Source organism: Sorex fumeus, unplaced genomic scaffold (assembly GCF_029834395.1).
Source record: "Sorex fumeus unplaced genomic scaffold, SorFum_2.1 ptg000002l, whole genome shotgun sequence".
In the NCBI taxonomy this organism is placed as follows: Eukaryota; Metazoa; Chordata; class Mammalia; order Eulipotyphla; family Soricidae; genus Sorex; species Sorex fumeus.
This window is the reverse complement of record NW_026606059.1, coordinates 59748561-59892739: the sequence shown is the minus strand read 5'-3', so window position 1 is coordinate 59892739 and position 144179 is coordinate 59748561.

Sequence of the window (144179 nt, the reverse complement as noted above, 5' to 3'; positions counted from 1 at the left end):
GGAGACTAATACCCAAGGATAGTAGGGATAAGGGCCAGGGGGATTCCTCCATGGTTTGCAAGCTAGCCTCACATGCAGTGGGAAAAGGCAGCTGAGATAGAGAAGGGGCCACCAAGCAAAGGATGCTTGGAGGTCTCACTCAGGATGGGAGGTGTGTGCTGAAAGTAGACCATAGACCGAACATGATGTCCACTCACTGCCTGTATTGCAAACCATAAAAAAATCCAAAACTAGAGAGAGAGAGAGAGAGAGAGAGAGAGAGAGAGAGAGAGAGAGAGAGAGAGAGAGAGAGAGAGAGAGAGAGTAAAAGGGAATGTGCTTGCCACAAAAGCAGGGCGGGGGTGGGTGGGATGGGCGTGGTGGGAGGGATACTGGGAACATTGGTGGTGGAGAATAGGCACTGGTGGAGGGATGGGTACGCTACCATTGTGTGTATGACTAAACGTAATCACAAAAGTAAGCATGTAAGTGTGTAATTCTATCTCATGTTGTTTTATTGAAAAATTAAAAAAATACAAACAAGTAAAAAGATTTAAAACAAAAAATAAAACAATGAAAAAAAAAGATCATTATATTGTCAAGTGTGGTTCGTTTGAAATCCTTCTCCTTAGCTTGTAGAGAAAGCCAAATGTGTCCTTTCCTAATATCTTCGTGAGCATATGCCCATGATGAAAGTTGAAAGTTTCTTTGTTTGTTGAAGTATCTCTTTGTATAAAGATGCCCAACCTAATGACCTCATTTTTAACTTGATCATCTCTCTCTTATTTTTAAAATCAAAACCTTTCATTTGGAAGTTTTAAGGAAGGAGAAGGGAGAGACAGAGAGAGAAAGAGGGAGAGAGAGAGAAAGAGAAAGAGGGACAGAGAGGAGAGAGAGAGGCAGCACTTGCTCCGCTTAATCATCTCTTAAGTACAATCACATTCTCAGGTTGTGAGAATTAGGTCTTCAATAGATGAATTTTAGGGAATACAATTAATCTCAGAATATTCTTATAGTTTCCCCTTGAATATGGCATAGGTCATGTCTGCTCAAATGTCATTGGCCAGAGCAAATCATATGATTATTAATGGTGGTAAATTTCTCTGATAATTGCTGTAGTTTCTGTAATCACCTGAGACTATTAAGGATGGAGTCTTTAGAGTTGTTGTGAAGAGTCTCTAACTCCATGTTTGCACATATATTTTCTATATACCACCTAACTTAACATTACAAGAAAATATAGTAATAATTACAAATTAATTTAAACATAAAGAAAATTATGAAGCTATTAAAATCTCTCTAGTGCCAGCTAGTCAGAAATAAAATTAAATTATAGCTGTTCTAGATTCTTCACCCAGTATCTTGACTTGTTACTATATTTGCTTTTTCATGTACCTATTTATGTTTATTTTTTTCTTTTTTGGTCCATACTGTTTTCCAAAAGGGTTGAACCAGTCGGCATTCCCACCAGTAATGAAGGAGGGTCCCTTTCTCGCCACATCCGTGCCAACACCAGTTGCTTTTGTTCTTTTGGATGTGGGTCAGTCTCTGTGGTGCGAGATGGTATCTCATTGTTGTTTTGATCTGCATCTCCCTGATGATTAAAGATGTAGAGCATTTTCTCATGTGCCTTTGAGTCATTCGGATTTCTTCTTTGAGAAAATTTCTGTTCAATTTCATTGCCCCATTTTTTGATGGGGTTGGATGTTTTCTTCTTGTGGCGTTCAACCAGTACTTTGTATATCCTTGATATCAACCCCTTGTTGGATGTGTATTGGGTGAATATCCTTTCCCATTCTGTAGATTGTCTTTGTATTTTGGTCACTGTTTCTTTTGAGGTGCAGAAGCTTTTTAGTTTCACATAGTCCCATTTGTCTATTTCTGTTTTCACTTGCTTGGCCAGTGGTGTAACATCTTTGAAGACACCATTAGCTTCAATGTCATGAAGGGTTTTGCCAACTTTGTCTTCAATGTACCTTATAGATTCCGGTCTTTTGTTGAGGTCTTTAATCCATTTTGATCTTACTTTTGTACATGGTGTTAGACAGAGATCTGAGCCCATTCTTTTGCATGTAGGTGTCCAGTTTTGCCAGCACCATTTGTTAAAGAGGATTTCCTTGCTCTATTTCACATTTCTTGCTCCCTTATCAAACATTAGTTGATCATATGTTCGGGGGGAGATGTCAGTATATTCAACCCTGTTCCATTGGTCTGCAGCTCTGTCTTTGCTTCAGTGCCATGCTGTTTTAATTATAACTGCTTTATATTAGAGTTTGAAGTTAGGGAGCTTGATTCCTCCCATTTTCTTTTTCCCAAGAATTGCTTTAGTTATTCATGGGGGCTTATTATTCCATATGAATTTCAGGAGTGTTGGCTCCATTTCTTTGAAGAATGTCATGGGTATTGTAATAGGGATTACATTGAATTTGTACAATGCTTTGGGAAGTATTGCCATTTTGACAATGTTAATTCTCCCAATCCATGATCAGGGGATATCTTCCCATTTGCTCGTCTCCTCTTTCATTTCCTGAAGTAGCAATTTGTAGTGTTCTTTGTACAGGCCCTTTACTTCCTTAGTTAAGTTGATTCCTGGGTACTTGAATCATATCATCTGCGAATAATGAGAGCTTGATTTCTTCCTTTCCTACCTGGATGCTCTTAATATCTTTTTCTTGCCTAACTGCTATTGCAAGTACTTCCAGTACTATATTGAACAGCAGTAGAGAGAGTGGGCATCCTTGTCTTGTCACTGATATTAGAGGGAAGACTCTCAGTTTTTCCCCATTGAGGATGATGCTTGCTGTAGGCTTGTGGTAGATGGCTTTAACTATATTGAGGAAAGTCCCCTCTATATCCATTTTGGCGAGGGTTTTCATCATAAACGGGTGTTGGATCTTGTCAAATGCTTTCTCTGCATCTATTGACATGATCATATGTTTTTTTATCTTTTCTTTTGTTGATATGATGGATTATGTTGATTGATTTCTGAATGCTAAACCGTCCTGCATCCCCAGGATGAATCCCACTTGGTCAAGGTGTATGATCTTTGTGATGAGTTGTTGAATTCTATTTGCTAGTATTTTGTTGAGAATCTTTGCATTCGTGTTCATCAGGGATATTGGCCTCTAGTTTTTTTTTTTTCTTGTAGTGTCTTTGTTTCCTTTTGGTATTAGAGAGATATGGGCTTTATAGAAACTGGGAGAGTTTCTGTTTCTTTAATTTCCTAATAAAGCTTGAGAAAAACTGGCAATAGGTCCTCTTTAAGTGTTTGGAAAAACTCACTAGTGAATCCATCTGGACCGGTTCTTTTGTTTTTGGGAAGACTTTTGTTTACAGTTTCAATTTCCTTGATGTTAATAGGTCTATTCAGGTACTCTAGATCTTCTTGATTCAGACTTGGAAGATTATAGGAATCCAGGAATTTATCAATTTCTTCTAGGTTCTCGTTTCGTGGCATGTAGACTTTAAAAGTAGTCTCTGATGATCTTTTGAATTTCTTTTTTTTTTATTAGCGAAACACCATGAGGTACAGTTGTAGATTCACAATTTTTTGTGCTTGGGTTTCGATTATACAATGATCAGATACCCATCCCTCCACCAGTGCCCATTTTTCACCACCATGGATAATATCCCCCCACCCCCATCCTCCCATCCCCCCTGCCTCTGTGGAATTTCTTTAGAGAGCATCTTTGTACCCCTTCATAGTCAGTTTTGACCCTTATCCATTCAAGAGACAACTGTTATGGAGCGATAGTACAGTGGGTAGGGCACTTGCCTTGTGTGCTGCCAGGTCTGCTGAGCCAGCTTGGATTTCTCCGCCCCTCTCGGAGAGCCCAGCAAGCTACTGAGAATATCTCACCCTCACGACAAAGCCTGGCAAGCTACCTGTGACATATTCAATATGCCAAACACAGTAACAACAAGTCTCGAAATGGAGAAGTTACTGGGACCGCTTGAGCAAATTGATGAACAATGGGAGGACAGTGTTTGTTTGTGTTTGGTTTAACTATCTTGTTGCTGTATTAGGTTCTTATATATTATAGTGTTGTATTAACATTTTCTTTTTTCAACTCGAATTTATCCAGTTTCTTGCTAATGAACACACTGACTTTTTGTAGTTATTGGCTATATTGAATACATTTTAGGATTTTGGTAGATACGCTAAATTTCATCTATCTTTGATAAATAACTTACAAGTAGAGTGATAGCACAGTGGTAGGGTGTTCGCCCTACAAGCGGCCAACATGGCCGACCCGAGTTCAATTCCTCCGCCCCTCTCAGAGAGCCCGGCAAGCTACCGAGAGTATTCGATATGCCAAACACAGTAATAACAAAGTCTCCAATGGAGACATTACTGGGCCCGCTCGAGCAAATCGACGATCAACGGGAGGGCCTTTACCTTACCTTTAGAGTCTTACTACCCAAGGGGGAAGTATGTTTTTTAGAAACTACAGTTTTTTTTTGCTGCTACAAACAATGTTTGAGATTTCAGTTGTTCCACATGCTAATATTAGTGTTTCAGGTATTTAATATTTTTTTGTTTGTTTTAGGCCATACCGGGTTTGCTCAGGGGTTACTTCTGGCTTTGCACTCACAAATCACTCCTGTTGATTCTCAGGGGTTCATATGGGATGCTGGGTATCAAATCTGGGTTAGCTGCATGCAAGGCAAGTTATCTCTCCATTCTGCACCCCCCACCCCCACCCCACGTCTTTAATTTTGCCATCTGGTGAGTAAATGAGGTAGCTGTTATTTCTTCCATATTCTTAATGACTTTGTCCCATTATGACCAGTGAAGCTGAACGGTCTTTTGTATACTAATATCCATTCACATAGCTACTTTGTGAAGTAACTTTTTTCCATTTGCACCTCTAGCTTAGCTAGAGTAATTTAAAACTTTATTGGACATCAATTAACTGAAATTTGAATTGTTTCATACCCAGTTTCTACTTTCCATGATTTAGAAGTTACATATCTTATTTTGAAAGCTCTACATATTATAATATTGCAATATGGCTTGTATTTATATGAGTTTTCTGTCAACAAGTGTGAAGCACTATTTTAAATTTACCAAATACTAATATTTTTATTGCTATTGCATTATATAATTTTGGAGGCACACATCAAAATATGGTCAGGGATTCCTCCTGATCCTGTGCTTAGAAATCAGTCTTACCACTATTTGGGGAGCTATAAGCTGGTGCCAAGGGTTGAATCCAGGTTGGCCATATGCAGTACAAATGCCCACCCACAGTACTATTTCTCCCTCCTCAACTTGCTTCATAAATTTTATACATAAATGTATATACATTAAATCATTTAAATATGAGGATGTATCTAGGTTTGTATATTTAGTTAACATTCTGAATAAAACAAACTGGTAAGCCAGAAAAAATACCACAGACTCAGTGTCTTAAAAAACAGATATTTAGGAGGGAAAGAAGGAGAAAAAGGAGAGAAAAATTATAGGTGAATAGATATTGATTTATGATATGCATAGCTGAAACTTAGTTGTAATAATTCAATGTCCAAAAATGTTATTTAATAAAAATTAAAACCCTCAGAGATTTTTTTAAAGAGTTTTTGCAGTTAGAAGTCTAGTTAGAAGTTTTAATTGATGTCTCTCTTTCCGACTTGCTACATTCTGGCTATATCCTCATGTGATTTTCCCTTGATGTGCAGTTTGTCCTTATCTGTGCATGTGGGAGATGTGTGATGGGAGGGCACAGAAGAGTTTGCTCTTTTCTTCTCTTCTTTATTTTTTGTCTTGTGCCATACCTGGTAGTGATCAGGGCTTATTCCTAGCTCTGCACTCGGGGATCACTCCTGACAGGCTCAGGGGACCAGGTGAGACAATTGGGATTGAGCCCAGGTCTGATGCATGCAAGGCAAACACCCTACCTGTGGTACCATTCCTCTGGTCCCAGTCTTTCTTCTTTAACATCACTAATTATTAGGATCAGGAGCTCGGTTTATGACCTCATTTGACCTCATTTAACTTTGCTTCCATAGAGGTTTCCAATTCTACACTGCAGTTTGTGTGAAATATATATGAATGAGGGTGACACAAACATTCAACCCATAACACTGTTCATGCATAGCACTTTTAATTTTGTGATAGGGACATTAGAGGATGTTGTGTAAAGAAGGAAGATTCTCTAACATAATTATTGGTATTTCCACTAGATTTATTTCATTCATCAAGGAATAGCATTCCTTTTTTTAAAAATCAATATCATTTGTTTCTTCTAAAATAAAATCCATTCTTTCAAGGGTAGACTTAAAGGATAGATTTTCCTCGGATGCATTCTTTTGCTGGTTCACTTTTCACCCCAATCTTCCTACCTGGAAAGACTCTGAAAGGAGCAAAAAAATTCCTAAATTTAGTTGGTGGACCTGTTTCAGGGTGAGCAGTATCTGCAGGGAGTGTGAAATATGGCCAAATCTTATTTTTCCTAAAATACATAAATTACTAATTTGTGTTCAATAGGTTGCAGTGTAGCAACTGTGCTCCTTAATGTCCATCATATCATGTATTTCTGCAAAAACATGTATCGTCTAATGCAAGCTATTTGTGGTTTGAATAAATATTACAAAATATCTATATTCTTATTGCTTACTTTACTTATTTTTGATATACACAGAGATGCTAAGAGCAATTATTTCCCACAGTATACATTTATTTTCCCAGTAACGATGTGAGAGTTACCATCTATTGCCTTCCTCAGAATTGCATAAAGATCTTCTTTGTAAAGCTTCACCCTTTAAATTGCATCACCTTTGAAATATTTAAGAGTGAAAATCATAAATACCATAAGTAAATACATAAGTAAATGTATAATCAAAGTTATGCCACTTTTATCCAGTGTTTTTACTGATTTTTCACTTATACTAGAAGGGCTCAAGAACTTCTATATTACCACTATGTTTTCACATTAGTGAACCTTTAAATTTTTGTTAGTCTACCATGTGTCTGGCTGTTATCAAAAATTTATTATTCTTGAGGAAGAATTTCATGAGAATAAAGAAAAATTTCATTAGAATGGTTAAACATAGCCAAGTACTCTTGTCTGTGTTATTTTTGTTAAAATATATTTTAGAAATTAGCTGAGGGTTACAGGGGCACAAATAAATGAATTTATTTAAACTAATGACTAAAGAAAACTGCTTATTATAGACAATAACTGTGGGATCATTTAATTGGTTGGACAGTGAAGACTGAATTTACCCATTAGGCTTTTCAGTGGAGAGTTACCCTAAATTGAATTGGTTCTATTTTGGTGCAAAGACTTAAAGAAAAGTATATTTAAGACACAATAAAATAAAATAATTTTATTAAAAATTAGTGTTGTTAGAAGTTATTGAAAATAGAAATATTTTTATCTTCTCAAATATTTCTGTGGATATTGGTTATTCAAGGTGCTGCTATACGAAATACCAAAAGTCATTTAATAAAACCTGGCAAAACCTTTTTGGTATATTTCCCAGAAACTCAGAAACTGAGTGATTCTCACAACTGGATAACAAATCATTTCACAGGTTGGGTACTTTCCAATTCTTGGCTTTCAACAAAATTGAAGGAGGAAATAACTAAGATGTCAGTTGAGAGACCATTAAAAATAATTTTAGATGATAGATCACAGTATGAATTTGGCATATAATGTGGAAGAAATTCAAACACACGAGGGATAATTCTATAATGTCCTTGCATCCCATTTGGCTTATTGTAATAACAAATTTTCACAGGATTTACATCTATAAAAATGAAAAGTAGAAATAGACATGATACTGAATCTTATCTTACTCTTGTGATGAATAATAATCAAACATTGGTATAGGAATTAGTTATGAATAATTGCAATTAATTATAAATTAGTTATAGATATATATCTTTAAATGGTATACTTAAAAGCTATGTAGTTTTGTTATGTAAGTAATAAGCAATCCAGAGGAAGAAAGACAAACACAGTGTGTTCTCACTTATCTGTGGTATATAGAATACTGGATGAAGAAGTGTATTGTAGTAAAGGGGGATATCTACGTAACTCCTAACCCCAGTATTTAGAGAAGAGGATAGAGAAGGAAGGAAATCAAGGGTGGAAGATGAGAATGGGAAGTAATGATTGTATACGCATCAGGCTTCAATTACACTGGTAATATGAGTGGTATAACCATATATCCAATAGAGAGATTCAACAACATTGAAAACATGAAATCTAAGCTGCAACCACTGGAACTTTATAATGTGCCTTTCAAATTGACAGACAGGGGATGGGACAAGGATTTGATCTCTGGCAGGAATATGGGAACGTTGGAGAGGGAAGTTGCCTGTGGTGGTGGGACTGGTGTTGAAATATTATGTGCCTAAAACTCAACTAGCAATAATTTCATGAATCAGAGTTCTTTAATTAAATAGAAATTTATGTTGAAAGAAATATATAGTTTTAATAAATTATTCATATATATTTATATAATATAACAAATTATATATATCTTTATGAGATAAAATTCCAGAAATGAGTATCTTTTGGATAAATTTTCAAATGTTAACACATTTGTTTTTTTATTTAATAATGAGCTTATGATAGTCATGATTTTAAGAAAATTCAAATAATGTTTCTTGGTACATAGAAACTAAAATATTTTATGTAGAGTAAAATCAACTATGGTAAGGATAGCATTTTAAATATAAGATATGTAGATAAGGGTGTGGGGAGATAGCTCAAAGGAGTCGGGTACATGGTTTGTATGCATGGGGCCCCAAGTGTGATCTCTGGTATTATATGGATCCCTGAGCATCAATGCGTATAGCCCTGGTGGTCCCCAAACACTACTGAGTTTAAGTAGGACCAAATTTCCAGGTCTTCACTACCTACTATCATTGGGCAAGTATTACTATGAGCGGTCTCTGGGATCCGAAGTACTACAGGCAAGGTCTCTATAAAAAATATATGTATGTGTGTGTGTGTGTGTGTGTGTGTGTGAGTGTGTGTTTGGTTATGATGGGATATTGAGTTTGTGAGAGAGAAATTGGAAGGGAAAGTTCTTCCAGGAGTAATGGGAGAAATAAGATTCATAACTCTTATTTTTTTAATTAAATCACTGTGAGATACAGTTACAAAGCTTTTATGTTTGAGTTCCAGTCATATAATTATCAAACACCCATTCCTCCACCAGTGCACATTTTCCATCATTAATGTTCCCAGTATACGCCCCCCCCCCCCCCCCTTTCCATCCTTCTCCCTGTCTCCATGGCAGACAATTTTCCCCATACTCTCTCTCTCTGCTTTTGGGCATTATGGTTTGCAATACAGATACTGAGAGGTTATCATGTTTGGTCCTTTATCTATTTGCAACACACATCTTCCATCCTAAACAATATTTCTAACTCTTAAGAAAGTTCTTCTGCATACATTTTAAAAAGGTATAATACATCATTAAAGTATTTATATTTACTGATTATATGTATGACATTAATATATGGGCACCATGAATGTAGTTTAGTAGTAGGTTATTTTCCTTGCATGTAGGAGGTTTTGGGTTCAATCTTGAATCAACACAAGTGTCTAATGACAGATGGGTGAATAAGAAAATTGTTGCATATGTACAAAATGTAATGTTACTCAGTGTCCATAATTATAAGAAAAGATTAAATATTGTCATTTTACAGCTCTAACAGAACTAGAAGGTGTCATATCAAGTTAAATAAGTCTGCAGGAGATATAAAAATAACTTATGAAAGTACTCACACATAGCATGAAAAATATAGCAAGAGGAGGAACAGTACTCAATGAAAACAAACCATTGGACTTGATTATAGAACTGTCGCTGCCAAGTGGAGTGGGGAAAGATTCAGATTTGGGGGATATGGGTGGAAGAGACAGGCTAGGTGTGGCATAAGAACAGTGGTGCTTGTCTTTGGCTTCAGAGTCCTTAGTGATGTGGTGGTATCGTAATGTTACCATAAAGAATTACATTAATATCATTGTAACCATGCTTACTCAATAAAAACAAAATATTTATAAACTTGAAGCTAAGAACTAAAAATAAGTGTAATCGTATTACTTAAAAATATTCATGTGTATAATATACCAAACATCACAAACATATTTGAACTTTCAGTTAAAAATACTGAGACAATGACCTAAATTTTTTGTGTTTTAAGGATAGTCTAAATAAAATGTGCTTAAGACTTCCATCCTGATTCAAATAGGTTGTAGAAAGCTGAAAAATTGCTTGAAGCCAATGGCTTTAATCCAGGTTGCTGTACTTTGTATCTGTAAAGCTAATAACTCATCCAAAGAAAGATCACAGGGCAAAGGAAACTTCCGTGTTTCTCTCATCTATCTATATTTCACCAACTCAGTGTTTGCAGACAGACAGGAATGGAATTGATACATTCAGAAAACTGAAATAATACTGATAAGAGTCACACATATAAAAAACTTGCTTCTTCATTATTAGATAGGATCGTCTTAAATACAACCAATTTATCGTGATTGTGTTTTGAATTCTAGGATCAGTTTAGGGCTTACTGTAACGGTAGTTGTGATTGTGTTCCAGTAATAAAAAAAAAGTATAAGACAAAACAAACCAAACACCAACAAAACTCACCAAACAACACAACTTTTCCCCTTTTAGACTGAAACCCAGTTCGAATGAAGTATTGTCTCTGAGTTAAAAGAAATAACTTCAGTGAAGAACATTGAATTACTAAATGTGTGTGCAATACCCACATTACATTCAGAATAGAATCCACTGTGTCCTTAACGATTTTACAACCAACTTTTGTTTGTTTTTGGTAACTGAAAATGGGCTAGAAGTGAATGAAATAATCTCAAAATAATTTAAACCATATGCTTGTGCATTTACTAATCCTCATCGTTCATTTTTTCCTTTCTCCTCCTTTTCTTTCCTAAGCCAAACACAGGAGGTTGAGTTTCAACTATTTTAATTTCTCTGAACCATTTTTATTAGTAAAATCTTGTATTTAACATGAAGACATGTATTTATCATGAAAACACTGATGCTTACTCTTTTGAATTCTTCACTTACCTGGCATCTTTTGATTTGAAAATGTAATATACATGTAACTTCAGTCTGAGCTTAATGAACTATATTTATGTGGTTTGCAGCCTCTTACTGTTAAAATACTGCTTGCCACCTCATTAGAGAAGCTACTTTCAGTGACATTGCTAACAGGAATTTTCTAAATCCTTCATGATCATGTCACAATGGTGCTAGAAATACTGTTGTATGATAGATATACTTATGGCATATGTGTGTAGTCAAGAAGATGCACGTTCCAAATATGTAATACTATGGTAGAATTTTCTGAATCTAAAGCTTATATGCAAAGACACTGGATAGAGGCATGCCCAGATTTGACAACATATTAAATGTTCATGTGAGTTACTAATTATGGAGCTTTCTCTTCTCTCTTAGGCAGTGATATCACAATATTATTGTTAAATGAAGCCTATAAAATTATCAGCCAAAGATGTAGATAAATAATTATTAACCGGTAGTTAATTAATGTTTTATTTTTCTCTATGTTGTGATGCCTGATATTTGTCATCCTTTTAAAATGAGAAGTTTAGCTTTATTTCATATAATCATTTTCTTTTAATTTCATGCTCATAATTTTCAATTATCCAAAATTATAAAGAACTATTAATATTCCAGGCATCAAAAACAGATTTGTTTGACCTTAGCTGTTACTTGGTGCAACACAAGGATATTTTGTTGAAATAAAAGGCCAAGGTATGATTTCCTTTTTATTTATAGGTTTTTTTAAAATTTTGGGGGACATTTCGGGCTGTATTCAGGGCTTACTCCTAGCTTTGGCAAAGGGATCACTATAAGAAATGTTTGAAGAGGTATATTTTTAAACTTTTGGAATCAAGTATTAAAGTCAGATAGAAACAACAGTCCACGACTTCTGAAATAAGTCAAATATCTCACTATTATCTATGAAAATGATATTGTAACACTAACCCTAAAGCTCAAAGTCTTTTAGAGCTAGAGAAATGATATAGAAGCACTGTAAGCAGCTGTGTATGGATTTCTTTGAGAATACAGCATTTATCTAAATGGTTAGGGAGAAGAAAGGCGTTTTGGATTCTGTGCCAAGTCTTACCAGTCAGAAAGTTCCAGAAATCTTGGCCATAATACTCTAAAATTTAGAGATGTAAATTCAGTGAAGATTAACAATATCTTTGAACAAAGCACGAAAGGACCTGATTTAAAGTGATAGCCATTTGTTATTTATTAAAACGAGCTGGTTTGTGTTTATATCCCCTAAGGCTAAATCTCTCAACATAATACCACACAGGGTAAGTCAGAAGATATTTCAGAGGTTAGAGACTGAGAGAGAATTTCATTAACTCAGGTCTGTCATGGCAATGTCACCATAAATATGATTTCCAAATCCATTTTAATTACCTTCTGTAACTGTCTCTGTACAACTAAAATGAGTATGTATTTGGGGACTTCCAGTCACTAACATTGTGCAGTGGTAAAATAAAATATAGATTTTGTCTCTGAAAGAGGCAGCAACTATGAATTTAAAAACTAAGCAAATCAGATGTTTAGACTGATGGAGACTAACTGGACTGTAATCGAATTGAAACCCATTCATAGGAGTGATTTACTGAGAGGCTTACAGTAGCTGACCCAAGGATATTAGACCGTCATTAAGAACATGTTTTTCAAGCAAATCAAAGACTTTATTGCAAGTGTACTATATAGCTTTCTCAAATTTCAAAGGCCAATTGAAAACACGTTTACATACGAGGACAGACGCAGTCCCCATTAGAGGCAGGACTGTCTAAACTTTGTCTTTGAACGCAGGAAAATAAATGTCTCTGTGACAGACAACTGGTTCTTCCAAGCATCTGCCACATCTCTAAATTCTTAGGGCTAGTGCTCCCACTTTTAGCTCAAGATTTTCTAAGTACTTCTTACTTTTGAATCCCGTCATTCTTTGTCCTTGGTGGAGGAAAGTAGAGCAGTGAAAAGAAGAGTAAAAACAAGTACTAGTAGAGGAGATTTTGAAAAATTGTATCTATAACGAGTCATGGAGTGGAAGCTACAAACCAGTTGAGTATGCGTGAATCTATAGAGCAGATGGATTGTTTGGCATTTATAGGATGTTCAAAGACTAGACGTACCAGTATTTAAAAATTTTGAGTTTGACATACAAGAAGATTTTCAGTTTCTTCAGAAATATGTGGCAACACTGAATTTGAGCGATAGCACAGCGGGTAGGGCGTTCGCCTTACAAGCGGCCAACATAACCGACCCGAGTTCGATTCCTCCGCCCCTCTCGGAGAGCCCGGCAAGCTACCGAGAGTATTCGATATGCCAGACACAGTAACAACAAAGTCTCCAATGGAGACGTTACTGGGCCCGCTCGAGCAAATCGACGATCAACGGGAGGGCCTTTACTTTACTTTACTTTTTATACTACCATAGGCTTTTTGCTTGGCAGTGGAGTCGTCGATAGATTGCATTGTCTTTATGAACCAGGATTTGCAAAGCTCCTTATTCAGGGCAGGCTGGTGAGAGTGGGGAAGAGACAAGTAAGACAGACTAGGCGTAGTAAACTGGCGAGTGACAGATCACAATCCCTTTCAAGATCTGACTCTTGAAAGGGAAGATGCAAGAAAGAAGGGAAGGAAGAGTGCAAAAGACAAATGTGGGGTTTCATTTGTTTTTTCCAAACTCTTTCTTATGGTGCTCAGAAGCTACTCCCAGCTCTATGCTTGGAGATCATTCCTCTTGGTTCTTGAGGACCATGTGGTGCTGGACATGCAACCTCTACCACTTGAATGCAAAGCTTGCGCTCAGCCTGTTAGACTATCTTTATAAAAGATGGTTTAGGTGTTCCTGGGGGCTCTTTGGAAATCCTGAAGTTTGGGGACTATGGCATCAATAAGTGTACGCAACACGAGAAACTGAGAAATTATGACCGCTTCTGAATCCAGAGGGAGAAAAGATGAAATGCACATCTGGCAAGTCACCTAGATTGCTCTAATATCACTTCAAATTATAAACACAGTTCAATATCTAAATACAAATTTTAAGCCCAGAAAATAATCAAAATACCTAATTTCATTTAATGCTAATTTCCCTTCCCGTTTCCCAGCTGGATCCCATTTATTTCTGGCAACTTGCTTGCGGACTGAATTTGTTCATTCTCTTCTATCTTTATCCCTGTCTCCTCGGCAGAAGTAAGAATTCAGGCTCTCCGGCTTAGCAAACCCATCAGAAGCTCTATGAGGAGATCTGGAGGTGTTCTCTTGCACAGCTAGATGGTGGCCCCATACAATTCATCCAACACTCTATTTAATTGCCCTTCTCTTGCCTCTCGGATTCTCTACTCTTTTCACTTTCTTTCATATTCTTGGTTTGAGACAGATAAGATAGATGCAAGAGCCTGGGCCAAGGGTGGAGAAAAAAATATGACTTAAGTTTCCAGTTTGGTCTGGCATTTTGAAAGGCTATTTCTGCTCATCTTTGCTCAGGGAACCATATGGGATGCTGGGAATAGAACCTTGGTCGGTTGCATGCAAGGCAAATGCCTTACCCTCTGTGCTATTGCTCCAGCCTCCCCTTCTACGTTTGTCCTCACTCACTAAAGAGAATTTGGTGTAGAATTATTTTTTGAAGATTATTTTATTTTTTTACAGTCAACACATTTTTAAAGGGCTGGAGCGATAGCACAGCGGGTAGGGCGTTCGCCTTACAAGCGGCCAACACAGCCGACCGGAGTTCGATTCCTCTGCCCTCTCGGAGAGCCCGGCAAGCTACCGAGAGTATTCAATATGCCAGACACAGTAACAGTAACAGTAACATTTTTAAAATTAAGATTTCATGATTTATAACGTTGAATTTTAGACATACAATATTGCAGCGCCGATTCCACCTCCACAGTCATCCTTGCTCCACCATTGTTCCCAAATTCCTCCCTATTTACCCAACCTCTACTCCAGCCTGCCCTCTTGACAGGCACCATTTTAAGTTCGGTTGTTAAAGTTTGGGTCTCTTGATTTCAGAGTTGTTAATTCTGAGGTCTGTATATTTGGCTCTAACATTTTTTAACGTTTGTATCTGAATCCCCCTGACTTGTGTCCTGTTGCCTCTCATTCGTTTCTTTCCCCTCTTCTCTCAACTCTTTTGTTACTTCTCCTTCCTATACTCTGGGGCCAACGGGTGGCAAAATTATTTTACAGAATTGTCAACACTGATATTTGGATCATAAGTTAGTGAGAACGTTCCACAGATTCATTAAAAAAATTAATATGTAGCTAAAATTCTAAGCTATTGTAATAGGTGACTTCTCTAAATACATTCAAAATTATTCAATGCATAGGGCATTTACCAACAAAATGAAATAAACATTTTAGCAAAATAGTGAGAATTTGAGCCCAACAAACCAATTTTTTTCATCACATATGTTGTTTATATCAGTTCCTTTTCTTTACCTCACACACACAGTCATATAGCAACTCAAAACGACTATTCAGATTCAGGACAATCTTGTTTCAAGTAGCCTGGGAAATTTAATAGCAAATATTTAGAAAGAATAGTTGGAGCCTTCCCATATTCATTATTTCTTGGATCTAATTTTTTACAGGTCTTTTTATAAATGAATATTTTATGACACTTGTAATAAATAATAGTACATGAATGCATTTGTTATTTTTAATGACTATAAACAGAAAGCTTCTGTTCTAGGAAAACATGAATTTTTCTGTTTTGAAGGATTATGGACTTTTGGATTTATACCAAGAATAAAAAGCAAGTTAACACAACATTTTCATGAAATATTTTCTTCTCCTTCATTTACTTTTATTTTATTTAACTGATTAATTTTTTTTTTTTTTTGCTTTTTGGGTCACACCCGGCAATGCACAGGGGTTACTCCTGGCTCTTCACTCAAGAATTACTTCTGGCAGTGCTCAGGGGACCATATGGGATGCTGGGAATCGAACCCGGGTTGACCGCGTGTAAGGGAAATCCCCTACCCACTGTGCTATTGCTCCAGCCCCATTTACTTTTATTTTAAATTTGATTTAACTATTGTTTTTGGGGCCATAGTCAGTTGTACTCAGGACTTACCCATGGTTCTGCACCCAGGAATCACTCCTGACAGTCTTGGGGGACCACATAGGGTTCTGGGGATTAATCTGGGTTGTTCACATGCTAGACAAGTGCTCTATCAGCTATACTATTGCTCTAATCCCTTCATTTACTCTTTTAATGATGGTTCTTTATCTTCTCCTTTTATTTTCCCCTAAAACATGTAAATTTACTTGACTGTTCAGTTATATTACTCTTTGATCTGGTTAAGCTGATGAATTACAAATGATATTACAAAATTTTTATTGCTCTCCCAAAAAATATTGTGACACACCAATTCATGCCTCCCTTTGGTGTTTGTCTGAGAATTCTGTGCAACTTCTCCATTATATTAATTTTAACCCAAAAGTAAAATCTTTCACTATTAGGACTCTAAATACCTCTACAACTTATTCTTGGTGATAGACAACTTTTCTACTTAATTTAAATCAAGTGTATTTCATTAGTAAATTTGAACATTACATAAATTAAGAACTTGACTTGAAAAGAATAAAATTAAAAGTATATTATAAAGAAAAATATATATCCTAAGAAGCCCAAAGTAGGAGACATTATAAGAAGGGTTGTCAGCTAAGAGGAATATAGACCATGTTTATACAGCCAATATAGCAAAATACAGCTAAAGTAAGCAACACTTTGAGTCAAGTAAGATGATTTGTGGATCTGGTAGATTATTTATGGTATCACATCAATGTATAACTGACATATAAAGAGATTAGTCAAGAAAAATGCATTGGTAAAGTAGCCAGAAGAGTGGCTAATTGTTGATTTCTTTTGTGGTAGGCTGGGAAGAAGAAGGAACATTAATTCATTTATGACTCAATGTAACCGAACAAACTCCCGTGAATTTTTATTATGTTCTTCACCCTTTTTTCATCACTGATACTGATGTTTAACTCAAATAATTTATGACTGAACTTTTAGTTTCAAACAAATTAATTTTTTAAAAGAGGACAAAGAAGTTATGTCACTTAAAGTAAAGATAATCTGCATGGAATCAAACTCGGATACTCTTTACTTTCTCCAGACTCATGGGACTATCCTCATACAACACTCACTCCCTGAGTATCTAGAACCCATTATGTCAACTTTTTCTCCTTGTTGAAATAAATATAAGCCTGACTATATACTTACTGCATAACCCCTGTGGGATTTACATATTATAAAAGAGTTTGTTGTTTTAAGATGATGCCAATGGTTAAATCCATAACCAAATACTGATGGAACTACACTGAAGGAGGAAACCAGGCTTTTCTCTTTTCCTGTTTCCAAGCACTCATCACTTAATAATCCACAATCTAAACATATAACAAACCATAATGTTTTATTCTTTAAAGCATCACAGTAATCCAGTGTTTCTAAAAAACATTTTCTATCATCATTTTATATAGACTCTCATGCATTTTGGAAAAAATTTTTTGCTGATGTTATGACCCAGGCAGGAAAACACAAACTTTAAGGAGATTCATAAACTGTTCTGTATCATGTGTAAAGACCAATTGTATTTTATTCTTACTCTACATATTCTTGGAGTACTCCTTAGAGACATATTACTGCTGCTCTGGATTTAAAGAAAAGGTTCAATTATTTTCCTGTTTTATAAGAGTTTATGCTGTATTGAGTGCCAGGTGTTTGTACTGCAAACAAAATAATATGAGCAAATAGAAATAGAGAGTTTAAGAAGTACATAGTGTTTTGAGAGTAAGGAATTTCCCCAGAGGGACCAGAGAAGCTACCCATAAGGGAGTAGTAGAGTTTCTTATGACGTACAATAGTTTCTTTTTTATTCTCTTCTATTTTCTGTATGTGCAGATGGTGAAGGTATTGACCAGGTGTAAGATATTTCTGGTGATATGCTGAAAAAAACTAAGTGTAAGTTTCTAATGAGGATAATGTTCTGAATGATCTATGGCTAAAGTAGAGGAAGCCTGAAAAAATTTAGATGCACATGAGGTTAGAATGGTAGATTGAATAAACTGACACCATATTGGCATTGATTTTGCCCAAAGTTAGTGGGTAGTTCTTAATTAGCGATGAAGTACCTCTCATGGCAATAGCTTGAAAGTTGGATTCTATTATTGAGGAATTAAAGACAGGAGAAGCATGGAATAAGGCCTTGGAAGAATGATGAGTTTTAAATCCAAAAGGATGAATGAAAGTAAGAAAAATGTGTAGATCAATGAGGTATACATATGTTTTCTTGAAAGCAGTGTCCTCAAGAAATAGTCAAGACATTTAGACTATCTAATTTTGTCAAGTGTTCTCTATTTTCCGCCTCTGGTGTCATATGTTAGGACAAATTGGTGTCCACATATGACCCAGACTTCCCTCACAATTAAATTATATAGCAAAATATGTGTTTTCCTGTTCATATGGGCTGGAGCTATAGCACAGTGGTAGGGCGTTTGCCTTGCACGCAGCCAACATGGCCGACCAAAGTTCGATTCCTCTGCCCCTCTCGGAGAGCCCAGCGAGCTACCGAGAGTATCGAGCCCGCACGGCAGAGCCTGGCAAGCTACCCGTGATGTATTCAATATGCCAGACACAGTAACAACAAAGTCTCCAATGGAGATGTTACTGGGCCCGCTCGAGCAAATTGATGAACAACGGGAGGACACACAGGATTTCCTGTTCATATGAACTTGTATACCTACTTGAAAATGACAGTTATCTATGGCTATTTTTTAATATAATGTATTAATGACAATTTAGAAGGTACAGACACATGGATTCTGAAGCTATGAAACCATTCACTATGTGGAACCATGTGTCAGATCTTCTTGGGGTCACTGTTGCCAGTTTCTTTCTCTCAGGACAGAATGCAGGACCTTGCGCTAAATACAATTTCTGAACAACCGAATGTTTCTGTTTCGACAATACTGAGGATAATTTTCCCTGACTGAAACTTATTGCTTCATTTGAAATTCAAACTTCACCTCATTGTACCAAACTTCAAGAAAATGGAAACACATTCCCTGCTCATGGACTATGAGGCTCAACATTGCCAAAATGAAAATACTCCACAAAGCATTACACAGATTCAGTGCAGTCTCTATAAGCATACCCATGATACAGTTTTCAAAGAAATAGATCAAACACTCCTGAAATTGATATGGAAAAATAATCTCCCATGGATAACTAAAGCAATCCTTGGGAAAATTGAAGATGGGAGTTATTGCCTCCCCTAACTTCAAACTGTATTACAAAGTTGTAGTAATTAAAACTACATGGTATTGGAATAAAGACAGAGCCTCAGATTTTAACAGAATTGAATATCCTGACACAGACCCTTAAATATACGATCACCTAATCTAAAGGAACAAGAAATAAGAAATGGAACAAGGAAATCTGTTCAACAAGTAATTCTGGGAAAACTGGGCAGCTTCATGCAAGAAAGAAAGAAAGAAAGAAAGAAAGAAAGAAAGAAAGAAAGAAAGAAAGAACTCAGATCTCTTTCTAATGTTGGGCACAAAAGGCAGATCAAAATAGATTAAAGAACTCAATAACAGACCTGAATCCATAAGGTACACAGAGGAAAATGTGAACAGAACCCCCAATGACATTGAAACTAAAGACATCTTCAAAGATGAAACACTGCTGACCAAGCAAGTGGAAACAAAGATAAACAAATGGGACTACATTAAACTAAGAAGCTTCTGCACTTGCAAAGAAATAATAAATAACCAATATATAGAGACAGCCCATGGAACCAGAAAAGTTATTTACCCAATACCCATTTGATAAGGGGTGAATATCCAAGATATACAAGGCACTGCTAGAATTTTACAAAAAAAAAAAAAAATAAGAAAGCCAAACAAGCAAATAAACTATCTAATCCCATCAAGAAAGGGCAGGATAAATGAACATAAACTTGCTCAAAGAATAACTACAAATGGTCAAAAGATACATGAAAAAATTCTCTACCTCACTAATCATTACGCAGATGCAAATCAAAACAACAATGATGTCATCTAACACCACAGAAAAAATATTATTTTTAAACAACTGTATATATTTTCAGAATAGACTTTCACATGCCTTCAAAATACACGGCACATCACTACTATTCCAATATCTTTCCCTAAAGTTCTTGAAGTGAATTTAAAAAATTGTACTCAGATTTTATTCAGAATTAGTTCTTTTGAGCATTGTTCTCCAATGAATAAAACTTTTCTTCCTATTGTCTTTCTTGTTCATATTGGGAAAAGAACTGGAGAAAATACTTTCTGTGGGAGTTTCAAAAGATTCTCCACACACAGTTGCTGTGTGAGAGAACTTATGATAAATCAAGTTGAATCATGCCTTCCCCTAGCTCTATATTAAGATCTTGTTTTCTTGGATTCATTAAGGTATTGACTGCTTGTCTTTTTACAACTTCTAATATTATATTGTCATCTCCATCTTTTTTATTTCTCCTTATCTACATATGTTAAAAATCTTTTACTGGATTTTGCTGGAGCTTTGAATGTTGCTAATGAACACAAGTATAATAAGTTTTGCCTCTTAGAAGCCTGAGACATATCTTTATATTAAATGCATTCTTTTAAAATTAGAATAAATTTATTTAAAAATTGACAAAAAACATTTAAATTATGTTTTTCTTCTCTCTCTTCAGATAGCAAATTTTGAACCCAAATTACTGCCTGCTACAGAGGCACAAAGTTGCAATCATCTGTAATTCTGATTACTGAATGATCTACCAAAATGATCATTTATGGAGGCACTACAAAATGTCCTGCCCAGGTGTGTGCTGGACTTATTTAAAAGGTATTTTTATGTACTTCTAGAGGAAAGAATTGTCATCTGTCATGTATTATATGGTGCTGAAGATGTGGAAAGGTTTGATCTGTGGGAGAGTGAGTGCTGCGTCACTGGAAGTGCTGAGTAACCAACCGTCCATGAAGGAAGATCATGATTTCATATGAAGTTAGAGTCCTTGAAATCCAACATTCTCTCCAGTCTCCAAGCATGTATGAGTCTATTCATTGTGAAAATTCCTTTCAAATTTGTGTTCTTGCTCTGTTGTGTGTTGATAACCCTGTGATATGCTTGAACGAGCAAGCTCCTTGTATGCAAATTCTGTCTCCAGTCTATGTACCTTAAGAACTGCTAGCCTTAAGAACTGGCTTTTGCAAACACTTATATAGTATTCTCTTGCATGCAAATAAGCATGCCTGTAAGTGAGAGAGAAGGGGGGGAGAAGAGAGAGAGAGAGAGACAGAGACAGAGAGAGAGACAGAGAGAGAGACAGAGAGACAGAGAGAGACAGATAGAGAGAGAGAGAAGGAAAGGGAAAGAACGAGGCCAGAATCTTGAAATATACCAGAAAAATAAGATAGCAATAGTAGTGATGAACTGTAAGCTATATTGTATTCACTGAAAGGTTCATTCCAAGATCATTCTACGAATTTATGGTCATGAGACTCAACATGAGCTTTAGAAAGTCCAGTTAGAACATTTCTTCTGGGTTATTTTCCCATGTAAAATGTTTTACTCCACAATAAGGTAGAATAGTAGTCAAATAAAATTATTGTTTCCAGGGTATAGACTCTTACCTGGCTAGCTATTTTACAGGCAAGGTAAGCCAGATGAACCAGAGTTCAGAAGTAAAGAAAAGTAGTTAATATGTTCAAAAACCATAACAACACACATATACAGATATACATATACATGTATGTACAATTACATATATATATGTTATTACTGCCTTTGTGATCTAAAGAAAACTTTGTAGAGGAAAAAACTTTATTTTATTATTAATATTATTATTATTATTAGTGTTTTGGGGCCACATTGGACAGTGCTCAGGAGTTTCTCCAAGCTCTGCACTCAGAGATTACTCCTAGCAGTGCTCAGGGCTTACTCCTGGCTCTAAACTCAGGGATTACTTCTAGCAGTGTTCTTGGAACTACATGTGTTGTCCAAGATTGAACTCAGTTCAACTGTGTCCTACTGTTGTACTATCACCCTGGGCTCAGAACTAAGGAAATTTATTTCTTTTGGGGCCACACCCAGCATTGCAGGGATTATTACTGGCTCTGCACTCAGGAATTACTCTTGGCGGTGCACGGGGAACCATATGGGATGCTGGTATCGAACCTGGGTTGGCTGTGTGCAAGGCAAATGCCCTACCCACTGTGCTATCATTCCAATCCCAAATTAAGGAATTTAAAGGAGACTGGAAGCTTAGCTAAATGGGATAGAATAAATGCTTTGAATATAGGTGACATGGGTTTGATTCCTGGCATAGTTGAGTCTTCCAAGGCCATCAAGATGGACTCAGAGCATTGAGTCAGGGGTATCACCTGAGCACAGCTAAGTGTGACCTCCAAACAAATAGTCAAGCCAAATAAATACAATTTTCAAGAATATGTGAGACAGTGGCTTATTGAAGATAAGAATAAAGCTGGTAAGAATTGATTTGGGTTTCACTATGATGTGCTTTTCTTTGTAAACTGCCATTTTGCTGTTGGTAGTCAACCATTTTCCTTTTTTCAGAAAAGCTCCAATGCTTTTATAAATCATGGACTTTGGGGGAGGAATTAGAGCTGAGATTTGAAGGCCAAGAAGCTGGTGACACTATTTTAATTTTGAGATTTTGTGAGGATGAAAGGAAAATATTTTCTTGTTCTTGCTATGAAACAAATCAGTACATGCCAAAGATACAATTTAATTATCTGCTATGTTATTTATTATTTATTGATCTTTCTTAGCTAAGTTCAGGATGCTGGAGAACCATTCCCATTGACACTGTCCTGTCAATGAGGACCCAAAGTTCATTGCTTGGGGTCTAGTGTCTTTGAAATCACCACCAAAGCTGAAGACTGAATTCAGAATCTTGCATATACAAGGCATACATTTTACCCATTTGAGATATAACCCCTGCCCTTTCTGGACATTTTAAATAAATACTTTCCACATAACTCATGGTAGATAAGACATTATGTACAAACATTTTCATACAAAAAAAAACAAGATAGATTGAGATCAAAGGTGATTTTTAACTTCTAAGAATAGCTCTGCGTGATACCCAGATATGAACATTTTTGTTGTTGTTGCTATTGTTTTTTGGGGGGGGGCACAGCTGGTGATGTTTAGGGATTATCCCAGGCTCTGCACTCACAAATTACTCCTGGCAGTACTCAGGGCATCAAATGGGATGCCTGGGGTCGAACCCGGGTCAGCTATATGCCAGGCAAATTTCCTGCCCACTGTACTATTGCTTTAGCCCCACAAACATTTTTATTTAGTAATGTGTCAGAGTCCTGAGATCCTACATGTGAGATTCTGCAGAGTACATTGATCATTTATAATACCATATATTTTTGAGAATTAGAAAGTGTCTCAAGTGACCCTAATTTGACAGAATACTGAGTGATATTTATTAAGAATTGGCTCTTTAAAACTTCAGGAAATTATACGTGGTTTTCCCCTAATTTCCCTGAAGACTTGAAAAACTCATTCATATTCAAGTTAAGGCAAAATAAAACTTTGATTTGGATAAGTTAACCAAAAGAAATCCCACCATGTATTATTTTATTGTTTGTGTTTGTCCTGCTGTCTTTGTGTGAAATTTCCCATTACCAGGTGTTAATTGAGGGGGATTTTGTTGTTGTTGTTAAATTTCCCATAACCTAATGTATAATGAAATATGACTATTGCGTTTTTGTAGAATAAATGATTTGGTCCTTTTGAGCCAATATTGTTTCAACAGTATTTTTTCTTTTGTTTCCTAATTATTTTGATCATGGACATCATCAGTTCTCTCATTTTTCAAACTTGGAACTGAGTTCTTTTGTCATCTACATCTGGTTGTTTTTATAGTCTTGTAGTATTTTTCCAAAGAAGTAGAAAAAATAAACTCCCACCATACTAGTTCTCTCTTCTTCAATTTCTTTCTTTTTTTAAAAAAATATGAACTGCAGCCCAAGCCACAGTACAGCAGATAGGCCTTTTGCTTTACATGTGGCCAACCTGGGTTTGATCCCCTGTACTCCTTATGGTCCCCCGAGTCCAACAGGAGTAATCCCTGAGCACAGAGCCAGAAATAATCCCTGAAAACCACTGGGTGTTCCCCTCAGATAAAAACCAAAAATAATGATAATAAGTATCCCCTATAGTAGTCTACCACTTGAACTGTTTCCCCTACTCCAGTTCCCTTCTTTCAACTCCATTTTTCTGTTGTTGTCTGAGCCTTCATTGACTCAAGTATAAGTGTATTTGAGTATATTCAACATGTTCTTTGATCAGACTTTCTTCTCTACTCATCTCCCTCTATATCAAATTGGTGTGATTTATGTAAGAAAGTACTATAGAGAATGGTGGCCAGAAGCACCAATTTTTTTTAATTTTATTGAATCACCATGAGATATCACACCTGTGGTTTTCTTATATTCTATAGAAAAGAGATTTGGTTTGAGTGGGTCCAATTCAAATACATACTTTTCCCCTTTTTTTATAATTATATATATTTAATCACCATGAGAGCAGTTACAAAACTTTCAGGTTTAAGTCTCGGTCATACAATGAAACACCCGTTCCTTCACCAGTGCCCATTTTCCACCACCAAAAACTCCAGGATACCCCCATCCCACACCCTTCCCCTACCTGTGGGGCAGATAATTTCCACATTACTCTCTCTCTACTTTGATTACAATCAATATTTTGACACCAGACCCACCATTATTATTTGGGATTTTACCCCAACATTCAGATCTGCCAAAAAGGCAACAGTAGACAATTTGTTTCCTATTGCTGGTTATAAATAACATGATTTTGGAATTCCAAAAATTTAACAATTAAATCTGGAGGGGTTTCTGCCAAAACCTGCTGGGTTCCAAGATTTGTTCCTGGGTCTCTGGGATCATGGCCCTTAAGCAGCTTGATCAGGAGCCAGAGAGGCCGTTGGTGGGTGGCAACTCAAGGTCTTGTTGGGGCGGGGAGGAAAGGGCTGGCTCCACCCCCATCCCGTGAGGCCCTGCATGTCTCATCACTGTGGGCCCAAACCTAACTGTCCAGTGGCCTCTGGACGACGGTGGCCACCGAGCCCCTAGGGGGAACGGGCCAAGGCATGAAACCTATTTCCACCTGGGTTGGCACAGCACTGGTAACCTACTGTGGGGATCAGACATATTTCTGCCAAAAGCCACTGAGTTCTGAGATTTGTTTCTGAGTCTCTGGGATTATGGCCATTAAGCAGCTTGATTAGGAGTCAGAGAGGCCATTCATGGACAGCAGGTGACTCAGGGTCTCGTTGGGTTTGTGAGGAAAGGGCCAGCCTGACCCCATCCCATGAGGCCTGGTGTGTCTTATTGCTGTGGGCCCAAACCTGACTTTCCAATGGTCTCTGGAGAATGGCGGCCTCCAAGCCACCACGGGGGAGCAGGTGGAAGGACAGCACCCTATCCCCCCTGGGGTGGCCCAGTGACTGTAACCTACTGTGGGGTCCAGATGCATTTCTGACAAAAGCTGCTGGGTTTCGAGATTTTTCTCTGAATATCTGGGATCATGGCCATTAAGCAGCTTGATCAGGAGCCAGAGAGGCCGTTCATGGGCAGCAGGCGACTTGGGGTCTTGTTGGGATGGGGAGAAAAGGGACAGCTCCACCCCATCCCGTGAGGTCCCATGTGTCTCGTCACTGTGGGTCAAAACCTGACTGTCCAGCGGCCTCTGAATGATGGTGGTCACCGAGCCGCCAGGGGGAACAGGCCAAGGCATGAAACCTTTTCCCACCTGGAGTGGCCCAGCGCTCGTAACCTACTGTGGGGACCAGATGCATTTCTGCCAAAAGCCGCCGGGTTTTGAGATTTGTTTCTGAGTCTCTGGGATCATGGCCGTTAAGTAGGTTGATCAGGAGCCAGAGAGGGGATTCATGGGTGGCGACTTGGCATCTCATTGGGGCGGGGAAGAAAGGGTCGGCTTCATTCCCATCCCATGAGGTCCTGCGTGTCTTGTCACTGTGGGCCTAGACCTGTTCAATGGCCTCTGGAAGATGGTGACCACTGAGCTGCCAAGGGAGAGCAGGCGGAGGGACAACACCCTTTCCCCCTTGGGGTGGTCCAGCACCAGTAACCCATTGAGGGGACTGGACACATCTCTGCCAAAAGCCACTGGGTTCCAAAATTTGTCTCTGGGTATCTGGGATCATGGCCATTAAGCTGTTCGATCAGGAAACAGAGATGCCTTGCCTTCAATTATATAGCTGAGCCAGAAGGGTTTGTGAGTGTGTCTCCCACATACCTAACTTTTGGTCAAATACATTCTTTTTAAAACTAGAGTTTTCCCTGGCTAGCAGAAGACAGGACTCAGATTAGAAGGATGGAATGAATTCAATGTACAATTATTGGTAGAGGAAAGGACATTTGCGAAGGAATACAGGAAACTTCTAAAAGCTGAGAGAAGCAGTCATTTCCTGGCTAACATCCAGAAAGGAAGAAGGACCACAAAACAACATAACATGAAGCTGACTCCTAAGGATAGTAGATACACGGGACAGGAAGATTGCTCCATAGCTGGAAGCCTGCCTCTTGAGTGGAGGGGAGAAGGCAGCTGGAATAGAGAAGGGATCACTAAGAAAATGATGGCTTGAGGAACCGGTCGGGATGGAAGATGTGTGCAGAAAGTAGATAAAGGACCAAACATGATAACCTCTCAGTGTCTGTATCACAAACCATAATGCCCCAAAGTATGGGGAATATTATCTGCCAAGGAGGCAGGGGTAGGGTGGGAAAGGGAGGGTATACTGGGGACATTGGTGGTGGGGAATGTGCACTGGTGGAGGGAACAGGTGTTTGATCATTGTGTGAGTGTAACCCAAACATGAAAGCTAGTAACCCAAACATGATAGCTATAGCTATCTCACGGCTATTCAATAAAATTAAACACACACACACACACACACACATACACACACACACACACGGAATTGAATTCTGCCAATAACCAAAGCTAATTTTGAAGTAGCACAGCGGGTAGAGCATTTGCTTTGCAAATGGCCGAACCAGGTTTGATTCCTCCGTCCCTCTCAGAGAGTCCCTCAAGCTACCGAGAGTATCCCTCCCACATGGCAGAGCTTGGCAAGCTCCCTGTGGCGTATTTGATAAGCCAAAAACAGTAACAACAAGTTTCGCAATGCAGACTTTACTGGTGCCTGCTTGAGCAAATTGATGAACAATGGGAGGACAGTGCTACTTTCCCTGCTTCTATAGGTGATAAAACTGAACAACACCTTGATTTCTTACTGCTGCTTTTAAGATCCAAAATTGATAATACTATCAAATCATCCACATTTCTGATGTAAAACTGAGCTACTAAATGGAAATGGTTGTAAATGCTTAATATATGGTTATTTTTTCAATGCAGGTAACCAATGCACCTAGCACTCTCTTTCGTCCATATGCCATTAGTGCTAACTCAACTCCAAGAAAGTTGCACAGAAGTTCTCAGTTATTTAACTTTAGCCTAAATATGCTTCAAATACATCCAAATTTTCTATTTGTTTTTAGCAGGTATTTTTTTCTCTCTCTCATATTTTTTGGCCACACAAGGTGGTGCTCTGGGCTCAAGGATCACTCCTTGCAGGGCCCGAATGTATACCAGGGATAGAGCCAGGGATAGAGCCTGGGTCTGCCGTCTGCAAGATACCAGGGATAGAGCCTGAGTAGGCCGTCTGCAAGCACCTACCTGCTGTTCTGTTGGGCCGGTCTCAATCCATGTCAGTTTTGATAAGCTTGTATTTCTCTTAATCTTCATATCTTGGCAGGTCTCTTTTCATGTGGTGGGCTGCTTACACAGAGAGGAAAAGCAGTACAAGTCATCATGGGAAATCTGGCCACCTGTATACAGACATGTGTGGGGAAGCACCAGTTCGATAATAATTTCACTTCAAAGAGACATTGGCTAAGTAGATGTATTGACCTTTGGCTTTGAGCTTGGTTGATCACTAATTAAAGCTTTTCCCCCTCCAGACTCAGTGAACGTGCAAAGCGTTTTACTGCCAAACTTTCTGCAATCTTTGCTCATTAAGTCTTCACTAGCAATCTGTTGTCACCCCAAAAGTGTACTCCAGCTGCAAATGGATTGTGACATTAATAGTCAACATGCCTGGATGAAAAATGGGCCATGTCCACTCTTATTGGAAGGATTTGAGAAATTTCGCTGAAAAATCATGAATCATTTGGACCAACTTTCCTAAGTTTAAATGATTAGTTTTCTATGTTGCCAAATCTTCTGGTAATACCTTTTTACCTGCAAAATTAAGAAAATTAAAAGTGACAGACTCTTTTTAATTGAATTAATGATGAGTATATTTGCCTTTCAAAATAATGACCATCATGTTATGCAATAAAAATATCAGATACAATGGTTTGATGAGACAAAAATGATCATTTAGTTCAGTTAGTAAAACATTATGATCATAATGACTAATGTTTTCTATCATCTCAAGATTATTAATTTGGCATTTAAAAATCCCACAAATACAACCATAATGTATCTTTCTGGTATAATTTTATTTGTTTTACAACATAAATATTTTAATTAAATTAATTTATTATGTTTCCCAACTTTTCCCAATGTTTTCTCCTTATTGCATTTTTGTGTTCTCTGCCCTTATGCCTTATAATAATATATGTTTATAAATAACATATAAATCTACTTTTCTGAATGTTCTGCAACAATGTGACTTTTTGGATTCCACTACAAAACCAGTTTTTCTCCATTGAATGCATTTGTTTTCATTATATGTGTTGCAGGAAAATAGGATGTCCTTGTGTTCTCTTAGGATAGAAATCACAAAGAGGTGGCATATCACAAAAACTGAGGCCTTTATTGAAAGGTTTTAAAGCCTGGGCAAAAGGGAGACACCTCAGGGTAACACAGGACCCAAACTGACTCTCTGAGAATGGTCTTTAACTATTTCACTGAATCTCTTGCAATCATATTTCATTGTATGCAAAGCAGGGGGAAGTTTAGTTATGAATTTTCTGAGCAATGGGCAGATTGTCTTCTAAGAACCAGGGTTTTACTACATTTAATTCCTTATAAGACTCTAACCAGAGGGTGTCATATGCTACATGGAGTGAGTCAGAAAGTGAAAGATAAATACCAGATGATCTCACTCTTATGTGGAGTATAAAATTAAAAAGATTAAATCACACCCAATGCAAACAAACCCTAAGACATAATCAATGAATAGGGAAACGAAAATAGTCTGGGCCAGGGAGTTGAAAGGAGCATGAAATAATGGTGGAGATCTTGAAGTACTGGTTGGATGGACAGGCGATAAAGCAATGGAGTTAATACTATTATCGATCATGCTGCAGCACTGCACTGTAGCACTCTCCTCCAATTGTTCATGGATTAACTCGAGTGGGCACCAGTAATGTCTCCAGTGTGAGACTTGTTGTTACTGTTTTTGGCATGTTGAATATGCCTTGGGGAGCTTACTAGGCTCTACCGTGTGGTCAGGATCCTCTCGATAGCTTGCCAGGCTCTCCGAGAGGGGTGGAGGAATTGAACCACGAGCAAGGCAAATGCCCTACCCACTGCACTATTGCTCCAGCCCATCAATCATGCTATCTCAATAAAAGAAAGGACTTTATTCTGGGGTTGCAACAGTCACTAAAAAGTGTCACTGAAGTCACAGATAGTTACATTACTTATCATATTAATATATTACAATTAGGTAAAGGGAGAAAAGCAGATCGTGTGAAGGGTGAGAGAAGCCAGTGTTTGGTTGTACCTGAATGCTCTCTGGGATTCTACTGGATCAACAAGTGTGTCACAACCTGAGGTCTGCATGGAGTCAACTGCATGGAGAATTTTTTTTGGGTCACAACCTTCCAACTACTGGGTCCCAATCTTACAGAGTTTGTTTTATTATTGACAATTAAGCATAAATCTACTTCTAAACTAAGAATTGAAGCAATGAAATTAGAATAACGAAGCAAAAATGAACCTAGGGCAAAGGAAAAAACTGAAAACGGATTTCTAAAACACATCACTGAAAGCATTTATAGTTAGCCACATTCCCTCTTTTACTAGACACTGGTTAGCTAATGAGCAAATTCTTCTTTGGGCCATTTGGGCTAATTGTTAGATCTTGTCTATATTCCTAAAGCAAAACTTTCTGCAGGTGAGCCCTAAACTGAGTACTCAAAAAGTGCTCCCATTTCTGGAAAATTAAGTCCTATTTTTTGAAATATACTTTTCTCTAAGGTATAAGCACACATTACATGAGAAGACACAATGCATTCACTTCACTCATTCAGTTCTACTTGCCAGTTTATTAAGGGAATAGAAAATTAGTTTTCAAACAAACTGCTTCATATTTTCTTCTTATCTTTATTGTTTCCTTCCACTTTCTTTTACTTCAATAAATTGGTTTAGGAGAAAGCATCTTTTTTGATGAAGAGATTTCTTTTTAGAGTCACTATCAATAAGAGTGGACAGTCCAGATTTTGTGTTATCACAAGTGAAGACATATTGTGTTCACATTGGATCACAACATCAGTGAACAATGATGCAAGGGGTAATCACAGAAAGGATAGAAACAGATGAAAATGGAATTTTTAATGACAATAAAATATCAATTTGTTTCAATGAGGCAAACTGATAATATAGAAAAAAAATCCCTTTAAAGGAGGGATAGCACAGCGGGTAGGGCGTTCGCCTTACAAGCGGCCAACATGGCCGACCCGAGTTCGATTCCTCCGCCCCTCTCGGAGAGCCCGGCAAGCTACCGAGAGTATTCGATATGCCAGACACAGTAACAACAAAGTCTCCAATGGAGACGTTACTGGGCCCGCTCGAGCAAATCGACGATCAACGGGAGGGCCTTTAATAAAACAATAAACTTATTTTGACATTACTTAATAATAACTACTATATTAAGAATTTTTAACATATTGGTTTCTATCATGTTATAAAAATTTTAACTTTGTAGACAGTTTTAAATAATTTTTGTTAATATAACAAATATCCTTTTATATGCAAAGAACATCTTATTCCAGAAACATTCAACGAATATAGAAGTACATGAAAATATATAACAGTTACACAATTTATTTAATCACAATATGATTTCTGTAACTGATGTTTAATTAATATATGCTAGTAATAGTATTGATTGACTATTTTTCTGTATTTTAAGCAATGCTGTTGCACGCAGTTGGCCCAACCAAACCGGGTTCGATTCCTCTGCCCCTCTCAGAGAGCCTGGCAAGCTACTGAGAGTATCTTGCCCACACGGCAAAGCCTGGCAAGCTACCCATGACATACTTGGTGTGCCAAACACAGTAACAACAAGTCTCAAAATGAAGATGTTACTGGGTCCACTCAAGCAAATTGATATTATATATACATTTATATATATATTTAACCTGTCCTCTCATTAAGATAATTTTTAGAAATTGACTTGATGCTTTCTCTTATAGGTACATTTAAATATTGTCATATTTTTACCAAATGTCCTTGAAAAGCAATGCTGTTTTTTCTAAGTTATACAATTTATTTAATGATGACCACTGGACTAGAGCTGTTACTGACTGGATTCCACGGGATGCCAAAAGAACTCCTGGCCACCCACCTAGGAGATGGTCGAACTTCTTCATCAAGACCCTGAATGAACAGTTTGATGCTCTTCATGTTTCTGGAGCGAGCAGACGCCACTGGGCTGCACTTGTATGCGACAGGGACTAATGGAGATGTTACTGGCTCCCGCTCAAGGAAATCGACGAGCAATGGGATGACAAGTGATACAAGTGACAAGTGAATAGTTTTAAATGTTTTTTGTTTTATTTGGGGGGCACACCCAGCTATACTCAGGTATTACTCTTGGTAAGCTCAAAGGACTACATGGAATACTGGGGATTGAAATTGGTGGCAGTATACATGACAAGCATGACAAGCACCGTCCCCTTTGTATTATTGCTCAGACTCCCTAAGAACAATGTTTGAGAATAACTTCATACCATAGATGAGCTGTAAGTATACTAGCAGTGATTAAATCTTTGCCAAAATAATTCTAAAACTTCTCATTTTTTCTTGCCTCATCATTCTTATAATTAACAAAATCTTGAATATTTTTATCAACATTTATTATTTCTACATATTATTATATATTTTATAATCCATGGTTTATGTGCATATAAATTTTTGTGTGCCAAAGACCTTATTTATTCCATGACACTTCATAGTCTCCCAAGCGTACCTGGAAACTGATGCCTGAGTATCAACAAGTATGTCACCAAAATTACATGGATACTAATTCTTTTTTTTTAATTTTTCTTTTTTTATTAGTGAAACACCATGAGGTACAGTTGTAGATTTACAATTTTTTGTGCTTGGGTTTCGATTATACAATGATCAGATACCCATCCCTCCACCAGTGCCCATTTTCCACCACCATGGATAATATCCCCCCCACCCCCATCCCCACATCCCCCCCTGCCTCTGTGGCAGGGCAATCCCCTGTGTTCTCTCTCTCCTTTTGGGTGTTGTGGTCTGAAAAAGAGGCATTGAGTGGCAAACATGTTCAGACCATAGTCTACCTTCGACATGCATCTCCCCTCCTGGGAGGATCCTCCAAACACCCTTTATTTGGTGTATGGATACTAATTCTTAGGTACCTACTTATTGTTTGGGTGGATTTATGATGAAAACAAATTTGTGACATAAAGCCTGTCCTTGTTTCCTAGCCTTTGAATCAATATCTTAATTTAAATTGCACATAATTATGAGACTTTCTGTTTGTTTATATTTTGGGCCATCTCTGGTAGTGCCAGGGATCACTTGACCCTATGTAGATTAGCTGAGGATTGTTGACCATATTTGGTGTTGGGGATTGAACCAGAGTGGGCTGTGTGTCTTAATCGTGTGTTATCTCTTGGCCCTTATACAAAACTTTAAAAATAAATACATTTACAGATAATTATCACTTGTTTGCATTGATAATTGGATGAAAATAATATACTTACAAAGTATTTTCTAGATTAGAAAATTCTAATCCTGACTCCTAGAGATGGATATTCATTAAATATAATCTCACCTAATCTTTACAAAAATCCAATGAAGCATAAAACTTGATTTCCATTTAATGGAAAACAACACAAATTCAAAGAATTTATAAGACAATTCTTTTTACTTTAGACAATCAATCACAATCACAACCATCCTGTTATTCGTCGATTGTCTCGAGTAGGCCCCAGTAACGTCTCCTTCGTCCTAGACCTGAGATTTTTTAAAAAGTGCCATATTCAAGGCTCTTTCAGAGTTAGGAGAATCTTTAGACAACTAGTAAAATCAGGAGCACTGAGGCTTAAACCTTGTTGAGAAATTTTAAAATAGACATCGTGATTTCAAAGTCAGATTTGACTTTTACTAATAACGATATCCTGCCAACCTTGTGATTTGTACTTCACAATCTTTCTGGAAAGATAGTTTAGGAAGTTGATGCTGATAAAACAAACCAGATTCACAACCTCAGCAACCATAAACACTGAATGTTACAAAACCCTCAAACCGAATAAATTTGGAAAGACAATGCACTATTGTATTCTTCAAGGAGGTCTCCCTCCAAGGCCCAGATTTTGGTGCTGAGATTATGCTGACCAGCCAATAGGGTGAGCATGCTGTTAAGGTCAGCATGAGGTCAGTGTTGGCTGAAACTTTGCAGCAGTATCAGTAATGTTTCAGTTATAACAAAGCAATCCTACTCCAAATAGATTTCAGCTACTCTTCACCCTGAATTGTGGAAAGGAGGCAAACAGCTTTCTCAGACTTCGAAGAGAGTTTTCTGCAAATTCATTCCAGTTGTGGCCTGCGGGTGTTTACTGAGACTGGGAATGGATTAACACCTCTTTCCTCTACTCACTCCTGAATTGAGAGATTTCAAAAAATATTTTCCTAATTCTAGCCAACATGTCTTTTTGGAAAAGGACTGCTAAATCCTAGAAATCTGGATTGCTTGAAATATTTAGAATCTCAAGTGTGAAAAGAACGCTTGGGGTGGTCTTCTATCCATTAACTGTAACATTGGATTTAATTCTAGTGATTCATTGTTAAGTTGCTATGAAAATATCTCATTGTCTATCCATCAAAGGGGTACTATTATATAGTTCCAAGACTACCTGCTCCAAATCATATTTACAAGATTCACTGCTACATGAAAGTTAACTATTCCAATTTGTTGGTTTTGGGGGGGAGGTGAAGGAGAGAAGTTTTTTTTTTCATACAAATTAATGTTGATAACATTTTCAGTGAATTTTAGTGTCTCTAGACTTTTCTTAAGACTGGAAGTTTCATTTCTAGAAAATTTTCCACCAGTCTTCTTTTGGGAAGGTTGGGGGGATCATAATTTTTACTGCTTACATTTTGTCTTCAGAGGAAGCTCGTCTCATCCTTCAATATGCAATTTTATTACCACTCCTTCTAGTTATTTATGTTTTTATTATTTCAATTTAGGCAACATATTTACAGTACTGTTAACATTTATGTTCCTTTGTTTTGTTTTGGGGCCACCCTTAGATGTATTTAGGATTTACTCCTAGCTCTAAACTCAGGAATCATTCTTGGCAGGCAGAGGAGGATCACATAGGATGTTGGGGATTAAATCTGGGTCAGTTAGTTGCATGCGAGGCAAGCCACTTACCCACTGTACTACACTCCAGTCCCAATGTTTAGGGTTTTGATGCACCTTCACCACCACCCAAGTGCCCAAGATCCCCTACCAATGCCCTTATGTTCCTTGCAGTTTAAGATATCATTTCCTGCAATTCCTCACCTTCCATCCTGGTTTGGCAATTTTCGTTTGTAACCCAGGTCAAAAGTTTATTGTCTTTCAACACTGTCTATTCCCTGGTTTAGTCTTCATACCCTAGAGGAGTTATGTCATTCAGTATTTGTTTTTCTCCCACTGACTTATTTCACTTACTATGATCTGGGTGGAATGTTTGCCTTGCATGCGGCTCACCCGGGTTTGATTACTTTGTCCCTCTCGGAGAGGCTGGCAAGCTACCAAGAGTATCCCGCCTGTATGGCAGAGCCTGGGAAGCTACTGTGGTGTATTCAATATGCCAAAAAGAGTAACAGCAAGTCTCTCAATGGAGATGTTACTGGTGCCCGCTCGAGCAAATCAATGAACAATGGGAGGACAGTGCTACAGTGCTATGATCCTTCCATTTCTATCCAATTACAATGAACTGCATGTCTTCATAGTATTCCAATTGTTTATATAAATAAGATTGTAAAAATCCTCATGTTTCTTCTTTTTGTTTTGAGTTGATGGAAGAAGTATATGATAGTTATAAATGTCTTTATTCTGACATGTTTGAGCATGAAATCCTATTATTCTGTCCCTTCTTCCCACTCTCTCTTTCTCTCAGTCTCACTCATACTAGTATTTAAATCTATGAAAATGTTTGTGTGTACAGACATTATCCACAGTGGATTTTAATTAATATATTTAGTGCTAAATGGTTTGGAACTTGAGGACTATGCATTAGCTAAATAGAGAACAAAGGGTTAGGATAAAAGTGGTTTTAAAAATACAAGATAGCATATCTAAAGGAAAAATGGAGAGCATAGTGCAGTTGTGTGATCACAAGGAATATTTTGCAAACACTTAAAGATACATCAAAGTAAAGTATGTTTTTGTGAAGCATCTTATGACATGGATGTCATGGGTGATAGGAACAGTTCAAAGATGAACTGAAAAATTTCTATCCTCAGATGTATAGTCTTCTCCTCTTGGTTGTTAGTAGTGACTGAAACTGTGATGGGATATCACTCCTGCGATTAGGCTGTCCTATATGGCAGAAGTAAGTGCTCCATATGGAGTCTTTTATTCTTTGTGAGAGTCTTTTATTCTCTTAGAGTAAGCTGATGATGACCTTCTGCGGTAGAGAGCAAGCTACAACTGACAGCTACTAAGAAAATGAGGATCTCAAACCTATAGTCACAAGACAGTGGAGTCTGTCAGCAGCCTGACTGAACCTAAAAGAGGAACTCATGTACCAGATAAAAACAATATGGTCAATATCTTGATTTTAGGGATTGTGAGATTGCGATTACCCAGCCATACTATGCCTATACTCTACCTACAGGAACATCAAGAGAGTAAGTGCACAATACTTTTAGCTTTTGTGTTAACTTGTTATACTGCAGCAAAAATTAAAATATCTTGCTATGTTTTTGACATCGAAAAATTTTAGACTAATGTAACTAAACTTATATTTTTTAAATAATGACTTGTTAACGATTCCTAATTCAATAAGGATAAAAGCAGGTTTTACCATGTATTTACAAATTTATCTGAGAAATACAATCAGAAAAGCTCAAGTATAGTTTTGGAGGTTGAATTAGAAAAATTCTGACCTATATTGTCTCAGGTAATATGGGGGAATATGGGAATATAGATATTAATGTCACTATCTTAGTATTTTTGAAGATAATTTATTTCTCAATAATAGGAATTCAGCGTATTTGGGAAGGAAGAAAACTATCTGGAAATGTGAGAAACAAACTCACCACATGGAGATAAGTTGGGTGAGGTACTGGGAGGGAAACAGTGGACCTCCAAAATAGTGAAGTCTGAACCACATGCAAAAAAATGGGCTTAGACCTCGACCTAACACCATGCACAAAAGTCAGATCAAAATGGATTAAAGACCTCAACATCAGACCAGAATCCATTAGGTACATTGAAGAGAAGGTCTCAAACTCCTCCATGATATTGAAGCTAAAGGTATCTTCAAAGATGATATGGCACTGACCAACCAATTGGAAACAGTGATAAACAAAGAGACTATCTTAAACTAAGAAGCTTTTGCACCTCAAAAGAAACAGTGACCAAAATACAAAGACAATCTACAGAATGGGAAAGGATATTCACCCAATACCCATCTGATAAGGGGTTGATATCAAGGATACATAAGGCACTGGTTAAACTCTACAAGAAGAAAACATCCAACCCCATCAGAAAATGGAACAATGATATGAACAGAAACTTTTGAAAGGAAGAAATACAAATGACCAAAAGGCACATGAAGAAATGCTCTTCATCCCTAATCATCAGGGAGATGCAGATCAAAACAACTATGAGATATCACCTCAAACCACAGAGACTGGAACACATTTAAAATAACAAAAACAGCCAGTGTGGGCATGGATGTGGGGAGAAAGGGACCCTCCTTCACTGCTGGTGGGAATGCCGACTGGTTCAGCCCTTTTGGAAAATAGTATGAATGATTCTCAAAAAATTAGAAATTTGACCCAGCAATACCACTTCTGGGAATATATCTCTGAGAAAGAAAAAAGTATAGTTGAAATGACATCTGCACTTGTATGTACATTGCAGCACTGTTTACAATAGTCAGAATCTGGAAAAACAAAAGTGCTCGAGAACAGATGATTGGTACATCTACACAGTGGAATACTATGCAGCTGTTAGAAAAGGTGAAATCATTAAATTTGCATACAGCATGGATCAACGTGAAAGGTATCATGCTAAGTGAAATGAGTCAGAAAGAGAGGGGCAGACATAGAAAGATTGCACTCATCTGTGGAATATAAAGTAACAGAATGGGAGACTAACACCCAAGAGTAGTTGAAATAATACCAGGAGGTATTGGAAGCCAGCCACACATGCTGGAGGAAAAGGCAGCTCAAATAGAGAAGGGAATGCCAAGTAAAGGTTGTTTAGAGGATCTGCTTGGGATGGGAGATGCGTGCTGAAAGTAGACTATAGACCAAACACAATGGCCACTCAATACCTCTATTGCAAATCACAACACCCAAAAGAAGAGAGCAAAAGGGTTTGTAAGTCCACAACTGTATCTCATGGCGTTTCACTAATAAAAAATTTTAAAAATTAGTGAAGTCTGATCTAGATGTTTAGCTGTTTCCTGTTTTTGGTTATAATTTGTCTATTATTTCTAATAGCTGACATTCTGGTTTATATTTAAAACTTTAAAAAATATGTGGTCTATTTTATTTCTTTCATGCATTAACTTCATATATGTATATATACATTTATATTTATGCATACATCTCCTTTAGAGATGAGACCACCATGATGTTTTAGAAGTTTGACCTCACAAGTCAAACACATTTCCAGCTTTCCTCACATACATGAACACATATGGTTGAGTATACAAAAATCATCTTATTGAAAACAGCCCCATTTCCAACCACACTGCATTGAGTGAGCACTGATTTTTAAAAAACTGACCATTCCTTATTGTGAATGCCTCACATAAAATAAAAATTTCATAACTTCAAATAGCAGGCACCAGAATATTAAAGAACCTTGAATAAAAAGAAAATGAGTGAATCTTTCCGTCTCAGAATAGGAATTTGCTGCATTGAATTAGACATACGTTGCAATAAATTAGCATTTGATTAGAAAGATTTAAGGCTATATTGCCTTGTGGAAAAATAGCCTTAAATGTGTGGAAAGGCAATGAAGACTAAGCAGATTTGTCTGTCTGTCTGGGTCATTGATGATTGGGAGAATGTCTATCAGTGTCTGTAAACTTTCTTTGACAGAGAGAAGCTGTATTTTCAAGTCTAGTTAGCCAGAGGGCTGGAGCGATAGCATAGCAGGTAGGGCGTTTGCTTTGCATGAGGCCGACCCGGGTTAGATTCCTCTGCCCCTCTAGGAGAGACTGGCAAGCTACCAAGAGTATCTCGCTCACACGGCAAAGCCTGGCAAGCTACCCGTGACATATTCAATATGCCAAAAACAGTAACAACAAGTTTTCACAATTTGATGTGAGATGTTACTGGTACCCACTTGAGCAAATCGATGAACAATGAGAGGACAGTGCTACAGTGCAGTGCTACAGTTAGCCAGAATTGTGTGGGGGCTGTCCTCAGTCATCCCCAGTGTAGACTCCTTCACGTCAATATAAAAATTCAGCAGCTCCTGGATCAACCACAAACATAAAACAGTGGGTGAGATAAAATCTCCAAGTAGGTAAATGCAGCATATGAAGATGCGGTAATAATGCATGAAAGTTTTTGATTAGCACAAATGTTTGAAAAAGTTGGGAAGTCATTCACAGTGACTTAAGTATATCATATGTAGAACATTTGAAAATGCAGAGACCATTAGGTTGATTTTATTTAAATACAGTAATTTTAAAATGATAAATGGAAATGAATGCACTCAGTGAATAAAATCATAAAAAAAGAGATCTGCACATTTTGGAATGATTGCATTAAAGATGACCTGGCCAGAAAAATATATTTTGACAACTGTAAACTAATTGGGTTGCTTTTCTATGACACGAAAGAAAGACTTGGCCTGTGTATTCTAGTACCCTAACTAAAAGTTAACTTTTATTTTATTTTATTTTATTTTATTGATTGGGCTGGAGCGATAGTACAGTGATAGGGCGTTTGCCTTGCATGCAGGCAACATGGCCAACCTGAGTTCGATTCCTCTGCCCCTCTCGGAGAGCCCAGCAAGCTACCGAGAGTATCTCGCCCGCACGGCAGAGCCTGGCAAGCTACCCGTGACGTATTTGATATGCCAAACACAGTAACATCAAGTCTCACGATGGAGACGTTACTGGGCCCACTTGAGCAAATCGATGAACAACGGGAGGACTGTGACTGTGACTGTGACTTTATTGGTTGGGCTGGAGTGATAGCACAGTGGTAGGGCATTTGCCTTGCGCACAGCCAGTCTGGCTGAGCAGGGTTAAATTTCTCCACCCCCTCTTGGAGAACCTGACAAGCTACCGAGAGTATTCAATATGCCAAACTCAGTAACAAGAAGTCTCACAGTGGAGACGTTACTGGGCCCGCTCAAGCAAATTGATGAACAATGGGAGGACAGTGACATTTTATTGGTGAAGAAAGATAGGTCTTATTGAAATTTATTTAGGAATATGTGATCACTTGGTCACTTGATCACTTGACATCCTGTTACTCATCAATTTGCTTGAGCAGGCATCAATAACGTCTCCATTCGTCCCTGTCACGTGCTAGTGTAGCCCAATGGCATCTGCTTGCTCCAGGAACACAAAGAGCATCGAACTATTCATTCAGGGTCTTGACAAAGAAGTCTGACCATCTTGTAGCTGGGAGGCCACGTGATCTTTTGACATCCTGTGGAATCCAGTCGGTAATGGCTCTAGTTCGGTGGTCGTCTCCAAATCGCATTACTTGTCCAGCTCATCTGTAAGTACAGTAAATACAGTAAATAGGAATATGTGAGGGGAGAAAAATAGAGATGGAACACAGGTTTCTCTAGTGTGGAAATCAGCAAGCAAGGAAATTTAGAGATAAGCAAGTGATATGCATATTCAATGGAGAATACAGTCTTGAAGAGCAAGTCAAAAGTCAACTTTCAGTAAGTACCTTCTATATCCTCTATATTTCACATTCCTCATTGCAATCCTTACAACCAGCATTCATGATGGAAGTTTTCACTTTCCACATTTCAAATGGAAATCTACTGAGTTATTCTCATACATAATTAAATAATTATGAAATCAAATTTCTGGACTGTAAGTCAAGAGTGCAGTGCTGCTTCTTTGTGTGCATATTGAGAATGGGGTTGGAATCCTAATCAATGTTCAGTTACTCTCAGTTTTAATAGTGCTGGAGGTCACCTGGTGGTTCTTGAGGACATGATATGAGGGATCAAAATCAGAATGTACCACATACAAGGCATGCATTCCAGCCCTTTCAACAGTCTCCCAGGCCCCATGAATGTAATTTGTAAGCACTACTCATTAGAGTCTCCCAGAAAAGTGTGTGAGAATTTCTAAACAATGTATGACTGATGTTTTCCTTGTAATTGTAAGGGCAAAACTACTAAAGTGTCTCAGCTTTATATGTGAATCAAATCTAATGGTGTTATTGAGTTGGTGACTGATTCTGTGTCTGTAATTATAAAAATGTCATGTACTCCTAGTACATATAATTAGTACACAAAATGCAATTATATTAGTACTATTGTAAATGATTATCTTTTTTACACAGTTGTCTTAAAAAGAACAAAACAAAAACAAAACTAAAAAAATCCATCCTCCCTCCTCATTGCCACTGGTAACTGAATAAGTAGAAATATAGTTACAGAGAGAAGAAAATAAGACCACAGATTCCTTACCACATGGATTAATTTTATCCCTTTATGTTGTTGTTTTACTCTTCTACATTGTTTAATGATACAATTAAAGGACACCTATCATTGTTGTATTTCTTTAGTTATTGGATAGTTAGTAAGCAGTTAAGATTTTTCTCATCAGGACATTTGTATTGGAAAGACAATAATAATTTGATCATTCAGGGGTTTCTTGGGCCAGACAGATAGTACAAGAGATAAGGTAATTGTCTTGCATGTGACTCTACTTTGATCTTATGCATCTAATAAGGTCTTCTGAGCATCACCAAATATTCCTCTTGGAACAGAACCAGAATAGCTCCTGGGCACTGCCAGATGAGGGACACACCCCAATAAAATAAAATAACCAAGGACTTCCAAAAACTCACTGAAGTAAATCTCCATCTCTATGGCACAAAAGGTGAGTAGAGAAGCCAACTACTAGGCATCATAGAGGAAAACAATAGAGATATTTTTATTAAAATCTTATAGTTTGAGAGTCATTGGAGTAGTGTACAATAGAAATCTAACCAGAATTACACATATGAGCTCCATATTTTAAAGGACACCAAAGTCACTCCAAGCTAAGATAAATTAACTGCCATTTTCATTTAATCTTCCAAATAATTTTTATTATTTCAATCCTACCAAGTGACCATAGCAACTATCTCTGGAATTGCATAACACTAGGTGAGTTGAATTAGAGAAAACAGCTGGTGCTGTGCTATTTCCACATATCACCTCTTCTCTCAGAGAAGTAAATCTCATCAGCCGCCTGGGTCCTGTGCACATGACTGAAAACTCTGTGGCAGGGAGGAGCTTGAATTAAAAACAGAACTCACCCACATCATTTGTCATAACAGATTTGGGTTCCTTGATGGAAGAAATCTTGGAGATCTTAAGAGTAAAAACTTATGAATAAAAAGCCACAGATCAAAGGGTAGAAATACTTAGAGTCATGAAATTTCTAAGCAATCCACAAAACAGCCTTTATATCACATATGTTGTTTGATTTGAAGATACTGTTTTTTTATAAGAGGTCTAGGGGTTTAATATGATATGAATATTAGCAGCTGCATTAGTAGCATCCTACTGGAGACAACTTTCGGTGCTCTGTAAATCAACTAGTTCAAAACAACAAAATTATTTTAAAACTCTAAACTTAATATAGCTATAACATAGGTCATTAGCAAATACAATATAACCTAAAATGTTAAAAATTCCTTTTTCCACTTTATAAAATTGTGACTAAGTGAATATGGAAGAGAAAACTGCTGGAGTAAAACCTCCACTTTAGGAGGAGGAAGCTCTCAGTTTTCTCATTTACTTATAAATTGATTACTTTGTCAAGCACACATATATCAAGGAGCTATAAAAGTGGTAAATACTCCAAGTATAGTCTTATTGTGTAAATAGTGTTCAACCTCAATGAGAAATTCATAGCTAATGTAGTAAGGCAAGGACAGAAAATAAAAGGCATATATACTAAGAAGGAAGAAGTAAAGCATCTTTATTAATAAATTATGTGATTTTCTCCATAGAAAATCTTAACCAAGTAACCTGAATCTAATATGTTGTTATAGCGAATTACTTTTTTTTAATGATTTTTGGGTAATACCCAGCGATGCCTAGGAGTTACTCCTGGCTTTGCACTCAGGAATTACTCCTGGTGGTGCTTGGAGGGGCCATATGGGATGCTGGGAATCTAATCCGGGTCGGTTGTGTGCAAGACAAATGCCCTACCTGCTGTACTATTGCTCCAGTCCCAAGTTACTGTTTATAGGTTAAAATCAATGAGTTTCTTAAGGAGAGTGAGCATGAGAATTTTTTTATAAGTAGGATCTTTAGATTAGCATTTCTCCCAGCAAATAGATATAAATATAACAAATGAGTGTGAGATGTGATGAAAACTACAAAACTTTAATAAAAGAAATCAAACAAGTAGAGATATTGCATGTTCATGGAAAGAAAACCTCAGTTTTATCAAGATGTAATTTCCATATCTTGACCTATAGGTTCATTGAAATCATAACATAAATCAAGCAAGTTATGTGAATTTTGACAAACTGATACTAAAATTTATATGGTAACCCAAAAGACCGAGAAGAGATAACACATTGAAGAAGAGTGAAAATTAAATAATAGCATTATTTTTTTGTCAATACTTACTATGAAGTTATAATAATCAAGACAGCATAATTTTGGCAAAAGAATAGACGATAATAATCAACACAGCATATTTTTAGCAAAATAATTATTGGAAAATAGAATTTTATAGAGCAATGCTAGTATGTCCAGTTATTATACCTATAATAGATACTTCTGTTCAGTTTATTTTCCCTTAGAGTCTATGGTATTTTCTATTTCTACTGTTAAATAATCTGATTATGTGCCTGTCTTTCATGATAAGCTAACATAAAACCTCTTAAAGTAGGTTGAGACTAAACTCTATTTATAAATATAGACATAAATACTAGCCCAGATGGAAAGCAGACATCATTCGGTGCTTTTGTAGCTAAAAACAGCATGTACATGATAGATTGTAATGCTTTCCAAGGTTCAACATTTTTGCAGCTGCTGAACCATACAAAATCACATTTGGTATAATTCCTTATAGTTTATCTAACAATTTAGTTGTTTTCTCTCATTTTGTCCACTTAAACTTTCATTCAGTTACCAAATATCTCTCCTGAATAAATTACTTGATAATGTTTCCTCTTCATGCTCACCTGTATGTTTTGTCTAAGAAATTCCTCTGATAATTGTTCCTCGCTGTCAATTATGATTCTTGGGATTATGGCAAAAGGACAACGTACCATCCTTGAGAATCACCTTCCAGATACTTATTTCAAGAAAGTTCTTTTCTTCATTGTGTGAAATTACCCAAAGAAAAAAGTGGGAGAACTGAAACCATGAACGCATCATTATTGGGAAAAGGTAATGTGCTTTAGGGGGCCGGAGATATTGCACAGCAATTAGGGTGTTTGCCTTGCACAGGGGCGACCTGGGTATGATACCCAGCATCTTATATGGTCCCCTGAGCCATATGAGAGCAGAGCCAGAGCCAGGAGTAAACCCTGTGAAAAAAGGTAGTGTGCTTTATTTAATTCCATTTTATTTACTTAATTTGTATATTTAGGGGGTCTCATAAGCTGTGATGATGTGGGCCAGGAGCCTCTCATGGTGATCTATCAACTTCTTCGATGTGGGGGCCTAGAGATGCGGTGCTTCTTGGGCCCTGGGCTTACCCTGGCAGTACTTGGTCCTCGGAGTCCTTCAGAACTGCACCCGGAAATGCATGGGGAGCCATGTAATGCAGGGAGTGAACCAGAGTTGACTGCATGCAAATATATCCCCCATATTAAATTGCCCCAAGGTCTTATCTTGCAAAACTTTTACTTTGTCCTATTGACTAAAATATATCCCGCTACTGTGCAGGTGGTTAGAACATTAAAAAAGTTGCCTGTTGGGTCAGCTGTACTCATGGGTGAAAATTAGGCTAATAAAAATTCACTGAAAGGGTTTTGTCCTGAAGAAAGCAAGGTGCCTGCCGTGTTTTGGAGTTTGTGTTGACAGTGTAAAGTACTGGTCCATAGAAGGTTGCCTTGCTTCTGACTTTATAGTCTCCATATGGTCAGGAAAGGAGTAAATTAACCACATCTGTTGCAAATCTGTGGTTGCACGTTGGGCCATGTAGATCTCTCATGAGCTCTTAATGTCTAACTCCCCCTCATCTCCAATCCAAACACTATCTCTTGTACAGAATGTGCCAATTTTCACACCTTCTTTACTCTTCTCTAGCATTCTTCTAAATTCGGATTCTTTGGTGCATCTCTTAGTTAGTGACTGGAACTTTCTTTTCCTTAAAGAAACATGTACATAATATGAATTTATCAGCCAACAGGACAAAATGAGAATAATAGATATGTATATGACTTTATGTGGCAAGAAAATAAATCTATAAAATTTTTATTGATAAGATTGAAAATATAATAATAGCAGTGAAGTATATACTTTATTTTACAGTAAAAAGACCTGGTGAAATAAAGAGAATTATTTTTAGGAAGGGTGGTACTTTCATTATGGTTCAAAGCTATCAGGTTTCTATTCCTTTGTCCTTCTCGGAGAGCCCAGCAAGGCACTGAGAGTATCTCGCCGGCACAGAAAAGCCTGGCAAGCTACTCGTGATGTATTTAATATGCCAAAAACAGTAACAACGATTCTTACAATTTGTTCTGAGATGTTACTGATGTCTGCTGGAGCAATTCAATGAACAATGGGAGGACAGTGCTAAGGTGCTATTATAGTAGATAGCAAGTCAAATTTATTCTCTAGGCTATAGTTGCCAAATCTTGCTTCAGAGAATGGTTGCATTTCTATTAATGGCATTTCTACAAACAAAAACATATATATGTAATGAATTTAAGATGGTAGTCATCATAAGAAGATTTCTATAAAGGTTATTTCATCAGGGATTTTTTGTGTGCAAATAAAAAAGGGGGAAGAATTTTGAGGGTTGGTGAGATTGTGTTATCTGCCTCAGAAAAAAGATATTTAGATCCAGGTCCATGTATGTACTTGGAGAGTGAAGTATTGGATTATAGAAGCATATTGTTGAGGGTGCTTTGTTACTCAGTAAGAAAAAATATTTAAGCTTAATGTCTTCTCTTAATATCCAAGTATTAATAGAAAATACAAGACATTTTGTATTTTTTATAAGCTATTTGGCCAGGAACAGACAAATATGGGGGCAGTGGTGTTTATTACAAATGTTTGTGTTTTTATGGAGGGCATCAGCAGTGGTGCAAGTTTAACTTCATACTCAACTAGCTAAAGGAAACTCGACTTTTTAAGAAAAGTCAAGTTAAGCGGTGGCTTGACATTTCCTGATATGCAAAGTGATCAATGGAAAGTAAATGATCTAGCATTTGTCTCTGAAAATCAGGCTTCAGTGGTAGTGGAAAAATCTGAGCAAAAGATAATGCCTAACCGAAATACATCTGGACTGTGTATTTATCCATGGTACTATGCCACCCTGGGAGGGGAAGGGTGTCAGTCCCTTCGTCTGTCCCTCTTTGCGGCAGTAACATGGTGGCCTTCATCTTTTAGAGCCTAATAAACATCCAGGTATAAGACTGCATTGACAAGGCATGTGGGGCTTCATGGGATGGGGGTGGAATCGGCCCTGCTCCGTGCCATGACAATGATCCTTGTTGCCACCCTCAAACGCCTCCTCTGGCTTCTGACCAACCATGATGCCAGAGGCACACATACCAATCTCAGAACCCAGGGGCTTCTGGCAGTAATCCCTCTAGATTTATTACTAAAATATCAGAAATCCAAATTCACATGGCCACTATTGTGGCCACATGACATCATATGCTCTTCATAATCAGCAATAGAAAAAAAATTTTCTAATGCCTTTGTGGCAGGTCTGAATGTTGGGGAAAATTCCAAATAACAATGTTGGGTCTTTTGTCGTAATATTGAATGTGATCAATGTAGAGAGAGAGTAAAGTGGAAATCTGCCACACAGGCGTGGAGTGGGTGGGGAGTTATACTTGGGTTCTTGATGGTAGAAAATGTGCACTTGGTGAAGGGACATGTGTTTGATGATTGTATGACCGACCATGACTTGTACTGAAAGGCTTTGTGACTGTTCTCCCAGTGATTCAATAAAAAAGTCTACCCTGAGCAAAGAGTAATGCAAGACTACTTTAGTGTTTTTGAATAAAGCTGGTACTGCCACCAAGTGATCCAGAATTTCATTATGACCTTCCTATTTGAATAAGATATAGAGGGAAATGACAAATGCCATTCGTAACCTCACAATAAGTTTAGATTACCTGTAGATTTAGTCTATGATTATTTCCATAGAACCTGAGCACATAAATGGAAAAAAGATATTCTGAATAAATAATTGGGAAAATATCTGCTTTAGAACCATAATATTTGTTCTCTGGCCTTTGTATTGAGAAATGCAATAGGAAAATTATATGGTCAAATATAAAAGGTAAATATGTAAGCCTTCTTACTCATGTAAACACCCTCAAGAAATTTCCACATAGGTATGTCAAGAAAAATAGTGTGAGAAAGTCCATTCCGATTTGTACTTTGCAGATGAACTTTCTCAATGTGGTTGAGGATTTAAGACAGCTTGATTTTCCCTCAGACACTTGATTGGTCCAGTGTAGTAGAAGCATGCCATGGTTATTAAATGCAACAATTAGAAGCAACAGGTAAGTTTTATACTTTAACATGGAAGTGTCTTCAACATATAGATCTTAGTAAAATACTAGTGAGTGGAATCAATGATATAAAATAAAATGAACTGCATAGATTACATGTTTTAAAATATATCAGCATAAAGAATACAAAACTTGGATAACATTTTAAAAGGAGAGAAAATATTAAATTGCATCAAATGACTGCCTATATAGCGGATAAATTTAGAACTAGGAGGATAAAAGAAAAATACGTATGGCATTAATTAATTAAACAAATAAGAGGAATTTGCCTAAATCAAAAATAATAGAATTTAAATTGTAGAAAATATTTAATTCATTTCTTTGCACCAGAGATCCATTAAGAAAAAAGCATGCCTTAGAGAAAGTCCTTGGGACATATTACAAGATTAGACTCTCGGCAAATGGAAATGGAATTGTGGAATATGCTAATTGGCTAACTAACAGTGCATGTCTGCAGGCGAGTCTTATTTCTATGGAAAGATATTTTAGGGAACAATTGCCAGTGGTTCTTTAAGAAGAGTTTCCCACATTCCCCTTTTAGACTTTTTCTGCATGTAGTTATAGATGACCTTCCAAGATGTGGACTTGATATGATGAGAGATTGCTTGAATCTTTAAATTCTGAAGAATAGAGTACTCTTTTTGAGGTAACATACTGATCTCCCCTATGGCATTCCAAACTGTTCTTCATTATTCTACAGAGTGAGATGAGGAGACATGGGGATCAGGAGTTTGGAAATCACTTGCAGCTCCATTTCTCTTTGAACTTGCAGATATTCTCAAGTATGATCTTTCTGAGCCAAGGACTAGAGGGATGAGGAAGATGGATCCAGTGTGCATAGTACTCTTCGATACTTATTAACAGCTGTTCATCCAGCTGAAGCTGGCTGGGTGGAGAGACTAATACCTTGGGAAAGAATAGTTATAGCTCCACGAAGGCAGGGGAGGGATGTCCCCAGGATCTACTGGTGAAGTGGAATGAAGTGTGAGGATCTAACAAAAGCTGATCTGACTCCCCAAAGCTCTGTATTTATAGGAAAGTTTTCTTTAGCCAGGGCAGGGAAAACATATGGGAGATGTCTGAGCCAAATCCACTCTTTAGAAATGTTGTAGCTTCCAAAAGGACAAGCTAAAAAATAAAAATGTGAACAGGAAATAGGGAAATCCCACTTCAGTAAGGTTTTCCATTTTCTCCCTTTGGTTCAGCTGGGAAACACCAGCACCTAAATTGAAATAAGGTTGACATTTCAAACTTATTATCTGGGTCCACTCCAAGGTCAGTAATTCATTTTATATTTCATCTAAATTTTGGTTTACTTGAAACTCTACTTTTCACCCGAGTAGACAAAAGTCACTGTTATATATTTTATGCTTGAAATGGGATTAATGTCCCTCATGAAGGACATTTTCAATGGTTTTTTAATTTTGATGATTGCATTTTTCTTTAATTTTTTGAGGAGGTCCCCTATGCAGTGCTCAAGATGTCCCAGGGGTCACTCAGAGACATTCCACCAACTAGGGTAGATAGTTCAATGACAGGGTCTGAGGGTAAGGAGCTGCTTAGTTCCTGTGCGCTCAGAGACCCTCAGGGCTATACTTGCTGCTTGACAGACATACAGTGTCCCCCATGCCTGTACTATCTCCCTGAACTTGGATTAACGTATTTCAATTTAAAAATTTGGAAACTATAAAATAATTCTCTATTACAAATAGCTTAATTTCATTTTTCAGTGCCCAGAATTGAACCCAGAGCTTCACACATACCAGACAAAGCTCTGCCACTGAGCTACATTCCTCTCACTATGTTTCTGTTGGACTCTGCTCCATGTGAACAATAGGAAACTGATCATCAAAAGAAAGATGTGCTGTTAGTAATATGAGATGGACACTCAAGGTCAGTAGATACAAGGGCCCTATAGTTGGGAACCTGTCTCATAAGCTAGGGGAGAAGGCATCTGGAATAGATAAGGGATCATTAAGAGAATGATGGTTGGAGGAATCGTTTGGGATGGGAGATGTGTGCTGAAAGTTGATAAAGGACCAAATGTGATAATCTCTCAGTATATGTATTACAGTCCATAATGCTCAAAAGCAGAGAGAGAGTATAGGGAAAATTATCTGCCATGAAGGCGGGGGACGGTTGGAAAGGGAAGGATACTGGAGACATCGGTGGTGGAGATGTGCACCAGTGGAGGGTTAGTTGTTTGATCATTATATGATTGAAACTCAAACATGAAAGCTTGTAATTGTCTCTCACAGTGATTCAATAATAAATTTTTAAAAAAAATGTTGTGATGTTAGATGTAATATATAAAATACATTTTCAAGACTTATGAGTATAAAATAAGGTAAATTACCCTCTAATGTTTTGCATACTAAATTTTAAAATGATAATTATTTGCATAAATTGGATTAGAGATAAACATTAAAATAATCTTACTTTAAGAAATATGGTGAAGGCAGCCACACAGGTGGACATTGGAGAGCAGGCAGACCCTCTCCCAGGTAGACCCCCCCAATCCAGACCTTGCAAAGAGCCTCTGAAGCCTCACATTTCTTCACCACCCTGTCACTCATTCTACACATACAAATGCATCCTAATTTAGGTTCCTAATTACACAAAGGCGCACAAGTAACAACCCTAAACAGCAAAGATCATGATGGTAAAATAACGCAGAAACCCATCAGGTTTAGTGAGTGAAGAAGCTAGCCCAGAGGACTCAATGAGTGATAAGGAGTTATATAATCTCTCTGATAAGGAATTTAGTATGGAATTGTTAAGGATGCATAAGGAGTTCCACACCATGGAACACATGCCAATAAAACACAGGAAGATCTGAAAGCAGGATTGAGGAAAATGCAAACGAAAATACAAGCAGAAATGACAGACCTGAAAAACATGGTAGGTGAAATGAAAAACTCACTGTAAGGCCTTACCAGCAGAAAAACTGCTACTGAGAACAGGATTAGGGAGCTCTAAGATGAGCTACAAAGAATCTCCAGACTACTGCAGAATATGGAAAAGACCCTCAAAATAAACCAACAGATGACAAGAGAAAATCGGGAAGATACCAAGAGGAGCAACCTAAGTATCACTGGAGTACCAGAGGAGCAGGACTAAATCCCTGATAAAGAAGCAACCATCCACGCTATGGAAATTGAATTCAACATTCTGCTGACTAGAAGGAACACATGTGAATAGTCAAAGCAAACACAGGCTCAAAGTCAATGATTGGAAAGCAATTCTCCAAGCAAACAGCCCCTTAAAAAAGCTGGAGTGGCCATACTAGTATCAGACCACATAGACTTCAGACTGAGGGAGGTTATATGAGACAGTGAAGGTCATTTCTTAATAATCAAGGGATGAGTACACCAAGAAGAACTCACACTCCTAAATGTATATGCACTATTGAGGGATCAGCAAAATACTTGAAACAGCTGCTAATAGACTTGAAGAAAGACATTGACAACGACATAACAGTAGTTGAAGAGTTTAACACTGCTTAGTCACCTCTTGATAGATCAACCAGACTAAAGCTCAGCAAGGAAATACTTAGTCCCAGTGCACATGGGACATTCTCCAAGAAAGACCATATGCTGAGCCACAAAACATACGTTCATAAAATTAAAAGGGTAGAAATTGTATCAACTACCCTTTCAGACCATGATGCACTGAAAATAAAAAATAAATCCCACAAAAACGGAGAATCAAAACTTAGCACAATCCAAAATGGCCCCCTTGACCAAGCCTCTATCCTCTACTTCTACTTTCCCCTTCTACCTGTCCTGCTCTACTCCCTAGCCTCCAACCAGTCTGCCTCCAAGCTCCTGCCTTCCTGACTCCCTATTCTAGCTTCTAAGCAACCTGCTGCTCTGCCAGGACCTTGGCTCCTGGCCTTCTTAGACTTTAGAGCCCTAATAACTCATTCCCGTCCTCCCAACAGGATGCAGGTTTCCAGGCTGATAGCTTTTACTGCTCTCTGGAGAACAGAGACACTTGGGTGATCAGCTGTGTCTACACAGGCTTCCTGTGGGCTCAGGAGAAAGTTTAGACTTGGCCGTGACACAGGTCCCCATCCCCAATGCCGTGGGCCCTGTCTCTTGTCCTGGTTCCTGTTATGACCCGCACAGGCCCCAGTATCCTTGGCCAGCTTGGCCTCAGGTGTGTCTGTGGACGGCCAGCAGGGGGCGCGGGCCCGGGTCCGGGGCTTCTCTGCAGCTCTCAGATATTCCTGCACCGTGTTGTGTTCCCTGTTCTGGGGATGGGGGTGTCCCTCCTGAGTCTGCTCACCTGGATGGCTCACGAACCGCCCCCTCCCCACAGACAAGGCCTATTAGCCTTTCTGACCACCCAGAACCGTGTGGGACCGCGTTCACCCTGAGTTCTGGGGGCCCCTGCAGCACCTTGTCCCTGAGGCCCAGCACCTGGCGCAGATGTCTGCCCTATGTGGCCCTGCAGGTCTCTGAGACGCTCCCACATGCACCCCCGCCTCTGCTGTGCCCTTGGGGGGGCTTGGGGTCGGGGCTGTGATCCCACGTGTCTGGGTTGTGTACCCCCGGCATTCCCCCCAGGCCACTGCCTAGCCCGTCCCTCTCCCTGGGATCTGGGGGCCTTAGGCAGGAGACATGCTGAATACTGGGGACCTGCTGGGCGGCGACGCCTGCACCCCTAGCAGACTCTGGTCCAGACGGGGGTCCCGACCATGGGCTGGGGGCGTGGGGAGTCAGGGCATGGGCACCCTCGGGAGGCTCTTCTCAGACCTGTCAATGAGTCGTCAGCACACGCCGAGGGTCTCCAGTGCCTGCAAAGAGGTGCATCTGGCTCTGGGGATGGACGTCAGAGTGTCCCCTGCTGTGTGAGCCACTAGGGTGGGGTTTGGGGGTCCCCAGGGGGAGGCTGCGGCCACCCACACAGTGACCCGTGACTGAGAGAGACGGCCACGTCCTGTCCCTGGGGCCTCCGTCGCTTTGGCCACTGTCTGCTCTGGGAAGCTGCACACGTCGCCTGTCTTCCCGGCTGCCTCGAGCCTGGGGTCCCCTAGGGGCAGCGGGAAAGGACGCATCGGGCACCCACACGGGCCAGGCAGGGAGTGACAGCCCCTTTCCCCGAATTCTCTATCAAAGACGCAGACCTGCCGGGCTGGCAGGCGTGTCTAAGGGTCCGAGCGGGGCCACACCCGGGGCCTGGGGCTCATTTGTGAATCAGCCTGTGACATCTGGTCGGGGCTATCCTACTCTGCCCACCTTCTCCCAGGGCCAGAAGACTGCAGAGCATTTCTGGCACACCACCGTATGAAAAACAGCTGCAGTTTTCATGTGGAAAAGCTAAGTTCGGTCGCACTGGGAAGTAGTTTTGATTAACTGCAGGAGGAAACACCCAACTTAACTACTATTATTAAAAGCTGCAACAGGGAAAAGAGTGAGTCCCAAGCTGCTTACTCTAAGTATGTGCATGGGGATATGGTTATATTTTAAACTAAATTTCTAAAGCTATTACTAATTTTCAGTTATCATACTTCTTAGTTGTCCCTGAACTTTATGGTAAAGCCATACAAATCAGAGAAATGTGAACTAAGAAAATAAAAATAAATGCGTTTCAATGAACCAAGGTTTAGTTACTGTATTAAAGAATAACAAGGTATTTAAGGGAAATAGAAGTTGCTTTGAATTATTCACCAGTTGGAACAAACTTGTCTCAGAATAATGAGTTGTTATTCCAGTACACAAGACTATGAAGCTATTTGTAATTTTTTCCCAACATATTTTGGTTCTAATAATTCACATTACAGAGATTTCAAACAGTAAAATTCTGTCAGCAAAAGCAATGACTCTGTTTTGTCTTTAATGTAAAAGGAAACTGCTCCAAATAAGGTTGTTAATGCCTTCACCATCCTTGTTCTCACACTAGCCACAGGACAAAACCTGGAGTACACATGCCAAGTAAAATTGCTTCCTGAAAAATTATAAATCTCTGGCCAATGTTGACTTGGAAGAGTCCACAAATAATCTCACATCTGTCTTATATTATTTTTTCTTTTTGCCTCTAAAGTTACAAATGAAGATGTGGTGCTTCTGTGACATCTGTGTCAATAACACGAGGCCTACAAACTCAGAAACAGGTGGGTGTCTTGACTTGTTGATTAGAGACTAGGACTGAGGCTACCAACTGTTTTGTGTCCCATGACTTTTCACTCAAGAATAGTTTCAGAAAGTCAGTTCTCTATCCCAGGCCTTCCTTCAGATTGTGTCAATGACACACATGCTATAAATATTATTGTCCTTAATCATTGGGTAAAGAAGGCAAGGCCTAGAATGACCTGGTCTGTACCTTAAACAGTAAGCATCTTTCTCTAGTATAGATCTGACTCAAGGACTTGCATGTAAGTTAATAAAGTACACCTCAGAGAAACCTTACACTTTGTACCACTGTGAAATAAGGACTCAGTGCTTTCCTCTCTCTCTCCTAATCAGTCATGTGTTTTAGACTTCCCAGGAACTAGCAGACATTACTGGTTCTCGGTGTGTGCAGGTGTCTTAATAAAGGAGAACCAGTACCTTAAGGGCAATTTTCTGGATAAAGTTATAGGTTATAAGCTCAACAAAACAAATCCCAGATAAGTAAGATGGGACTAGAACTGTTAAAAGAAGATGTAGGCAGTTCAGCTACAGTCTCTATTCTGCCCTCAGATGATAGGATTGAAGAGTGGGGGTGAAGACATCCACACCATTGTGGCCAGTAGAAGCTAAAACATTGAGGAGCAGTATTCATCTTCAGTTTTCAATATGCCATACAGAGACTGGCTATACCCCGACTTTAGGTTCACCAGGAGCTTACATCAAAATGCAGTTTTCAAATTCTTGATGAATTTACTTAAACCAAATCTGGATTTTAATAAGATATCTGAGTAACTTGTATGTGTGAGGAAGTTTGAGAAACACTTGTATAAAACAAGCTCAAGTAGTGTTTTGGGTGTTTTGACAAGTTTCAGTGGGCAATTTCAGAAAATCTGTTGACCCACCATGATGAGTGAGAGATCCTGGAGCTGCTGGTTAATTTTATGTCCTAGTTACCAATGGGGGCTGGAGCAATAGCACAGCGGACAGGGCGTTTGTCTTGCATGCAGCAGACCCAGGTTCGATTCCTCTGCTCCATTTGGAGAGCCGGGTATCTCGCCCACGGGGCAAAGCCTGGCAAGCTATCTGTGATGTATTTGATATGCCAAAAACAGTTACAAAAAGATGTTACTGGTGCCCACTCAAGCAAATCGATGAACACTGGAAGGACAGTGCTACAGTGCTACAGTTACCAATGGAGTATGGTGCAAGATTATGATGTGGCTGAAGTGAGGTGTGAATTTAATCAGGATATTCTGATGAGACAGCCTCCACGGGGCAACCATAAGCGTTTCCTTCTCATATATCAGTTCCTGCTATGTGCTTCTAGCACTTGTGCCTGTTTAGAAGTATCCATTCTCACTTGCATAATTCATGTACATTTTGGAAGTTCAAGATTGATTGCTGTTTAGAGAAAAAAAAGGCTAGGAAAGCATTTAAAGCCAGAATTCATTTGCAGTATCACAAAATTTTAACACTGCAGTGTCAACAAAATTGAAACAAATAACTATTCAAAGCTTGAAATGTAATTTTAACTGTTATAAACACTTGAAAAGTTTTAAAATTGATTTCAGATATTTAATTATGTTCTTGTGTGTGTGGAGTTATTTTGTCAGTGATGGCTATCAAGATGGTTATAATTAGTCTTTGATAATGACAGAGTCATTGTACTGAGCAAGCTCTGAAATAGTATTCCACAATGCCCTCACCTCCTGGAGTCTACATCCATATCTACTCCAATTCCACGAGATATGGCTGGACCTGTGACTCACTTTCAAAGCATAGATTGCAATACACAAGACAGGATGTCAATTTTCAAAGTAGCTTGCAAAGATATTGGTTTCCATGTTGGTCCTTCTCTTGCTTGCTCTGAATAAAATCACTGCTTTACCGTGAGAAGACTTTTATAAAAGCCAACCTGGAAAAGAAAAATGGAAAATCTCTTATGGATAGCTTTGGAAGAACTGAGGCCCTCATTCCAACATCTTGGGAAGAGCTTTAGCCAACCAATAAGTACCTCTAAAAGCTCACCTGTTGAGTTCATCAGCCAGTAATTCAAATGAGAACATGGACCTGGTTGACCACGTAAGAGGAATGTCAAAGGAGACATTGAGCCACAGACCTGCAAGTGAGCTGAGTCTGAGTTTTAAATATACAGAAATGATTACGTAGCAAATGCTCAGTTTAAGTAGTAAGATTTTAGAATGATTTGTTACCCCCAAACAGAGTATTGTCACTGTCATTGTCACTGTCCTCCTGTTGTTCATCAATTTGATCAAGCGGGCCCAGTAACATTGTGAGACTTGTTGTTACTGTGTTTGGCATATGAATACGTCATGGGTAGCTTGCCAGGCTTTTCTGGGAGGGTGAGATACTCCTGGTAGCTTTCTGGGGGCTCTCTGAGAGGGGCGGAGGAATAGAAGGCAGAGGAATCGAACTCCGGTTGGCCTGGTCAGTCGCGTGCAAGGCAAATGCCCTACCCACTGTGCTATTGCAACAACCCAACAGAGTATTATAGTGATATTTATTCATTCTTTTTTCATAATATTTTATTTGAAGAGTTTCTATAATGTTAATGTTTTCCTTAATACTTTGTATGCTGCTTTTCCTATAGTAACAAAATGTTAAGAAAACAGAGTGGTATTCTTTTCTGTTAATTTTTTTCAGGGGTTGGGACCTCTGAAGAGAGGGACCTCCCAAGAAGTGCTTGTTCCAGTGGTACAATATGAAGGACCAAGATGCTATGCCACTAGGACCATACCAGCAGTGCTTCGGGGTCCCCAGAGTTGAGCCCAGTGATTGTTATTTCAAGTAACTTGAGTTTATTTTCTATGATATATAGGCAAAGCATCCTAATATGCAGATAATTTCTGATACAGTCCTGTTTTAGGATATTAATTGAAGTGCCTCACCAGCTTCTATTTTGTCTTTTTCTGCCTTGTATTAGGATACAATGACCCTTATTGCTCTCCTTCCTCGTAATTTTGCATGGCCAAATGACTTGCCTTGACCAATGAAATACAAGCAAAAGAGGTATATGTTTTAGGAGGAAGATTCCAGAAAGACTGGTGTCCCATTTTGTTCCCTGCCTCTCAGGCCGATGACTGCTGCATAGACCTGACTCCCAAATCAAAACTGATGAAGAGAAAGTTTATTAGGATCCATAATGAGAATTACAAGCATTTTTCCTTTAATTTCTAATTTTTAGTTTTTTTTTTTTAAATTTTTATAATTTATTTATTTATTGAATCACTGTGGGAAAAGTTACAAAGCTTTCAGGTTTAGGTCTCAGTCATGCAAATATCAAACACCTTTCCCTTTACCATTACTTATTTTTTACCACGAAGAACCCCAATAAAACCCCACTCCCACCCCTCCCAATGCCTGCGAGGCAGATGAATTCTAGTTGACACTCTATCTGCTTTGATTAGATTCATTGTTGCAATAAAAGATGCACCACTATTATTTAGAGTTTACCCCCTCCCCCCAAATCAGACATGCTGAGAAAGCATTGTGAAGTGATTCGCTTTCTACAGCTGTGTTCAAGAATTAAATGTTGATTTTAGATTTCCGCTATTTTGCTAATTAACCCTGGAAGTATTTCTACTGAGAATCAGATAATTAAGAGATTGGTTTCTGTGCTCTGGAGTCGTGGTCGTGCTGGAGAACCGCTCATGGGGGGCAACTGGTGGCCTCGGTAGGGCGTGAAGGATGGACTGGAACACCCCCCTTCCCATGAGGTTTTAGTCGCCCCCACACCCCCGGCTCACACCTGCTCTCCACAAGGCACCCATGTGGCCGCCATCTTCTTTCCAGAGAGGAGAGGGCGAATGGGGCAACACCCTTTCCCCTCCGGGCAGACATGATGGCCTGGATTAATGCATAGTCCGTTCACTTTTCTGCTCCAAGCTGCTGGGTTCTGCATTAAGTCCTTGTGCTTCTGGGGCTGTGGCCATGCTCCAAACTTAACTCTGATTTTCAGGGAGAAACGTTGGGTGATTTACTTCCCATTGATCACTTTGTATATACAGAGATGTCGCGTGGCCACATAAGCGGCCACGCGGTTTGGAGGAAAAGTCCTAGTTCCCGCATACTCGAGCTATGCTTGTGGAGGCTTCTGGTCACCGGGGTTCCATCTGGGGGAGGAGGGATGCGGCACCTACCCCATCTGGAACTTCCCAGTGATCTCGGCTTTTTTTGGAAGCTGGTACCTTCTCCGGGAGCTGTGGAGCCAGCCCTCCATGTGGACCTTCTCTGCGGCTGTATGCTGTAAAGATGGCCTAATTTTTAGTTTTAATCTTTCCTGCAGCAGAATTTACCTAAGTATTATCAGGGGAAGAATATCATGTCTGTTTTACTCCTTATCCAACAATTAATGCCAGCATACTGTGTGGCAAAGAGCGGATATTGGATCAATGCAGATATTTTAAAAAGAAAATAAAATATACAGACAGAGAAGATGAAAATAACTATAATCTATTTTGAGTATGTTACCTGTTCTGCTATTCTTAAACCAACTTACATAGTACTGCCAATTTCTCCAAGTGAATTCAATGACTTTCAATTCCATTGAGTCTTAGAAATTGTCCAAGTACATGAATTCATTTGTAACAGGAAAAGACCTTCATGGTAAGATAAGGTGGAGTTGTACTGGTTATACAGCAAATTCACTGGCAAAAGATATGAACTCTATTAAACTTTAAAAATAATTAAAAAATACCATTTGAGGTTTCTAAAAAGATGAAAGGAAATAAAAGGTAAGCAGACAAGAAAAGAGATTATTGACTCAAGCAAATCTATTGGAAGCAGAAATCTTGGGCCACAAAACAAATAATTAGTTTATTTAATAAAATTATTTGTAAGAAAATTTTCTTACAAAATGTTCCACTAATTGTCAAAACCCAAAATGGCTCAATATAACAGGTGCAGCAGGGGTGTATGTGGCAGGATAGGGCTCCCAGTTCCAATAAACTGGGTTTACTTTGGCTAGACAAATCTACTGTTGGGTAGATACTGTGTGTATTTTTAGTCATGTGAAATGATATCAGAATTTTTATGATTAGGCGAACTGAAAATAATAGCAATCGTATATGGAGGTAATTTTTCAGTAGACAGAAGTACTAAGTAGTCAGTCTACAGATTAAGAGCAGAAGGCAGAGCTCTTATCAGTGGGAGAGGACAGAGGCAGAGCTACTTGGCAGAGCACCCAGAAAAATGCACAGCCAGTTCTTCCAAGCTGAGCTCTGTCTGCATTGTCTTTTGTAATGGATTAGCCAGGATTCCTGACACCTCAGTGAGTATAACTCAGAGTGGAAGTGCCAGGAAATTTTAGGTTAATGAGATGATTGGGTAAGTAAATGTTTACAAAAGGAAAAGAAAAGAACAAAAGGGTAATCAGGAAATTTTGCTAGAGGAAGGAAAGGATAAACTGAGGGTTCTGGAGGAAACTATTAGAAGATGATTCTGGCAAGAATGCCTTGGGGGGGATGTTCTCAAGAGACAGTTTAAGAACGTCATTACTAGTTAAGAAAGGATATTGAATCAAGATCAGTATGAATATAAGCAAAAGGAAGGGAAATGCAGATGATTCAGGATCAAGAACCAGGATGATTAGGTCAATAGGTTAAGAAAAGCATGACTATTGACAGGTAAAGAGAACAGGATTATAGAAATTAAACAATTTTCCCATGATGATATAGCAAGTGGACTACTCTCATTCCCCCCTCTTTATTTGATGTATGTATATAATCTATTTTTCTTTCACTTGGAATCATTAGACTTGATTTTAATAATAAATAATAATTACTCCATCCAAATATCCTTCTAAATACTTTTCAAGAACTATTTTATTTCATTTTCATACAATCCCCTGAGAGATCTATGATTAAACAGTTGGTAGAGGGGAGATGCTAGATCCTTGCTTTGCGTATGAACCTGCAACATTTTATTAACTGACTCTGTGTTTGACTTTGGCTTAGACTCAAATTAGTTCTGTAATTGCAGTGAAGTTTCTGTACCTCTTGAGGTCTCAGTGTCCTCATCTATAATATGAAGGTAGTTTAAATGTGGTAGTAAATGTGGAACTGCTTTTCTATCAATGAGACATATTAACTATTAATGGGATATAGAAAAGTTGTTCCCATTGCTGTAATGACTCTGAATTAGGAAGAGGGCACTTTTTTTGCTATTGGTATTCAGGGAAAGCCACTGACTTTCAGAATCAATAAGGCTGATTTAGAATCATGAGCGATTTTCCAGTCAAGACTCTCTCCATCAGGAAGCAGGATCATCTTGATTTCTTATAGGGGGTGAGCTAATGCAGTCCTGAAATTTGGTTACACAATTCCTTAATCATGTTTCAGAGACTGCAACTTAAGTTCATATGGATGGATGCTCAGGGAGGGAAAATAAATTTTTATAAAATTTAATCATCTATATTTAATCATTAATATTTATAAAATTTTATTATAATTCATTTAAATCTCTTATTTATATATTTAAAAACTATAATTTTTTCTGGGCTGGAGCGGTAGCACAGTGGTAGGGCGTTTGCCTTGCGTGCAGCCAGCCCGGCCAAGCCTGGTTTGATTTCTCCGCCTCTCTAGGAGAGCCTGGCAAGCTATCGAGAGTATCTCACCTGCGTGCTCGCGGCAAAGCCTGGAAAGATACCCGTGACATATTCAATATGCCAAACACAGTAACAACAGGTCTCGAAATGGAGACGTTACTGGGCCCACTTGAGCAAATCGATGAACAATGGGAGGATAGTGTGTCACATGTTAATTTTTTTCTAATTGTTTTTGTTTTCCCAATGTTATGTGTAATTTGAAAATAGATGTGTATTTTTCATCTCATATCATTTTAGTTCAGATCTCATGGTGTGGCAAATTCTCAAATATTTTAAGTAAATAAATGATGGGTTTATACTTACCTGGAGCGAGAGCACAGTGGGTTTATACTTACCTGGAGCGATAGCACAGCGGGTAGGGCGTTCGCCTTACAAGCGGCCAACATGGCCGACCCGAGTTCAATTCCTCCGCCCCTCTCGGAGAGCCCGGCAAGCTACCGAGAGTATCTCACCCTCACGGCAGAGCCTGGCAAGCTACCCGTGACGTATTCGATATGCCAGACACAGTAACAACAAAGTCTCCAATGGAGACGTTACTGGGCCCGCTTGAGCAAATCGACGATCAACAGGAAGGCCTTTACCTTTACCTATACTTACCTCATGCTATGTATAAGTGCTTATCTCTGTATTAGCACATTCATTTCAAAACATTCCATTGGGAGCAGAAACTATTGCTATTTTCATGTTATAGATGGGAAGTAAAAACTCAAAGATTTTATGAGGCATTTTAAAATTGTATAGCAGGTAAGTTAGGAAATAAAACCAATGAGTTAGATTCTAGAGTTTGTGTGTGCCCTTAACAAATGGAAGACTTGCTTAGCAGGGTGATTGAAAATGAATAGTGAAGGAAATGCACGCAGAAATGTGTTTTGTATGGTGGGTATGAAAATTATAAAATAAAATTTTTTTTATTTCCAGTCAATTTGAAGATTGCCATCTAATTTTGTAATTTAGGCTTCCAATTTGTATATTCAAAAGAAAAGGCAAAGTAAAAATAAACAAGCAAAAAAACAAAGGTCAACTTTGCTTTGGATGAAGTATGAGGACCGTATTATTCAACATAGAAAGTTGTTCCTGGTAGTTCAACACTTAAAAAAAAAGTCATTATATATTGATAGAGGGTCAATTCGTGTAAAGCGTTTTGCATGTTTTGGGTCTACTGATTCAACAATGAGTAAGGCAAATGTTCTAAAGTTGAGGAATCTAAGGTTGAAAAAGGAAACAAAAAGTAATAATATTCTTCCTGTTCAAAATGTGGTCTGCGACCAGCAGCATCAATATATGTGGGGATTTGTAGAAAATGCAGTTTCCTATCTTACCATCTGCATGCACCTTTGCAAGATTCTGCACCTTTGCAAGATTCTTGGTGATTTTGTATGACAATTAAATTTGACAAACTGATTTTTAACTGATCTCGGAACAAGTATACCAACACATTTATAGATTATCATGAAAACACAGAGATAGGTATAACAGCCTGAGGTGACTTTGTCCAGTGAAGTCTTCCTAATACAGAGTGACTGAGGTTTCTGATATGGATAGTTATCAAAGGGAGACTGAGAAGGGAGAGCAGAGGTAGATAGTTAGGCAGCAGGTATATGTTGAATTCTGCGCTTTGTGATATATACTCCCTCTTCATATGTCAGTTCACATCCTGGCATACACATTCCCTCACCCTCAAACATACTGAAGCAACTTAAGGGAAATTGAAAAGAATCCCTGGAGTTCCACACTAGGGTTTTTTTTTTTTTTGTCCTGATGGAGAACCATATTGAAATTGTGTATGGGTGGAGAACAGATTTTTATTTTAGAACAATCACACTGGTTACCATGTGGTAGATGGATTGGATAGTAACAAAAGGAAAAAAAGATACTTTTTTGTGAAATTTTCACATGAGTGAAGCTGGGTGGAGTAGTTACAATAATAGATGACAGAAGTAAAATTCATAATGAGTTCACCAGATTTGGAGACTGAATTGAACCAATAGAATGCAGTGCAAGAGGGAAAAAAATGATAAATTCAGCATTTGTGTTTAAAAAGACAGTGGGAAAGTCCAAGAGGAGTGCAAACAGTTTTGACACATTTTGTAAAATAATTCCTTGAAACTTGTGGTGGTGCTTGCAATTGTGATTTTGTTGACATAAATTAAATCTGTGCCAACAGTGTTCTAAAGAGGGCTTAGCTTTATGGACAGAAAGAATTTGGCCCCATGAAAGTGACTCTGTTCTGACAGCCTTCTCTTAAATGTGTATTTTCACTTTCTCTACTTTACCACTTTATCAAAAGGTAAGTATATTAATCTCTCATATCCTAAGGATTAGTACAAATGGAGAGATAGCACAGCGGGTAGGGCGTTCGCCTTACAAGCAGCCAACATGGCCGACCCGAGTTCGATTCCTCTGCCCCTCTCGGAGAGCCCGGCAAGCTACTGAGAGTATCTCGCCAGCACAGCAGAGCCTGGCAAGCTCCCTGTGACGTATTTGATATGCCAAACACAGTAACAACAAAGTCTCCAATGGAGACGTTACTGGGCCCACTCGAGCAAATCGACAATCAATGGGAGGGCCTTTACCTTTACCTTTACTAGAAAAATGAATTTTCCCATAAAATCTTTTCTTACATTGAACTCCGATGCAAGTTTCTCAAAATAAATTAATTCTGTACTTTCCTGTTTGTTGCCTTCCATCACTTAGAGAAAAGATAATTCCTTGAAGAAATATTTTTCTTTACTTGTATTCATTTCTGAGTGCCTGTAAGATCTATACAATTGCTATAAATAAGGTAATGAATGGGTGAAAGAATGAATGAATTAGATAAATTTAAGCTAGGCATTAATATAAAACAGTTGACGGGGCACATAGAGATTTGTTTTCTGCAGAGGGTGTGGAAAACACCTGGAAAATGTCTTAAAAATAAAAATAGAAAGGCTGCTACTGTCTTCTCTGAGAAGTAAGTATCCATTAACAGAATATTTTAGTTCTTTTTTTCAGCCCTAAATAACTTGGGTCAGAGCACTACACGGCTCTTGCCTTACATTTAGCTGACCTGAGTTTGATCACCTGTACCCCACAGGGTCCTCCAAACATTGTCAGGAGTGATCCCAGAGCTCAGAACCAGGAATAAAGAACTGAGGACCATCAAGCATGGCCCCAAAGCCAACAAAAAAAATTTAAAAAAAAACCTGAAAACCATATGTGTGCACCTTGCAAATGCTTACTCTGCATTAACATCCTGCCTCAGCTCCCTTGCAGTCTCCATTGGGGTTTCCTGGAGCCTCTTTCCTTATATCTGTGAGGAATCATGTTCCCTTCAAGGCTTTTTTGTTTGGGAGAAGTCCCTGGACTGATGCCTCTGAAGTCCTTTCTCCTGGCGTAATCACAGCTGGGCATCAGATGTCAGAGCCCAGCACGGATAAACATGCGGTGTCTGTCTGTTCAGGTTAAGAAAGCCATGAGAACCCTGTTAGGCAGCCAGGATAAGGGACTGTAAACCAAGAACACATGATGAAAGCTCTGGTTGAGGGACATGCCCTAGGCTTGATCCTGAGATCATGGGAACCAGAGGCTCTGGGCTGTGAAAGCCTTTTTCTACACTGCTTTGTGTGGAGGACCAGATTGGTTTGGAATTTCTTTTTATGAACATATCCAGGAAAACCAATATGAGATTCCACCATACTTCTGACGAAGTACCTTATTATCAGTCAATTTGTGTTTACTTGATAACCCAAAGTGAAAGCATGAAAACTAAGTACATTTGATGGAGCACTGTAACACAGTCCTCCCAATTGTTCATCGATTTGCTCGAGCGGGCACTAGTAATGTCTTCAATTTGAAACTTCTTGTTACTGTTTTTGGCATATCGAATACACCACAGGAAGCTTGCCAGGCTTTGCCATGTGGGCGGGGATACTCTTGGTAGCTTGCCGCATTCTTGGAGAGGGGCGGAGGAATCGAACCCGGGTGAACTGCATGCAAAGCAAACCCCTACCCACTGTGCTATCACTCCAGTCCATCTCATATTTGATGTGATGTTTTAAAATCATAGCCAAGCAAGGGTAATGATGCTTGTGGGACATCCAGAAAATATCTGTTCATTCCAATACCTGGAAAAGGGCTCTTTAATATTTCAAATGATGGTTTCATCTTTTTCTTTTTCATGGCAAGAGTTTTGGGGCAGCTAGAAGCTCATATTTACTGTACTGGAGCCTCTTTTCCCCCTTTAGAAGTGTCAATGACTACATTTTGGCTCAGTGGAAATAGTCACAGACTTTGTTGTTTTTTCTTTGAAACTGGAGGAGCCAATGAATTTATATTTTTCTTCTCTTTCTACTTGGCCCCAATTTCATTAATTTTTGTAGTCAATTAAAAAAATAAGTACAATTACTTTATTTACAGTTGTTGCTATTAGTAGTAGTTATAATAATAACAATTCCCTTTATGATAATTATGCCATGCTGGAAAGTGCTTTAGGCCTTATATAATATAATAACTTCAATGCCATAAAAACCTATTGACCAAATAGACTATTTTGTTCAGAACTCCATTATTATAGATTAATTTGAACCATTAAAGATTTTCTATCAATATATCTAACAATAGCATGGCTCCTGGAATTCCAAAAACTGGGCTAAGATTATAATTTAAGTAGGAGTAATTTATTAAGCTCGAGTTACCTGCATTTTCTTTGAAGGGATTGTGTCAGATAGCTGTGAGCCCTGGCACAAATTTTCTTCACTCTCTTTTACTGTTGGGACAGAAATTCGAAAACTACTTTTCCCAGCTTCTCTTGCCAACTGGGACTCTAGAGACCAAAGTTTCCCACGACAAAGGGCATCAAAGGATTGTGGGACATTCATTGCTGAAACCTGAGGAGTTCATGGCAAACGTGGATAGTGGCAACTGGGAGATTCAGACAGCAAATATTTTTGTTAGGTTAATGGTGAGCATTCACAAGTGATTAGAACACCTGAGAAATGTAGACATGTTTGTCCCATTGATAGAAACTCCTGATTGGCAGTAGGAGCTGGAGCTCTGATGGTGTCATTGGGAGTGACAGCTCCCATGACCCTAGAGAGAGCAGAAGCTTCCTGTAGTCACACAACTAAACATCATTAACCATCTTTTTGTGTTTTGTAGCCTGACAATATTTTGTAAATAAATGATTGCGATGTTAAATACCTTTCTTTTTTTTTTTAAATGTAGGAATACTCTATTTATTCAGCCACTGATTAGGCTGATTGAATTTGGCATGAACACCACCTTACCTTTTTTTTTCATTTTTTTATAATTTTATTTATTGAATCACTGTGAGAGCAGTTACAAAGCTTTCGGGTTTAAGTCTTGGTCATACAACGAAACACCTGTACCTTCACCAGTACCCATTCTCCACCACCAAAAACCCCAGTATACCCCCATCCCACACCCTCCCCCTACCTGTGGGGCAGATGATTTCCACATTACTCTCTCTCTACTTTGATTACATTCAATAATTTGACACTTGACCCACCATTATTATTTGGGATTTTACTCCAACACTCGGATCTGCCAAAAAGGCAACAGTAGACAATTTGTTTTCTATTGTTGGTTACGAATAACATATGATGTTGTGCGGTTGCAGTAGTAGATTTTGAAATTCCAAAATTTTAACAATTAAATCTGGAGGGATTTCTGCCAAAACCTGCTGGGTTCCGAGATTTATTCCTGAGTCTCTGGGATCTGGACCGTTTAACAACTTGATCAGGAGCCAGAAAGGCTGTTCGTGGGCGGTGACTTGGGGTCTCGTTAGGATAAGAAGCAAACGGCTAGCTCCACCCTAATCCCATGAAGCCCCCCGTGTCTCATCACTGCAGGCCCAAACCTGACTGTCCAGTGGCCTCTGGAGAATGGTGGCTACTGGGCCGCCAGGGGAGAGCAGGCGGAGGGCACCCTTTTCCCCCTGAGGTGGCCCAGAGACAGTAACCTTCTGAGGGGTCTGGAAACATTTCTGCCAAAAGCCGCAGGTTTCGAGATTTGTTTCTGAGTCTCTGGGATCATGGCCATTAAGCAGTTTGATCAGTAGCCAGAGAGGCCGTTTGTGAGCGGTGACTCGGGGTCTCGTTGGGAGGAGGAGGAAAGGGCCAGCTTCACCCCCCTCCCATGAGGCCCCACGTGTCTCATCACTGCGGGTCCAAACCTGACTATCCAGTGACCTCTGGAGGATGGCGGCCACTAGGCCACCAGGGGGAACAGGCCGAGGCATGAAACCTATTCCCATCTGAGGTGACCTGGCGCTGGTAACCTACTGCAGGGACCGGACGCATTTCTGCCAAAAGCTGCTGGGTTTCGAGATTTGTTTCTGAGTCTCTGGGATGATGGCCATTAAGCAGCTTGATCAGGAGCCAGAGAGGCCATTTGTGGGCGGAAACTCGGGCACTTGTTGGGATGGGGAGGAAAGGGCCACTCCACCCCCATTCCGTGAGGCCTCATGTGTCTCGTCACTGCAGGCCCAAACCTGACTGTCCAGTGGACTTTGGCGGATGGAGGCCACCGAACTGCCAAGGGCCAGCAGGCAGAGGGACAGCACCCTTTCTCCCCTGGGGTGGGCTGGCAACAGTAACCTACTGTGGGGTCTGGACACATTTCTGCCAAAATCCGCGGGTTTCAAGATTTGTTTCTGAGTCTCTGGGATCATGGCCGTTAAGCAGTTCAATCAGGAACCAGAGAGGTCATGCCTCCAATTATATAGCTGAGCCAGAGGTGGTTTGTGGGTGTTTCTCCCACATACCTAACTTTTGGCCGTTTACTTTATTGGTAAACTTTGCCCCAAGTTTTTGGGGTCTGACCAAAGGCACAGCAGCAATTTTGGGGTATCTGGAAGTCTGAAGGCACCATCAAGCTTCTGATGCACTCGCCTCACAGGTAGAGATTGACCTGCTGGAGGCACCATACCCCCACGATGTTAAATACCTTTCTGCCTGCAATACCTACAGAGTTTTTTTGTTTCTGTGACTGAGCATTGACTTACACAGTTTCCAAAAGACATTAGTGGTATGAGAAGTGAAGTGCCGATAAGAGAAATTACAGCAAAAGCCATATTGAAAAGATTTTCCCACACAGCTGAGGCTCAGGAAATAGAACTGATGAACTTGGAGAACATAGAAAGGATTGATAGTTGGACTTATATAGTCCAAGTGTTACTACGTCTCTAAAATAAGCTTAGTATATATTTCTCATCTGGAAAAAATATGATATCAATCCAATATTGATCCAGAAATTGATCCTGGACCAATTGTATGGTTCATTTTTTTTATATCTCAGATATACTAAATGTAGGATCCAAGTGCTTGATTTGGGTCATTTTTGTCCAGATAAAACTCCAAATGCGATTCTCTGCATTTATGGAAATGACCACAGAAAATACCCAGGGGAGGTACCCAATAGACTGATGAGTTAAGTGTAGCGCAAAATAAAATCTAAAAGTGCAACAGTTCATTGACCCTCAGTAGCATTGTGCTTAAATACTAATGCTGTAAAGAGAAAGCATTATTTTTATTTGCTAAATATTTCTTTTTTCTTACTTATTTTTTTTTGTATGTGTGTATGTATCTGATAGTGCTATAAATCACTCCTTGAAGTGCTTGAGAAACTATATGAGGTGCTGGGGTTGTAACCAGGTCTGCCACACGCAAAACCTCTGTATCATCTTTCTGGCCCCTAAATATGTCTTTATTTTGTTTGTTTGTTTTTTTTAGCCACTGGAAAAAAATCCAGAATGTTGTGTAGATCGGTATATTTTCAAGTGTACATAAGACAGCATCTGAGCAATGATTTCACATTTATTTAATTAATGATTTCACATTATTATTTAAACAAATAATAATAACAACAATAACAACTAGTTGGTGGTAGGGACATCATGACTGCGCAAGATCTGAGTGATTAAATTTTCTTAGCTGATATATTAGAAGAGTTAATAACAACCACCCTCATGATCAGGAGGGAAAATGCCCTCATTAACATGCTCTGATCCTTGTTTATAATCAACTATACACTTTTTCTCAGAAGAAAATTTTCAGAGTAAGAAAACATACCCCCCCTCTCCTCTCCACCCCAAATCACTTTGTCTCAGGTATTGCTTTCTTCAGATGTTTGGAAATATTACCTAAAGACTAGAAACTATGTATTTCATAGCTGGGTATTATATAACACATATGGCAGCCAACAGTGCTATCAGAGCTATGCTCGTTGGATGCTAATGAGAGATTTATAATTTGGTTTCTCTTACAAATTCATCTCTCATTGCAGATAACACTCCAGCTGGAACATCACAAATGAACAGCCCAAACCTGCTTAGTGTCATTGTTTGGCCGGCCCACTAAAGGCATTTTGGAAAAATAATATTACATTAAGTGGGAGGTCCCCAAATTTCAGTCTAACAACAAAGCCCTTATTTTTCACTGTAGATGAGAGGAAGCATTTTATTATGAAAGTAGCAAAGATTTTTCAGAGTTAAACCTCTATAAACCCTAATTTCCTGTTAAGCTTATGTAAGAATAACAACCTCCTAACATTGTTTTAATAATGAAATGCCTTGTTTCTCCTAGAACTACAAGAGATTTTGTCATCCCTGTGACTTTGGATAAGTTCCTTGACCACTCTGGGTTCAGCTGTCTCATGAATAAAATGAAATCCATGCTGTGTATCCCAGAGCTTTGAGTAAGGATTCAGTGATTTAATAATGACAGGTACCTGGAAAGAGTAAGTGTTCAATTTAATGTAGTTGTTGTTATACTCGTTATTATTCAGTTTACATAAAAATTAAGATATTTTACATAAAGAGAAAAATAGGAGCTCAGAAGTATTTAAGTTAGACACAGTTTTAGTCCAGGAGGTGGTAGGTAAATAGGACAATTTAGTTCAACAGAGAAAATATCCTGTATTAATATGAGGGTCAAACATCCTTGCTAATAATCATGCACTTTTTCTCAGAAGTAAATTTTCAGAGTAGGAAAATCTAAACCCTCCAATAAATTGCTTTCGATATTGTCTCAAGTATTGCTTTCTGAAGCAATTACTGGATATAGTACCTAAAGATTAGAAACTGTTCAGTTCATAGTTGGAGAGCATATAACATTTATGGCAGCCAGTGTTGCTATCAGAGCTATGCAAGTTGGATGTCAGTGAACAGATTTATAGTTTTAGGTAGACTTACAAATCTGTCTTCCATAGCTGATAGTTCTCGAGTTGGCATATCAAAAGTGAACATTCCAAACTTACTTAGAATTATGTTGTGCCCAGATCCACCAAGACCACCCTAGTGGCATGGAGTGGCTTCCAAGGCCACACAGCTAGTAATGCCATGTGGTGGGAGAACTTGGACTGAACACATATGTGCCCTAATCCCTGTACTATCAACCCAACCCCACTTCTACTTTTTAAATGTAGTCATTTGAAAAAAATTAACTACTAATGTGGCTCATGTTATATTTCACTTGAATAATATAGACAATGGAGAAGTGCTTTTGGTAATTTTATAGCTATGCTTGCATTTGTATGATTTAAAGAGCACTTGATAAATTTATCTGATATTTACATAATTCTCACAGCAATTAGATTTGATGAGAAAGGTAGTGTTTATCATTTCTTATTTTTGAACTTGAAAGGAGACTTGAATTAAAAAAATAAGCCACATAAAGCACTGTAGTAGTGCTGTCCTGCCGTTGTTCATCGACTTGCTCGAGTGGGCACCAGTTTCCATTGTGAGACTTGTTGTTACTGTTTTTTGGTACATCAAATACACCACGAAGAGCTTACCAGGCTTTGCCATACAGGCAGAATACTCTCGGTAGCTTGCCGTGCTCTCTGAGAGTGGTGGAGGAATCAAACCTGGGTTGGCCGCGTGCAAAGCAAATGCCCTACCCTCTGCTATATCGCTCCAACCCGAACTACATAAAAAATTACTACATAAAACTGAAAGTGACAGAGCTCAGAAAAATATTATTATTATTATCATTTTTTAATTTTATTGAATCACCGTGAGATAGTTATTAGCTTTCATGTTTGGATTACAATCACACAATGATCAAACACCCATCCCTCTACCAGTGCACATTCCCCACAACCAATATCCCTGGTATACTCCCCTCTTTTCCCCCCTCCTCCTGCCTCCATGGTAGACATGATTCCCCATAATCTCTCTCTACTTTTGGGTATTATGGTTTGCAATACAGACCCTGAGAGGTTATCATGTTTGGTCCTTTATCTACTTTCTGCACATATCTCCCATCCTGACCGATTCCTCCAGTCATCTTTTTCTTAGTGATCCCTTCTCTATTCCAGATGCCTTTTCACCTTTGCTCATGAGGCAGGCTTCCAGTTATAGAGTAATCTATCTGTCCTGTATAACTACTATCCTTAGGTGTCAGCCTCATGGTTTGTTGTTTTATATTTCACAAATGAGTGCAGTCCTTCTATGTCTGTCCCTCTCCTTCTGATTCATTTCACTTAGCATGATACTCTCCATATCTATCCATTTATAAGCAAAGTTCATGACTTCATCTCTCTTGACACTGCATTGTATTCCATTGTGTAGATGTACCAACGTTTCTTTAACCAGTATCTGTTCTAGGGCACTTGAGTTGTTTCCAGATTTTGGCTATTGTGAACAGTACTGCAACGAACATATAGGTACAGATATCATTTCTACTATGCTTTTTTGCATCCTCGGGATATATCCCCAGAAAAGGTATTGCGGGGTCGTATGGAAGCTCAATTTCTAGTTTTTGAAGGACTGTCCATATTGTTTTCCAGAAAAGCTAGACTAGTGAGCATTTCCAGCAACAGTAAAAGAGTGTCCCTTTTTCCCCACATCCACGCCAGCATTGGTTGCTTTTGTTCTTTTGAATGTGTGCCAGTCTCTGTGGTGTGAGATATCTCATTGTTGTTTTGATTTGCATCTCCCTGATGACAAGTTATGTGGAGCATTTTTTCATGTGCCTTTTGGCCATTTCTATTTCATTTTTGAGGAAACTTCTATTTATTTCTTTTCCCCATTTTTTTGATCAGGTTGGAGGTTTTTTTCTTGTACAATTCTACTAGTGTCTTGTATATCTTAGATATTAATCCCTTATCAGATGGGTAATGGGTAAATATTCTTTCACATTCAGTGTGCTCTTTCTTTATATTGGTCACTGTTTCTTTTGAAGTGCAGAAGATTCTTAGTTTGATGTAGTCCCATTTGTTTATGTTTGCTTCCACTTGCATGTTCAGTGCTGTTTCATACTTAAAAGATGTTTTTAGCTTCAACGTCATGGAGAGTGAGCTCAGAAAAATTCTTAAGATACACTTTCAAACTAAGGAATTCTTCCTGCTACTCATTTTGTGTGTGGCAATGTCTCAGCTTCTAAACTAGAGTTCTCATTTTCTGCAGAGAAAATTCCAAAAACATGAACTGAGGAGAAAGAATTGTGCTCTGAGTATGTACCCTGTCTAAGAAAAGTTTTCACAAAACTCAACAGTGTGTCTCAACATTCCTCCCTACTAATTGATGATTCTCCACTTCACAAGCATTCTATTGTCATGTGGGTTTGAGAAGCACTTGGATTTCAAGTTGGTTGTCTTTGACATGACAATTGAATGCAATATCGATCTGTAGGCTATAATTTCTAAAGCTTATTTTCACAGTGATGAGATTTGTATAAAAGCAATTTAGGAAATTCTGGTCCATAGCTAAAGGAAGATTCAAGGATAGGTCTTGCTTTTTGCTCCTGCCCTTGTGCACACTAATCTCCAGTGTTGAAAGAGGTTCAGAAGGAAGAAGTAACAACTTGTTGCCTAGCTGACCTCATTGACTAGTTTTAGACTTTGTCCTGTCACTGCCCAGGACAAAAGCAGGTATTTATGAATGGACATAGAAAGTATCATGCTGAGTGACATTAGTTAGAGGGAGAGAAACAGACATATAATGATAAAAGTCATTTGCATGATATAAAAATAGTATAAGGATAATACACAAAGACAGTAGAAATGAGGGCCAGGAGGACTGGTCCATAGTAGGAAGCTTGCCACAAATGGGAGGGGGAATACTTACAAAAGAGAAGGCACATGCTGGGGAAAAAGGCAGCTCAGATAGACAAGGCAACACCAAGTTAAAGATGTTTGGAGGACTCGCTCGGGATGCAACATGTGTGCAAAAAAAAAAAGAGAGAGAGACAATGATAATTGGAAATAAACACTCTGGGCAAGAACTGAGTGCTGAAAAGAGGTACTGTGATATATATGTTTAATCTCCTGGTACAGCGGGTAGGGCGTCTGCCTTGCACGCAGCCAACATGGCCGACCCGAGTTCGATTCCTCCGCCCCTCTCGGAGAGCCCGGCAAGCTACCGAGAGTATTCGATATGCCAGACACAGTAACAACAAAGTCTCCAATGGAGATGTTACTGGGCCCGCTCGAGCAAATCGAAGATCAACGGGAGGGCCTTTACTTTACTTACTACAATCTCCTGGTGACTGGGGGAGAGGTCTTGAAGGCTTTCACCCTCGCCGCCTGAGTTGGGTGGATTCCGAAAGCTTGCCCAGCTGGGGCAGCCCAGGCCATGGGGCAGATGGAGGAGGAAATGAGGGCCAAGCTGGTTGATTGATCAATTGCTGTTTATTCCATTCTCCCCATGCACCTGTTTCAGTCTCTATGAGCCGCCCATTCTAGTCTCACACTGCTCCTCATTCCCATCCCTCCTGTTTTTCCTGCTCATCTCTCCACACTCCATCTCGCAGCCTGGGCTCTCTCTCTCCTCTCCTCCAACTCTCTCATCTCTCTCCAACTCCCTCATCTCTCTCCAACTCCCCAGCACTGGGGCCAGACACAACACCCAGTCCAGTAGCAAATTCAACATAAGAAAACCCTTCTTGGTGGCCCATCAGGCTCAAGGGCAGAAATACCACCTAGGGGTGTTCCTCTTCTCCTTATCCAATAACTCAATTAACATCTTAATATTAGTTATTTTTGTATGAACACAGTAAGAAATACATTGATGCTTGAAGGGCAGTTGTCCTGAGAACATTTTGCTACAGAGTCAGACTACAGTGCTCAGGCCAGATTAATAATTCCTAACCCTAGCAGGGTCCTAATCTTGTTATTAATTTTTGGATCATGACAGAATTTGCCCATGTCCATGCTCTTAACTTATAGTTAAGCATTATGGCACTTTGGCCAGGCCTATCTTGATGCCACGGTAGCACATAGCTCACCGCTTGCCCTGGGTCCATCCGGTCCCTTGTTGAGACCCTACTTTTGAGGATGCTAGGAAGTTAGGGCAACTGAGACTTAAGTCTCGAGAACAGATGTACAGGAGGCAAATATCATTGAGTCCATTAACCCCCAAGTTACAAAAGCATAGCATTAAATGTCTTCCTGTGTCCATACAAAAAGGACATTGCTCTGAATTAACTATACAAAGGACTTAAGGAGAAGAGAAAAACAATATTTACAAGTTAACAGAGCACAAAGAAAGAAGTTACAAATAAACACAGAGGAATGGGAGCACTGTGATGGGAGTGACCCAATAAACCTAAGCTCCCTGTGGCAAGGTGGAAAGGACAAATCAGTGTTATCCTACAATATATGATAACCCTTCAGTAATAGTATTGCAAAACACGGTGTTGAAAAGGAAAGGGATGGGGAAAGGCAGAGACAGAGAGAAACAGATACAGAGACACACACATACAGAGAGAGAGAGAGAGAGAGAGAGAGAGAGAGAGAGAGAGAAAGAGAAAGAGAAGAGAGAAAGAAAAGTGAAGTGTCTGCCATAGAGGTAGGACGGGGGTGGGGGATGGGAAGGATACTGAGGACTTTGCTGGCCAGAAATGTACACTGGTGAAGGGTTGAGTGTTGGAACTTTGTATATCTGAAATCTAATCATGAACAACTTTGTAACTGTGTATCTCATGGTGATTCAATAAAAAACATTTTAAAAATGGATGTTTAAAGGGATTTTTAAACTAAAAAATTAGGAAGGTTTGATGAATTATTTGTTTAGCATCTTAATATTTAAGTACAAAGTCAGTTGTTCTTATAAACCAGAAAACCATGTTTGAGTTCTTGAAAGTAGTTTCTGCTACTCTAGTTATTTTATAAATAAAATTTCTAGGAAAATGGAAAAATGGTACATAATAACCTAACATTAATGGAAGATTTTGACAATTTTAACAGTTAAAACCAAAATTTCCAGTATTAAGGATCTTCAATTGGAAATAAGAAATAGGAATTTTGTTTTGCAAAGCAAATTTTCATCAATTATGTGGCAAAATGCCAAAAGCATTTATTAATTTGTTTGTTCACTTCCTTCCCCCTAATTAGAACCAGACACAGAGACCAGAAGTATCAGTAGGAAGAACAAAATAAAAATCTGTTTATTCAACATCTTTTGCTGACTTTGTTTTAAATACTGAGGATGCAGCAACAAAAACTATGAAAACTGGGCCTCCAACAGAACTTTGTGTATTGTGGAATTTAAGAAATAAAATTGCTGAGTTTTCCCTAAGTAATGAATTCATTCATTGGATATTTGGGGGGAGACATCATAAGTGGTGTCCAGAATGCCTGGTGTCCCCTACCAGTGATTCTCAGCCAACTTGACCGTGATTCAATGCAAGGGCTGAAGGGCATGGTGTTGCTCAGACTCTATGGTGTCAGGAAATGCCCAGGTCACCCTGGCAGTGTTCAGGCACCCAGTGTTCATGGTCTCCCAGACACCCACAATCTGGGGATGTTAGGGAACATATGGTAGTAGATGTTAAACCAGGATGAGCCTTATGCAAGGCATGTGCCTTCCTCTCCACCCTGTATCTCTGAATAAGGAGCCAGAGAGACAACTTAGGAGGCAGACAGCAAGCCTGGCATGAATGAGAGCTAGGTCCCTACTGCTCCTGATGCCCCTCATTTCCCCGTGTATCATTGACTATTCCCCTTGTGGCCATCAAGCACTGTCTAAGGTGGTTTCTTTTTTCTTTTTTCTTTTTGGGTCACACCTGGCAATGCACAGGGGTTACTCCTGGCTCTGCAGTCAGGAGTTACTCCTGGCGGTGCTCAGAGGACCATATGGGATGCTGGGAATCGAGCCCAGTTAGGCCCTACCCACTGTGCTATCTCTCCAGCCCCAAAGGTGGCTTCTTTAAATTAGAAAAAAAAAAGAGTGCCTTTATGGTGTCAAACACTGTTCCCAATATTATGAAATGAAAAGAAAAAAAAACATGAGCTGTGGTTGAGTCAATACTATACTGCAGCATAACATACTGCAGCAAGCAGACAAGAAACCAATCAGTTACTATTGAGTGAGATCCTGAACCCCAACCTCAGAAGCATACTTTGAGACACAACTCCAATGGATATGGAAAAAGCAAAAAATACAATCAAATTGAAAAGTTTTGCCTAGCAAAGGAAAGAAAAGCAGTCTACTAAATAAAAATTTTTTAAAAAAACTGAAAATGGGGCAGGGGTGTTAGGGGTGCTACATTGATAATGCTGCAGGTAAAGGCTTATCTTGCATGCAGATGACTTACTTTCCAACCCAGGCTACCTCATACAATCCAGACCCTGCTACGAATGGTATTTGAGTGCAGAGCCAGCAGTAAGCTTTTGGTACCACTGGGTATAGCCCCTAACCTAAAAATAAATTTAAAAAAAGCTGAAAATAGAAATTCCATATTATCTAGAAATATCACTCCTCAGCATTCACCCTCCCATCTACTAAATTGAAAGAATATATTTATACCTGTGTTCATAGCAGCATTTTTCACAATAGCCCAAACATGAAATCAACCCAAAAGTCCATTGACATTGATTTGAGTAAAGAATCTATGCTATATATACTCAATTAAATACTCAGCTACTGAAAAACTTATATGAAATTGTGCCTTTTGTTACAACATGAATAAATATAATTTCAGTTGATTATACCAAGGGAAGCTAGTACATAAATAAAGGTAGTGATAGATGATTTCCCTTAAACAAACAGAATAAGCAAACTGGAAAAACACAATAAAAGTAACTTAGACTGAAAAATAATGGTTAACAAGAAGATAAGAAGAGAGAAGGACAAGGCATCATTTGGACAGAGTGACAGCACCTTAATTTTGGTGGTGAGTGTGGTGAGAACTATACACATGCAGAGGTATAGAACTGTATTCCTAGAATTGTATAGAATTATAAACTAATGGCAAATCAATAAAATTTAATTTAAATTAAAAATAAAACAGGAATTATTATTCAGCGGTGGTCCCGCTCACCCAATTGCTCTAGCCACAGCATTCATTTTCCTATGAATTGGGCATCTATTCAACAATTACCCCAGTCTAAAATATTTTAGAATACTTGACCACTCTCCCTTTCTTGTAGCCCACATGTAAACCATAAACAAATCCTATTTCCTCTGTCAAAATTAATTCTGTAATAGCCATTTATTTCTCACCTATATCCAAATTGTCAACATGGTTCAACTTACCACTATCCTTTAAATAGTTCCTAACTGTTCTATCAGCTCCTAATTTTTCTCCCCAGCATCTGCTCTCAGTAGGACACCCAGAGTGTTAATAGCATATTATTTCTCTGCTAAAAATCTTCCTTTCATCTGCCTCAAAGTATTTATAACAAATGGCTATGTCTTTTGGCTTTTTTTTTTTTGGTTTTGGGGTCACATACCCAGCTGTGTTCAAGGATTACTCCTGGCTCAGCATTTTACTCCTGCCTCAGCGCTCAGGGATTGCTCCTGGCAGTGCTCAGGGGACCATATGTATTAGGATGGGGCTGGGGGTGGGCCTAGCTAACTGGGGTGAGCCACATGCAAGGTAGCCTTACCCCTGTTTTATTTCTCCCGCCCATCAAACTGCTATGTTTTATATGGTCATCTGTTTTTGTATTGTTTGTCTTTCTCTGTTTGAAGGTAACTTTAAAAATACAATAAGTCTATTTGTAACATGCAAACCTTTAGTTGATTCCATATAGTGAAATATATAGTATGATAATAATTTTTATCCTGAAGCCACAAGGGTGTCACAGGAATATCTGATCACTTTGCAGTGGGTTTGTGGGAAGATCCAGAAGGTATTGAGAAGGAACTGAATCTTGTTTTAGATGTTATCATCTTGTTTCTATCTCTACATTTTAAAATAAATATTACTAATATTTTCCTAGTGGATAAAGATCCTTCATTGCATGTCCTATATAGTTTTTCCCTAAAGATCGCTTTCTTGGGTCAGGAAGATAGATTACATGGTAGAACATATGTCTACCATGTGGGAGACTGTGAGTTTGATCCCTCCTATTGCCAGGTGACCCTGAGCACCCCCACCCCACTATCCCCAATTCTACCTCTGCTGGATATGACCCCTGTTTTAAAATTTTTTTAAAAAGCTTGTGTTTTGATTTTTGTTCACGTATTTAATAAAAATGTATTGTCTTTTTTAAAATAAAAGTCATAAAGAACTCAGTCAGAGATGAGAAAAACATGGATGTTATTAGATGCAGTAGGGTCTGGGCCTTCTCAAATAAGAAGCTTGTCTGAGTTTTCTTTCTCCTCTCCTCATCTGCTCTCAGTTTAAGCTTTGTGTTTCTTGCAGTTACCATTTCAGAAAAGTCAATTATTCTTATGTGGATAGAGTTTGAAGTTTGAAATCTAGGAATCCTCTACGTGCCAACTTAGTGCAGTGCATTTCAGCCCAATACTATGAAGACCACAAATCTACAGGCTCTTTTCTCTGGTCTTAGGATCCGCTAATGAGAATTTTGGAACTGAAACTACTTCTCTTCACTGAACATTTATGTGATATCATGGGCAAATTGACAATGCTTGACAATACTTACACTGGCAAACAGAAACAAAAGAGGAAAGGCAGGCAATGTAAATGAGTGAAACGAGCTACCTATGATGTCCGTAAGTGCAGGGACTAATGTAAAATGGGGAGCATACAACAAGTGGTTGTGGTTCTAGGAGCTGCTGTTGCTGTATGAGGAATGTAGGAAAACTCTTTTCCTCTTTCCCTAATGTGGGAAATTTCTGGCCTTTTTTTCCTGATCTCCTGTATTCTTACCTATAGACAAGTGAAACAACAGATTTGGAGGAAGACCTGGACTTTTGAGCTCAGCCTCTTTCTAACTTTTTTCTTCTAGAATTTATTTTTCTGTAAGAAGACACACACGCTAGGCTGCTCCTCCAAGTCACAAATACTACAGAGTCAAGTTTCTATACAGAAGAACCTGCCGTTCTCAGTATTGCCTATGGCTAGGTGAATAAGCCAAACCTTTCCTCTGTTCATTGTAAAAACACTTTTGTGCTCACCTAACTTTGCAAAAAGCAAATGAGACGTTTCATCTTCCTCAAACTCTGCCCCAATCTTTTTTTCTTTTGTCTTTCATCTTTCAATACATTTAGAAACCGAGATGAGTAAAAAACCATGGATGTGATGATTAGGTCTCTTGATATTGTGAATTATAAGAAATAATCATATTTGCTCTCTCTTCCTGTTTCTGGCACAAAGCTCCTAAATACCAAGGCATTTCCTAAGTGATGAGAGTGAATTAAAGTAAAATATCTTTGATTATATTAATGAAGTGATTTTTGGAAGGCAGTAGAGAATGGGTCATGGAGGGATAGATAGGGCTGGTTGACTGGAGAACTTTCAGGCTCTTCCCTTTAACTTCCTGCTGGAAAAGGAAGGTACTGGAGAAGTCATCAAAAGACAACAATGTAATCAATTTTGCATATATAGTAAAGCCTCAGAAGGTTGAAGAACTTTCCAAGTGGTGAAAATTGAGAGATTCTGGGAGAATAGCATACCTAGAAAGTTTTATGTCTTTTTGCCTTACCCTGGCATCTACATAATTCCCATGTAGATGCTCATGAATTACATCCTTTTATAATAGGCCAGTGTTGTATAAAGTTTGGTTTTAAAAAATTGTTTTTATTTTTTGGATCACACCTAGTGGTGTACAGGAACTCTAGTCCTGGCACATTGCTTCTGATAAGTACTCAGGGAATCAGCCAGTGCTGAAAGCTGAACACGGTCTTCCTGTGTGCAAGCACACACACTAGCCCTGTGAAGTATCTTTCTGAACCTAAAGTAAAGTGCCTTCAAGTCCTATAAGATACACTATGACTTTGGTTGCTACTCAAGAAATAATCAGGCTTTCATACAATCAAGGAAGGCATTAAAAATAGGAATCATTATTTGGATCCATGATCAAAGAACAATATATATCCTACATGGGCTGGAGCAATAGCACAGTTGGTAGGGCGTTTGCCTTGGGAGTGGCCAACATGGCAAACTAGAGTTCAATTCCTCCGCCCCTCTCAGAGAACAAGCTACCGAGAGTATCTCGCCTGCACGGCAAAGCCTGGCAAGCTACCCATGACGTATTCGATATGCCAAACACAATAACAAGTGTCGCAATGGAGACGTTACTGGGCCCGCTCGAGCAAATCGATGAACAATGGGAGGACAGTGACAGTGACAGTGACCAAAGAACGAGATTTAAGTTGTTCTGTCAAATTCAGAGCATAGAGGAGTTGATAGCCTGAGGTGAGATTGGTTGTGGTAATTTTTTTAATTGTTTTCCAAGTCCATTGAGCTGGGGACCTGGGTTCTGAGATAGTAGATGATCTCTTGTTTTTTGTTTTAGTTACTAAATGGTGGAGTTAGATTGTTTAACTTTTAGTGCTATGTTTTAACATGGCAGTTTAAAGATAATAAGTAGACCCAAATCAGGCTCCATATAGTGAATTCATTAAATCTGACTGAGCAATCATGAAATATTTAGCATATTGTTACTGAGTAGAAAGTAAAAATTATAACCTAGACTGGCAATTGTCATCTTAAGTGACAGTGGCGGGTCAGACTAATGGGAATGAGTACTCAACCTATTGAATGTTGTGCTCTCTTTGGATTCATGATGTCAGAACTTAATTGAATTCTAGGATACCCAGATTCACTTAATCACTTAATCACTTAACTTCCGTTAGTCATTGATTTGCTCGAGCGGGAGCCAGTAACGTCTCCATTTGTCCCTGTTGCGTGCTAGTGTAGCCCAATGGCATCTGTTCGCTCTGGGATCATGAAGAGCCTCAAACAGATCATTCATGATCTTCACGAAGAAGTCTGACCATCTGATAGGTGGGCGGCCACGTGGTCTTTTGACATCCCATGGAATCCAGTCAGTAACAGCTCTAGTCCAGCGGTCGTCTTTAAATCTCATTACATGACCAGCCCATCTGATTTTCGACACCTTGGCAATTGAGACAGCGTCCCTGATTCTTGATCGTCGACGGATGTCGGAACTCCGGATTTTTTCTCTCATTTGAGTGAAAAGTGATATTCCAAGCATAGCTCTTTCTATTCTTCTTTGGGAGACCTGAATAGAATTCTCATCCTGTTTGCGTAGGGCCCAGGTCTCTGAGGCATATGTTAATGCAGGAAGAACAGTGGAATCAAAGAGATGTGCCCGGAGTCGGAGGTTCTTCGTCCTCTTAGCTATTTCTTCAACGTTCTTGAAGGCATTCCAAGCCGCTCTCTTCCTCCTGCGCAGCTCGGGTGCCAGGTCATTTGTCATGTTGACTTCTCGACCTAGGTACACATAGCTGTTGTATTCGGAGATGGTCGTTCCGTTGAGAGCGAATGGGGCATCAGGAACGAGGCTGTTTCTCATAAACATTGTCTTCGTAAGATTCAGCTGTAGTCCTACCTTTCCACACTCATGGTCAAAGTCAGCCAGCATTTGTGTCGCTTGGCTGATGTTTGGTGTTATTAAAACAATGTCATCAGCAAAGCGCAGGTGGTGTAATTGCCGACCATCTATCTTCACTCACATTCCTTCCCATTCTAGTTGTCGCATGATGTTCTCGAGGGTGGCACTGAAGAGTTTCGGTGAAATGGTATCACCCTGCCAAACCCCTCTCCTGACATCAACGATCACTTCTTTGTAGAATGGTGAGATCCTGCTAGTGAATCCGCAATACAGCTCATGTAGGATCTTGATGTATTGGGCTTGAATGTCCTGATTGGCTAGGGCTTCAATGACCGCTTCTGTCTCAACAGAATCAAAGGCCTTCTTTAAATCAATGAACGTTAAACAGAGCGGCATCTTGAACTCCCGAGAAACCTCAATGAGCTTGGTTATCGTGCGGCTATGGGCGATGGTGCTGAATCCTTTGTGGAACCCGGCTTGCTTGCATGGTTGTCCTTCATCTAGTGTTCTGCCAATCCTATTTAGGATGACTCGAGTGAACAACTTGTAGATGACAGACAATAGGCAGATAGGGCGATAGTTGCCAATGTCATGGATGTCTCCCTTCTTGAACAGTAGTACGGTCCTGCTGGTTTTCCATTGGGACGGAACCTTGCATTCAGACAGGTAGCGAGTGAAGAGCCGAGCCAGTGTATTGATGAGTACTGATGGCAGGTTCTTCAGGTGTTCAGGTCTGACCTTGTCTGGGCAGGGTGCTATTTGTTTCTTTACCGACGAAATGACTTGTCGGATTTCGGAAGGGAGAACGTTGGGAACGACATATCCATCCTGTGGAATTTGGTATGTTGGCAAGTAGACATGGCTATCGAAGAGATTTGAGTAGAAGTCATGGATAGTCTTCTCCATTGCCGTTCTGGAGGATGTGATGGATCCATCAGGACATCGGAGGGCAGTCATCTTGGTCTTGTAGTTGGCGAAGGACGGGCGGGCGTAATGAATACTTTTCCCAGCTTCTGCCACATCTACCAGTACTTCTGCTCTTCTCTCTTTGAGGTCTTCCTTGATCGCATCTCTGCACTGCTCTGCGAGCTCGGACATTAGCTTGCGGTTGCCTGAGGCATGCGCCAAACCACGCTGGCGAATTAGCTCAAGAGTTTTCGAAGACAGGCATTTTTTTGTGACTATCTCTCTCTTGGCGTTCCTCGCACATTCATGGAGGTGCTGAACCAGTACATCATATTCCTTGTCAATGTTGTCAACAATGGCATCTTCCCATGTTGCTGCAATAGTGCCAAAGAGTTCCCAGTTAGTGGTCGTTCTGGGAGTTCTCTTTTTGAACTTTGCAGCCCTTTCTCCCCGCTCTGTGAAGTAGAATTTTGCATGAAGGAGACGGTGGTCCGATCCCGTTAGAAATTTTGGGACAACAGTGATATCGGTCAGGCAAAACCGTTGATTGAATATGATGTGGTCTATTTCGTTGTGGAATCGTCCACCGGGAGACTCCCATGTCCAAGGTTTAGATTCTGCCTTCTGGAACTGTGAGTTACCATGGATGGTCTTGGTCGACATGATGAAATCAGACAGTCTCTCACCCTGTTCGTTCCATTCTAGGCCATGGGTCCCGATGTGAAGTTCTTCAGCTGATCTTCTCGGTCCTATCTTGGCATTAAAATCACCCACAATGATCTTGTAGAAGATGTGGTCTTCTTTGTAGAACTTCTCCAGCTCCACGTAGAACTTCTCGATTTCTCTTTCATCATAATGAGATGTTGGTGCATAGACAACGAAGATAGAAACTGCCAGCAGTGAGCCACATCTATTCAAATGTAAACATCCGATTCAGGTTGTTAGGCATTCGAATGAATCAATGCTCTTGGCCAAGTTTGTGTTGACAAGGACACCGATGCCTCCGACACCTCTTTTATCGCATGTTCCGAGGAACAATTCTTCTCCAGTGTCGAAAACGGCATGGTGAGATTCGTGCCTTCTTGTCTCGGTCAGACCAATTATGTCGTACTTGATCATTCGACACCCAGCTAACATTAAGGAATCTCAGTGATGTGTGAGGAATTCTTCACTTCCTCAAATGTATGCTATAATTTAGCTAAACAGAATCTAGGGACACACAGATATTGATGATTTTAAACTTTATAAGGCCAAGCCAGTTTAGTTTTTTTAAATATGGAAAAATCTCATGGTTAGAAAATGTTAGAAAGAAGTTCATATCTTTTAAAAATCTTTGAAGCCAAATTAAATATATTTATAGGCTATTTTTCAACATAAGCCACCAATTTGCAATTGTGCCCTAAACCCTATGGTTTGGGTTAGTATAATTATCTAGAGGATTTGTTCCAATCCCTTCTGCTGAATCCTGATCTTGGTTGGAATTGGAATCTTGTTCTTAACCACAACTTACTAGTCTTGTTTGTTTTTTGACATCTTAACTACCCAACCATCCCTCTTCAGTGTCTTCTTTTAGAAGATAGACTCTGATCTCCTGCTCCCTTTCATTCCAACTTCAAACTATAACTCTATTCCTATCTATCCTCTTTTCACCACTACCACCACCACTACCACCCCAGTCTTCAGAATTTCTGTGCCTTGGAAACCTCTATAGCCTTGCCTCCTCTGTAAGCCCTGATTTCCCAGATCAATAAAATATTTCACTAACCTTTAATCAAGGTTTACATAACTATCACTACTATTCCTTTCCAAGAGGAAGGCAAAGCTCTCTCTTTCCTAGATTATATCTCTCCCTCAATCAAACTCCTATTGAAATTCAACATACATGGTATTAATAAACATATTATAAAAATTGTGGTAAATTGCATTTCTTATTTACCCTCTCTTTTTTACCTGGTATTCTTCTATCAAACAAGAGTAACTGATAAAATGTGTGTTCTAGGTGTTCTTTATCTCATTTACCTGGATCTATTTGTTGTTTTTCTAGCTTTTCTTCAAGTTCCTGGTCGCAAAAACTAAGTCCTTACTCAGCAACTCTGAAAGCAGTCCCCAAGAAGGGAAATCTAGATTAATTTGATTAAATCATGGATTATTTTCCAAGCTTGGATGGGCCAATAACACAACATCTCAGCTCCCCTGGGACCACCCATTTAGTCTTCAGCTTAGCTCTTTTGACTTTTTTCCAGCCATCTGTTTCACTTGGGCAAAGAGAGTCACTTTTAATGACTACATGTTTTTCCTTTCATCTATATTTTTGGCACCTTTAGTTCATTCAGAGTCAGTTCCAGAAAGGAAACATTTACCATTCCACAGCAGCTGTTCAGTCCTGGAGGAAGAAGAGTAGAGTTATGTTCCTCTTCCCATTGGCTCGCTCCATCTTAGTTTGGCCATAGAAACTCCATTATCCTGGACACTATGCTGTCTACCACCTGGATGTTTTGACTTTTCATTAGAATAAAAGTAACAGCTTTGGAGTTCAGCTCCTATCAATCACTATTAAATATACACAAGTTCTGAATCTCAGTACACAGTTCAATGCTCAGAGTTCAGAACAGTCTTACCTTTGCTAGCACCAGTCATCAAATATACCATATCTATAAGTAGAGTCTTATATTGCCCATTTCTGAAATATAAGTACTGATTTCTAACAATGTTCCCTAATTAAAGTGGTTTAGATATCTACAGAAAAAGGAAAGTTTAAGTTACTGAATAGAGAAGCTGCCCACTGTAAGATAACTGAGCATGATGGGGATTAAAAACCCAGAAGAAATGTCCATCCTACTGAAGAATTTTTCTAAAGGACAGTAGAGAAATAATTTTGAAACTTTGTTGAACATTTTCTATCAGAAGCATAGATGTTGTAACTGTGGTTATTTAAAAAAGAAATATGTATATACATATAGACAGCTCAGTTAAATCTATGTATAAGTGCATTAGTGAAGTCTAACTTCTAATTCACAGTTTTCAAAGTGTATTATACTTGAAGCCCTGACATTCTGTAAGTCCTAAATCCTCTCATGTTTCAACTCTTTCCTTAATATTATTTCATCTGAGTAATATATTATAGGAATTTACACATATTTCAGAAGATAGGATTTCTAACTATTCTTATGCTCAGAGGTGTAGATAATATTTTTTGCATAAAATTAATGTTGTAGGGAGTTAATACATGAATGATAGCAGAAATATTAAATGCTGCAGAAAAGGTCTAACAAAAATTTTGTGACTTGAGAAGTTTAAAATTCTGTTTGCTTTCACAAAGTTCAAATTCGGGATGCTGGAAAATGTGGAGATGACAATGACTTTCAAAGAAGATAAACATAAGTGTCTCTTTTCCCTGGATATTATTAGAAGTTCTCCAATAGCTCAGACTAGACTTGACTGACATAAATGGTCCTAAATAAGCACAAACTTAGTCATTACAGAACTGTTCAAGCGTGGGTACAAAGGTCTGGGGAAACTTTATAGCACAATTTGCTGAGGTTGTCACCATATTGACATAGTGGAAGATTTGAGGAACAGTAACTAAAGTTAAGGATAAACAAAGATTATTACTCTTAAAAGCCCAAACTTCAAGAATTATATGGTTAGTACAGGAATTTATAGGCATTTGCCTTGCACGCAGCCAACATGGATGACCCGAGTTCGATTCCTCCGCCCCTCTTGGAGAGCCTGGCAAGCTACCAAGAGGATCTCGCCCGCACGGCAGAGCCTGGCAAGCTACCCATGATGTATTCGATATGCCAAACACAGTAACAACAAAGTCTCCAATGGAGACGTTACTGGGCCTGCTCGAGCAAATTGAGGAACAACAGTGATCATATATGTGTGTGGGATTCTGCTTAATAGTCTTTAATAGTGACACTTAAGAGCAGCAAGCAGCAATAGTGATCACTGATTGATTTCATTCTCCAATTCTTTTGTTACTTGACATTTGGAAGGACATCTAATAAATCATGATTTAAACTTTATAAATTTAGGGTGTTCTTTCATTGTTTCTGAGCGATAGCACGGCGGTAGGGCATTTGCCTTGCACGCAGCCAACATGGCCAATCCAAGTTCGATTCCTCTGCCCCTCTTGGAGAGCCCGGCAAGCTACCGAGAGTATCTCACCTGCACGGCAGAGCCTGGCAAGCTACCCGTGTTGTATTTCAGTATGCCAGACACAGTAACAACAAAGTCTCCAATGGAGACGTTACTGGGCCCGCTGGAGCAAATCGATGATCAATGGGAGGGCCTTTACTTTTTTACTTTTTTCATTGTTTCTGAGGTGTTGGTTGGGGGAATCATACCCAGAAATTCTCAGGACTTACTCCTGAATTTGAATTCAGGGATTACTGATAATGGAGGTTAGAGGGACCATGCGCATGTGTGATTTGAGCCCAGTTGTCTGTGTGCAAAGCAAGTGTCTTACCCAGTGTATTCTCTCCGGCCCCTGTCCAGGGGATTTGTGTAAATTCAGAGTTGAGAATGTTTCCAGAAGGGGAAAAAAGAGATTTTGTGATAATATTGGAATGCTGGCTCTTGAACAACTTTAAAACTGAAATTTGTTGTATTCATTGGTTATTATAGAAATAATTCGTGTTACAAATAACCATGCATTTCAGTAGCAGTCACCATGGAAAATAAGCATGCTCGGAAATTTATGTTTGAATTTATTATGTTTGAGTTCAGCTGGTCCTGGCTAAGCTCAGTTAGGCCACTCTGCTGTTCATTGCAGACCAGGGTCAGTTGCAGCAGCTTCATGATCTGTCTCACTCATCTCTCTTGGGCTACCTGACTTTTTATGGTATGCTCTTTGAATGGTTACAGAAGGGATATCTAAATGCAGACAAAAATTTGCAAACCCTGCGTGTATCATGTTTTCTAAAGTCCTATTAGTCAGAGTTTACATAACTGAGATCAAAATGAAGAGACAGGAAAGTATACTCCTTCGATAAGGGAACAAAAGTGAAATGGCAAAGGCTTAAAGTATACAGGCCAATAATGGAATCTGTAACAGATGTGGCTGTATTTTGCATGCTGAATTAAGGAAAAGGACTTATCAGATCATTATAAATTTGGATGAACTTCAAGGCTTTATATGATGCCTATAAAATAAAACACATTTCTTTTTGCCATAGTGATATATAGGATTGAAACATATATAAAAGATTCTCTGTGAGTTGTGTGTTCCTGTGCATATACACATTCAAGCTTATGTCAAATGGAAGTTGAATTTTATGTCTGAGACTCTAAATGATCACAAAAAAATCGGTTACACTGAGATATGTGAATGGAAAAAAATCAGGAACAAAAACACTCAATTTAGATATGGTGATACATGCACAAGTACTCCACAGCTACATTTTTCAAGTTAAGGATACAGTCAATTTATGACATTTTACAAAAGGACGAATAAAAAATCTTAAATGAAAGAAGTACCTAATGGCCTCAGGAACATACACATAAAATATATGAAAGTATTTATGAGGATTAGAAACCTACTTTTGTTTGGAATCCCTCCTCCTAGAGAATATATAGAGAAGATTATTTAAAGGGAAAATTGTAGATTAGGACTACTGGGCTGTCGAGAATAACGTTAGGAAAAACATTTATTTTCAAAAGGGGAACATAAAGGTGAAAAAAATGCAAAGGGTATTGTTGATGGTTTGATTTTAATATCCAAATGTGTTAGAAAATAATTGTGCTGAAACTATGTAATATAATAAATGATCTAAATGTATGACTTTTGTTCTTTTGAAAACAGTTTCCTATACTTCCTGCTATGTCTTAAATGTGTTTTGTGACATGGTATATATAAAAAATGAAATACTATAAGGCTGAAAGGAATAATCAAATCATGCAATTTGCCACAACATGAATGGAACTGGAAAATATTATGTTAAATGAAATAAGCCAGAAGAAGAAGGACAAACATGGGATTAAACACAGGATGAAATTGCATACTCTGAACATAGAATAACTAGATGAAGAAATGCAATGGTTTAAAGTGGGGTATGCCTAGATCAGCCTTGACCCTGGAATATAGGAAGGAGAAGGAAAAAGTAGAATGAAGGGGAAGGGAAAAGAGATAGATGGGAAGCAATGGGGTAGGGATCCAGGGAACTCAGGTACATCAATGGTATGAAAGATTGATAGAGCTAAATAACAAAACCACAGAGTAAACAGAATTGAAATAATGAGACCAAAATTTAATAAAGAAACGTAAAAGGTGCCTGTCAAAATGGTAGGCGGGGTTGCTGGGGTAGGAGTGGGAACCTGGCAACACTGGTAGAGGGAAGTTGACACTGATGGTAGGATTGGTGATGGAACATTGCATGCCAAAAACCTAACTATGAATAACTTTGTAATTCACTGTGTTTTAACAAAATAAAATTTTAGAAAAAAATTTAAAAATGTACTTCAAGAGCTATCAATTTTATAGCTGATGCAAAAAGAAAAATATATTATCATTGAGTGAATGCACACAATCAGACAGACCCTACAAATAGCTTAAAACACTAAAATGTATTATCTGATATTACATAGCTCAGGCGTTCAAAATGGATCTCATTCAAATCTACAAAAACAAAGAGAAGGCAGGCTAGATTTGGTGTATGGCCCTATCGTTAGCTGATTTCTGCTCTAATTTCGTGAATCTCCATTATAGTGATCTGTGCAATCCTTGATACTAAGAAAAAAGAAAATAATTCACATACATGGGGGAGCCAATATGCTTTGCCTAAATGATCTGAGATTTCTCTTTAAGTGATTGAAAAATTTAGGTTGGTACAATTTCTCTGAAAGACAATTTGACAATTGACTTTTAAAATTGAACCAAGCAGTCAACTTCTAGGAAGTTCTGTTGAGCTTTCTGAAGACGATTAACAAAGGTTTTCACTATAGTATAATGGTTTATCTTAATTTCTGCAATAAGAGATTACTTAAATAATTTCTCAGTGCTTTAGTCAACTAAAAGTAGCAAGAAAAACCACATTTTATTTGGGTTTTTAAAAGGCTATTTTTCTACTTGTAGAAACACTAAAAAATCTGTAAAGTCAAACAAATTGTGAAATCTCCTTTATTTTGGGGCTATGACTGGTGATCAGGATTAAACATACAATTAATTATATATTCTTGTACTTTCTCCTGATACACATTTATTATTTATAATGTAAAAAAGCTAAATGTTCTTTTTCCCCACTTCTGTAGTGTATTAATTTTAAATCTAAGTTTAAGGGTTCGCTCTCACTCATTTGTGATATATAGAGCAACAACAAAAGAGATTAGGCATCGTCAAATGATGACAAACCCTTGGTTCTGCATTACAGAAGAGCTTTGGAGCAGAAAGTGAGTGATCCTTGGAATGTCCCAGTTCAGTAACCGAGGACACACAGGCATAGTTTCTGCCAGTAGTAGTAGATAAGGTGGGCATTCGGGAGACATGAGACACGCACTCACCCAGTTTCAACTAAAAGAAATATTTAAAGTCATGCAAATTCTCAGCTTGCTTTCTGGCAACTTATGGGCAAGGATGGGTCTACAAGGTATGTTTTGTTCTTCTTGTACAGCATAGTAAGAATTTATGTCTAGTAGGAGCCAGAGAGATAGCCTTACATGGGATTGAAGCACAGAACCAGGAACAAGCCTTGAGTTTTCCTGTACCCCCTCCAAAAGAGAAACTCTCAGTCTCATTGACTGCTATATGTAGCCAATGTTTCTTGAAAATCTACATCAGGCATACTGTCACAAAGCATTCATGAACAAAGGTGAAGAGTTAACTGCCTCTTGTTCAGAAAACCTGTTCAAATGCTGTATTCCACTCAGGTTTCTATGGGCAGTTACTTAATTTTGCTTTTCTAGTCCAGTTATTTTATGCCACAATGAATGAATTATATCTTTCTGGGGAGAGTTGTGGGAGGGAAAAGGATGCTGAGATGACCTGGGCACAGTTATACAGCCACCCTAAGAGGTGGGGATGGAATTCTAGACTATGCATTTTCTACCGTTTTATGCCATGAGCATCAGTGTTCTAGATCTAATGGATGCGAAGCCATGGTAGGTCTATGCTCTCAAAGTTGTCTCATCAGTAGTTAGGCACTTTGTCCAAAGTCACATTGCTTATAAATAAATGGATTGATTGCAATGATTTCACATCCCTCATCTACTCAAGAGTGCAAAATACAGTACTAATCAGGAGTTAAATTGAGTTAGATAGAATGCCTTGTATGAAGTTGTCTTATCACTACATTTCCTTCCTCCTTCTCCTTTTTATTAGAACACGTTGAGTTCCATCCTATACATTAACCAGATGAGCAGGGTTACACATTGTTTTCATAGGAAATCCTCCCTTCCTCTTTCAGTTTACCTAAAAGGTTAGGAAGCAGGGAGGGGGCTTTGCCAGTGTGTATACACACATGTCAATGTATATATTTATACACCATGCATATCCATACACACAAATGTCTGTAAAACAATATGTGCTCACTACAGCATCTGGCTTTCTGTGAAGTTTTGAACTTTGCTCTCTCACAGCTGTGTTGGCTCAGTGTTTAGAGCAAGATTTGTAAGACTCCCCAAAGAACATATGTTTTGAAGCAGTCCCCTCACTCTCTATCCATTTCTATTTTCAGGGGCAGTTTCAAAAGTGACTACCTAGGATCTCATGCTGGCATCCCTGCTTCCCCAAAGAATTTCTCACGGCTAGAGGAGTCATCCACTAAAGATGGGGTCAGCTTGCAAAACCATGCTCTGCAATTTTCCTTCCTCCCCTCTTTTCCACTATTTTACCCACAAAAGAACTGATGATGGTCTACCTCTTCATTTCTTATTCTCTATACAATGGGTACTTGTCAGTAAAAAGTGGGTTTCAACTTTGGACAAGAGTGCACTTCTTAACCTCATTATTTCATAATAACAGATTTTTTAAAAAATCTTTGGCAATCTATGGTACTCAGAATCATCTTCAGAACCTTGGCTCTGTTGCTCGACAATGCTGTCTTCATAGGCATGAATGTGGGTTAGAGGGTTTGGGAAATCTACTATTGCTCAACAAGATCTTCTGGGATTACTTGACAGTTCCTGCATGCAGGTGGTTCTTTTGTCCTTTAGCTAGTGAGTGGTAGGAATCTCTTGTCATATGATAATATAGATGGTGACCTAATAACACTATATCATATACTATATAAGGGCCAGGAATGTGATTCAATGGGCTGGAGTTCTTTAATTACATGCAGAAACCCTAACATTGTCCCCTGAATAGCGCCAGACATGGTACCTCAAATATATAAATGGCAAATGGTAAATATATTTAAGCAAGTGAATTTAGGGAATGCACAGGTTGACCTTGCAGGCTATATAAACTATGAATGTCCTCTAATACCATTCGATCCTTTGGATTCTAGCAGGAAGGCTCAGAAATGCTCACTGAGGAAGAGAAGAAAATAGAATTTGTGTCCAAATTACTGGATTCTGCACCCTTAATTTATTCCCTTTATTTCAAAACATCTCCAGTTTTCACTATCTCAGAAGAACAGAGTATTTTTTAATTCTTTTTTTTCTTAAAAAACATATTAGTTTAGAAAAAGGAATCCAGTTGACTTCATCTGTGGAATATTAGCAGACTCCATTAATCTGATCTCAATGCTGTTTTCTTCTAACTGTTTTTTATGACAGCTCAGCAGAAGAAGTGAGAAATCATAGCCTGGACTTTTCACAGTCACATCCTGATTGATCTTGCTCTTTTGTAAGTTCTTCAAACAGTAGCTTTGAGAGGTTCTTTTCAGCTTTAAGGCCAATCATACATGTTCTCCTCTATTCTGACCCCTCGACAGCTTCCTTTCTTGTTCTCTGCAAATCCAAATCCAAATCATGGCTTACAGGCTCTGGGAGACAGAGTTCTAATTGATTTAACCTTGCACTTTACATTCCAGGTATCAGAATTTTTTTTTCCTTTCTCATAGAAGTTACCATTTGTTTAAAACACAAAACAAAACAAACATCAATATATCAGAGGAACTTTTCCTGACCACTGATATCTCTCCTTCTCCATGTTTACATTACATGCTCTTATCCAGCCCCTCTAAAAATTAGCATTTAACATCCTCGAATGGATGTGTATATATGAACTTCCTTATTCCTTTTTATCCCTCCTCTCTCCAAAAAGTAATTTTTTCTTTACATGAGTACAGGGAGACTTCATGCACTCACTGAGTTAAAACCAGTTCTTTATATACTGATGAGTTCACAGTGAGTGTTTGTGGTTTTTTGTTGTGCACTGAGTGGATGACTGTGTGGAACTGCATGGAACAGGGAGTAGGTCCCCATAGTACCTATGGCCATGCTTGCTGGAGTACCGGAGGGATTTCTGCCCCTTAGCACAAACCTGCTTAATAAGAAACAAGAACAAAAGCTTGAAACTGAAGCCAGAGAGGGTAAAAATGGGTAAAGTAGAATCAAACTGAGTGTCCATCCAGGGAATATAGGGAGTTGCCAAAATACAGGGTGAAACCTCGAGATCCTGAACTAGCTTTCACTGAGCACTGTAGCACGGTCCTCCCATTGTTCATCGATTTGCTTGAGTGGGCCCAGTAATGTCTCCATTGTGAGACTTGTTGTTACTGTGTTTCGCATATCAAATATGTCAGGGGTAGCTTGCTAGGCTTTGTCGTGCAGGCAAGATACTTTCGGTAGCTTTCTGGGTTCTACGAGAGGGGTGGAGGAATCGAACCTGGCTCAGCTAGGTCAGCCACACACAAGGCAAATGCCCTACCGTTCTGCTATCCCTCTGGTCACTGAGCAGTTACTTGAAATGTGTTGTTTTTCTTTCCTAGTTCTGCCATGCACAGTGGGTAGGGCGTTCGTCTTGCCCGTGGTCAACCTGGAATCGATTCCTCCATCTCTTCCGGAGAGCCTGGCAAGCTACCGAGAATGTCCTGCCTGCATGGCAGAGCCTGACAAGCTCCCCATGGCGTATTCAATATGCCAAAAACAGTAACAACAAGTGTCACAATGGAGACCTTTCAGGTGCCTGCTTGAGCAAATCGATGAACAACGGGACAGCAGTCCTATAGTGCTATAGTTCTGTTGTGATAAATTCCTATGTATTAGAAGTTTTAGACAAATCGAAAACTCCTATCCCCCCACCACTGCCCCCACATTTCCTGCAGCCAAAACTCTAAAATCAGAGTGCTGGCAGCAGAAAACACCTTCTGGATGTTCTGGGGAAAAAGCCTTCCTTGGTTCCCTCATTTCTGATTGTCTCTTGTTCCCCTTAGTTTTGACTTTACCCTTCACTTTTCATTATTTCTCTGTTTTTTCTTCCAAGGATGTCAGTCTGGGTTTAAGGCCCATCCTATCCCAGTAGACAGGACTTAATCATACCTGCAAAAACCCCTTTTTCCAAAGATGATAACCTTTTGTGGACTTTTTTTTGGGGGGGGCAGTGGGCCCTGTAATACTCAAATACCTATGTTTTCCATCCTGTCAGCAGTTCTCTAAGTTAGAAATGATCATTAGCAACATTTAACACTCAGAAACCGAGACTCCAAAAGTGTCAGTAAATCGCCTAGGCCCCTAGAGTTAGAGGCTGGATTCCAATCTTGCTCCATTGATGTTTCTTTTTCAACTATTCTGTGCTGACTCCAAGACTCACCACAACGAAATGTTCAGAATATATGTAGTGGTTAGAGAGGTGCTTATTCTAATAACCCTTAATTTAAAACCATGGTGTGTAATCTCCAAGGTGGCTAGGGGAGAGTCCCAAAGGCTCTCCCTCTTGCCTCCTGCCTTTGGTCGACTTTGGCCACTTGCCCAAACGGGGCAGCCCATGCCATGGGTGGACAAAGGAGGGAATAAGGCGCCAACCTGGTTGGTAATCAGTTGCCATTTATTCCATTGGCCCCATGTGCCTGTTCCAGTCTCTCTAAGCCCCGTATTCTAGTTTCACACTGCCCCTCATTCTTGTCTCCTCCTGTCTCTCCTGCTCATCTCTCTGCGTTCCATCTTGCAGTCCTGTCTCTTGTCTCTCCACAGGCCTGCTCCTGTATTCTTCCCCTGCATTCTTCTCCCTCTGTCCCCCCTGCTAGTCTCTCCACACTCCATCTTGCTGCCCTGCTCTGTCTCTCATCTCTTACCAACTCCCCCGTGTTGGGGGTAGCAGAATCAACCTCTCAAAGCCCTACCTGATCACCTATCAGGCTCAAGGGTAGAAATACCACCTAGAGGTGTTTCTCCTCTTGTTAGTCTAATAAATTAACGTCTTAATTGGCATCTTGATTCTACTTCTTAATATTAGTTATTTTGTATGGACACAGTAAGAGATATATTGAGCTTTTAGGGTGGCTCTCCTGGGAACACCTCTCTATAGATCTCAGACTACAGTTCTTAGGCTAGATTAATCTTTCCTAACCCTATTAGGGTCCTTATCTAGCTGTTACTTTTTGGAGCATGACAGAATGTGTTCATGACTGTGCTTTTAATTTATAGTTAAGTATTATGGCACTTTGGCCTGACCTATTTTGATGCCAGGGTAGCTCACAACTTGCCCTGGATCTATCCAGTCTCTCTTCAAGATCCTGCTTTTGGGGTGCTAGGAATTAAGAGAAACTGAGGCGTAAGTCATGAGAACAGATGCTCAGTGGTGAATGTCATTCAGAGTCAGTTAACTCCTATAGCATTAACTATCTTCCTGTGTCCATACAAAAAGCACATTGCTCTGAATTAACTACGCAAAGGACATAAGGAGAAGAGAAAAGCAATATTTACAAGTTAAAACAGAGCATGAAGAAAGAGGTTACAAATAAACACAGAGGAATGGGAGCACTGTGATGGGAGCAATCCAATAAACCCAAGCTTCCTGTGGCAAGGCAGAAAGGACAAACCAATGTTATCCTACACCATGGAATGGGGCCTTGCAAATACAATCAACACTTGGAGCTGCTCACGGGCACTTTTACAAATTATCGAGCCAAGCCCCAACCAAAGTCAGGCAAAAGGGGACCAGGGAGCTCTTGCTATCTGTCTGAGAGAGAACAGAGTTAGAGCAGCCACTGCCCTTCGCTCCCCCAGAGCCCTGCAGGGTTACAGCAGAGCCTGTCACTTTATTTTGGATAGAGTCAAACCCAAGGAAGTTGTCAAATGGGCGGGAGCCGCCTTGGGATCTGCTTTGGGCTTAAAAGCAGAAGAAAGGAAAGACAGGCAACAGCAGTGCAACCTGTCATGTAGCTGCTCAGAACAACACGGGTTCACTGTGTAGAGCTGTTTGGCTGTAAGGAGTCAAGAAAATTACGCCTTATCAGGTTTCCCCTAGCCCTGACCTTAATAAATTTTAAGCACTGTAGCTACAAGCACCAGTTTATATGCTACAGCTTTCCAGGGTAGAAATGTACTTCTTTGATCTAACCCCTCTCTCTGGTTTGCATTTGTTTACATCAAACCTCTGGCCTAGAATTTGTCATTGGTCGAAAGTCATCTGATCAACAGGAGCACTTTGGAGTTTAAGTCTTTGTTTTATTTCCACTTTCTAGGAATTTAAACCCCAAATGAGACACTTCAATTTTCTGAACTGGCACCTACTTCTTTCTTTAAATTATTTTTTGATTAAATACAAAAACACACTGTATCACTGTATCACTGTCATCCTATTGTTCATTGATTTGCTTGAGTGGGCGCCAATAACGTCTCCATTCGTCCCAGTCCTGAGATATTATTTTTTAACTTTTTTTTAGATACCCCATAAAACTTTATTGTTCATAGTTTTATTTTGGGAAATCTATTTTTATAAAAACATAGAGTGCTACTTATAAGTTTCTTTAACAAGACCTATAGTCAAGCTCCAAAAACATCAAGCAGTTCCATAAGCAAATTAATGACCTAATTTTTATTTATTTTTTAATACAGAACTATTTAATGTCAATGGATCTTTGTCTTTTTTAATTTTTTTAAATTTTTAAATTTTATTAGTGAAATACCATGAGGTACAGTTGTAGACTTACAAATTTTTGTGCTTGGGTTTCAGTTATACAATGATTAAGTACCCATCCCTCCACCAGTGCTCATCCTCCACCACCACAGGTCCCAGTATCCCTCCCACACCCCATCTCCCCCCATCCCACCCTGCCTCTGTGGCAGGGCATCCCCTTTATTTCTCTCTCAGCCCTGAGATTTTAACAATCTCTCCTTATGCATCCTTCCCAACGGTGCCCTATTGGAGGCTGTTTCAGGGTCAGAGGAATGAGACCCATTTATTGTTACTGTTATTGGCATATCAAATACGCCATGGGGAACTTGCCAGGTTCTGCCTTGTGGGTGGGATACTCTTGGTTGTTTGATGGACTCTCCGAGGGGAATGGAAATGTGTATAAGAGAATACAAGCAAGTATGTTAAAAACAAACACATGTGTGCTGCTTTAGGTATAACAGTGGGCTAGACTATAAGAGGTCGCATGGCCACAAATGCTGCCTTGAGCTTCTGGGAGCTTTGTTTTAGAGTCTCTGGATGTTGGCTGTTGATGGGATTACATGGCACCAGGGGCAGTTTGTGGGTGTGACTGCCTAGCTACTGGAAAATGGGGGATCTGGGTGGAGAAGGCCCAGTCCCGATCCAAACAGGCTTGAAGATCTCAGCCACAGCTCCCGTATGCCTGGGTTCCTCTGCTGGTTTCTTCATGCGTGAGGCTCGTCGGAGTGCTTGGAGAGTGATCTTAAGCAAGGCTGTGGCTGAATTCCGGAGGTTTTCAGCTGCTGGGGCTCTGCTCGGGGCAGGGAGGGAAACTCAACCCATCCCCCTCCAAGGGGCCCCAGTGAAAAAAACCTGACGCTGGGGCAGGAGATTCTGCATTTTTAATTTTATTAAAAACATGCATGTTTAAAAAATTATTTTGAGCTGCTCTCATTGCTTACTTCTCTTCTTTTCCTTGCCTACCCCTCTCCTCCTGTCTTTTCTCTTTCCTTATTCTTCTTTTCCCCTCTCTTCTGCCTCTTTCCCCTGCTCTATCTCTCTCTCCTTTCCAACTCCTCCCCAGCTTTTTGTAAAATATTAATATTTGTCAGAGCCTTAGGATCCTTTTTACACCAGGAATTTGAGTTTCTTTTTCATCTCATTATCTTAAAAAAAAATAATATCCTCCAACTCCCTAGCTTCCAGGATACACTAGTGCCAAGAGTGTCCAGAAAGTTTACACTGTGGAGAAAAATTAATGGTGGCCTTCAGTTCCGTACTCTCTTAACTTCCCTTCCAGCTCCTCTGGGCTTTTTGATAGGACCTCACCCAGATTTTCTTTCCTATCTAGAATTTAGAGTCATTTAGGCGCTTCATTTCTTGCTTCCTCAGTCATTTGTAAATGTTTTCCTCTTTTCACTTTCTGAAAACCTTAATAATACTGCTTTCATTTACTGTATGTTGTTTCTGAATTTCTGATACCCCACCATAATTCAAATTTTAAAACTGACCTTGTAAGACGATGTGACTGGTGTCAATATATCTGATATTCTTTTAATTTCTCCAAAGGAATACATTTGAATTTTATTGAACTGAGTTTAATACTTTTGGTAATGACTCTTTCTAACTTTCCTTTATTTCCTTTAGCTGCAGGACCACAGCATTCTGCAGATTCTTCGATCTTTGCATATTTTATAATTTTTCACCTGGGTGTCTGTGTTGCTAGAGGGCAGGTGTCTCAGGGAGGCCCCCAGAATTGAAGAGGGACAGTAAGATCCTGCTTGGCTTGGGAACTGCCCTGGAAACTCCTCAAAGGCAAACATCAGCATACACTCCAGTTTTACTCAACTTCAGAGTCTGAGAACATCTTCCTGTCCCCATGGACACTAAGACTCAGGAAGGGCACAGAAATTTGCTTATAAAGATACATTTATCTTTTCAAGGTAGGAGGAAAGAGAAGTGAGTGATATCCGAGTTCCTGTCTTGTACTTGTCATGAGAAAGCTTTCAAGAAAGAGACAGAATGCAAAACAAAAGCTAAAGAATCTATTAGAGTAGAATTACACACTGAAGGCATGGGTGCAGAGACTCTCAGGGGAGAGTTGTGTCTGCTAGGGTTTGGAGTTAGAGTTTTTATAGCGTGCATCAACTAAGATATAAAATACTCATGAAGAATTGAACTGGTAGAATCTGGGTAAGACTTGGATCATAGATAATGTAGGTAATATTGGTAATATAGGCTTGGTCAGATAAGCAGTATCTAGTTATGCAATGGGTAGTTGAGTTGATAAATGTCTTGATCTAAATGAAGAGAAATGGTAAAATCAGGGTTGATTGAGTCTCTTCTTTAGGTGGGCACCAATATTAGATTGGGGTTTGTCTTATTTGAATTCCTTTTTATTTAAATTCCAGAAGCTGGTCACTGTAAGAATCACAAGAATGTCAGTCCTGTGCATTTTCATATTCTCAGTAACTCTCTGCTTTAACTTCACCTATAGTATATTACTGAACATATCCCATTCCCTGAGTTTTGTGTCTAATGATGCCAGCAGAAAGAGTGCTCTTTCTCTTCCTCTTCCTCTTCTTTCTTCTCTGCCACTGGTTTGTCTTAAGTGCTTCCAAAGCTTCCATGATCACCCCTGGATTTATGGTCCCTAAATACAAATCACAGTCCTGATTTTCTACTTGAGTACCAGGTCTTTAAACATAATTGCCTCTTAGATATCTTCACCTGGACATTTTATAGACACTTCAAATGCACAGTTTGCCAACTCTAATTATTGCTATGATTTCCAGAATTTGGTTCTCCTTATGCAATGACTTCACTGAGATCCTGTTCTCCCAAGGTAAGTGCTGACACCTTCTCCATCAGTTGCCTGGAACTTCAGCATCTTTAATAACCCTTAGAACGATGGCTTCTCTTAACACCACAGGGCTGCTGAGAGTTTTAGTACTGGTTTGCTGGATCATTACAATAGCCTCCGGATTAGACTTCATGCTTTTTGCATGGACCTTCTATTATACCCTCCAAACCTTGGAGGAAAGGCAAATTAGTCACACCACATCATACTAAGAACCGACGTAGCTCCTCACGACTTATAAAGACCAAGCTAAAATGCTAGGCATGATATCTGAGTATCTGGCACATAAAGGAGGCTCAATACGTTATTTTGTACTAGTGAAGGAATGCAAGAACTGGTGCCAGGGGCAATTCGGCACAAACTGCTGTCTCTAGACACTTGGAAAGTCACAGAAATGTGCCATAAAAGGAATTCAAGAAACTGATAGAAAACATTTCTATTTTCACAGAACCAGAGAGCAAGCTACATTTTACTACCAACTCACAAAACCTTTTGGGTATCAGAAATCATTTAGGCATCAGAAGGAAGCACTTTGTATAAAAGTCAGAGAAGCAAAGGATTCTGCACTTAGTAAAGAATTCTGCACTTAGTGAATCAGCGCACTTTGATCAGCTTTGTGTGTGGGTGATTCAGTAAATAGCACTTGAAAATGAACTCTCCAAGAGATAAAATATTAAGTACAAAGCAGAAAATGAGATATAGACTCTGTCTTCCAGAATTTCATAGACTCTCTGCTGGGAAGGAGTGTGCAGAGACAACTATAGTAAATGTGTAATGCTGTAAAAGCCAACAGAGGAACACATCTTTGGAACTGGAGGAAGACTTACAGGAAGAAACAGTCCATTTACAAAACAGTGTTCATGCTCTATGAATTTAATATTTGCTTGGGGAGCTATACTTTGCAGTACACAGGGATTACTCCTGGATCTGCTATCAGTTCTGATGGGGTTTGGGGACTATATGGGGTGCTGGGGATTGAGCCCATATCTGCCACATGCAAGGTTAATGTCCTACTTGCTCAACTATCTCCCCATGCGCTCCTATGTGAACTTTGCCTTTGGTTAACTCTTTTTTATATAATGCCATCTTCTACTCTCTGCTTCACATTGCCAGCACTATCCCCAAATAAAACGCCCCAAAATGTGCCTTTTTATTTTTTCTTCATGAACGCACAGCAGTGCCAGAGCCCAGAATGTCCTTTTTTCCCTTCACCTCTCCTGTGTTGTATTGACATGTTTAGCTACTGAATTCAAACAGCAATATCCTTACTGGTTTTTTTTTATCTGGTAAGCAAGGCAATAGATCCAGATGCTATGTTTCTCACTTTTCTTGTATGCAGAATAGGGAATAATTATCTCATTACCTTTACAATGTTTTTATAAGACTTTAATGAGTTAATGATATATCAAAGTGTTTGAATAAGCCTTGGTTATAGAAAAATTAATATAATTAACAACAGAGAGATAGGTGGAAGGACCAAAACACATGCTGTATTTGTTTTTCTTTTTTTTTTAAAAAAATGTATTCAATCACTGTAAGATAGACACTTACAAAGATGTGCATGGCCAGGCTTTCAGGCTTTCCTGGAGTTGGGAATGGGTGATCTCCCCCCATCTCCCTGTGCCTCCCAGAGCCTAGTGGTCATGACCACAAGCTGTCTCTGGTGCCACATAAGCTCATTAATGGCCACCATCCAGAGATTCACAAATAAATCTCAGAAGAGAAAGAAAGCAACATGCCACAGAGATGCCTCTGCACCCCAAAGTCACAATTCAGTTAAAAATTTAACTGTAGCTCTATCACTCTATTTAAAATTTTAGAATTGCTGAAGCTACATCTTATACTCTGCCCTACTTATGTACCAAGAGTAGCACACCACATTTGATGGGGTGTAATGTAGAAGTCAAACTATTTCTATCTATCATCTATCTATCTATCTATCTATCTATCTATCTATCTATCTACCATTAAGTCTTCTACAAAGACTTAATGGTTCCAGGATGAAATGCAACTTTCATCACACTTTTTTTGTCTAAGGAAACTTTTTTGGATCATTTGTAGTGGATTATTCATAACAAGCAATACAAAATAATTTATTTAGTATGTGCTCATGGGGGAAGGTTTGTGTGATGGTTTGTAATTTTCAAAATAATAGTGGTGATATGGTATAAAATACGATGATGGGATTGGCGTTTGAATATTGAATTTGAATGTAATAAATTATTCTGAAAAACTTAAAAAAATTTTTAAAAAGCCGATCATTATTAGGTTCTAGTCATGCAGTGTTTAAACACCCATCCCTCTACCAGTGTACATATCCCAGTGTCCCCAGTTTCCCTTCCATCACCTCACCCCACACCCAGCCTACCTCTATGTATAACAGGTATATTTCTTTTTTCTTCTCTCTCTTTGTCTCTCTGTCTCTGTCTCTGTTCCCAGCCCCTTTTGGACATTGTGGTTTGAAATATAGATACTGAAAGTTCAACAGGAATATCCCTTTACTCACTTTTATCATACCGTTCTTGTTCAGCGTGATCATTTTCAGCTATTATTGTCATACTGGCCCCTTCTCTATCTTACCTACTTTCTGCCTCCCACACACTTGTGGTTGATTCCAACCACTGGCCAGTTCTCCTAGTCCCTGTTTTCCCAGGCATGAATATTAGTCTTCTACTATTTTTTATATGACATAAAAAAATGCAGTCATTCTAAATTGGTCCCTTTCCTTCTGACACATTTCACTCAGCATGATACTCTCCATGCCCATCGATATATAGGCAAATTTCATTTTTTCTAACAGTTGCATGGTATTCCACTGTGTAGGTGTGCCATAACTCCTTGATCTATTCATCTGTTCTCAGGCACTCAGGTTGTTCCAAAATTCTGGCCATGGTGAATAGTGCTGCAATGAACATAGGAGTGCAGATGGTGTGTCTCCTGTACACTTTTGAGCCCCCAGTATCTCCCAGAAGTGGTATTGCTGGCTCAAATGGGAGCTCAACCTCTAGTGTTCTGAGGAATGTCCATATTGTTTTCCAAAAAGGCCGGATCAGTAGGCTTTCCCACCAACAGTGAAGGAAAGTACCTTTCTCCCCACATCCGTGCCAGCACTGGTTGTTCTTTTTCTTTTGAACGTGTGCCAATCTCTGTGGTGTGAGATGATATCTCATAGTTTTTTTGATTTGCAGCTCCCTGATGATTAGTGATGAAGAGTATTTTTTCATGTGCCTTTTGACCATTCAAATCTTTTCTTTAGGAAAGTTTCTGTTCATCTCTTCTCCCCATATATTGAAGGGGTTGGATGATTTTTTCTTGTAGAGTTAAACCAGTGCCTTGTATATCTTTGATATTAACTCCTTATCAGAGGGTATTGAGCCATTAACCTTTCCCATTCTATAGGCTGTCTTTGTATCTCTGTCACTATTTCTTTTGAGATGCAGAAGCTTCTTAGATTAATGTAGTACCATTTGTTCATCTTTGCTTCTACTTGCTTGGTCAGTGATGTTTCATCTTTGAAGATACTTTTTTTAGCTTCAATATCATGGAAGGTTTTGTCTGCACTTTCATCCATGTTCTTTATGAATTTGGGTCTCATGTTGAGGCATTTAATCCATTTTGATCTGACTTTTATGCATGGTGTTAAATAGAGGTCTGCGTCCATTTTATTGCATGTAGGTGTCCAGTTTTCCCAGCACCACTTGTTAAATAGTATTTACTTGCTCTACTTCATATTTATTGCTCCTTTATCAAAGATTAAATGATCATATATTTGATGTTTTGTGATAGGATATTCAATCCTATTCTATTGGTCTGAAGGTCTGCCTTTATTCCAATACCAAGCTGTGAATCACATGCTTTGTATTCTGGGCCCCAAGTGTTTTCTCCCATGACCACTGGGAATGATCCCCTACTACTTATGTTACAAATATATCAATAATCATAAACATCAATTTCTTCCTCAAAGAATAAGCCCTGTTCCTTAATTATGAGACTTAGTTGCCTCAATTCTTATACAGGAATCATCTTACTTGTTAGAATGATATGGGAGACAGTATGAGCTCATTTGTGGAATCTCTCTGCATTCCATGAGCACAGGAGTATTTCCAACATGTGTTGTTATATGGCAAATACTATAACCCATATGTTAAAGTCAAATTTCTAAGACATTAATATTAGGAGGTAGAGCCTCTGTGGGCTTAGTTCTCAGGGACAAAGCCCCCTGAATGGGGTCCATGTTATTTTTCAAGAAGGTCCCAGTGAGTGCCCTGGTCCCTTAAACCATCTGAGATTAGATTTACTGTTTATGGGCCAGAAATAGATTCTACCAGCTACTGAAGTTACCAGTGGTTTAACCTGGGATTTCCTAGTCTTCAGAACTATAGGAAATAAATGTTCATGAGCCATTCAATACATGGTATTCTCTGATAGCAGCTGGAATTTACAAATATAGTTTCATCCATATCTGACTATTATTTGAAATTCGTTTTTACCTAAGATGCATCATCCTTACTTTCAATACAGATGTTTCTTATACTCTCTGTCTATGGCTCAGATTATCTGAAGAATATTGGAATCAGTTGATGATCTTTGTTTTGCTTCCAAGAATCACTGAGGGAACATATAAGACTATCAATGTGAAAGGATTTTGCAAATAAGGGCCTTACCCTCCTGAACACTGACTGGGACCAGAAAGGTGGTAGAAATAAATGATGTGATATCCTGGGATATACACAGCCTACGCCCACCCCCAATGCAATTATAGTTATTTAACTTGCGATTTTTTTCTCTTATATTCTAGTTCTAATATTTTGCAGGGGAGAAGGTGGGTTTTGATCCTCCTGACAGTAGCAGGGGGCTACTTCCCCTCAATGTTTGATAGCTGCTAACAGTGTGCAGGGTTGGGGTGGAGGGGAGGAAAGGGAGGGTGATGTGGTATCAGATTAAACAACATGCAAGGTGTGTGCTTGAAACCTCTATACTATAAGGTCCAAATCAAGTTAAAAAATCTCACATTCTCCCAAAAATGTTCATGCTTTTTTCTTTTTTAAGCTCAAACAATTTTGGGCTAGAGATATAGTACAGTGGGCACATGCAAAGCAAGTGTCAAACACAGGCTCAATTACAAGCACCCCATATGATTCCTTGAGCCCAACTAGAAATGACCCCTGAGCACAGAGCCGGGTGTAAGCTCTGAGCCAAGATAGATGTGTCCCCTCAAACCAAAATAATAATAACAAAGTTTAAATTTTTTAATAATAAAAATTAAATAAAAAATTAAACTGAACAATGAAACTCATTTTTTTAACAATTTTATTTATTTATTTTAAAATTTTTATTAGTGAGACATCATGAGGTGCAGTTGTAGACTTACAAATTTTGGGGCTTGAGTTTCAATTATACAATGGTCAAATACCCATCCCTCCACTAGTGCCCATTTCCCACCACCACGGATCCCAGAATCCCTCCCATCCCCCTTGCCCTCCATCCCACCCTGCTTCTGTGGCAGGGCATTCCCTTTATTTTTGATCTACCAACCTGTGAGGATGCAGCGTTGTAAACATAGGGAAATGATCTTTTGAAAATTACATCTCTCATGTACTATCTGTTATTTTATTATCCATAGAATCTGTTTGTGAGATATTAAACCTAAGCCAGAATCCAGATCGTACAGAAGCCATCCTAGAGTTTGAATTTCTGAAGTCCATGTTTGTAATATTGGCCTTTTCCCTCCAAAGTTTAAGATAATAACCAAGAAATATGGACACAGGCAAATTTAGGGGTGGGAAAGAGATGTCACTAGACTTGGGGTTATGCAAACATAGCATGCCTTTCCTAACTAGGTCTCTGACTCTGGATTTTTTTCTAAGCCCTTGAGGAAAGAAATTGTAAGTAGGTTCTCAAGGAGGGACTCCCTACTGTGTGGGACAGAGGTTACATAGGTTAGAAAGAAACTAGAAAGAGGGCCACCGCCCAACAGCAAAATACACAGCACAGCCTCTGAACTGGAGAAAAGGGAGCAGGAGTGCAGGAGGGATAAACAAGGCTTTTATCAGGAAGGTCAGTCGAAGCTACCATTTTACAAAGAAGGATGGTGGGAATGATGTGAAACCATGTTCAATGGCCCATCACTGTGCTGTCTTCACATGAATCACTTGGATGTTTCTCGACAGGTGCATCAGCCAGCATGTACCGTTTCTCCAAAAAGCCCCCCAGACTAATCTGCTAGAGAAAGACCAGGACGGCACTGATCTGTCTCAAAGGGCTTGCAAGTTTGGCAGCTTCAGAGAGCAACATTTTAATGGATATAATTTGTAAAGTCATAATCGATTTTTGATGTGATAAGGGAGCTTCGGGACAGAGGAAGATATATTTCAGATATTCAAGCACATTTCTGGACAGACACAATGTGCGGAGGGTTACTTGGGATAGCAAAGAAGTTTCTGGCCACTTAGGATCTGTGTGATACAAACTGAGGCAAAAACATTAGGATGTTATTTAAAATATCCTGCAGAGGAACCTGCATTCCTTTGCACAATTTTTACAGATTTGTAGCCTGAGTGCCCTTGGAGGACAGATTCAAAAGCACCTTGCTGCCCCAGCAGTTTAGAGCTTGTGAACTCTTAGGAAACAGGGCAGAGATTTCCTAGTACTGATTCTTCAGACTGCCCTTTGTTGGAAGGCTTGTGACAATATCAAATCTTGGATGGCAGAGTTGTTTTTTGTATGTTTGTTTTTGCTTTTTGGGTCACTCCCGGTTATGCACAGGGATCCTAGCTCTGCATTCAGGAATTGCTCCTGGCGGTGCTCTGGGGACCATATAGGATCCTGGAAATCGAACCCGAACCCGGGTTGGCCGCGTGAAAGGCTAACACCCTACCCGCTGTGCTATCGCTCCAGCTTCTGTTTTATGTTTTTTTTAAAAGACATCTGGGAATTAACATGTCATTTTAAAGAAGAGAGTGTGAAAGGGGGCCTTGGGTTTTCAAATGCACTCATTTGAAACTGGGAATTGGCCACATATGAATTCATCTGTATCATTCCTTGAGTTAGTCTCAGTTTCTGATTTTGTCTTTTTTGCTCATAATTTGCTTTTAATGGTATTTGTTCATTTGATAAGCCTTTAGTTTTGGTTTTATTGTAGGACTATCCCCCACCTGACATTACATCCCAACATTAATCCAATTCGGATTTGCATCTTCCATAATAGTTGTCTGAGTGTCTAGCTTGACTGTGCTTGTAAGTCAGAAAGTGAAGAAATTCTACCAAAAAAAAAGTCACTTTAACACAAGAACCTGGGTTTTCCACTGGTCCTTATTAATACTTTTCTATGCCCTATGTGATAAGGTCACACTGTATATAATCTTAAAACTGTTCTTGAAATTAGTCCCGTTTGATGTTTCTCCAGGTTTAGGGTGCATTGGAAATAGTGAGGAATGGGGAAGGAGTTGCAGAAATACATACTCCTGAGTTCCAACTTTGGACTTTCTAATTCAGCAGCCCTTGAATGGAAAGTGACATTCTGTACCACCCCAGTCAAACCCCACCCCCGCCTCCCATTATGGGAAGGTTTCTTTCTTTTCCTTTTTTTTCTTTTTCTTAAATTAAAATCTCCATTTGTATTTGGGGAGTAGGAGAGAACTGCTATAGTTTATGAATTCATTTAAAATGATTGTTCTCTTAAATAGTAAAGAACTTCTAAACATTAAAAAAAAAGTTTCTACTATATCTTTTTAAAAAATGAAATTAAAAAAAATAAAAAAATGAAATTTCCCCATGCCTCCTTCTTTTATTCCTTCTTTCTTTCCTTTCTTTCTTTCATTTACTAACTCTCCACAAACTATTTTCTGTGATTGAGAACATTTGCTCAGAGTTTTGAAAATGATTCAAGTTTGGGAATCTAAACACATGAAAATTTAAAATAAGATTCTCCAAGTTGCTTCAGGCAGATGTGGGGGGGTGCTTGTAATGAGTTTTTGGGAAATAATAAAACTTGAAAAGGAATTGCTGAGCCTTGAGATAGCCCAAAGGCACAAGAAACATATTCCTTTGAAATCAAATCCTGTACTTTTTGGAGAAGCTGAGGTACCACCCAGAAACAGAAATTGAGGCACCACCTAGAGATACATGGGCCCCCCCTCAGATAAAGAAATTTCAGGAGCCTCTTGGCAGCTGCCTCATGGAGTTGGTGGGACATAAGCTTCTTTTAGGACATTTTACCAGTCCTGACTCAACATGGGCATTTCCTGGGGTGGCAGAAGTGGATTCTACAGAGAGTGGAAGCATTCGTTATGAACTCTATGATCTTAAGGCTATCTCCGTTTATCCCCACTTTACCAAGGTACCTGCAACAATATTGTGTGGGTGACTTATGTGAACTGGGGGAGAAGAGAGGTGACAGCCTCAAGAATGAGGCTTCACTCTATGTCAGTGGGCCCGTGTGGGTGGCGTGTGAGATAGAGAGGAGAGAAACGATCACTTTCTCCCGATCTGAGTCACCTGGAGACCCAGCTAGGAAGACTAGGACTGAAAAAGTCTGTGATGAGCCTCAAGCCATACCTGATGCCTGCTTGGTCCTCTCTGCATGGGAGTTGATCCCCGCCTCCTGATTTCCTGGGGAGCCACAGACTCAGGTTGGGATGAGTAATTGCTCTTTGCAGGAAAGAAAAGTCAGTCCTTAGACCATACTCAGGGTTACAGGGTTCTTGTTTTGCCTTGCACAAAAGAATTTCAGGAGTGGATAAGCAGTGAAGTAAAACAGATTTTATTTGGAGGTTTTTGAAGGTGAGGAGGGAGGGAAAATGAGAGAGTAACAGCTCAAGAGAGAACACAGTCTTCTCCAAGGGCAGAGAGAGCTCCTACATCCTTCCCCCCCTCCCGCCCCCAGTGCTAGATATGGAAGCCTGAAAGTACACATCTCAAAAGGGAAGATTGGGGTACCATATGTGCTCAGCAACATTGGCACAAGCAACACATGGGCTCAGGCAGCATATATGCGCCCTTCCTTTCCTCAAGGTGGCTTTTATAGGGCTTTTCCAAGCAGCTTCATCTAAGGCTTTCTAGCTAGGTGAGAGTCCATTGCTAGGGTGGGAGCAGCCTTATATGGGCTAGCTGAAGGTTGATCAGATTAAAGGAAGGATCTGAGGGTTGTTGAGTAATTCCCTTAAGGCCCTTTCTGTAGGGCGGGGCCCAGTCTCCTCAGGGTTTGCTGCTGGAGAAGGTTGAGTCTTGCTTTCTGTATCCACAAGATGGGTCAGATTTAGGACTGGTGGATATATTCCCAGAAATTTCATTGCCATGATGTATGTTTGTGGGGGGGGGGGGGTGCGGAGTCCCTAATCTACCTGCCCACATCAAGTCTACCATTCTTGACTGCTCAGAGAAGTGCATCTATCATATTAGTTTATCTACAGTTTATTTGCAATTTTCCCAAACTGCTTCTCTAAGCCTGTTCCTAGGGTGACTATCAAGGAGGAGGGCTTGGATCTGGGTTTTCTTTGACCTTTGTCGCAGGGTCTTTGTTCACAGTGGAGTCTCCCCGCCAGTGGATGCACCCATACTTTATGCCTGGAATACAATAATTTAAAAGACTTTTTAGTCTCTTCAGTGAGTCTGGTTTAGATTACAGACAGTGTTTTTCCCAGTACATATTTCCAGGGACATCAGAACTACTCAAAAATACTAAGACTGAATAAAAAATCAAGCTTGTCATCAGACAGATTGAGAAGATGAAAAAGTAAAAAGAAGTTTGTTAATTTGGATACTTGTATACATGGGAGAGCCAGCAAAGTGAAGTGACTCACCCAGAAGGTTTATAAGCATTTTAAAATAGATTTAGCTTTTTCTTTTGTATATGTAGATGTCTTGTACAAAGACAACCTCCATTCTGCCAATAGGATCCCTGCCCATAAAATTAATCTTTCACCAAATTTTGGGTGCCAGGCTTTTCCTCCTTTCAATTTCAAGCTTTAATGAAAAAAGTGCATTGGAGTTGACAGTTTAAAGCAGAAAGTACATGGCACAAATATCAAAATAAATGGGACCAAAAGCTTCCTAATTAATCCTTAGTAATCCTGGAAATACAGATACCTAGAATTTCCTGTTGAGAACATTTTGCTTAAATATTTATCTAGCGTATTATATTGTCCTTTAGCTACTTAGATTCTTATTTAGTATTTGATTTAAGAGCACCTCTAATATCAAGTGTTGAACAAATGTATTATGTGCTAGCCCTGACTGCACTTGAGAGTTGAGTTTCAGTTGTGACAGATTAAGTTTCAGTAACTTGATGGAGAAGTTTGGCGTCAAATTTAGAACACTTGATGGGGCAGCTGAAAGACAACTATACTTAAAGTTAAGGAAGCTCGATGCCAGCCTTTTGTTGCCCGCTAACAGAATATGCTTATTTGGGTGATATTTTGATACATTCAAGTTTCAATTCCACTGTAGAGGGAATAACTTTTGCAAATATTCCTTTCAGGGTAGTTTTGAGATTAAATGAGAATAATACAAATTACCGTATAAAGTGGTCATAATTAACACAGTTCCTTAGAAAAAATAGTTGATTTTATTTTGGTTTATTTGTTTTGATGCCAAACTCAGTGGTGCTCAGAAGATACTCCTGGCTCTGTGCTCAAGGGTCATTCCTCATGATGTTCAGGAGACTATATGTGGTGCTAAGGAGATTGTATGTGATTCTAGGGATTGAACAGGAGTCACCCACAAGCAATGCAAGCATCTTTTGTGTGTGTGTGTGTGTCACACCCAGTGATGCACAGGGTTTACTCCTGGCTCATGTGCACAGGAATTACTACTGGCACTGCTCAGGGGACCATATGGGATGCTGGGAATAAAACTTGGGTTCGCCGCGTGCAAGGCAAACGCCATACCCGCTGTGCTATCACTCCAGCCTCCAATGCAAGCATCTTAACATCTTTCTGATCCCAGTGAGTTAGTTAGTTTTAAGCTTAACTCGCCCCATTCCTCAAATGCATTCAGTAATGTTAGGCCAAAGCAGCTACCATGCTCTAAAAGCTCTAAAAGCAGTCACTCTCCTTTTAGATGAGCAAGGCTAAGATGGACATGATCTCACCCCCAGGAAATGCACAGCTGATGGAATGATGGAGCAGTCAAGGTCAATACTGAAATAGAAATATATTAGATACTGATATAGTTCAAGATTAAGTCTCTATATTGCTTCAGATAATTCCTTACCTAGAGAATTAATTAAAACTGAACTCTTAGGGTCCAGAGTCCAGGGTCCAGCTCCATGGCTACAGCTTTTGCTTTGCAAGTGTGAGGCTGAGAGCTCCAGCCCAAGTGATGCCATATTCACCAAGAACCTGTCCTGATAACTTTGTAGTTTGTGCCAGGCAGCTGGGCTCTCTAAGATCCCTGGAGCTGTAAATGCCTTTTGGGGGCACCATGGTCAAGTATGTGTGAGCATCACAACCAAAGAGTGCAAGCTCCACAGTAGGAATATATGTGTGAGCACTATAACTAAAGGAATGTGATTCCAGGAGAGCATTCCAGCTTGGTGAAGGCACCACAAAGCTGGTATGTGAGCCTCTGCAGGCACCACAATTTAGTACAAGAGAACTATAATCAAGAGAATTTTATCAAATTCTTCATGTAACACTATCACAGCAACAACACAGAGGTGAAGAAATGGGCAAGAGGTGGCTAAAAAATAAAACTATGTTTTAAAATGGACTAAAAGACCATGTATATCAGTTTTTGGGTCCTGATATGCACTAAGTGCAGAAATGTTCTAAATCTTTTAGGTCTATACAGAGAAAACAGTATATTTGAATAAATAATATAATTAACTATAGCTGTACCAACACACTCCCATAATCCTTATTCTGTTCTAGACATGTCCTGACCCATACAGTCCTTCAGAGAGCCTTCCATAACAGACTCTCTTATGATCCCCCATTCTACCAAAATAAAATTGGAGGCACAGAAAGTAAGAGGTTGTTTATATTTACTCATGTATATACTATAAATAATTGTGTTAATCACTTGACACAAACTTTCCCATTTTATTTTTGGTAATAGTCTTAAAAGTAAATTATTTTTCTTAAAGTAAACTATTATTTATCCCAGTGATATAAAAAGGGGATTACATGCCCAGAAGTTTAAATGACTAGCTTTAAGGCCATGCAACTGGTAAGCTGTTGAACTGAGTCTTGAAGGGAGGGGTTTCTACGTTCAAAATTAGCTCTATCAATCATTCTCTATAACACGATGCCAACCCAGATGGATAATCACTTCAACAAAATTCATGATTGGCTAATTTCACTGAATTGCTAGAATTTCATCATTGATGGTAGTTTATTTAGTCTTTACTCAAATGTCTTAAAATTTGAAAAGCTGTTACTTTCACTGTGTCCTGCCCAAGACAATGTGTTTTTGACCTTATCCAGGACTAATGTGAAACACATATGGATTCAGTGATGGGAGATCATCTGTTGTACTATCAAAGTCATGTTAGTGACTCTTTTATTTATTTTCTTTACTTTGGCTTCCTGCCAGTCCCAACTTTGTCTTGGTCTTTTGAAAATTATAAAATAGAGGAGAAAATATATCATGTCCCTCTTTAATTCTTCTGGCTCAGATTATTCATTGTGAGTTTTTCTGACAGGATAATATGCTAAATTTTATTAAATGTAATTAAATTTATTGAATTTTATATTTAATAAAGAATAAACATGAGTGAATATAGGGAAAGAGAGAAATAATAGGGTTTAGGATTGTGTTGAGAAAGCTAGCAAGGTCTCTCCATGGACGTGGGGGTAGATGAACTTGAAAGAAAGGACTTCAGGGGCCAGATGGGTATGACAGGGGTTAAATTTCTTGCTTCCTGTGTGGTTGACCCTGGTTTGAACTTTGGAACCACATCTGGTTCCCTGAACACCATCAGGAGTGGCCCCAAGTGACCCTGAGTATAGAGCTAGGAGAAGCCTCTGAGCACTGCTGAGCTGCCCACCATCAATTGATGGGACAGATTTGGGGGGTTCCTAACTAAGTCACTCGAAGTAAATTTCAAATTCACTGGGCCTCATCATCACGAGAAGCTTAACATATATAGATATCTGTTAGCACTCTATTAATGAGAGTTGAAATTAATTGAACTGGATTTGATCCACATGCTGATACTTCCCCAAGCTCCCTAGGCCATGCTAGTGTACAGTCAGCATTGAGAAGTACCTTGTAGGGGCAACATGGGACTAGGAAAAGCATTCTGGGGCTAGACTTTATACTCTTTTAAGATCAAATCCTCCTAGCACAGTTATAAAGTATGACCTCCATTACACTAATGAATCATTTTTTTCTGTCTTTAGATGTAGCATTATTTATGACAGTAAAGGTCCATGAATGGGTTTATGGATAAAGAAATCCTTGCATTTGTGACAACATGAATAGAACTTAAAATGTTCTGCTAAATAATATGGAAAAAACAAATATTTATCTCATATATAGAATTTGAAGAGAAATCCAAAATACCTTCACAAACAAAAGAGCAAACATAAACAAAAGAGCAAAGAAATTGTAGTTGAAGTTACCAGGATTAGAGAATAAAGAGTAACAGTGGAAGAATCAGAGATTTCCAGTTATTACATAAATAAAGGCCAAGGATATAATATATATCATGAGAATTATCACTCTCATTGCTATATGTTGTTGTGAAAAATTTAATAGTAAAAATCATAAGAGTTTTCATCATAAGTAGAAATTAATTTTTTTACTTGTCTTTTACTTATCAGAGAAAATTGATGTTAGCTGAACTTTTGTGGAAATCGTTTTATACCACTCAAACCATCATGTGATACACCTTAAACTTACATAGATATGTATAACAATTATTTCTCCATAAAAATTTAAAAAGAAACATACATTCTGCAAATGTCATACTACACCATATTCACTGCTGATATGCAAGCAGTGTATTGCACAATGACAACTGGAACAAAGGTTATCCGAGAATTTGGGAGTTCTTAACCACAAATTTTTCCCAACAGAATTAAAAATAATTATCTCAGCTTTGAGCCAGATCTCTGAAAATTTCCCGGTTGGATTAAAAACTGGGTTCATGGTCTCATTGAAATCACAGAGGTAGAGGTAGAAGATTCATTAGTTCCTATTCTGAAATTAGTCAGGGTACCCCCTCATGACAGTCCTGGAAAACTGCCTTTTTTGACTATTTCCAAGGACACAAAGTTCACTGTACAGTCAAAGGTTTTGCAAATGATTCAGGTTGCTATGGGGGAAATTTTGTTTCTGGAACAGCATCTGACTTCTAGTTTTTTCAATACTGTAGTTTTTCAGGTAAAAAAATGGCATAAATCTGAAAATATCAATTTATGCACATAAGAATTAGGTCTTGAAGCCAGAAAGAAAGTACAGAAAATAAGGCTCTTGCGTTTCATGCTGCAGATCTGGGTTTGATCCTTGAGACTGCATATGCACCCTTAAACCTTGCCAAAAGTGATCCCTTTGCATAGAGCCAGTAATAAGCCCTGAGTACCACCAGGTATGGGCAAAACCCCCACCAAAAAGAAATAGGCCTTGATGTTTATCTCCATGCAAATCTTTATATTATGTTGTTTGGGAAACAATCTATCTCAAAGGTTAAGCTCTAATAATCAGGGAGATGCAAATAAAAACAAAAATGAGTTATCATCTCACACCACAGAGACTGGCACACATTCAAAAGAACAAAAGCAGTCAGTGTAGGCATGGATGTGGGGGAAAAGGGATGAATGCTCTTTCACTGTTGGTGGGAATGCCGACTGATCCAGCCTTTTTGGAAAACAATATGGGTATTCTTTCAAAAACTAGAAATTGAGCTTCCATATGACCCCACAGTGCCACTTCTGGCAATATATCCTGAGGGTGCAAAATAGCACAGTAGAAATGACATCTGAACCTGTATGTTCACTGCACCAGTGTTCACAATAGCCAGAATCTGGAAACAACCCTAGTGCCCAAGAACAGATTATTAGTTAAAGAAACTTTGGTACATCCACACAATGGAATATTATGCAGCTGTTAGGAGAGAAGTCACGAAATTTGTTTATAAGTGCGTGGACATGGAGATTGTTATGCTAAATGAAATGAATCAGAAAGAGAGGGACAGACATAGAAGAACAATAGAAGGACTGCACTCATTTGTGGAATATAAAATCACATAATATGAGACTGACACCCACGAACAGTAGACACAAGGACCAGGAATATTGCCCCATAGTTGGAGGTCTGTATCATGAGCTGGGGGAGAAGGCAGCTGGAATATTGAAGGGATCACTAAGGCAATGATGGTTGGAGGAATCATTTGGGATGGAAGATGTGTGTTGAAAGTAGATAAGGGAACAAATGTGATAACCTCTCAGTATCTGTATTGCAAACCACAAAACCCCAAAGTACAGAGAGAGTATGGGGTAAATTGTCTGCCATGAAGGCAGGGGATGGGTTGGAAAGGGGAGGGATATACTGGGGACATTGGTGGTGGAAAATGTGCACTGAAAGAGGAATGGGTGTTTGAGCATTGTATAATTGAAACTCAAACCTGAAAGTTTTATAACTGTATCTCACGGTGATTCAATAAAAAATAAATAGCACTCTCCTCCTGTTATTCATTGATTTGCTCAAGTGGGCACAAGTAACATCTTCACTGTGAGACTTGTTGTTACTGTTTTTGGCATATCAACTACATCATGGGGAGCTTGCCAGCCTTTGCAGTGTGGGCAGAGTTCTCTTGGTAGCTTACCTGGCTCTCCAAGAGGGGTGGAGGAATCAACTCCAGGTCAGTCGCGTGGAAGGCAAATGCCCTACCCATTATGTTATTGCTCTGGCCAAAAATAAATAAATAAATAAACAAATAAATAATAAAAACAAAAAAAAGATTAAGTGCCTACTCTCTTCAATCAAAATAACAGGAATGCAAATCCTCATTTCAAATGGAATAAGTAATTTTAGAAGTAATCCCTACATATTTTGTTTCATCATCTTTAAATGGGAGAATAACTCAAATATAGAGCAGTATTTCTATACCAGAAGTGATAAACACTGTCAACTTGTTGTAAATGTTGGGATAATGATATTTAAAGTGTGAATTCTCCCCCAAATCTCTTCCCACACTATTGGTGATACTATCATTTACTTATGTAAGACAAAACATGTATTTGCAAGGATGAAATAATCTTTTGCTTTAAGATAGAATGAAAATAGTTTTGATTGATGATGACTTGATGGAGTGGGGTTGTGATGCTTTGAGTTTTCTTTTATGATAAAAACATTGTTTCTCAACGTGAGAACACCTTCAAGCTATATTTGATAAAATAAAGACTCTTTAATTTTGTATATAAAGGTAAAGGTAAAGGCCCTCCCATTGTTCATCAATTTGCTTGAGTGGGCCCAGTATCGTCTCCATTGGAGATTTTGTTGTTACTGTGTTTGGCATATCAAATACATCACGGGTGGCTTGCCAGGCTCTGCCGTGAGGGCGAGATACTCTCAGTAGCTTGCCGGGCACTCTGAGAGAGGCGGAGGAATCGAACTCGGGTCGGCCATGTTGGCTGCGTGCAAGGCAAACGCCCTACCGCTGTGCTATATGTGTATATATGACTATACATATGACTATGTACACAGCATATGCATGCTACTACATATATGCAGAATATTTGAACAAATGTGTCACTATATGAATGGCTTATAAATGCATACAAAAGTAATAAACATCAATATTTTCCAGGAAGAGACAAATCAAAATGACAAGGAAATGCCTGCAGACTAAAAAGCCTAAAATGAAATTTATACATCCACACCAAATGCTGCAATGTATGTGGGTATCCTCACGAACTCATTTGTTGACAAGGGTAGGAAAAATAATATAAGCACGATCCTCCCGTTGTTCATCAATTTGCTCGAAGGGGCCCAGTAACGTCTCTATCATGAGACTTGTTGTTACTGTGTTTGGCATATTGAATACGTCATGGGTAGCTTGCCAGGCTCTGCCCTGCGGGCGAGATACTCTCGGTAGCTTGCCGGGCTCTCAGAGAGGGGCGGCAGAGGAATCAAACTCGGGTCAGCCGTGTTGGCTGCTTGTAAGGCAAACGCCCTGCCGCTGTGCTATCACTTCAGAAAATTGTTTAGCAGTTCTATTAAATTCTTTTTAAAAAGTCTTTAGCAGCTTAAAAATATTGAGGTAGCTAACTTTAGAAATTAAGTTTATTTATAATCCATAATATAGCGAATCATTTTTTTTAGCCAGCTTCTTATTCAAGATAAATAGAAACACAGCCACTGACTAACACAGGATTGTCCATAACAGCTTGAATCATAACACCAAATCTGTTCATGAAAATGGATAAACTTGAATATTTACATAATGGAAAAGTGGAAAAATACTTAGCCATTTATACTTCTGAAATTAGTATATATAACATAACTTCAAAAACATGCTGAAAGAAGAAAGATGCAAAGGAGAGTTACATGTTAGATACTTCACGGTCACTGTCCTCCCGTTGTTCATCAATTTGCTTGAGCGGGCCCAGTAACATCTCCAGTGTGAGACTTTGTTGTTACTGTGTTTGGCATGTTGAATACGTCACGGGGAGCTTGCCAGGCATTGCCGTGCAGGCGAGATACTCTCGGTAGCTTGCTGGGCTCTCCGAGAGGGGCAAGGAATTGAACTCGGGTCTGCCATGTTGACGGCTTGTAAGGCAAACGCCCTACTGCTGTGCTATCGCTCCAGCCCCATGTTAGATACTTGCAAGGCATAATTATATTTGGATGAAATCCTAGAATATCTATACTAGGCAATAAAATGGTGAACTGTTTTTGTGTGTGAGTGGTAAGGATAGAAAGGATTGAGAGGGACATGAGGAAACTTTCTGGGATAAAAAAGAAAATTCTATATCTTGACAGAGCTTTGGGATACATGAATGCTAGCATTTAACAAAATTGATGAAACTGTACATTTAAGACCTGTTTATTTTACTTCTTGTAAATTATGCTCAAAGATAGGAAATAAGAAGTTGGAACTGATGCAGCTTGTGTTGGAGTTTGAGAGGAACCTGTATATGTGTGTGTGTATGTGTCTGTGTGTGTGTGTGTCTGTCTGTGTGTGTGTTGACAGCAGAAACATGTATGTTATCAATCATGTTCACTTTGGAAAAATATAAAGATATGAAATTGAATAATAAATTCTCTTATAGCTAAGGTTTTCCAAAAAGTTTTTTTGAATCACAAGATATTTTCACTAAAGACATAAAAATAATGTTTTTTTTAATCTATTCATTTGGTTGGCAAGTATCTGACTGTGAGGATAATAAACATACATTGTAAAGATTGTTCTGCAATCATTTGAAAAAGTTGAACATCTCAAATGTTATTACATAGACTCGTCTAAAATATCAATTTCCTGTTTTCTGTGATAAAAACTTGTAATTTTCTTTGCCTTTAACATTAGTGTGGGTACAAACATACAAACAATATTTGTTGAATCTTCTTGCTTTAGTGATGTATGAAACTACAATCTTATTGATTAAAGCTCTGTGCTTGTAATGCTTTATTTTGAAGACTTATTCTTCTCTTGAGTACTATAGTGTGCAGAACTGGCTGTGGAATTATTGCTGTGCTTGCATTGATGTTGGTGGCTTACCATTAGTGAAAGTATTCAGATATCTGTGGGTAGACACAAGAGTGAGGACAGCAACAGATAGGATTGGTTAGAAGACAAACCCCAAAATTGAGCAGTAGAAATCCAAGCTCAGCCAAAATAGATCTTTCCATGAAGAAAGTTTTTTTAAAACCTCAGCTATTAGACTTGGTCTGATTCTGCAAGATATAAAGAAACAATGCTAGGATATATTTAAATGTGGTGGGCATTTGTGGTCTTCTTTCCTAGTCAAAGAAATAATTTTGGGAGACTTGCTTACTATTATTATAAGCTCAATTAGCTGTGGATTCTGGTAATACAGTCAGAATGGAAGTCAAGAACTTTAAATAGAAGGTAATCAGTCAGAAAAAATATCAGAAATTATTAACCAAGTTTGCATGTTAATTGATGTATTGTTTATGCAATAAGACTGTGATCAGAATTATTCATTACTAATTGTCAACTCATAGCAATTTTGACATTTGAGTCATTATGCACTAGGATATTGAATAAAATGGAGTTAGAAGTAATTAAGAGTATGTTAACAATATCTCTGAAATACCCTAACATGAATTCAATGTCCAACATTGCTATGGGAACTTTACTTTCTTTATATTAATTGGTTATCCTCACAATACTCTAATACATTATATGCCACATACATATGAATAAATGAAGGCTGGAGCAATAGCACAGCGGTAGAGCATTTGCCTTGCATGCAGCCAACATGGCCGACCCGAGTTCGATTCCTCCGCCCCTCTCGGAGAGCCTAGCAAGCTACCAAGAGTATCTCGCCCACACGGCAGAGCCTGGCAAGCTCCCCGTGACGTGTTCGATATGCCAAAAACAGTAACAACAAAGTCTCCAATGGAGACGTTACTGGGCCCGCTAGAGCATAAAGACGAACAACGGGAGGGCCATTTTTAATAGAATTATGACATGTTCAGTATTTTCAAATTTTCATTTGGTATTTTTGCCCTCACGGCAAAGCCTGGCAAGCTACCCGTGACAGTATTTGATATGCCAAACACAGTAACAACAAGTCTCACAATGGAGACATTACCGAGCCCGCTCGAGCAAATTGATGAACAATGGGAGGACATTTGGTATTTAATCCTTGGATTTTTAGTTACAAAATTCATGACAAAGAGTTGCAATTAATGAAAATATGGCATGTAACTTGGTAACTAGGCTGTCTCTCTGGATACAGAAAACAAAAATTAAGAAACAAAAAAATGGTATTATTCTTATTAGGGAGTAATTGAAGTATAGTAATAGATATATGACTCGGCAGAAACAAATTATTTATCTTTTCACCCATGATTTATCTGTAGAAATTTGTCATCACAGCTAAACACTGTTTTTGCATGGTTTTATTTCTATTAGAACTTAATAACAGGTTTAAAATAGGATATACATTATTCATACATTATTATTTTCACTTTATGATTGAAGAAATTGAGAGACTTATTGTCTCCCCAAGAATTAATAACTAGAGAGTGATAAGTATGGATGATATTGAGTTAATCTTAGCATTCTCTTACTAGTATGCCTTCCTAAGAAAATTATCACTTATAAATGCTGCTGCTTCACAGGGATATAGAACTGTATTAATAATTTCCAGGTGGCTGACTCTAAGCAGCTCTAATGAATTCTAATATTCAGAAACTTTTTCTTCATTGTACATTTTTAATGGTGATAGGAAATGTGAATCTGCATTATTGCAATCTTGAGTTTGTGGTAGAGCATAGCAAAAGGGAATATTTTTAATTTGAATAAACATTCATTAAGATATAGTTAGCTCAAAAAATGATCACCAAGCACTTCTCTTGTCTCGACCTTATTTAGAGGAATTAGAGTGAATTTGTGGCAGTTCTTTCTTTAAAGATAGTCAAGGTCGTAAACATCCTAACAATAAAAACATTCAGTAGGAGCAAAACCTGTGAAATTATACTTATTTTTATCCTGATATTTTATTTAGTTTTATTTTTTTTGAGTCAATCAGTGAAAATTGCCACACTTTTGTGAAATACTCTAGGGAGAGACCTTAAGAACTTTATTATTATTATTATTATTATTTGGAACACATAGAGCAATGCTCTGGATTACTACTGGCTCTGCACTCAGGAATTGGTGGCGTTCTGGAGAGGGGGATGAGAGGGATGGGGACAGGAGTGGGGAGTGGGCGAGTCAGGGTGGGTAATGGGATGCCGAGGATTCAACCCTGGTCTATTCCGTGCAAGGCAAAAGCCCTACCCGCTGTACTCTCACCCTGGAACCCCTTAAGAACTTCTTAATCATGAAATGTTGCTTTACCAGAGCTTGACAGATAGCACAATGATTTTTCATTTTTAATCTTCAGTCAAGAATACACGAAATGTAAAATCTTTCTTTCTCTCCCTTACAACCACTGGGATGCGTATTTGAAGCTTATCTTTAGTAAAAGCCTCTCACTTATCAATCATTATCAAGATGAATTAAAACCAAAAACCCAAATCAAACTTTTGCATACAAGCCAAATCAAACTTTTCCAAAGTGAAGATCTGATTTTTTTAAATTATTATTTCACTTTGTAACAGATCTTAAAATTCATCTAGTTATCCTCATCATAATCAAACTATGTAATGCCAATGGGTTACTGTCAAATAGATTTACAATGAAAAGGAAAATAGGGAACAGATACTTAGGATGCAAAATAACTTTCAGTTGAGCCTGACTCTTATTTGTTTATCTTGAGTGAGATCCTCCATCTCCTTCCCACCTTTTTTTTTTTTAATTTTGGGAGGGTTATGTATACTTACTTTCCTGATCAAGTTATTTCCCAGAAGGAGATCAATTAATGCCAGAGACTCATTAGAGATATGGTAGTATGTTTGCATGAGAGAATGAAGAATTTTTTATTCTTTCTTTCCTTCCTTCCTTCCTTCCTTCCTTCCTTCCTTCCTTCCTTCCTTCCTTCCTTCCTTCCTTCCTTCCCTTTTTTCCCTTTTCTTCTTTCTTTCTTTCTTTCTTTCTTTCTTTCTTTCTTTCTTTCTTTCTTTCTTTTCTTTCTCTCTCTCTCTTTCTTTCTTTCTCCTCCCTCCCTCCCTCCCTCCTTCCCTCCCTCCCTCCCTCCCTCCCTCCCTCCTTTCCTTCCTTCCTTCCTTCCTTCCTTCCTTCCTTCCTTCCTTCCTTCCTTCCTTCCTTTTTTTTCTTTCGTTTTTAAGCCACAGTTGATAGTACTCAGGGATTTGATATAACTCAGAAATAACGCCTGGCTCTATGCTAGGAATCACTCTTGGTGTTGCTCAGGAACCATATGTAGTGCCAGGAATCAAACCCCATGTCAGAAAAGTGGAACGTATTCTGGAAGGAACAGCACAGAAATTATCTACATTTGCTAATCCTGATGATCCTGTCCAACAAGGTTATAGAGTAAGCATCACTATTGTTTGCAAATGAAGAAGTTTAATTTTATTATATAGGCAATTCATACATCAGTCCACAAGTAAGTGAATGTGAGAAATAAGACTGAAACTCAGTCTGTTTAACATCAAAGCATCTATTGCTTCCTGCTTGCCTCATTATTTGATATTTATGAATGTTATGAATGTTATTAGTTTGATAAAATAATTTACTGCTATACACAATTATTATATTTGAATTTTAACTGTATTTTGCAGTTTCTTTCCTTGGTAAGTTTGGTCTTAATGATTTCAGAAAAAAAATTTATAGAAAAGGAATCCATGACCCAAATGGAGTAATTGCCCAAGATAAGACCACTAACAGTTAATGAAGCTAACTTTACCACCCAGAACTCTTTGAATTCAGGTAGAATGATTTTAACCCATTGCTTTCATTGGTCTAGTCACTTTAGAATTGCATAATGTAGTGAAACGTTTCATAATAACCTCTATTTTTATTGAATAAATGAATTTGCAGTTGACTGATACTCCAATAAAATTCAAATACCAACGCAAAATAATATTATATGTTTAAAATATCTTTGCCTTAAATGGTTTACTTTTGCTTACTTGTTCTATTTTTAAAATGTGTAAACACAAAAACATAATTACTCAATACAGTAATCTATACTTACTAATAAACATTAGTCAATTCATAAACAAACACAAGGATTTACTAGGACAATTGAAACAGCATAAGCTTGCAATGTGCCAAGAGGTCACGTGAATTGAGAAGGAATGGGAAACATGATTCTGTTACAGTCATTATTTTTAAAATAAACATTGGATATGTAATTTTTCCTATAAAGAAATGTGGTTTTACTTGTGGTTTTGTGACTATGCAGCATATAATTGATGGCTTTTTTTAGTTATGAAGAGAATCACTAATATGTATCCAAACACACTTTATGAGGTTGAGAACATTCAAGCATTGAGCTGAAAATTGGGAAGGAAATGTCAACTATAATGAAGAAACTAAATAGAGGAAGAAGAATTTGAGAACGTTCAAGAATAGAGTTGAAAATTAAAAAAAATCTCAATTATAAAGAGACTAAATAGAGAGTTATTTGCATTACCATAACACTTATCTCTCCATCCAGCCTTCCTGCTTTCCTACCCAAGCTTCGACATCCTCTGATCATTTTGATGTCTCCACAGATTTACAGTTTGCAGAATATCATAGAATTAGAATTTAAGGAACACTGTACCATAAATAACTTAGCACCAACACTTGAAAATAATGTTAATTATTTTAATTAATTAATGTCCATCACACCACTTAAAAGATTAGAGTACATTTTAATTTTTTTTTGTGTTTCCTGAGTTGGGAATATCATATATGTGTTATTTGACATGTCTCCCCTTTCTATCAATTTGTGATGACTTAAGTGACTCACTTACAATTAGTAGACTATAGTAGAAATGACACTATGTAACTCTCAGTGGTTGATCAAAAAAGGAAATTTAATAGATTGATTCTCACAATAGTCACCTTTGGAGCTCTATAAAGACATGTGGAAAATATCACTGTCAGGATACCATGCAGTGAGAAAGCTCAAACCACTTACAGGTCATCTTCAGTCCAAGCTGAGGTGTCAGTGATTAGTCAGAATCAACCATGGAACATGTGATTTAAAATACTTTCTGAGAATTTTGCAACCAATTATCTAGTATCTTCAGTCATTGATTTTCTTTAGCTGAGGTTCCAGACACAGGGGACTTCTCTGAATTCCTGACCTTCAGAATATTGATCTTCATAAAGTAGTTATGCCAAAAAGTTCTTTTTTAATTTTGCTATAGATCAATACTAATAGAAAAATCATCAAACGTTGCTCTCGCTCCTTTTCTCTTAGAAATAGCTTCAGTGTTAACAGTCATGATTGAATTATTATAATACACAAAGGGAACATTTATTTAGGGAATCAACAAATGCTTAGTAGTAGATCTTCAATTAGATTTGGCAAATTTTATGAATGTTTCATTAAATCAGTGTATGACTTAGGCATTCTCAAGGGGAAAAAGACAAACATCTGGGTCACAATTTTATTTTCTGCCACATTTTCTCCAAATAGCCTCAATAACTCAAGAATATAAGAAATAGTCTATCTAACTCTATTCTAAGACAGTATTGTGGCAACATTTCACTTCATGTATTCGTACCCCTAACTTGGTGAAAGCTTTAATCAACTCACATTAATTTCTTCCAGCTTTCCAATTCTTGCTCTTCTATATATTCCTTGTCTTTCCATTTGATTCTCTATCAGTCCTTCCTGGCTTTATTGACATTGCCAGTAAATCCAGATTTTCATGGATAATTACTGTGGCAACTTGATAGCCAACACTATCAACTTAGCTTCTTTTATTCCAAAGCAACTCTCTTGAGATCTAGAACCCTACATAAACTCACCATCTGTTTCTCACCTCCTATATTTGATCTATAAACATAATCGCATGAAAATAATCATTAGAGTACATGAATTGGTGTGATTACATATGTATAATATTCAAACTTATATCAAACATTAATCTCATCAGTTAACCCATATTTTTCACTTATCCTTTATCATGACTCTTTTCCCAACAAATGTTCCAAAGTTGACTTCGTACCTACACTTAACACTTGTACTCTTTCTCAGATGTCTCCAATTTCTACATCACCACAAAAATGCACATACACTCACTATCATCTACTTTCTTTTTTTTCCTCTTTTTTTCGGGGGGGAGGATGTCACACGTGGAGATGCTCAGGGGTTGCTCCTGGCTCTGCACTCAGGAATTGCTCCTACAGGATGCTGGGGAAACAGATTCAGGTCTGCCATGCAAAGCAAACGCCCTACCTGCTGTACTATCTCTGTCCTCTCATCTACTTTTCTTAATATATCATCTTCTCTTCTATGATCAGAGGAGGAATAATTTCTGTGTGGACAGATCAGATCTCCTTCTATACACTTATTCTGTTTCTACCATTTCCTTTGCATGTAACTTCATATTTGATTTTTCATTCTACATATTCAGCCATGTAAATTCTACCGATGCTCCCTTTCCAAATTCTAATTTATATTTTCCTAAATAATTTCAGAAACTTACCCTTGATTCTGAGGCCCTCTTTAGAAAACTGTTACTAATTTTTATTTTCTCTAGCTTAAGTTTCTTCTGGGTATCTTTTAACATCATCTTCACTATTTAAATTCTCGTTTTTCTTTTCCATGAGTCCCATCAACATATAAATATGCCATTTTTCTTATTGCAATGTAAACTTCTATTTCCCTTTCTCTTCTTGATAAGATGCCTAATTGATTTTTACCTGTTACTGTCACTGTCCTCCTGTTGTTCATCGATTTTCTCTAGCGGGTCCAGTAACATCTCCAGTGTGAGACTTCGTTGTTGCTGTGTTTGGCATATTGAATATATCACGGAGAGCTTGCTGGGCTCTGCCATACAGCCGAGATACTCTCGGTAGCTTGCCAGGCTCTCCGAGAGGGGCGGAGGAATCGAACTCGGGTTGGCCATGTTGGTTGCATGCAAGGCAAACGCCCTACCCGCTGTGCTATTGCTCCAGCCCACTGATTTTTACCAACTTAAATAAACAGTTCTTGAAAGCTTTGTTTTCAATCAGATTCTCCTCATCACTATTCCCTAAACTTCTTTTTTAAGATTCACTAATCCCATATTATTCCATCCAATTGTCAAAATTTAGGCCCCATCCTGACCTTGTGGCAATATCTATAATATTGGCTTATTTTCTCAGTTTTTAATTTTTTCTCCTACTTTTAAATATACTTTGTATATTCAGCCTGTAGACAACATCTTTTATGTCTTAATGATTATTTGTCTGTTCATTTTGGTTCCAAGATTTAGTCAATAATCTTATTCTTTTTTTAATTGAATTTTATTTTTTGCCTTTTGGGTCACATCCAGTGATGCACCAGGGCTACTCCTCACTCTGAACTCAGGAACTACTCCTAGTGGTGTGTGGGGGACCATGTGGGACACTGGGAATCAAACCCGTGTGAGACACGTGGAAGGCAAATGCCGTACCAGCAGTACTATCACTCCAGCCCCAATAGTCCTCTTTATGAGCTCTTACTTTCTTCTTGATCTCAACTAATAACACGGCTTAAGTTCCCTCTATGCCACATTCTAGCTCCAAATGAGTGATATTAAAATTTTTCAACAAGTATTTTGAAATCTTCATTTGAATATAAAAGATTTACTTCAATATTACCATGTCCCAAATTGAATTTTATAATTCTACCTAAAATCTTCTCTCTTCTCAGCATTTCATCTTAGATGATGGTCAATCCATCCTTGAAGTCTCTCTGGGAAAATACCCTTAAAGGTTACTAAAGGGTTGTCTTTCTCTGCATTCATTTATGGAATATAAAATATCATCATATGAGACTAACACTCAAGGAAAGTTAAGGCAGGACCAGGAAAATTGCTGCACAGTTGGAAGCCTGTCTTATGAGCTGGGGGAAAAGGCAGCTGGGATAGAAAAGGGATCACTAAGTCAATGATGGTTGGAGGGATTGCTCGGGATAGGAGATGAGTGCTGAAAGAGATAAAGAACCGAACATGATGGTCTCTCATTATCTGTGTTGCAAACCATAAGTAGAGAGAGAAAGTAAGAGGGAAATTGTCTGCCATAGAGGAAGGGAGAGGGGTGGGAAGGGGGAGCGAGACTGGGGACATTAGTGGTAGAAAATGTACATTGTTGGAGGGATGAGTGTTCGATCATTGTATGACTGAAACTCAAACACGAAAGCTTTATAAGTATAGCACACAGTGATTCAATTATATATATACATATATATGTAAAATTTGGGCTGGAGCAATAATACAGAGGGTAGGGCGTTTGCCTTGTACGTAGCCAACATGGCTGACCCAAGTTCGAATCCTCCACCCCTCTCGAGAGTCTGGCAAGCTACTGAGAGTATCTCGCCCACAGGACAAAGCCTGGCAAGCTACCCATGATCCCATGATGTATTCAGTATGCCAAACACAGTAACAAGTCTCACAATGTTACTGGGCCCACTGGAGCAAATCGATGAGCAATGGGAGGACAATGACAGTCACAGTGATATGTAAAATTTAAAAGCCCTTTCAACAACAACAACAACAACAAAACGTTGGATAAAACAAACAATAAAAAGTCGTCTTTTTGGTTTTCCCATCCTGTAGCCTACTCTAGAGTGACCAGAGTGTCTCATTCCTTTATTTGAAACCCAATAATTACATCACATTGTACTTAGAATCAAAACTAGAGGTAAGACAACCACCTAGAATCATCTACATGACACCAACATCACATTATCTCTCAGAGACTCTGGATTGCTTATTCCATTCCAATTTCATTGACCATTTTTGTTGTCTCACATACTTTATACACTTTTCAAGGACTTTGTATTGGTTCTTGCAGGCCTAAGACTAACTTCTACTGAATACTTACATAGAAAATTTTCTAAATTCGTCACTTTTTCCCCCAAAGGTCATCTCCTTAATGGTCACAACCATACTGTTGAGAAGAATCTCAATTAATTCTCAATTTTGGAATTTCTGATTTATTTTATAGGTTTCCTATTTTTGCTTCTGAAAAGTTAAAATTTTAGAGGATATTATTCATACTCCATTTATTTGTCTCTTCTTCCTGCAATTTCTAATTATTCCCATGTATGCATCTCTGATCTTAACTTCTTCCCCGTGTTTTAAGTTATGTGCTGAAGATATGGAAAAATATAAAAAGATATTTTTTCAGCAGAAATTTGCAGTAAGAACCTGTCTCTGTCTCTCCCGTTCATCAATATTTTCTGGTGTTGGATCACAATTTTTTTAAAAAAAAAATGAACCCTTTCATTAATTTTTACCTAATTAAATCTGGAGCGATAGCACAGCGGTAGGGCATTTGCCTTGCACGCAGCCAACATGGCTGACCCGAGTTCGATTCCTCTGCCCCTCTCGGAGAGTCTGGCAAGCTACCGAGAGTATCTCGCCCGCAGGGCAGAGCCTGGCAAGCTACCCGTGACGTATTCAATATGCCAAACACAGTAACAACAAGTCTCCTGATGGAGACGTTACTGGGCCCGCTTGAGCAAATCAATGATCAACGGGAGGGCCTTTACTTTTACTTTACTTAGTCTTAATTTGGAAAGCTATTGAAAGAAGCAAGGGAAGCTGTGGCTTACAAATAGCATATTTTTATTCTGGTTAAAAATGGTAGTTGGTGTGAGATTATGAAATCCTATATGTAACATTGCTGTATTTTAAAGTTAATAAAATAAAATAGGTTTTGGTATTATTAAAACATTACTCCTGTACCAAGAAGAACAGGAAAAATGCTAATTGATAAAAGCACAGAAGCAACTAAATAGAAAAGAGGGTATTCACTGCCATGAAAATAACTGAATTTGGGGAGTATGTCTATCAGCATAGTATGGAAAACTGGAGTTTTTTAAAAATTTTTTTGCACCACACCCACTGAGCTGAGGGCCTATTCCTGAGATCACTCCTGCTGGTGCCTAGAGGCCACATGGAAAGCCGAGAACTACTCCCAAGATGGCCTTTTGCAAGGCAAGTGCTCTACTATCACTTCAGCCTCTGGAGAACAGCTTTAAAGAAAGGAATTAGGGATCTTGTTTTATGCCCAGCAGAGACAGAATGATGCAGCAGCTTGCAGCTTACGTGTTCCTGGTCATTTTTCCAAGAAACTCATAAACTCATGAGGAAGAGCCATGTGTATGTGCGGTTTAGAACCATACAAGGAACAGATATCACAAGTAGAGAAAATGGTGGAGAAACATTATGAGGGTGTTTTGTTGTAGTTGTTGTTGTTTGGGAATGAAAAATAGTGGGGATGAGAAGGGCGCCAGTGTACAATCTCCACTGAGTATCAGGCACCAGGCATCCTTATCAACCAAAAGACGTAACCAAAAGGTTATGTTTTACTAAAATTCAAAATAATGTGTGGAATGAAGTGGCTTCTCCCAGAGAGGGGGGTCACACATTCTCCAAATAAGACCCAGGGCAGTCTGATTTAGCTTTTTCTAACCATATAGCAGGGAGTAGAAAGTAGGTAGAGGAGTTAAAAAAAAAAGAGAGAGAGAGAACAGAGGGGAATCCACAGAGGCAGGGTGGAATGGGGGGGGATGGCTGGTGGGAGGGATACTGGGATCCGTGGTGGTAGGAAATGGGCACTGTTGGAGGGATGGGTATTTTATCATTGTATAATTGAAACCCAAGCACAAAATTTGTAAGACTACAACTGTACCTTATGGTGTCTCACTAATAAAAAATTAAAAACAAAACAAAACAAAAAGCACCAACTTTAACAAGAATATGCTCAAAAACTCTCAGAAACATATATTTATTTTTTTCTTAGAAATAATATTAAGAAGAGTTAAGAATGATGGACTTTTGGCATGAGTCTCATCTGGAGTAAAGTATAATGTACTTTGAATTTACTTTTGAAATTCTTAAGAAGCAATATATGTTTGAAAAAACAGGACTACATCTTCCTAATGAAAGACTTTTAGGTAGTACAACTACAAATACGGGGGGAAAGTTTTGAAAGATTTTTAATATAGAACAGTCACAGTCACAGTCACAGTCCTCCCGTTGTTCATCGATTTGCTCGAGCAGGCCCAGTAACGTCTCCATTGTGACACTTGTTACTGTGTTTGGCATATCGAATACATCACGGGGAGCTTGCCAGGCTTTGCCGTGCGGGCGAGATACTCTCGGTAGCTTGCTGGGCTCTCCGAGAGGGGCAGAGGAATCGAACTCGGGTCAGCCATGTTGGCTGCATGCAAGGCAAACGCCCTACCGCTGTGCTATCGCTCCAGCCCTTAATATATAACATAGAGCTCAATTCTTCCTAATAGTTATGAAATTGAAATCAAGCAAAGATAAAAATGAATAAGAAAATAAAAGCCGAGGAATCATCCTATTCCCTCTTTCTCTCTCATCTAGGTTCTCCTCTATGTACATTCAGATCATTTGTTTGGAAAGTAACTTTGTTCTTTGTCTACTCTAACGGCTGCAGTCTTAATCCAAAAACTTTAACTCTTCTCTGAAGCTTTCCAATAGTCTACACTGTCCTTTCCCTCCCATTGTGGGCTGGAGCGATAGCACAGCGGGTAGGGTGTTTACCTTGTATGTGGCTGGCCAACATGGCTGACCTGAGTTCAATTCCTCCGCCCCTCTTGGAGAGCCTGGGAAAACTACCGAGAGTATCTTGCCCGCACGACAAAGCCTGGTAAGATCCCTGTGATGTATTCGATATGCCAAACACACTAACAAGTGTCACAATGGAGACGTTACTGGGCCAGCTGAAGCAAATTGATGAACAATGGGAACAACAGTGACAGTTGACAGTGACACTGTCCTTTCCCTCCCATTGTACCCCTGTCATCTATTCTGCCCTCCATAATGACTCCTCTGAATTTCTCTAAAATGGAAATCTGATCATGTAAAATTCTCTTAAAAGTTTTCTCATTATGTACACTGCGGATTGCCTTCTTATCTACTTAACACCTTCATATACTTATGTATATCCTTCAGCTTCAGTTCACAGATCTAAGGAGCTCCTGTGTTTCCTCCTTCTTGCTTATTTACTTTCTACTTTCTATATCTAGAATGACCCTTCTCACTCCAATCTGTATCATATCAATCTCAGTCATTATTTGTATCAATCACCTGTGTTTTGAGGCAAAACCCCCTAACTTGGCTTTCATTTTACTCATTATAATCATTTATGCCTTAATTATGATAATTATGATACATGCTATTCAGTTCTACTCCTATATATTTTTTTCTGAACTGAGAGATAACATTATTAAGAAACTTAAAATCTCTGTACCATTTGTGCTCAGTAATATAAAAGCCAAGATTCCATACTGGATTATTCCCCTGAGCCATCTTGTCTGCAAATCAAAACAAAGAGTTAGACTTGGAAGAGCAGGGGAGAGGGTCAGGGCATTTTTTTTATGTCTAATGACCTTTGGCCTAGGTTCACATATAGACATCAGGTGAATTTTTTTTTTAAAAAAAACTTTTTTATTTAATCACTGTGAGATAAGCCCTTATAAATCTGTTCATGATTAGATTTCAGTATTACAATATTCAACACCCATTCCTCCACCAGTGTATATTTTCCAGCACCAGTGTCCCCAGATTCCCTCCCATCACCCCCTGCCTCCCACCCCCCATCTGCCTCTATGGCAGGGGCTTTTATTCTCTCTCTCTTTCTGTATCTCTGTCTCTCTGTCTCTGTTTCTCTCTCTCTCTCTCTCTCTCTCTCTGTCTCTCTCTCTCTCTTTCTCTCTCTCTCTCTCTCTCTATCACACACTATCTCTCCTTTGGGGCATAATGGTTTGCAATATTGGGATCATGTAAATTTTTAAGCAAAGAAGATAAGAAGAAAGAAAGGAAGAAAAAAGGGTGGACAAAAGAAGGAAGGAAGGAAGGAAGGAAGGAAGGAAGGAAGGAAGGAAGGAAGGGAGGGAGGGAGAAAGGGAGGGAGGGAGGAAGGGATGGAGGGATGGAGGGAGGGAGGGAGGAAGTAGGGGAGGAAAAAGGGACAAAGGGACACAATAATTAGAAAAAAAATGTTTGTTGCAGTAGTAATCATTGGAATGAAGCGTCTGTCTTTTGTGGGCTGGGCTTTTCCTTGTATAGATATTTTAAGCTTTTGTCAGTTTGATTTGGAATGAAAATATTTATCTGGACAATAAGGAATCTGTAAGTGTTCTTTGATTTAAGTAGTGTGGTTCTTTATATGTACAAAGAAGAGGAACTTTAGCTAGCTGCTGTCTGTGAAGTTAGCTCTACTGTTTGAAGTTTTTAGTGAGGAGACAGCTGGATGCCACAGTGGCAATTTGGGGACCACAAAGAATTGTTAGCTGAACTTAATGTTCTAGTTGGAAAGTTTAACACATACTCTATTACCACATAATAGGATAGCATTATGATCACATCATACCATCAGTCCTGCTGTTATTATACAGGGACTTTTTCCTGGTATGAAGGCTTGAGTAACTTCCTCACAATTATAATTTCAGCTAGATTATCTTCTATTCCCTTTAGAATCAAAGTGAATTGACCATATAATTACTGAAATACTTGAGAAACTTATTTTATTTGGATTTTGCCCAGATTTAGAATAGCTAGCTTAACACCTTTTTAAAGAAAACACATATCCTCCACTTTAAAGTTTCTCTTTTGCCTTTTAAATAGAATTATAGCAAATTAAAATCAATTTATAGAACTACTTTAGTGATGCAAAAGATGTAGAGATAAAACTATATCATATTTAGAGGGAAAAAGTTTATAAATTTTTTGTAGATTTTGTAGATTACCTTACTCAAATTCTTCATTTTACTTTTAAGGAAACTATAATACAGAACAAATTTATCAAAAACTAGATTAATCTTTTCTCTCAGAAAGGAAATTAGAATAATTCTTCAATAAACTGATGATGAAAATGATCTGTACACCCAATGTAAAGATTATAGTGTATTAGAAAATGTAGATTAAAAGGAATAAAGTCAATTCTGAAGATGAATTTTAATGATTTGAAACGAAGTTTGATTTTAACCTTGTTTTAGTCAATATTATTGACTGAATCTTGAATGAAGGCAGAGTCATGGTGCGCTTATCAAATACATAGATATAGTAATCTGTCAGAGGGGAGTAATGCTGTGCTGTATTTGAGCACTCAAAAGCCTGCTAACGAGAATCACTATGAACCAGGTATAAATCTGTATCTAAAACTGTCCCCGTTCGTTTTTCAATCAGTCAGGAAACTGAAAGCTCATTAGGCATTTTGCTGGGAAGAATATTAAAATTTGGTGAATCCAGGATTTGAAGTCTGAAATATGATCAAGGAAAACACTGTGGCAATCCAAGAGGCAGCTTTTGGCCCCAGTTTGGTGGAATAAAGGGAAGAAGGAACTGGGGTTTGGAGAATCTAGACATGTAAATAAAGAGTCTTCAAGACGCAAGGGGAAGAAACCATAAATCTACTATGATTGGCATTCTGGTGCTTACAATTGACTGTGGAGAGAAGGACCCAAGCTTCTGCCATGGGAGTGCCACCTGGTGGATGCTGCTACCTTCAATTTGGGGGAGGGAACTGAGCTTTAGGCTTCAGACCTTTGGCCCTGGGGCATCTTCTGTCAGCTCTAGGAGATATGGGAAAGCGGGTTCTGGAAGAAATAGATTGAAGAGCAGAAGAAAATGCTGCGGGTGTGAAAAGGTTTGTTGCGTGTGGGGTGCAGAATTGTTGAACTATTATCTCCAAAACGCCTGTACATGTTGCACACGGATCCTGGCAGAAAACTGCTTGTGGGGAGAAGGAGGGTGGGTGCGTGGAAAAACACCTCTGGAAGCAGATTCAGTGATCATAGCCCAGCTTACTGCAAACACACACATTCTTATAGAGAGTCTTGGCTTACAGGAGGTCCAATCACATCAGAGCTTAACACTATTGGCCTATCACTTTTTCCTTTCTGCTTCGTCCCCGGTCCAGTCCCCTTCAAGACTACATGCTGCGACTAGAATGACTTGCTTAAAGCTTACCTGATGTTTTCTGTATTTTAGGGATATGTGAGGAGGGGGTCGGGGGAGGCTCAAGGCGAGACACAAGATGCAGGCACCCTGGTTTGCTCTCTCTGCCCAGTTACTCCCTCTTGCCAGGTTTCACTTCAAGGCCATTTTGCAAGGTCGGGTTTTTCCTGCTCCAGTGCCTGTCGCCCTGCTCCACACAGAATGAAATTTCCAACTCAAGAAGGAAGTACCTCTACCTTCCATCTTCTTATCTCCTCTGGTACCCTCTATTAATGAAACCAAGTAGGAGTAACGTAACCAAATAGGAGTAACCAGTAATGTCTCCATTGTGAGACTTGCTATTACTGTTTTTGGCATATCTAATACCTCACGGGTAGTTTCCTCAGCCAAAATGAGGAAAATGAACTGTTTGGAGCCTCAGTTCACATCAGAGTGTAAAATAGAGAAAGGAGAGACCTTGTCATTCATGTAGATTGGTAACAAATGTTTGTTAGAGGTTTTCTGTGTGCCAGGAACTTTCTAGGCCAGAGACTTAAACTTGTTTCCTCTTCTTGAAATGGCGATAGCGATACTTCTAACTGCCTTAGCGAGCTAAAGATTAAATTACTTAAAATACGGGAGGAGTTTTTCACTGTGCCTGATGGTGATTGCCTACTGCTGCACAGTGAAACATGGAAAATCGTTCATGTTCATCAAACATCATTGAACTTCGGTCTTGACTTACGAAAGCGTTTTAAATATTATGATTTTGAATTTTATTAGATAGACAATAGTATTTCCAGGTTTCCCCAGTACCCGTCTCTCCACATTGCTTACGTCTTGCTATTTCACGCTTTTAGAGAGACGAGCACTCACCGACTTTTGAATTTTAAGCACCTAATCTTAAATATAATTCTACACTACATTTTTCTTTATAGGTGACTAATTTCATATTTTATAAAATAAAATTGACTTGACAATTTCTTCTAGCTTCATGATTATGCTTTCCAAGTAGCAATGTAGTGCTGTATTCCCGTTGTTCTTCAATTTGCTTGAACAGGCACCAGTAACGTCTCCATTGTGAGACTTGCTGTTACTGTTTTTGGCATATCGAACACCTCACAGGTAGCTTGCCAGGCTTTGCTGTGCAGGCGGGATACTCTCGGTAGCTTGCCGGGCTCTCTGAGAGGAGTGGAGTAATCGAACCCAGGTCAGCTGCATGCAAGGCAAACCCTAGCCACTGTGCTATCGCTCTACCACACATTGTTACTTTCCAAGTAACAAAAAAAGAATTCTAAGGAGTAGTTCATACTCTTTTTTGTGTGTGTGGAATAAACCAAATGCCATGTGCAAAAACCCACTCTGGGCATTGTTTTATTTTTTTTTTCTCTCTCTCAAAGTATAGAGAGAAAAGAGGGAAATAGATATGACTATTGCATTTTCTTCTGAGTATTTTTAAACATCAATTTTACATTGTCTGATTAAAATATATTAATAATTCAAGGGAATTAGGTAAATTCCAATAATTTTTAAAAGATATGTGCTCTTCTTAATTTTTGTCATATGGCCAACTAGTACTTAAGTAATTTCTGGCCCCAGTGGATAATTTTTATGTTGATTTATTTGGGAACTGGACTTTAAATTCTTGGCTACAGAAATCATGCTAATAAAGAACTGTATTAGAGTGCTCTGTTTTATATATTTTTGAGGGATTTGTTAGTTATTTTTATTTAGGAAACATTTTCTAGAGCAATGAACCATGATCAGGTGACCTGCATTTTTCATAAAATGAAATGCTTCCAGATGGTGTTAAACACATAAAAAAGATGTGTTATTCTGCCCTTACCCATAATGTTCCCAAATACTCACTTCAGCTTTTGTGAGCCAGTGTTTCCAAAGATGTTACTTATTTCAAGTATAAGGGCACAGGTTTAAGGGGTATGAAGTGGATAAGTATAGGGAGCAGCTGGGATTAAATAGATGCTATGAACATAACAGATACAGGAAATTTTCTTAGGAAGAAATGTACTGCAAGAATAGATTAATAAGTTCATAAGTAAAGGTTTGGGGGAATTGGTGGAAGTCTTAGCTCGGGGAGGTTCTTGCCCTAATGCATCTTTACATTATAGAAGTTACTACAATCTTGACCCATCTCTTGGTTTTTCTGAACAATCTTCTGCAACTTTACTGGTTAAAGTGTGCAGAATTAAGTTCATAAAAAATAGATTTCACATTGTTAGGAATGGAAAAAATCAGTGAATCCAATAGACTAAAGCTGACATTGAAGTCAGCTGTTCTTTTACCCCATTGTCTGTATCCCCTGGTTTGCTTACTTCCAAATATTCCCGTTTGCTCAGATTCTGAGTCTTATCTTGCATGTGCTTTATACTCTTGGTCTTCATTTTGAGTTCTTTTATACATGCATTATCTTCTTCTCACTCACTTTGCACATTCTTTGTCCAGGTCACATTGAAGAGGAATGCTATTTAGCCCAGTCCTACTTCTCAGACTGATGCTCTTACTGAAGATCTGTGGTCAGATTACTCCCAGGGCTTAAAAAACAAATCACCTTTCTCATTATCATTGTCCCTTTTAAGCATTAGAAAACTTCGATTACACAGGAGTCTACCACATTTCTCTATACCCCAACCTGCAGAGTAATCTAGAAACCTCCTTTACACTGCTACTGCGGGCAAATACAGCCTAAAGAAAGGTTCTTCATTGGCTAAAGAAGGACACACAGCTCATGGACATTTCCTGTCCATTGGCCACTGTGTTTTCTTGATTCGGTTTACTCTGGGAAATTTACATAGTTTTCATGGTATCCTCTTTTCGCTTGCGTTCTCTGCAAACTTGTCCATTATTTTCCAGGAAGAAATAAGTAACTTCATCTTTAGTAGTAAGCAGTTTGAATATTTATTAAATTCCATTGTTTTCAGCTATTGAAGGAAAGGATTCTTTCTATACTCTTTTTCCTTTCAAATTACCCTATATATCCAGAAACAGAAGTCTCGTAACTTCAAAATAATGTTTCCTCACTTTTCAATTATAATACTCATCCTTCACAGACCACCATCAATAGCATCCCACCCCCAAGTGAGTAATTTTATGAATCAAACTTTGTGGATCATGGTAGTCCATTTAGGCTGCTATAACAGAATGCCATAAGCATGAGGGCTTGATGGCTTATAAAGTATGGAAATTTATTTCTTATTGTTCTAACACTAGGAAATTCCATATCAGGGTACCATCAAGTCCCGTGATGAGTGAGAGCACACTTCCTCATAATTGACTCTGCTAAACGCTCAGATAGAAGGAGGGGTAAGGGTATGTCACCGTTTAAAAATATTATTACTTAACCTGTAGAGTTTAGAGATTTTGAGAGGTGATCAGACTATAATTTTTCAAATATATGTTTATATACGTTGTATGGGATCTTGGGGATCTTGATGGCTTACACTGCTGAAGAAAATATTGAACACTTAGTTTATATTTTATTTACTTATGGGTGCTTGATTTTGGGAGCCTGACAATCAGTGCTCAGATCTTACTCCTAGTTCTGCACTCAGGATAAATTCTGTGGAGCTCTTGGAACCATATTGGGTGCCAAGTATTGAATCCTGTTCTACCTCCTGCAAGGCAAGCACTCTGCTAGCTGTACAATTGCTATAGACTTATTTACATAAAAAACTTTTTTATTGATTGAGTTTCTGTGATTTATTTACTTTGAAGGAAAAGGCATAGTAGATTGGGGCTACTGTCATGTCTTTATCTTTCTATCATGCTTTTTAATTTTCCTTCTTGACAAATATCCTCTTTGAGAATTTTTCCAGGATGCATTCAGTCCAAGTTGGGCTCTCAATCATTTCTTCTAGTTCAATGTCCCTCAGGTTCAATCAATCACAAAATGCCATTTGGAAGTGATAATGCTTCCAAAGGTAGACTTGTAACCCAAGCAAATCAACTCAGGATTCTTTTGTAGGGTCAGTAAATGACCTGAAAAAAACTTTCCTTCTTCCAGTACTACCAGATTGTAGATAATGAATCTGGGTGTTGGATACAATTTCCAACGACAGTTGAGTAAGGCCCAATGGAGATAATCAGATTTAATATTAATAAAATGAGAGCAAAATAGGACTGATGAGACCTTAGAAATTCTGTCTGCTCCTTGAAGGATTTTAATTTTCTGTGTTACTCTCGTATTCTTCCTGGGCATACAAACCAATAAACTCTCCTTGTTAAATTTCTACTTATTCACACATCAGATCTGGCCCTTGAAAATGAACATGAACATCTTGTTCAATGTGAGATGAGGTATTTTAACAATTGTGTTGGTAGGTTTGGGGAATGGTAAGATCCTCCTTCAACTAATCTAGATTACCAATTTGTTATATTTTTCTCTGTGGTGCAAATGACACATCAATTTTTTGGAACAACAGTTTTATGTGCAATTTATAGGTTACGTGCAGCTTTTGTGGGACCACTATTTAAAAAAAAATAAGATGGTCTTTTTTCAATGTACCCAAAATAAGTGTCTTCCAGTAAGTCTAACCTTGTTATTGGGAACAAAAGGCCAATTAGATCTCTGTGGCACTCAGAAAATTTTATTATTAATTATAAATGCAGATTTTTTTTAAGTTACTAGGTTCTGAGAAGAAGCTCTTGTCCTTGAATTAATTCTTTGCTCTTTTCCTAATCAAAGAAATATTTACTGCTCCTCCTTTTATATGACCTTGAAGAAGGCAGTTTGGGGAGTATTATAAGGGTAGAAATTTATCAGTGAACAAGTTCTGAGAAACTTTTATTTTTATTTTCATAGTAATGATTAAATTATCACCCTTCTTATTAAATGAAATCTATCTCTTTTCTTTTCTGTTTTCCCAAGTTTCTTAATACAGGACGAACATCCTAGTGTGGCACTATTTTTATTTGAAATTTTTATGTAAATCTTTGTATGTCTCCTATTACATTGATTTCTTTTTTCTAACTAAAGCATTTTAATCAATTATCTATCTAAGAAGAATTTAAAAGTGGTAGAGTTTTTCCCTGTACTCTGATACTGTCATTCTACTTTTCCTCCCATCCTCAAAAATATCTTGAAATACTGATGTTCTGGTTATCTGACAGTATGCAACAAACTATCCAAAGCCAAGGACTAGAAACAAAACTATGTATTAACCAGGATAGTTAGTCTCTGCTCCATGTCTGGATGCTTTATTGAGAAGACTGAAGGTGGCCAGAATATCTTGAACCAGGTACGATTTGGTAGCTGCTTCACTCACACATAAGCAAATATGACAAGAAAGACTTGTTGGAAGCAAATATGCATGCATGGTTTCTTAATTATGATAGGTTCTGGGGAGTCAAACTTCTTTAAAAGGTTATACAGTAGATAGTGAACTGGCCTTACCCACAGACAACCTAGATTGAATGCTCAGCACCCCATATGGTCCCTCAAGCCCTGCTAAAGTGATCCTTGAATGCAGAGGAAACACTGAGCACAGCTGGGGGTGCCCCCAAAACAAACAAAAAAGCAAGGAGGAAGTTAGGTTCCCAGAGAAATTTATTCAGTGAGCAAAGAAGTTATATGACTTAAGACAAATTCAGAAATAGCGTAAGAATATTTCTGCCTGTGGAGTTCATGCCCAATTCAATCAGCTTAATGAATGACTGGACAAATAGCAGTACTCCTACATTATTTAAATAAATAAAAGATAATTAATTAAAAATTTAAAAAAATTTAAAATAGAATATTTTTGCCATATTCTGTTGGTAGATATAGTCACTAGTCCAGCTAGATTCAAGAAGCGATATATACTTTATATATGTACACATGCATACATATGTACATATATATTACTCAGTATTGTCATACCATGTGTTATAATTTGTTTTTAAATTTTATTTTTGGGACCGTGTTTTACAAAACTAATCATAAAAGGGATTTTATACATGAAATATTTCTGCACCACACCCTCCACGAGAGTGTCTGCTTCTCTCCATCGTAGTCCCAGTGTTCCTTCATCCTATACCTGCCCCTCCCCCATCCTACTGCTCCATATCCCCTCATCCCCTCTATTAGCTTCCTCCTAAAGACCTGTTGTCTTTGGGAATTGTTATTTCCCTGCTGTTTTTTTAAAGTATCCCACACATGAGAGAGATCATTTTGTTTCTGTTCCTCTTTCTCTGACTAAACTCAACATGATACTCTCCAGATCCATCCATTTAGCAGCAAACTGTAAAATTTCATCTTTTCTTAAAGCTGAATTTGTTAATAAGATTGTTAAGAATGCTCAGCTTTCATTTTAAAGTGCCATACTTAGGAGGTGGAATGATACTATTATAGCATGAATACATATGTGTACAAATTCATATGTATAAACACACATATGTGTACATACATGCATTTATATCCCTACAATTGGATTAGTATCAGGACAAATTTTTTATAGTATTTATATTGAAGAACTTGTTTACGAGGAGTGAGATACAGGAACATATCTATCCAGAAAGTACAACACTGATTAAAAATACTAATGTAGAAAGTCTTTGAAAAGTTGGTTGACTAAGGGGTTGGCAAATGTTAAAAGCCAAAGTTATCAAGCATTTCAATTTTTACTTTTTAATTCTCTCCAGTATATAGAAATTTTCTTCCTGTATTCTTGATTCATTTGATCTCTGCTTGATTATATTGAGATGACATCTTTGGGCAGAAACATAATACCATGTGTTTCAAGTAGCTACCCAATACTTGACACACAAAATAAATAGTTTCAAGTTCCATCATAACCATTTATCTAGAACCCTGACTTAGAGATTTTATTTACTTATATCTAATGAAGAAACTCTATTATTTATTATAGGCTATTTAGGGAAAAGAGATTTCTCCCAAAGTAGCTTAGAGGATGTTAGTTCCATGCTATATCCAACTTTTTTGCCATAAACTACTCAATCTCAGGCATTGATGTGAATTATGGAAAACTTCCAAAATAATACATTTTGAAATATATGACTTATCAATGTAATGGTGTCTGACGTGGGGAAGTGTGAAAATGACTGCAGTACCATTATAAAAAGGGATTAAGAGCAAAGGCTCAAGTTTAAATTTTCATTCTAACTTTTACTAGTCAAGGCACATGATGCCTTTGGCCATAAGCTTCCTTCCATTCTGGTAAATGACATAAGAGAGAAGCATGAACCTGATGTTAGTACAAGGCAGTAACCTCCAGACAGGAGAGTAATCAGCTATAAGCCTCCAGTGTTTGGTGTTAGACCGCTGATTGATTCTGTCTATGGACAGAGCTTCTGAGACCCCACCAGCCTTCAGCTTCAATAAAAGTTCATATACTCCAGCAATCTCAACTCCCATTTCCTTAGAAGTTTATCGCTGATTTACATTGTCCCAGGCCTATTCATCTTAAACTTCAGATTATTTTCTTTATTCAGATATTATTTCAGAGCTCCGAAGTTCTCACTGTCTCTGCACTTTCAAGACAGAGAAAATAACAACAAAAATAAGATAATTTAGATCTTCATTGAGTAAGTCAGCCACTTGCTTCATTAAGTAGAGATTTATTTTCAATAACATTCAGCTCCATATTGCTTTCTGTAACTATAGCTTTTTTCATCCCAAAATCTATTGACACATTTTCTGAAGTCAAAAAGTGGTTTATCATTTGTAACAAATGTACTCACTAGTCTTGATAATAGAAATAATGGTAGTTTTAAAACCTTCCTTTCTTCGATCTTTTTTCCTTAGCAATTAGAAAATACATGAGCAATTAAAAAGTGTTTTTTTTAAATTTTTTATTATAGAGCCGTTATTTACAAAGTCACTGGTGGTTCCATTTTAGGAATACAATAATTCAACATCATTCCCTCCACCAGTATCAATTTCCTCCACCAATGTCCTCAGACACTCTCCCCATCCCAACGCCTACTCCACCCCCACCATCTTGACAGGCACGTTATGTAGTTTCACTGGTTGCTGCTTAAATCTCATGTTGAAGGTTAGTTTTTAAATTTCTAAAATATCAACCTTCAAAATTTGGAAAGAAAATTATGTACACTTATTTGGCCTTGGGCTGGAGCGATAGCACAGCAGGTAGGACGTCTGCCTTGCACACAGCCAACATGGCCAACCTGAGTTCGATTCCTCTGCCCCTCTCGGAGAGCCCGGCAAGCTACCGAGAGTATCTCGCAAAGCCTGACAAGTTTTCCATGATGTACTCGATATGCCAAACACAGTAACAACAAGTCTCACGATGGAGACGTTACTGGGCCCGCTCGAGAAAATCGATGAACAACGGGAGGACAGTGACAGTGACTTATACTTGGCCTTGAGTTTATTATGAGACTGGGAATTTGAGAGACCAGAATTTGAATAGCTAAATTGATTATTTATAAGTCATATTTTTTTCAGCAAATCCTTTCTTCTGGTACTGTTTCAGTTTCCACTTCTAAAGATAATAATTCTGACATCACAGGTTTGTTTTGTTTTGATAATTTATAATGTGTACAAATAACTGGTATGTATCAAATGCTAGTCTTTCAACCTAAAAGGAAAAATTAGTTTAATTCTCTAATTTTCAAATATACATGCTGATGAGATTATGCTTGGATTTGTTTTAGATTTAAATTACAATTATATGTCTCAATATTGTGCCAAGTTGACATAAGATTGATCATTCTCTTAACATATTTTAAAACGAAGTACTTCAAAAGATTATAGCAAGATTCATTCAAATTAATTTTCTATTTATATGGTATCTTGGATGATTAAAATATTAATAATATTTAGGAATATTCCATATTCATAAACTTTTCATAGATAAGTTATTTGCCCTCAGTAAAGTAAAAAAAAGTTCTATATTTGATCATAACTGTAGCATTTAGTAAGAATCACATTTATAATAGTCATTTTTTTATGTTCAGGATATAAACTTTTTCTTTAGTTTAAATTAAATGGAATTTAGCAACAATCCTATATATCTTAAATATTTGTTTAAATAATTCCTTCCATCTGTTTAGACACTTCCATGGAGTCCCTTCAGTATGTAACAGAACATAGTGAATAGAATGGAACTCTAAAATCAAAGAAATGAGAGTTAGCACTTCACCTCTGTCATTCAGTTGTTATATAGCAATGAGCTATTTAAGATTTATATTTTTTTCCCTTTATTTTATTTTATTTTTTTTAAAGTTGTAGATTTACAATTTTTTGTGCTTTGGTTTCAATTATACAATGATCAGATACCCATCCCTCCACCAGTGCCCATTTTCCACCACCATGGATAATATCCCTCCCACCCCCATCCCCCCATCCCCCCTGTCTCTGTGGCAGGGCAATCCCCTTTGTTCTCTCTCTCCTTTTGGGTGTTGTGGTCTGCAAAAGAGGCATTGAGTGTCAAACATGTTCAGTCCATAGTCTACTTTCTACATGCATCTCCCCTCCTGGGAGGATCCTCCAAACATCCTTTATTTGGTGCTCCCTTCTCTATCTGAACAGCCCTTTCCTCTAGGATACCCGGCTGGCCTCTAAGTTATGGAGTAATCCTACTGGTGCTGATCTCAGCTATTCTTGGGTATTAATCTCATACTTTGTTACTTTATATCCCCCAGATGAATGCAATCTTTCTATGTCTATCCCTCTCTTTCTGACTCATTTCGCTTAGCATGATACTTTCCATATTGTACCACTTGTATGTAAATTTCATGACTTCATCTTTTCTAAGAGCTACATAGTACTCCATTGTGTAGATGTACCAAAGTTTCTTTAACCAGTCATCTGTTCTTGGGCATTCAGGTTTCTTCCAGTTTCTGGCTATTGTAAAGAGTGCTGCAATGAACAAACAAGTGCAGATGTCACTTCGACTATACATTTTTGCCTCTCTGGGATATATTCCCAGGAGTGGTATTGCTGGGTCAAATGGGAGCTCAATTTCTAATTTTTTGAGAATCGTCCATACTGTTTTCCAGAAGGGCTGAACCAGTGGACATTCCCACCAACAGTGAAGGAGTGTCCCTTTCTCGCCACATCCACGCCAGCATCGGTTGCTTTTGTTCTTTTGAATGTGGGCCAGTCTCTGAGGTGTGAGATGGTAAGAGCACAGCGGGTAGGGCGTTCGCCTTACAAGCGGTCAACATGGCCGACCCGAGTTCGATTCCTCCGCCCCTCTTGGAGAGCCTGGCAAGCTACCGAGAGTATTCGATATGCCAGACACAGTAACAACAAAGTCTCCAATGGAGACGTTACTGGGCCCGCTCGAGCAAATCGACGATCAACGGGAGGGCCTTTAATCACATAATTTACAAAACTCATTAGTGATAGGGTTCCATTGACCCTCACATCTTTCACCAGAGTGACTGTTCCCTCCACCATTGCCTCAGGGTCCCCTCCCGAGAACTCTCCATTCTACTTCTCTCCATCCCATTGTCTCCCTACCTGAGTGATTGCACTTCTATAGACCAGCATAGCAATGAGCTATTTATTTAGCTTTTTAAGCATTATTTTCTGTATGTATAAACTGAATATTCTACTAGTACCTACCTACTTCATTGAATTATTTGGGATCATATATAGAATCCCAGTGCTTGGGAAAATAAGTACATTATCATCTTACATTTTCTTCAATTATCTGTCCAGATGGCAAGGTGCTAGTAATTTATATTGAACCACACAATGGGATTTTTTTATGTTTTTGATCATTTAATTTCTGAGGAAAGTTGATATGTTCTATAGGTGGTATTCTAGAAAGGAGTAATAGGCTGAGAAAAATTTATACAAGAAGTAGATAATTTCTTATTGCTCTATTATGCCTAGTTTCTCTGTTAAAATGTATAATTGTGCCATTCCTTTAAGGAGGGTGATAATGTCATGTTGCTTTGATTTTAATGAGTTCTGTCCTCAAGGTAGAAACGTTTGAGGGTTCTTTTATGAAACACCAACCCCAGCTGTTTTACATTCTGCAGGTGCTATGTAAATGTCAAATATTAATGTTTAACTATCTAGTAAAAGAGATGAAATAAGATTTTTGTTGCTGCTTGCTTCATAGGCTGCAAATAAGACTGGGTCATTGTCCTTTTGATTATTCAGCTGCAAAGTTTCTTTGCTTTAAAAAGTATAGTAAAAATAAATGTCAGGAATGCTGTCATATGAATAATGAAAGTTAGTATGGTCAAAATTTAGCATGTGTTAGGAACTGGGAAATGCACTATATATGTTTTCTTCATGTATTGTCTCATTTAGCCCTCACAAAATACTATTAATTGAATAACTTCACATGACAAAGAAACTAATATTTTCAAAGCTAAAAAGACTTACACTTCATAGTACAAAGTTAGTAGTGGCTGAGTGGAGAACTGAAGTTATGTTGGGATGATGGCAAGGCTGTGCTCCAAGTCATCTATAAATAGCTAGCTAGCTCAAGAAGGAACAAAAATGAATTTCTAGTTAAACATATTATAAATAAACAAATACAATTCCTTAAAATAACTGATAAGAATCATAAAGCATGAAGAAAGGATCTGAACGGTAAGATAGACCAAGAATATTAAAAAAGATATGGGCCTTTAATAGGAAGTAGAATGTGAAGGATCACTTCATAGTGTCACAGTAATTCAAACAATTCAGTGGAAGCAAGCTAATTAGACTAACAAAAACTATTCAGTATTTGGGAGCTGGGGGTCTCAAATGCAGAATTGTGCAGAGGCCAGAAAGAAAATGAAAATGACTGGAAGGTACAAGAGTCATAGGGAAAGATGGATTTTGAGGAGAACTGGAAAGATCTGGCCATCCAAAGAAAGAAGCTGCCTCTTGGTGATCCTGATGAGTAATATCACACAAGAATG